The sequence below is a fragment of the Lemur catta genome, chromosome 1 (genome assembly GCF_020740605.2).
Source record: "Lemur catta isolate mLemCat1 chromosome 1, mLemCat1.pri, whole genome shotgun sequence".
Taxonomy (NCBI): Eukaryota; Metazoa; Chordata; class Mammalia; order Primates; family Lemuridae; genus Lemur; species Lemur catta.
The window spans coordinates 44015995-44133856 of record NC_059128.1 but is presented as its reverse complement, the minus strand read 5'-3'; the positions used below and the strand labels follow the sequence as shown (position 1 = coordinate 44133856).

Below are 117862 nucleotides of genomic sequence, written 5' to 3'. Positions count from 1 at the left end.
TTTGTGCCTATACATCTGGCTTTTTAAAAATATGTGATTTAATATCTGTAGATTATGAAAATGTGACTTTATGTTGGCTTTGATGCTTTTTGCTAGCTCAGCTGCAGCCTGCCCTGAATGAAATGGAGATAGAGTACGGAATGAATGGTGAGATGAATCAGTAACTCTCTCTTCTTTGTTTCTCTGGGAACACTAGTGGGGTTACCTGTTTTCAATGATTTGACCAATTTAGTTTTAAAAGTGAAAACAGGACAGTTGAACTGCACTTTGTCCTTGGATGCAGCTCAAGTTAGAAATAAGTCAGGCTAGCTCCCTTTATTTAACAAAGGTAAATTTCCTATACTGATAGTTCCATAGAATTTTATCAAAATTCAGTCCAATAAAATGTGTGCCAAGAACTATGCTAGCCAGGTCTGGTGGCATGCACCTGTAGTCCAAGATACTCAGGGGGCTGAGGTGAGAGAATCTTTGAGCTTCGAGTTTGAATCCAGCCTGGGCAACATGGCAAGATCCCCCCCACTCCAAATAAAATAATAAAATAAAATTTATTTTTTAAAAAAGAACTATGCTAGATGCTAGAGATACAAAGGTGAGTCAGAAACTTCATTCTGATTTTAGATTCAGAAGATTTTCAAGTAACTAAGAAGATATTGCAAGGCTTTACCTTAAGTAGATGGCCAGGCTTCTGAGAATAGCTTAGATATGACATGAAAAGTGGTGTCTCTTAGGACCATAGCTGGTAGGCCTCTGAGCCACAGAGGTTAGCTCAACCTCAAAAAATGAACTCTCCAACACTCTCATACATCAGATGGCCAGAGAGAAAGGGAAAGGTGCTCCTCCATGCGCATTGCAAGACCCACCTCCATACCTGTTCAGAGATGATTGGCAATGGGCTGACAAAAGAACAATCCATTCTCTTTAGCAATGAATCCTCATCAGTCAGAGCTTTTGGTCCCAGGTCTAGACAGTCCAGAGAGTTGATGGTACCTTTCCTGAAGTCTGGCTTATTCAGTTCTTAATCACTAGAATAAACAATAATTTTCAAGGATAGTACAACCTAGGGCTAAACTTAGTTTAAAATTTTCTTCTAGTTATACTAAGGGCAGACAAAGACCCAATACCTTATGGAACAGAGCACTGAACATGTCAATTGGAAGTATTAATACAGCCATTCCAGTTAATGCTGACCAGGCACAGGTTTCCACAGAACAATAGATAAGAATTTCCTTCGTCAGGTGATTTTCACTAAAGAAAAGAAATCTGTTCCATTGATGTTACCACCGCTAAAGACAAAAAACATTTCCCTTTTAAATGATATTCCCCCAGGCAAATGTCCCCATCACCTGCTGCAGGGACTGAGGAAGTCTCAGGCTGTGAGTATCTGTGGTGTGTCAGTTGTGTCAGTGACTGCACATCTCTGACAGTGTAGACCTGAGTTACACTTTGGTATCTTCTTTATCTCTTAGTTTGTTAATGACATCTACCAAATGTTTTTCTTTCTTTCTTTTTTTTTTTTGTTTTGTTTTGTTTTTTGAGACAGAGTCTGGCTCTGTCACTCCAGGTAGAATGCGGTGGCATCATCATAGCTCACTTCAACCTCAAACTCCAGTGATCCTCCTGCCTTAGCCTCCCAAGTAGCTGGCACTACAGGTGCACACCATGACACCCAGCTAATTTTTCTGTTTTTTTTTTTTTTTTTTTTTTTTTAGTGGAGACAGGATCTCACTCTTGCTCAGGCTGGTTTTGAACTCCTGAGCTCAAGCAATCCTCCTGCCTCAGCCTCCCAAAAGTGTTAGGATTACAGGTGTGAGCCACTATGCCCAGCCATCTACTAAATGTTTATAGGGAGCATTGCATTATATTTGCTGCTTTTAGTTTCACTTTTAACCTCTGCATAGTCAAGTCAGTGATGTTGGGAATCACTGCATCAAAGACTATGGGTGTACAGGGGCAAATAAAGTTTACCTGTGACTAGCTAAGGAGCCTAGGGAATGAGGTCACCTGAATAGTCAGGAAAGCTTCTTGTTGATTGAAAGATGCAATACAAAGGAAATCAAATGCGGTCCTGTCTTCTATCCTCATGATTTACTATGAGATGTAAATGTCAGGAGGCTAAGCCAAATAAACCAATTGAGTTGTCAGTTATGAAAAGTGGAAAACAAATACCAACATCTTTACTGGGTTTCGTGATCTCTGAGCAAAAATATATATGCAATAAAGGTTCAGTTATACCACTTATAAAAACTACAAGTTAGCCTTTACTTTTTTCTGCTAGACCATGGGGAGGTGTCAGGATAACAGGAGCTAAGGGAACATGTCATAGTCGTCACATCTGATGGCAATGTTGAGAAATGGTTTTCTGCAAGTCTCATGTAAATAACCATTTACAACAGAGAATTTCACTTCAATTTAAAGGAAATCACCTTGTTTACATTCTTCTTGAAGAGGTCATTAATTATAAAAGCAGTCTAGAAAAATCGAACCTTCATCTAATTCTCTTGGGGGGAGGGCGGAGATGTTGAATTACCAGGCTAATGATATACTCTTAACAGCCATGCTCCAAGAACTCCCAGACGCCTGATATGAGAATGGGAGCCAGTTGTACCCTGATCTCAGCCCTCTGCTCAGGATTTCTTGGGTCTGTGGCACAATACTGCCAGCGGTATTGCACAGTGAAACAGATAAGGGGGAGTTCTTGAGAAGAGGAGGTGTAGTGGGCTGTGGGTACCAAGAGTGGAGGAAAAGGCCTGGCAAGAACAAAGGGGACAGAATAGAAGGTACAGCTGCAGGATGGCAACATTGTGGACTCAAGATTAATGAACGGAGGAGACATCTCTTGCCAGAGTTGGGATAAAGACAAAGAGGAGACAGCTCATTGCTGCTGGGAAGGAATAGCCAGGTACAGACTGTCTGTGCACATCAGAAATGCAGCTTAGAAGGAAAGCTACCTCCAGTTTTATGTTTCTATGTTGGTATCTGGCTGGTTCAATATCAGCTTTAAGTCCATTTATTGATAAAATCATGGGAAAAGACTTGAAATATACAGAGGATGTTAATGTGCTCACTTCTAAAATTCCAGACCCAAAGCTGTTGTGTTCCTGCTTCCTGGAGGGGAAACAAGGCAACATGACATATTTATGTTGACTGGGTAGAGTGCCTTGTAAGTAATTAGCTCTGAGTGATCTGTTTCATGACGTTTTTGTAAAACTGTGGGATAGGAGAAATGGTGTAAGTTTTAGTGATGTCTTCTCTTCCCATGTTGAAAGTTGTGGTTGCTAGAGAAACCATTTATATAACACTAAAAATAATTTAAATGTTGAAATTCAGAATATTTATTTGAAATTTAATGTGCCTGACCTGAAGCCACAATTATTAGATAACTGTTCTGCAAGTTACGATATTTACCTGAGAACCTATGTTTAAGAACTTTTCCTAGAAAATTAATTAGAAACAAGCTGCTTCCTTATTAGTATTAACGGTTTTATAAGCTATTGGTTTAACCATAGTCACTGATAGTTCTGTAAGTTTAAAATTTATTTCATTTGTTGGTGTAGGCATTTTTCTCCCAGAGTAGACTCTTCTCTGCCTATTTTATTGTAAGATTGACTTTGCTTCCATTTTTCCACTATCCTCATCTACATTTTGGATATCAAGACCACACCCATAGCTTCTGATGGCACCTATATGGGAATTAAGGGCCCCTTACGAGTGAGAAGCCACTAGTGCAGTGTGATCCATTAATAAATATCTTTTGAGTATCTACTGTTTAAGGATAAGGGATGCTGCAGAAGCACTGATTTCATCCATTTGTATCCAGTTAAAATTCCAGTATAATAGTAATAGTAGTAGTAATAATAGTACTTTATGAAGTACTAAGTGCCAGGTACCCTGCAGGCACTATGCTAACCAATAATGTACCTCATTTCATTTAATCCTCACAACCACCCCATTAGGTAGGTGTTATCTCCATTTACAGTTGAGAAAACTGTAGCTCAGATTGTTAACTGTCTGAGGTTTCACAGTTTCTAAATGGAAGAGTTGAGATTCTAACATAAGTTTGACTGACTCCAGTCAGTACTAGTTTGCTAGGGCTGCCATAACAAAGTTTCACATGCTGGATGGTTTAAACAACAGAGATGTATTTCCTGACAGTTCTGGAGGCTGGAAGTCCATGATCAAACTATTAGCAGGGTTGGTTTCTTCCAAGGCCTCTGTGCTTGGCTAGTAGATGGCTGTCTTCTCCCTCTGTCTTCACAGGGCTTCCCTCTGTGCCTGTTTGTGTCCAATACTCCTCTTGTTTAGAAGGACGCCAGTCATAGTGGATTAGAGCTCACCTCGGTGAACTCATTTAACTTTAATTACCTCTTTAAAAACCTTATCTCCAAACATAGCCACATTCTGAGGTACTGAGGATTAGGGTTTCAAGGTATGGATTTTGGGATAACACAATTTATCCCATAACAGTCCTTAAAAGATGAGGTCTATGTATTGTCTAGAAGAGGAACTGTCAAGCCAGCATTTCCACTATGGTTTGAATTAGTTTTTCCCCAACTAATTTCCTGCAGGCAGATTTTGATGATGAAACTGGTGGAGAAAGTTGGGGGTTGGGTCCTTTAGGGCTGCAGTCCCCAACCCCTGGGGACCGGATTGCAGAGCTCCGCCACTGTCCTCCACTCTCTCCCTCCCCCCGTCCATGAAAAATTGTCTTCAATGAAACTGGTCCCTGGTGCCAAAAAGGTTGGGGACCAGTGCTTTAGGGAATGAAGAAAAGCCACCACAAGTGGAAACAAGGAAGGCCAGCATCTCCTAATCTGCTGTTTTGGGTAGCACCAAACTTCTGGAAGTAAATTAAACACAGCATGATTTTCTAGTTTTTGTTTCTGTATTTTGTCTTTCTAGTTTCTTCTCATTTTTATTCTGAAAGCGTTATTGCTATCCACCCAAGCCAGCAGGCTCCTCAGCTCTTAGAAAAGCTCCTTAACAAATCCCATTGTCACTTCTGAAACAGAGCCAAAAAAAAAAAAAAAAAAAAAAGTAATAATCTGCCAGATTCTAGATTCTCTATCATTTAAAAATAAGTTATTAAAAATTATAGACCTCTGTTGATATAGACTGGAATTCAGAAATTATTAGGGGGTGTTTGGAATGTTTAGTAAGAATTCACAGGAAGCCAATCAACATCATGGATGGTTTTTCCTGGTGAACTCCCAATTTCCATCAGAGCTGTTTCATCTAAAGGAGTGGCTCAGAAAGTAAATCAGAGCACTGCTCATGCTCTGCCTTCCAAGAGTTCTTATTTCTATAACCTCTTAGAAGGCAAAGTCAATGAAGAAAGCAGGACCTTCCTTTCACCCTTACATCTATCAAGAACCAGATTCTCTCATTGCTTTTTCTTTTCATATGCCGTGAGTTTGTCCAAGGATGCATCCTGCTGAATTTGCCACTTGTCCGGAGGCAAAAAAAATTAACTACCATTTTACTTTTGGACCCTAAGCTCAATGTTAATAATCCTGCTTGACAGCCCGTTAAGTGCCTTCTGAGTCAGGAAGGGCTAATAGGTTTCAGTTTGCACACCAACTCCAAATGATTGATTGGTAGTGACTGTCTAGGTGAGGGCAATATGGAGAAGGTTGTGAGGCCAATTTTTTTTTTTAAGAAAAAAAATGCCATAATCAATTAGTGACGTCTACTGTGGGAGAGGGAGTAGTGGCACGAGAATAAATTATCTTTCATCAGTAATAAATTCAGTGCTACAATTTGTAGCAAGCTTACGTTGGCCAGGCACTGGGCTAAACCTCGTATGTGCATTACTTCAAGTGAATCTTCACAACTCTGCAGGATAGGTGCTCTATATCTCCATTGTAAGGATAACGAAACTTGGGCACAGTGGGCTTAACTAACCAGCCCAAGGTCACCTAGCTAGTAAGAGCCAGAGCAGGGATTTGAACCCTCGCAGTCAAGATATATATTCTTGGAAACAATACACTGAGTGTGCGGATTAGGATTTGAGCTGAGGCTGCCACAGTTGAGGCTGTAGCGCTCCAATCACTTTGAGACTGCAGGACACCACCAAGGACCCAGGAGCACCACTTCCTTAGATGTGCCTCAATACAGCCTTCCCGGCTTGGCAATGGCAGGCTTGTCTTCCAGTAATTGAGTCCACAAATACTCAGTGAGCACTTACACTGTGCCAAGCATGTGGGCTTGCAGCAGTGAGTAAAATAGAGTTACCTGTCCTCGAGGAGCTTATACTCAAGTTCAGAGAGCCAGACAATAAACACATACACAAACAAGATATTTTCGGGGCCAGATAAATGATGTGCAGTTGCTTAAAGGGGGGTCACTGGGTGGGACTGAATAGGAGGAATTACTTTAGCCAGGGATGAAGATGTCTCTGAGAAAGGGAAATGAAAGATGGGAAGGAGGCAGCTTTGGGAAAGTGTGGGACAAGCATTCAAGACAGAAGGAGGAGCAAATGCAAAGACCCTGCCAATAAGGACCTGCCGCGTTTGCAGGAAAAGGCTCAGTTATTTGTCATTCTATCCTTGGTATTCTCAAGACTAAAGACATGGCCATGCTTCAGTGATGGTCTGGAGTTCGGCACCCTGCAGAAAACCACTAGTGGGGGAGACAGAGGCAAGTGATTTTCCCTCTGTTTTCTCTTTTCTCCCTTCTACCCTCTAAATGCCTCACATCAATAAGTCAGTACGGAGTCACCCGTGCCCAAACATTCAGCATTGTGGAGAACTGAATTAATTTGCATAGAGAAGAATATGAACTTATAGCATGTCTTATAGAAAATGCCTATTGATATTATATACATCTAAAAAACAAACTAGTATTAGGGAGAATATTTTCATTAACACAATTTAGAGAGTTTATTTTTGTACAGTAGAGAATAGGTTAGAAAATTCAAGAAAAAGGAAAGTCATTTTCACTAGTCTTGATGCACTAATCACATATTTCCCATAAAGTAGACTCTCTTTGTTGTAACCACATGACCCTTTGGAACAGCTGTGGAGGGGAGGACATCTCAGGTTAAGGGATTTCGTGACATAACAGGGTTTTTTTTTTTTTTGAGTCTTTTCAAACATTGATTTACATCAGTTTATGTATTGTTTTAAACTAAAAGAATGTACATGCATTTCATGAGGTACATCCTATAAATAGGACAATTATTAGCTAAAAGCCTAAATTAACCTTTGAAAAATGGCTTAAAAAAGCTTCCTTCCTCCTGGGAAGAAACCTTTGTCATTGCCGTCCCACACGTCTCTGCTTAGTTAACCTTATTTGAAAAGCATTTACCAAGACCCAGCTATGTACCCAGAAAGTGCTAAATTCTATGGGAGATAAAATTACAAGCAGAAAAATCATTTTTTCTACCCTTGAGAAACTTGCATTTAGTTGGCGATAAATATTTGCAAGAACTAAGGAACAAAGCTAGAGTAACTAAGATGGCATAAAACACCATAGATCTTCACATGCTTTTCTTTGTTTCACTTGCACATTGGTCTTTTGAGATAGTTATTGATATTTCCCATTTCACAGATGAGGAAACTGAAGCTTAGAGAGGTCAAATACCAAGACAACGAGTAATGGGTGGGGGCAGGACACTGCAGTAAGTTAAGAGCACAGGCTCTGGGATCAAACTGAGTATTTCATTTTGGCTCCAACTCTCAGTAGTTTCGTAAGCTTGGGCAGGTTTTTTACCTCCTCTAAACCTCAGTTTCCCCATTTGTAAGGATAATAGTGGTATTGACTTCCTCCAGGTGTTGTATTAAGTGAGAAATGTGTTGAAGAAGCTTAGCACAGGCCTGGGACCACAGTATGCACTCAATGAATGCAGCCCTTGTTATGAGGAAGCACCAGAGCTGGGAGTGGATCCCAGCATCTCTGCCATTCAAATACAAGGCCCAGTGTGTCATGTGGATTCTAGTGGCTCTCTGCTTAGGTAAAAAGCATGTCTTGGGCACTTACTTACAAGTAGAACCATGGGCAAGTTACTTAACAACTCTGTGTCTCTGTCCCCTCACTTGTGAAATGGGGCTAGTATAGTGCTACCTCATAGGCTGATGTAAAGATAAGTGCTACATACACAGCACTTACAACAGTGCTTAGCCAACATTAAGCTCCCTAAAGAAATTCATCATCAAGGAGGAAAGTTGGGGGTGGAGTGTTAGGACGGCTTCTTCCAAGCAGCACTTGTCACTTACATCCTGATGGAACAAATGCCAACAGGAGCTGAATCGGCACATGCTGCTTATCACCTACCTCGCACAGTTGGGGGAGGCATCATGGCTAGATTTGCAAACCTACCTCCACCGCCTCTCTTGCACCTGTCAAAACTTCAGGGGCTGCTCAGCAACACATGAAAAATCCAATTTGCAATAAAATCATTTTTTTTTCCATATACATCTGTCTACACTTGAAGGAGTCAAAACAGATTTGAGAATTCGCAATCCCACATAGAGGGTATGAACTTGTCAGCTTGTTCTGTCAACAGGCTTGATGTCTGAGCATTGTTGTCATTGCAGAACTGCTTGTTATCTGCCAAGCTTGATTGTTTCCCTCTCAAGTGGGAATTGGAAGGTTCTTAACAGGAGAAGAAAGCTTTATCAAGCCCCAGATATAATGAAAAGCTACAGCCCTTGACTTTGTAAAGTGGAAGGTTTCCCTCTGTGTGCTCTTAGCTACGTTTTGCTCCATGGCCCTAAGAACATTCCCCTTTTCCCTCTTTCCCTCCCCTTCACTTTTTATTCCCTTTCTCCCCTTCCACAGCTCAGTCCCTCTAATGGGATCAGGAATGAGGTCAGCTTTGTTTGCCACTCTATAAACATCTGTCAAATTAAGTTGCCATTTACAGTTTGTTTATCAGGTGCGGTTCATACATGACCCTTTTTAGTCCTTAAACAAACCCCCTGAGGATTTGAACATAGGCTTGCTGATGACAGACCAGGAATTTAAACCATAATGCTTCCCCTGAGCATGTGCAAAGAGCTTGCCTTTTCTGCCAGTGAGCGAAGGAAGCCTTGGTTTTTGTAATAGGAGACTGAATTTCAATTGTTACTTACATTTTGGACAACTAAAAACGGTCAAATATAAGCAAGTTGTAGATTACATTAAAAAGATGAGGAAATAATCCTAGATCTAGAAATTAAATTAGATGAACCTTGTTGACTTACAGGTGTCATTTAAATACAAATAGGTTTTATTAAAATCAGTGTAAGAAGTGGATAGGTCACTGGCTTTGGAGTTAGATTCACGTGGGACAAAATTTTGATTCCATATATGGCCTGGGGAAAGTTATTTAATTTCTTTAAGAGCCTTAATTTCCTCAACTGTAAAACAGACACAATAATTTCTCAATTATAGAGTGGTCATGAAGGCTAAGTAAGCTAACATATATAAAGCACTTGGCTTATAAGTAGTACTAAATTAGTTTATATTTCCCTCCTTTTGAATTGAACCTCTCTTTAGCGGAAACAGAAAGAGGCATTTTTCAATAACTCAAGAACCACAACATGAATGAAATTTTATTATAAAAGAAACAACAGTCTCTTACCAAGTCCTCCCCAGGCAAGTAAAAAAAAAAGGTAGCAACAACAACAAAAAAATCCCCAAAACTACTTAAAAATTTAAAACAAGGAAGACTAGTAAGGCAAAAATATATATATTTAATAGTGGCATCCAGCCATTGAGCAAGGTGATTTTTGACTTTTGGCTGCCATTACAGCCTTTTTAAATTAATTTTTTGGAAAAACTTTGCCAAATAACAAAATAAATTGAGTAAAATTAATAGAATTTTCAGCTTCTTAGAGGAAGCACCTTTGGTAAAGAGTGTAATTGCCAGAAGTGAGTATATGTTTTGAATACTGGTAATGACCTTAGGAGATCCAGGTTGAACTTAAGAAAGAAACTGGTTCTTAGGTCATTTTTGCTCTGGAGGGTTCCAGTTTCCTGTCCAACTGATGGAGCTCAGTGCCAAGGTCGACTGTTTATCTTAGAAAAAAATAATGCAGATGTGGGCATCCTTTGTGGCTTCCTGAAATATAAAAAGATGATACAAGCCATTCATTGGTATCCTAAGTATCATAAAAAGTTACCTGGGAATGTTGCTTTTTTCCATAGACTGGCTTTGGGAGTAGTTATCCTGAAAACAGCTCTCTTTAAGTTGTTTAATTGTAAGTTGTTAATGAAAATGGCAATTAATTTCCTGGTAGAAACAGAACCAAACTTTAAAACAAAGATACATTTAATGAGGGCTTAGAAACTATTTTTCTTTCTTTAGAGCACTGTTTAGCTCTTCTTCTTGGCAACTTCTGCCATGTCAATTTTAGCAATAACATATGGAGAAATGATAATCAAGTTCCATCCATTAGGTAAATGTGATTTATCCTTTGGTTTTTAACCAAATGGCTTGGTGATTTTCACAAAGAGAGATGTTTTGTTTGTGTTACATGACTAATGGTACAATTTGTTTTACATTACCAAAAAAGGAGAGTGACTGACTTAAGAACTTGTTTGGAAAAAATTTCTGAAGAAGCATTCCATCTTCCAAGAATGGGTACCTGAAACATGGATGAAGGGCCTAATCAATCCTCCTTTATTTTGGAAAATTAGAGACTGTTTTTTAAAAAAGAACAGAATACAAGGAAAGGTTAGTTTTTAGAAAAGGCACTAAGCAGAAAGAAAAGCTGATGGATTTAAAAGTTAGGAATTTAAAATATTAATATTTGCATCTTCTCCTTTTGTAGTATCTATCTTCCATAGGCTTTTAAAGTGTAACAGTGAGGGAATTATTGGCTCATATGGCAATATCCTTTCTAGGATAATACCCAAGAGAACTGAAAGCAGGAACTCCAACAGATACTTGTACAACTATGTTCACAGTGGCATTATTCATGATAACCAAAAGGTAAAAACAACCCAAATGTCCACTCATAGATAAATAAATAAACAAAATGTGGCATGTATTAATACATACAATGGAATATTATTCAGCCTGAAAAAGGAATAAAATTCTAACACATGCTACAACATGAATGAACCTTGAAGATATTAAGCTATGTGAAGTAAACTAGTCACAAAGGGACAAATATTGCATGATTCTTCTTATATGCGGTACCTAGAGTAGTTAAATTCATAGAGACAGGAAGTAGAATGATGGTTGCCAGGGGCCACAGGGAGGGAGGAATGGGGAGTTATTATTTCATGAGTACAGAGTTTCAGTTTGGAATGATGAAAAAGTTCTGGGACTGGATAATGGGAATAGTTGTACAACATTGTGAGTGTACTTAATATAAACACCACTGAACTACATGCTTATAAGTGGTCAAAATGGTAAATTTTAAGTTATGCATATTTTACCACAATAAAAAAATCAGTTTTGCTATTGATCAATCACTCTGCAGTTACAGACTCCTAAAAGTCACAGTACAACCAGAAATTTCAGCCAACTGGGCTAAGCATACATCAGAGACGGCTCTCTCCTGCATTTCCTGCACAAGCTGGGAAGAGTGAACCCAAATCTTCTTTGTTGCAGACAACCTTGAAGACTCAGGTCAGGGCACTCAACGACCTCGCCTCCCCAGAATTTCACCAGATAGTCTTAATGCAGACTGACAGAGGGAGTCAGAAAACAGACCGAATCCATCTTCATTCAGCATGTGTTAGACACAGACAGCATATGGTTGCCTTATAAACTCTTGAGACAGATCTGCTTCTGGAAACCTTTCATTGTCCTGTTGCTGTTGCCATGGCAACTGCCAGGGCTTTTGGTTCTGTCTCAGCCCTTCCTCCAGCACTTAACCACTGAGGTGTGACTTCTGTTTAGTATGTAGGAGAGCCCAGTTTCGTAGACTGCATTGCAGTTTATGAGTAGCATAAGGGGAATTGCGTCCTCTTTTTGCTGCTCAGAGCACAGCTACTATTTTGGTCTGAAGCTCTCTTTCTGTGGGTGCTGCTCAGAGGATCTGGGTTTTTCCCTTCGGGCTGGGTGATTATGTAACCTGGAGGTGTGATGGGACCTGCTCCTCTTCCATTGTCAGACTCCTACAGCGGAAAAATAATTACAGTCATGGCAGTGAGTAAGTAAGGAGAAAGCAAAGAATTCAATGATGTGCAACTACTTGCTGCTGTGGTGTCATATGACAGATAGTCTTGTTTTAGGGGAGAGGCTCTCAGAGGGATGGTTGGTGTCTTTACAGTGTTTCAGGATAGAAGCCACAGCCAACACTGAGAAATATCAAACAACAATTTAGAAAATGTTGCTTTCAATTTCCAATTATGTTAACATAATTGTCTAGGTTAGTGGATTAAATACAATAGATAAGCTGACAAGTTGATTTGTAAAATCTTTCTAGACTTTGTTTTAATACAAGACAATTTCAGGTCATTGAGGTATGTGATTATGACATTTTTCCACACTGGGGGACTTTTGTTCACTAACTTTTCTTTATAAAAAGAAATAATTTTGTGGGAAATAAGGAATAAGTCCTTATATTTAAAATGACTCCTTTCTTCATATTTTACTTATTTACATAATTAAAATTTACAGAAGTATTGAAAAGGCACTGGGTCCAGGGCTGGTCAGATCTTAATATAGTAAAAAGAAATTAGTTTTCTGTGCAATAAGGGTTTAGGAATTTTTAATTCATGGCCATTATCACTTTGCCGTGCTTCATCTTTTTGCATTGCTTATCACAGTGTATTAACGGATATTCATTAAATCCCTATGAGCAAAATCCAGTCAAGATTGATATCATCGCTGTCTTACCTACTTTGTGAGAGGAAAGAAATGAAGATGGATTGAGTTTATTCTTTCTTTCCTAGAGGAATTTGGCTAGAATAATAATTCACTTGCCTAAAACTGGCTGGAAAACATGGGAGGGAGGAGGAAACGAGACAGGAAGGGAAGAATAAGGCATATATATTTTTAAATTTTAATTATATTCCAACCCACTGGAGATTGGAAAGCAGGGCTCTTGGTTTCATCTTGACTTTCCATCACGTTGCTTCCGTTGGCAACTATGCAAATGAATTCATAATATTTAGCACATCCTAACTCACGTGCCCCTTCTGTTTTCTTCACACCACATTGCAGATCTGCTTGTTTGTGTTCTCTCGGTCTCTCTGAAGCATTCGCCTCAGATGCCATAACACCAATGAGGCCTTTGCTCAGAATGGTGGAGGGTGCAGCCCAGAAGCACAGATGTCTCACAACAGGGACATCCTAGAGTCCCTGTTCCCAGCCCAGAGGTCTCTTCACCTGTTATACAATAGATCTTCAATCACGTGACCCCTGGGAACAAGGGCTAATGCCCCTTAAAGCAGTCACCATTATTTACCATCAGTGTATCAAACTTCTAAAGTTACCATTGCTCTTCCTGGTTGGCCTTCCTCTTTGATTTTAACTTTTTGTTTTTGCTATTTTTCAGTTAGCCTTTATTAAAGAGGTCTTTTTTTGTTATAGTCTGTATTTGAGTAGAATATCTCTGTTTTGAAATTGATGTTCAATTTCACACTTTTCCTAAAACATTCATTTACACAGAAAAGATATGTATGGATGCATATGCATATGTAGCAGGAAGAGCATTTGCTATTTTGAGGCTTGACAGAAATTAAGGAGGTGCAAGGAGGGAAGGGAGAGAAGTCTGTTCAGGAAAAGTGGAGAGAAAGAAGTTAGGCCTGTCAGGGATGGCTGGTGACTTCAGAAACAGTGATGTCTGAGATATATATAATTAGTCACCTGGTTCAAAAATCAAAACTTGAAATCTTCCTCCTCCCCTTGTCCCCAATTCATCCAGACCATCTCTCCAGCATTCCGTGCCCTAATAATTGTTGTTACTATTTTTTCAGGAAGCTTTCCAGTTTCTCTGTGCATACACAAGGAAATATAAATAAATCTATTTATTTATTTGTTCATTCAATATATTACCAAATGTTTCAGGCACAAAGATTTCCTGTCCCCCAGAAGATTATATTCTAGCTGGAAGAGACAGATGATAAACAACAGATGTAAAAATTTGAAAACAATATTTTCCATTAGATTAGTGGGGCTAAGGAAAAGGAAGGCAGAAAATGTAAGGAAGGAGAGTCAGGATGGGGAGGTGGGTTGCTGTTCTCAACATGGTGGTCAGAGGAGGCCTCATCGAGAAGGTCATATCTGAGCAAGGACTTCAGCTGGGAAATGACCATGGGGCGGGGGTGCGGGAAGCTTAACCCCACTCATAATGAGGAAAATGGTTGTCACCTGTGTTTCCTATGCACACAGTGGCATTCTGATTACACTGGGGGGCCCGGCACTCACTGCCACACAGACGTGAATACACATGTTCTTCTCCATTGACCTTCCTCAGGAGAACAATCTCTCTTTCTTTGTATCTCACCAGTGTCAGCAAGGGGAACCCCCCTGCATCATGTTTGCAATATATAAATTTCTTCCTCTAGGAAGAAACCAGAAGAAGCTGCTGTAGTTCCACTCTGGTGGCCACATTTCTGAGCTGAAGGCAGAGCAAGAGCCAGAAGGAACAGCGCTGTTCCTTTGCTTCCAGCAGTGGCAGAGGGTGGTGGGGAGCGTCACACTAACTCTTCTCATTTACTGAGCACTTACTGTCCACCAGGCACACTGCTAAGGATATGATCTCATCTGACCCTTACAACAGCCCTATGTTGTTGTGGGATAGGCATTTTTATTTTATTCTGACAGATTAGAATTTATTAATATTATGGATAAAAATTTTAGACTAAGGTTATGGAAACTGACCAAGATCACATAGATCTTAAGTACTCAGTTCTGAAACCTGTGGTTCTGGAGTGGGATGAGCTCACTGTAGTCCTTGCCTTTCAAAGCAAATATCAGGCAGAGGGGATGATCTGTGTTCTGTCATTCAAGTTCAGAGAAGCTTGGCAGTGGCTTTAAGCAGTACAAGTAAACATGTGAGCTATCTCCTCGCAGGTCATTCTCTTATTACTTACAGGATGCATGATATTTGGCACTTGGCTTGACTTTCTTGACTCCTTCTGTAATGAAATACCATATCAAACCCACTCCTCTAAGGCCATCAAATATCCTCATTGGCTGTCAGATCTCTAAGCCTACCTGCAGATTGCTAAGGGAGTTTTAAAATTAATTACAAGACTACCATATGAAGCTCACAGAGTCATTGGTTTGTCACTCTTTATTATAGAATTGTGCAATTGTCTATTGTCATTTGAAAGTTAACAATACCTCAGCACAGTTTTAACAATGTATCACATAGCTTCCAGAACATTGTTTGTCAGGTTGCAAAATTCCTTGGCTTGTTGCTGACAGGGTTTACAGGAGAAGGAGAAAATTTGTAGTTGAGAAGATCTATTTTAGGACAAAAGGGAGTGGATCTTACACAAATGTTTACATTTTAAAATTATATCTCTGATGTTCTTTCAATCTGAATTCTAAGTACTCACTAAAAGTAGGAAACATATCATTCTTTATGGGGAAAAAACCCATTCCTGTGCTATTGCCAGAGTGAGTTGCTAGAGCTGGATTTTCAATTCTGTAATTAAAACATCAATATTTAGTCCTCCAAAATGTGGTCATATTGAAATTCTCCTATTATTCTGTTTGATTCTCAGAAAGTAAGAACTAGGCTGGGTGCAGTGTCTCATGCCTATGATCCTAGCACTCTGGGAGGCCGAGGTGGAAGGATTGCTTGAGGTCAGGAGTACGAGACCAGCCTGAGCAAGAGAAAGATCCTGTCTCTACTAAAAATAGAAAAAAGAACTGGGTGTGGTGGTGCACACCTGCAGTCCCAGCTACTCAGGACGCTGAGGCAGGAGGATCGCTTGAGATCAGGAGTTTGAGGTTGCTGTGAGCTAGGCTGATGCCACAGCACTGTAGCTTGGGCAACAGAGCAAGACTCTGTCTCAAAAAAAAAAAAAAGAAAGAAAGAAAGAAAGTAACAACTAAAATAAACTTTAAGTTCATACCCCTGATGAAGAATTGACCCAAACACTTCTTTCTGTCATTGAAGTTGAAATGTGCCTTCTGTATTTTAGTTATTGAAATGTCAGCCTTGGAAGTATTGCATTTTGTGGAAATTAAATGTCTGGGAAGTTGGTCAGTTAAGATCCTTTTATTTGTGACTGATTTATTTATCAAATACATATGTGATTTCAAAGACATGATTTTAAGAGATCTATTAATTTGTTATTTCTCAATATACTTCATATCTACTTTTCATTTTAAGATGCTTTAATCCTAAGTGATGCTGATATAGGAATGATATAGGGGAGACAGAGATAGAAAGTAAATTTCTGCCATTCTGGTGTGTTTTTAAAATTATTTGGAAGCAGTATGCAGAAATATTCTCTAGGTAGTTGTTAGCTTTCAGCCTGCATTTTGTAACAATCTCCAATTTGACATCCAAAAACACTTTTTTATAGGAGGAAAACACAAATCATAAATGTAGATATATACTTGGCACTTTCTGGAAATTCTTATAAGCTGCCAAACAATTCTACCCTGGAGTACAGGAAACAAAACAACTGAAATCACTCATGTGGTTGCAAAGGCAAAAAATGTCTTTGTATGTTTTGCTGTTATTATCATCATTATGATCACTGACTCTGAGTTTAGGAAAACTTTACTTTTCATTGGGTTTAGGTGTATCTTTGGCCACCTGCACATAGTAGATGCTTGATAACCACTTTTTGAATGGATGAAATGTCTGTTTATGGCTGCAGCAGGGAAAGAGTTGGAGGATCTTAAACATTTCAGAGCTGTTACGTGAGTCAGCCCTGCAACACCCATGCTAAAGAGACTCTTTCAGAGTTCATCTTTTCCCAAGTTGTTTCCTGCATGAATCGTTCTGAAGTTCTTCCAGACACAGTGGGACTCCCAAATGCCTATGATGTAAGGCCTCCGTGATGTGTGAATGTGTAGGAAGTGTTTTTGAGATTTTTCTTTCCCAATCATCTTGCTTTTTGGCAAATGACACAATTAAAGTGCAATATGTAGGTGGACATTTTCTAAATTATAAAATAAAGAGGCTAGTGGGTGAGTGCAGAGGCAATGACATTCATAGAGAAGATTAAAAATTTGAGAATTAGAAAAGGCAAAAATTCTTTCACAATTTATAAAGAGCCATGAAATTTTATTCTAATGAAAGAATGAAGAAACTAAAACACCCACCCAGCATTCTGAAGGAAGGGGTGACCAGAAAGGCAAGATCGTTTTATTTTTGGACTCAAACTTTTATATGCTCTTCTACCAACCTAATCTCCCATTTTCGGATTTTTAAACACACACACAAACACACACACACAACTATATGTGAAAAGTATAATCATGTAGGCAAATGTGATTTATAAAACAGTATCAGTGCGTGAAGTAGCTTCTGAATATAAAAATAAATTAGAAAAGTCCAGTTTGTAGAAGATTTCCTATGGCAACATGGGGCAGTTCAGTCCCAGGTCACTTTACCAGGGAGCGTGAGCCCTGTGAATTTAGCAGCAACAGGGTTTTGACCCTCAGCCTTGAAGATCAACACTTGGTTTTCTTGGCACACCAAGAGTGGATCCATCTCTCTAGGGCTCACTTACTAGAGACTGAAGAGAAAAATCAAATGACCAGTTCTTTCTTACAGTTCCATGACACATAAAACTGTCACATAATCAGGAGTCCTCATATCGAGATGCCTAGCACATTCTGTCCCTATAGAAGACCAAGAAAAGAAGTCAGGCCAGAACCAGAAAATTGTATGATGGACATGGACTCAGAATACAGAAAGTGAGAGCAGTTGATTAGCTGAAGGCATCAGGCCTGGGGTGGCCAACACAGATGCTTCCAGGGGCCAGGCGGGTTAAGAGAACTGAATGACAGTACCCCATGGGGGCGAGGGACAGGCAGAGAGCAGTCTGCAAGGGACAGCACTTATCAATTCTGATTGTTGTCATGTGGGAATGTAGGTTTATTCAGGAAAAGTAATAAATGGAGACTCTTATATAAAACCTTTTCATTTAAAAACCATTTCCAGTATAAAAGAAAATAAAGTAACTAAGCTTAAGGCTTTCTAAAGTGGAGTCAGAAGATTGCAACAGGATTGTACTCAAAATTGTTAAAGGTCCAGCCACAAAATGTTTCCATAAATGTGAATAAACAACTGAAGTCAGTAGCCACTGGCCTTCAACATCTCTCAGCTGGGAGTACCCTAATTAACTAACCAACCAGAACAGGTTTGTGATTAAGTGTTTCTGTCCAGCCAATGAACTGCCTCTGAGAACAACTGTTCGTGGAAATCCCCTATAAAAAGTCTCTCCTGTGTTTGCCTTAGGAGACACTACTCGGAGGTGCTCTGGTTTAGTGTACCTGAATTGCAATTCTTGGTTTCCCAGAAAAATGCTATTTCCTTTGATCTCTATGGTGATCTTACCTCTGAGTGGACCTCTGTTCTTTGGAATCAGGGAAGGTACACACACAAAGAGCCCATTGTGCTCTGCTTCCTTGCGTCGCCTGCACCCTTGCTCACAAGTCCTGTCAGCTCCAACCTCCTTCCCTTTGCTTGAAGTCCACTTCTTTATTTGTGAATTTGGGAGTGGTTGTTCCACTTGTGCCAGCAAAAGCTTTTAGCCTATGTGGTAGTTTTCCCAGTTTCCTAGTTTTCCAATGGTTGAGTTTTCCTAGTTGTATTATTATTATAAGTATGGGACTCCTTAATTCTGAATCTTGTAATGATTGTCCCCCTTCTGGGATTCCAACTGGTTATATGTTCAAAAATTATGGGCCCCCCACCTGCACTTATTGGGAACAATGGACCTTCTATATAAAAGATGCTTTTACAGCTGCCAAAGTGGAGTTCCTTTGATATAACAAAACTAGGTTTTCTCAGAACCAAATTAGAAGGCTGTGTTCTAAAACAAAACAATCTGAATGGTGTGCACCCCAATTATCAGCTCCCCTTGTTCCTCTTTGTGCATGAAAGGTGTCAACCTAAATGACAGAGAGACTCTCTAAGAGAAAATGATATTTATTCAGGAATGGGCATTGCAATGAGAATATGCATGCCATAGCAAACTATGTATGTATTTGAGGAGGTTGGTTGGGCCAAAGGGAAGTATTTAAAGGCAAAATGAGGAGGACTACATGAGTGGTTTTGAAACAATAATCCTAGCTACAAGTATCAATAACAAGGGGGCATCAGTCCAAGGTTGGATAGGCAGTTGCTGGGCTGATGTTCTCACAGAAGTATTTTCCTGTGTAAATTGCAATAGCCTTTATGCAAGTTGTGTTTTTGCAGTCTTTTGTGATAGTTCTTGTTATCCACCATTCCTGCATGAGAACCTTCCCTTCATGGCCTTCCCCAGCTCCACCTGTCAGGGTTTTAAAACAAATGACTCCATTTTGATTTTGACAATTTTCACACTTCCCCCTTTTGATCAAGATCTTTTTGCAAAAGCATCACTGATCAATCATTCTGTAGTTAGGTTTTAATTGTCCTTTGATGCTTGGTTGGATCTGTCTCAGTTTGTACATATGGTCCCACGTTGGAGAAAGTGGTAATGAGAAGTCAGTGTCAAAAACCTTTTAGCCACATTTGAGGAACAAGGTGGGTTTGGCTCTCAGACTAAGTCTGCCTGGAGTCCATTGTTAAGTTCAATTTTGTCTGTTCCTTAGGCATTGGCTATCATCTTAAAGTGCTGAGCCAGCATTATTCTGTTAGGAGTTGTATTAATACTTCTGCAGAAATGTAACAAGTAATGGGTACAAACTTTTAAAAAGAAAACATAAAGTAAAATTAATAGTAATATAAGATCCCAGTAGGTATAATGGCTGGGAGCTATCAACCTAGGCTTAAAGACAATTAGCTGAATAAATCAAATAACCCTGGGGAATTGCATGAGACCTATTGTAACCATATGACCTGTTTTTTATTTTGTGTATGTGGGTCTCAGCTTCCCCAGAGGAGTTTATCCCAGTACAGCATGTAGTATTAGCAATAGCACAGACATTTCCTTATTTAACTGATAGATAATGTAGAACAATTTTATCATCCAGGATCCCATGATTGGGTTGAATTAAAGCAGAGAGCAAGCAACAGTTGTATTAGGGATTTGCCAAAGTTACCTACTAAGTGGACCAAAGGATCTCTTAGGTCTCATTCTGTCAAGTGTCCAGCAGAAGCTACTAATTGGCAAATTTCAATTGTGCCACTATCCTGCCAAGTGAAAAAGTCCTACCTCTTACTGGTAAGAGGGGTAAAAGTCTCACTGTGATATGGAGTCTTATTCTGACATCTTAGAAAGCTGTCTACAGTATGAAGCCACTGACTTCTCATCCTGGTTTGTAGTTTGAATATCTCTGGTTATGGCATTGGGTTGTCTGAACTTTCTCTGTGGCCCATATATCAGACAAAAGACACTTCTTAAAATTGATCTAGTCTCAGCTTATAGGGTTTCAGAAACAGAGCAGTTTCCATTTTTAATAATTTTATGGATGAAAGTTAGATTGGAGGAAACTAGAAGAATTTAGGATCCAGTCTAGTCTACAGGTAGATAACAAAAACTTAATGCATAGGCCTACAACCTAATAATAGGTCTAGTATAGTTTTTCTTTGGAAACATAACTTCTCTCTCCACACTCTTATCAATTTCTACCAAAGATAATCAGAGAAAGGCAAATTGGTTTGTAAAATAATTAGTCTCACCAATTTTGGTCTGATTATTTGTAATATGTAAGTGCAGCAAGGATAGCAATTCATTACATAGGAATTTCAGAATTAAAAACTTCTTGAGACTAGGAAGCCAAACCTAGGCAGACTTCATATTTTACCTACTGTCTTGAGGTTCTTGGGCCTGCCAGGAAGTGACAATTTTTATTCACTCACTGTAAGACTAAGAACCATTGAATCCAGGCATTCTATGTACATTTTCAAATATGACATTCCAGTCAAAGCGTTGATAAGATAACCAGTGTTTCCAATTGCATCATTTTATAAAGGAAGTAGATTCTTATTGAACTTATACAAACAACTACATTACCATAAAAATAAGAATTCTTATGGTTTACAAATTTTGTAGGGATCAAGCAGAGAGAAAAAGTAAATGCTTGTCCTTTTGTTCATAAAAGTATACTTTACCAAATTACTGTAAACTATAGACAGCTTAAGAGAAAAACTTTTCTTTTTGTTATCTGGAAAACAAAACATTTAAGTAAAGAACCAATAATGTTTCAAATAAAAGTCATAAATTATCTTCATCAGTTATTTAATCTCATGTAATTTTTGTTTTGTTTGACCTTGATCAGTATTTTCATGAATTCATAAGTTTCTTTATTAGAGTTCTAGAAATTTTTAGTTTAGTCCATTGATCTTAAAGTTATTAGAAACCTGTATTTAAGAATACTTATTAGTCTTTTCCATGAATCTGACTGAAAATCCTTTTAGAGAAGAATCAAAGTTAGACGACAGAGACTTGGAATAGCCATGGTTAAAAATCTGATAAAAGTTCATTATAATCAGCAATTGATAAGGAAATCTGGTTATTTCTGTGATATACAACATTTTAACATAACTGAAATTATGTCTGATAAATTAGATTTCCATGAATTTTTATAATTTTTGAAACACATATTATAATAATAACATATCCATAAATGTAACTGAAATAAGATTTAGCATCGCTTATCATTTAACAATGTTTTACATATAACTCAACATCTCAAGCTTATTTAGTTCAATCTTTCTCTTTTATAAGGCTCTGAGAAGTTCTGGGCCCCTTTAAAATATCCCAAAGTTAGTTTGAGGTCAAAAAAGACTTAATTTAGAATTTGATCATGGGGAAGCCTGCCAAAGTTGTCAAAAGAGTCAAAACTCTTAATCAAAACAGCATCACAGGTCACTGTGAAATAAGTCATTCATTTAACCAGAGTGACAATCAAAGATTTCTAAAGCAATACAGAAAATGACATGGATGTTAAAAAAATCTTTTCAAAGATTATGAGTATATACCACATTATAAAGGAATGTGAACAAGAAAGCTGGTACCTTCAGCAGGGGAGAACATGACTCTTACTAAAAGCATGGGAAATTGCCTGATTGCATGGAACAATTCAGACACAGCAGAAAAACATGTACATATGTGTAAACATATCTAAACATATACACAAAAATCATATAGTTTTCCTTTTAGAATTTTAGTCATGATACAGTAAAACATGTTAATATCAGTTTACCAGTTCATAAAAGGATAGTCGGATCCAAATTATATTTTTTAGAAAATTGAAAATTGAAATGAAAATGGAAGCCATTTACATGGCTAAAATTTATTTGCTCTGATAGGTAATTTTATGAAGGCTGTGGACAAAAATTTGGGGTAAAGCAGTTTACAAAAACTCTTTAACCCCTTTCCCCCTTTTAGTTTCAAATGAAATTAAGGGTTAAATTTTCAAATGTTTACATTTTGGCTAGGTCTGGCTGAATAAAATCTCCAAGTAGCCTTGAATTTTAGTAACAAATTTATCTGTTGTTGCCTGGTCTGGTTTGCTTGATTATTCACTGTATGTAGGAAAGCATTTTGGAAAAAGTTATTTGCAGTTTTTCTTTTTGGCTTTCTCTTGCCCCTGCATGGTAGAAAAAGCAATTTTTATGCCAAAGATACCATTTATTATTGCTCTGAGCACAAGATTTTTGACCTGTTTTATCTGACAGCCTAACTTTTATAAACATTTATATAGTTCTTTTCTTTCATACTATTAATCCTTCAATTAACTGTTCTACCATCTTAAACAATTGTTACCCAGGCAAACTTAAATTTACACATCCAAAAGGATGACTCAGGTGTCTAGGTTGTTGGTTGCCATGGAGCCTTTGTAATTTGTAAAGCCATTAATTTGAAAGCCCTTTAAGATTTTCTTTTTATATCTTGCCACAAGCAGTGAGTTTATCTTAATACTAGCAGAAAAGTCAGCAGATTCAAAGTAGGCAGAAAAAAAAAAAAAAAGAGAGAACTTAGATGGGTCTACATGTTAACCCTATAGTTGAAGTTTCTTCCTTTGTTTTAGAGACAGGGTCTCTGTCACCCAGGCTGGAGTATAGTGGCACAATCATAGCTCACTGTAGCCTCAAACTCCAGGCCTCATGAGATCCACAGCCTATGGAGTAGCTGGAACTACAGGTGAGCGCCACCATGCCTGGCTATAGTTAAATTTGCTAATTCAGTTCTAACAAAAATAGGCTTGGGGAGTTTGAATGTTCTCCACAATGGCCAATGATTTAAAAACATGCGTAAGGAAAAGCCATGTAGCCAACTGGTGTCACAAAAAGTTTGGCATGCTTTAATGTTTAAGAATCTGATTCTTATTAATCTCTCAAGAACAAAGAAAATCCTATAAGTCCAATCAAGGAATGTCAAAACTGTGGACTAGTGTTTTAGATGGTGGTGACTGCCCTACTGGCTTTCAATTAGCCATCCTGTGCTTATCATTTAGAATTTATTTATTTTTTCTCTCTGAAGACATTCAGAAACTAGCAAGGGTAAAAAAGTAAAAGGGCAAATCATTTACAGACACAGTAATGAAACCAAAATAAGAGTGCTCACAAAAATTTCAAGCCAGGTGTGCAGACGAAACAAAATATTAAACTAGATGCACAGAAAGAACCAAAGTGAATTTTCCACAAAGACATGCCTCATAGACAGAATGTAAATTCTGCTGAAGCCAGAATACTTAAACCAGAAAGACACTTGTCTTTTCTGGCAATCCCTTTCTGGTAAAAAGACTTTTATAGTCCCAAGAAGATGCAAGGTCCTATATTTAAGCTGGCCTTATAACCAAATCAGATCCTCAATAAAGTCAAAATAACTCACCAAAAAGAGGGAGTCGGAGGGTCTGCAAGGAGGTTCACCCGGGCAGAAAAGGCAACTTCATGGACATGGGAGCACAACGGGCTCAGCTGGTACTGCGCAAGGTTCCAGGGACCGCTGGTCTGTCCAAGGTGAGCTCACCTTGGGCCTGCTTTCTGACACCACATTTGTCAACCTGAATAACAGAGAAATAGGCTGTTTAAGGGAAAATATTTATTTGGGAATGGACATTGTATTGGGAATGTACATGCCATGGTAAACTATGTAAGTATTCAAGGAGCTTGGGGAAAGGGAAAGTATTTAAAGGCAAAATGAGGAGAATTACATATTGTTTTCAAACGCTAATCTTTGGCTACAAATATCAATTACAAGGGTAGTGTCTGTCCAAGACTGGATAGGCAGCTGCTGGGCAGATAGCCTTGTAGAAATATTTTTGTGTGTGTGTCAAATTGCAATAGCCTTTGTGCAAAGTTGTGGGTTTTGTGGTCTTTTGTGATAGTTCTCGTTATCAAGCATTCATGCATAAGAACCCTCCCTTCATGGCCTTCCCTGGCTCCATTTGTCAGGGTTTTGACACAAGTGACTCAGTTTTGATTTTGACAACTTTCACATACAGAAGGAAATGACTTGGGGGTTCTTACCCAAAAACATGGAGATCAATACAGACCCTTTGGCTACTATAGCCACAGTTAGATTCAGTACCTAAGGGACTCTCTCTCTGCATGAGAGCTATATCAGCCACCAAGGCTTTAACTAAATCTACAGAAGAAAAAGTCATGGACTCTCCTCTCACTATCTACGTTCCTCATGCCATAGAAGCATTACTCTACTCTCATCATAGTCAACATCTTTCTACAAGCAGACTCACTTCTTATGAGATCGTGTAATTGACTTCTCATATTATTCTTTCTTGCTGCAATAATCTTAATTCAGCAACCCCCTCCCAATGAGACATCACATAACTGTCTAAATCTAACTGATCAGCTACAAAAACCTAGAGTTGATTCACAAGAAACCCCTATATCAAATACCGAACTTTCATGATTTACTGATAGATAATATATGACAGATAATGAAGGAAAATATTATGCTGAATATACTATTACCACCTTTTTTGAAGTAGCTTAAGCTGCCCCACTGTGAATGGCTACTTTGGCCCAACAAGCAGAATCTTATGCCTTAACCAGGGCTTGTGTTCTGGTGAAAGGTAAAACTGCAGATATTTACACTGATAGCTGTTATGCCTTTGTGGTTGTTCATGCTTTTGGTATGCTGTGGAAACAAAGAGGATTTTTAACCTCTGGAGGGAACCAAATTAAAAATGAAACTTTTGTCAATAATTTATGTAGTTAAATTCAACTTCTCTCTGCCTTGGCCATAATGAAAATTTCTGGGCACTCAAAATTTAAAAAAAAAAATTCTTTTAGCTTCATTAGAGGCTAAAAGAAATAACTTGGTTGATCATGCAGCAAAAGCAGCTGCCCTGAGTTTCACTAAGACTGAAAATCTTATAGCTAATATTATTTTCCAAAAAATAATTTAAATGATGTTAAAGATGCTCAGTCTTGAGTACCACATAAAGGAAAACTTAGGCTAGGTGCAGTGGCTCATACCTGCCATCCTGGCACTTTGGGAGGCCAGGGTAAGAGGATCGCTTGAGGCCAAAAGTTCGAGACCAGCCTGAGCAACATAGTGAAACCCCATCTGATATGGTTTGGATGTTTGGCCCCTCTAAATCTCATGTTGAAATTTGATCCACAGTGTTGGAGGTGGGGCCTGGTGGTAGGTGTTTGGGTCATGAGGGGAAGATCCCTCGTGAATGGCTTTGTGCCCTTCTGAGGTAATAAGTGAGTTCTCATTTTATTAGTTCATGTGACACCTGGTTTTTTTGAAAGAGGCTGGCACTACCTCCTCATTCTCTTGCTCCCTCTCTTGCTTCTTCTCTTGCCATGTGACATGCCTACTCCCCCTTCACCTTCTGTCTTGATTGGGAGCTCTCTGAAGCCCTCACCAGAAGCAGATGCTGGTACAATAGTTCTTGTACAGTCTGCAGAACTGTGAGTCAAATAAACCTCTTTTCTTTATAAATTACCCAGTCTCAGGTATTCCTTTATAGCAATGCAAAATGGACAAACACATCTGTCTCTACAAAAAAGTTTTTAAAATTTAGCTGGGTGTGGGTGCATGCCTGTAGTCCTAGCCACTTGGGAGGCTGAGGCAGGAAGATCACTTGAGCCCAGGAATTTGAGCCACAGTGAGCTATGATCACACCACTGCACTCCAGCCTGGGCAACAGAGTGAGACCCTGTCTCAGAAGAAAAAAAAAAAAAAAGAAACAAAAATTGTGTTGGGCTGATAACGGTTGCATTTTTTTGCCCAGCATGAAATGGTGTCAATAATATGTCATAGTGTCAATAACAAACAGGTATTATCAGAATCAATGGGGATGAAACACCGTATTCGAAATGACACATTAGATGACTCATTTGGCAACTGATAAACTTATAAGTTTTATAAAACAGTGTTGGTGGGGAAATATTTCAAGGGCTGCCAAAGAGGCACAACTGTCTTGTACTGTTTGTCCAAAATTCAACCCAGGAAAAGATAATTCAGACAGTTCCAGGTCATTTTGACCTAGCGAATGGACACTGAGGTTTGGCAAATGGATTTTCATCCAGCTACCTCCCTCACAAAGTTATAAATATGTTCTTGTTATGATTTATATGTTTTCCCATTGGGTAGAAGCATTCCTTGCCAATATATCACTACCTCAGCTGTTGCAAAACTGTTACTAGAAAAGATTATTCCCACATGGGGCATACCTTCAGTGTTATGTAGTGATTGAGGACCTCACTTCACTGGCCATGTCATAAAACAAATTTGTGAAGTCTGGCCCATATTACAACACTTTCATTTTACCTGCCATTCCTAATCTTCTGGATTAGTGGAAAAAACAAATAGCATTACCAAAATTCAATGGGTAAAATCTGTGGAAGCATTGAAATTGTCCTGGCCAGAGGCACTTCCTCTGGTTCTCTATGGTCTGCACTTTTTGGAAAATGTAAGTTGTCACCTTTTGAAATTATCATTCCACAGCTGATGCGTTTTTCCATCTCTGCTTTTGATATTCAATTGAGTAAAGGAGACATTCTGCAATATTGTAAAGGAATAATTAAGGCTATAGACAAAAATCATACCCTGGTAGAACAATCTGCAGTGTGCTCCTCGAACATGAAGACACCAAATATCACAACCTTCAGCCTGGTGATTTTGTCTATTGGAAGAGGCATTTACAAAAGGATTTCCTTCAGCCTCGATGGAAAGGTCCATATCAGGTATTCCTTACCAATCTCTGCACTGCCACACTACAAGGTATTAACTCTTGGATTCATGTTTCTTATTTAAAGAAAGCTCCTATGCCCTGCTGAAACAAAAATTGGAGATTTGATGCTAAAAGTGACGCAGAAGTGAAGCAGATGACAGCTGAAGGTGACTGCTCACCCAAGATCCCTGAACCAGGTTTATATATGACTAAACTCCCTGAAATATTTGGCCTCTTTTATGTTGCTTTCTCTATACTCTTGGTTTCTGCCTTTTATTCCCTTGCACAACAGAGTTACCTTGAATTATATCTTGGCTGAGCAAGGAGATGTTTACATTGTAGTCAATACCTCCTGTTACACTTGGATAAATACTTCTAACAAGGTAGAGACCAAGTTGGAAAAATTCATGCACATGTTAATTAGCTAAATAGAGTACAGAAGTGGCTAAAATCCAGCTTTCAACTTTTGTTACTCAAATTGTAGTTACTGTTGCTGTTGTAATATTTAAGTTACTCCTTACCCAGGTTTGCTTAGAAATAACAATTTAAACAAAGTAATGGTTGCTTAGAAACTCAATATGGTCAATTAAGCCTATGACTCAGAAAAGATATTTGATCTGACAACTTTTTGGGGGACCTAAGCAGACTTGAGAGCTCTCCCCTTAAAACCTCCTTGTTACTCAAATGTGACCCGGGCTAGGCTTACACTTCCTTAGACCTTTAGAACCTCCAACAAGGGACATGACTCTTGGAACAGGTCCATCCCAATAATGAGGGACAAAATCAGACTCATCAATTGGATCTGCGAGTTTTTCTTGAGAAAGTTCTTGATCAAAAGGGAGAAATGTGAAAGAAGACGCGGTAACTAAGGCTAAGGCTTTCTAAAGTGGAGTCAGGATTGCAAAAGGATTGCATTCACACCTGCTAAAGGTTGAACCGCAAAATGTTCTAATAGACTTGGATAAACAGCTCAAATCAGTATGCACCAGACTTCAGAATTTCTCAGCTGGGAGTACCCTAATTAACTAACCAAGCGGAACAGGTTTGTGATTTAGTATTTGTGCTCAGACAATAAACTGCTTTCAAAAACAACTTTTTGTGCAAATTTCCTATCATAAAAAAAACTTGTGCTTGCCTTATGACAGCGATCCCTAACCTTTTTGGCACCAGGGACAGGTCTCATGGAAGACAATTTTTCCATGGACCAGGAGGTGGGGAGTGCGGGGAATAGTTTTGGGATGATTCAAATGCGTTACATTTATTGTGCAAACTTCTCTGCTAATGATAATCTGTGTTTGCAGCCACTGCCCAGCACTAGCATCACCGACTCAGCTCCATCTCAGATCATCAGGCATTAGATTCTTATAAGGAGCGCACAACCTGGATCCCTCGCATGCACAGGTTATGGTAAGGTTCTCGCTCCTATGAGAATCTAATGGCGCCACTGATCTGACAGGAGGCAAAGCTTATACGGTGATGCGAACGATGGGGAGTGGCTGTAAATACAGACGAAGCTTCACTCACTTGCCCACCGCTCCCCTCCTACTGTGCAGCCCAGTTCCTAAGAGGCCACAGACTGGTTCTAGGATGTGGCCTAGGTAGGGGTTGGGGACCATATCCTTATGAGACACTATTCAGGGCTGCCCTGATTCAGTGTACCCGAACTGCAATTCTTTGTTTCCCAAAGAAATGCCATTTCCTTTGACCTCTGTGTCAATCTTTCTTTTCGTTAACACCAGTCAATTTGATTATTAAAAAGAAAACCTGCAGGAGCCAGACAAATATCTGTGAATCAGGTTAGGTGTACGGCACTCTAGTTTGTAACCTCTGCCTTGAGTTTCCATAGCCTGATGCCTCTGACTCACAGGAAAACGGTCTTGCTATGATATTCGAGCAACTCAGAGTCTTTGTTTAAGGCTCCCTGTCACCTGAACAATGTTTAAATGCACACAACCAACACTTGTCTAGTCACACTCGTTTTTCTATGTTTCTATGATGGACCAACAGCACTCCCTCCCACACATCCTCACACACCTTTGGATGATACATTCTTTAGGTATCATAATATATTTATTCTTTTATAGCCCAATCTTGCTGACCTCACAGCTGTTCATCTCTAAGCAGATTTGCATTCTCAGCTCTGATTATTACATATTGAATTGCATGGTTTAACTCTTTATTTCTCTTACCTTTGAGTTCCAGTGAGACAAATCATTGTACCTCCATGAACTGACAACACTGTCTTGTAAAATGTGAGCCATTTTGTCAAAATCATTTATTTTTAGTTCTGCCCCTTTGACCTAGGATACATTATTTTCCCCACCTTTCAATAAAAACAATAATCTCCCAGTTGGCCTGTTTAAAATAGAACCCATTAAATGGCCATCTGTATGATATCTGTATTACAGTTTTGAAAAGACAGTAATATTGGAGAACTGTTTAGGATGAAATAAACTGCAGAAATGATTTTTAATGCTTTTTTGTCTAATCACAGCTGGCTCATTAGATATGTTATTTTTAAAATCAGCAGCATGGTCATAGAAACATTTTCTTCCCAATTTGCTACACCACTAGACATATGGTGCTGATGCCAGCATGAAATTGAGGCAGTGAAGCCTTGACAAAACCCACAATATTATGTTTCACTTTGGGTACTAACTTGAGAATTGAACAGCTATCCAATACATGAGGGAGGCTCTTCAGAGGCAGCTTTTAGGTCTGGACCTTAAAGTCTGCAGAAAGAAATGGAAGGTTCCATCCTAGAAGGTATACCAATCTGGGTGTCAGTTTCTGGACAGCACAAATACTGCATCCAACATAGCCTGTACTTCATGGTCTTCAGCCCTTTATTTTGCCAGTCTGATCTGCATGAAGCCCTGGGATGTTTGGCATTCAGGAACACTTTATCTGACAAATGACACCTGGCCCTGAAGTTTCAGTTTACTTAAACAATTGCCATGTGTAGGGGAATTTTTCTGAGCAGTTAATTGAAGAGGGAGGAAGCTACTTGAGTAATCCACATATAGAACTTACAGGCCCATCTTTCTTTTGTTTGTGAATTGCTCCTCCAAATCATGTCAATAAAACAATTTTTTTTTTCTCATGGAGATTTCCAAACATGCACAAAAGTAGAGGGAATGGTATAGTGAACCCCCATGTACCCTGCAACCAGATTCACCAATTATAAATATTTGGCAAATTTGTCTCATTTATACTCCTACCTGTTTTTTCTACCCCCTATGGATAATTTGAAAGTAAATCCTGAATACTATCTCAAAATATTTCAGTGTGTATCTTTAAAAAATAACTTTTTCTAAAAGATATAATACCATTTTACACCTAAAAATAAACAACAATAATTCTTTAATATCATCAAAGATCTAGTCAGTGTCCAATTTTTTTATTATCTTATATAAATACTTTTAGAATTGGTTTGTCCAAATCAGGATCCAAACAAGGTCCACACATTACATTTGGTTGTTGTGTATCTGAAGTGCTTTTCCTTCTTTTTTTTAAAATTTTTTAAAATTGGGATATAAAACAAAGATATAGAAAACCATACAAGACAATTGCATGACAATGAATTTTTACAAAAGTGGACACCTTTGTAACTACCACCCAAGTCAAAAATTAAAACTTTGCCTTCCACTTCAGAAGCCCTTCCTGTGTGCCCCCATCCAAATGATGAATACTTTTATAGTAACTGCTGCTTTGAAAATAATTTTATCACCCAGTTGTGCATCACTGAACATTATAGTCTTGCCCACTAAAAAAAAAAGATGTCTTTTGAGTTTTAATCTAATCATCCCTTTCTTTTTCCTTATATTTTATCCAGGTGCTTTGACCTATAGAGTTTCTTACAGTCTGAATTTTGCTGATTGTACAACTTATGATGTAATTCAACATGTTCTTCTATCCTCTGGTATTTCCTGAGGGAATCAATGAATTGGTTTCCTATCACATTCCAAAGGTGATCTATTCTTTTGTACATATATTGTTATGAGCTCATAGATTTATGCATATTTGCTTAGTTTCAATGCATCAAAATTACTATTGTCATTATTGAAGCTCCAATTGTCCCATCTTTGGCCAGTAGGAGCTTCTTTAAGTTGGCTCCCGAACCTTTCTGATGTGACTCTAGTAGTCTTTGGTAACTTCCTTGGTATTTTGGTAGACAACATATTCTGGGCTCATTATCATTTTCTGCTACAGACCTGGAGTCAGCCATTTCTTCTAGCAGCTCTGGTTTCTTTTAGTGAGAAATAGTATTTCAAGACCATAATTTAGGCACTAGAGATGCTCTTGCTACTAGGTTGGGCATTATTTCTAAGCCTTCTCTCTCTGTCTGTCTCACTATATATATTTATTAATATTTGTATATGTACATAACCTCCATATGTTACATATAATATATAAAAATATATACTTTTGGAGTCATTTTAAAAATAACTTGTAAACATGACACTCCACTCTAAATGATACTCTCACTGACATTTCACCCGTTATCATTTGCAAGAAACTTAACATTGGCTTGATAATATCATTTTTTATAGAGTCCATATTCAAATCTCCACTGTCCCCAAAATGATATATTTGTAAAATCCAAGATGAAATCCAGGCATATACATTATATTTGATTGTTATGCCCTTTTATTTCTCTTTAATCTAGAATAGTCACCACCACCACCACCAGCCCACACACACCTTTTCTTTTTTCTTTCCTGACAATGACATTTTGAAGATTGTGAGCTGTTGTCTTGTATAATGTACCACAATTCTGTATTGTCCTTTATGATTAGATTCAAATTAAACATTTTGGCAAAAATACTACACAGGAAATGTTGTGTATTTACCCTTGCAGTTTATGAGGAGTAAGCATAGAATATTAATTATTAATTTGTTCTGTTATTAATGAGAAACAAAGTTTAATCCTTGATTACAAAGTGTATGTGCCAGATACTCATTGTAAATTTTTTTTCCCCTTTTTAATTAAAAAACAATCTGTGGGAGGATAACTTGAGATAATATAACTATCTTATTCTTCAACAAACTTTCAGCCAGTGATTTTAGTATTCTTTGCTAATCCTTGCCTAAATCAATTATTCTGTAAAGGTTGCAATATGATTTTCTCATTAAATCATTTCTTCTATGTCAATAGCTTTCATTTTTCGGTAAAGATCTCTTCCTCTTTTCCTATCTCTCTGAGTATTACTGTAGGAATCATGGATTTTTAAATATATATTATTCAATGTGACCAGTGGCACCAACATCCAGCTGTCTCCTTCAAAGAAATATTTTGTCCACTTTAGCTTTCTTGTCACAATCAGAAGGGCATTTTATAAAATATATAGAAATGCATAATGTAAAGTCATATATCATACGTCGGTTTCCAGGAGAGTGACCAGCATTTTGTCAGTTCTGTTGAAATGAACTATACTCGCATGCTCCTGAACCCTGTCCCTTTTTAGTGGAAGTCTGGCCAGCAAAGAGCATTGCAAATGGTTATTTAATCAAAGAGAGAGGGTGGTATGGTGGTCTGGGAATCAGGCACAGCTGGGACCAAATTCTGCTTCTATCCCCTTAATAGCTTTAAGGTCTCAGGAAGTGATTCAGCTTTTCTGGGTCTCAGGTTACTAATCACTAAAAAGAGAGAATAATAAGACCTATCTAATAGGAGTGGTTGTGGTTTATAGATCAGCCAGTTCCTCGCAGGCATTCAGTAAATGACAGCAAATACACAGCCAGCAGGGTTTGAAAAGATGCAATGGCATAAAAATCCAATTTATTTTCCTGTTTTCTCACTTCCTGTCCCAGAAGAAAAGACTCCCCAGGAAGGGAGCCTGTTCAAGGCTGCTGTAGGGTACAAACTTGGGTGAAATCTACCTTGCTTTATCCTATCGATGACTGAAAGAAGGGGTCTTGATTTGTGAGTGGAATATTTTTTCTGTCCACAAGAAATTGCTTGTCTCCTCTCTGGATTTTTCTTTCTTTTTTTTTTTATTATGGTAAAATATATGTAACACAAAATTTACCATTTTAACCATTTAAAAATATACAGGTTAGTGGCATTAAATACATTCACATTGTTTTGTAACCATCACCACCATCATCTCCAGAACTTTTTCATCTTTCCCAACTGAAACTCTGTACCCATCAAACAATGACTCTCGATTCTCACCTCCCTCCAGTCCCTGGCAACCAACATTCGCCTTGTGTCTCAGTGAACTGACTACTCTAGGTACCTCACATAAGAGGAATCATACAGTATTTGTCTTTTTATGCCTGGCTTATTTCACTTAGCATAATGTCTTCAAGGTTCATACATGTTACAGCATGTGTCTGAATTTCCTTCCATTTTTTACCGTGGTAAAACACTCATAACATAAATTTTACCATCTTAACCATTTTTTAAGTGTAAAGTTCAGTAGTGCTAAGTGTATTCACATTGTTGTGAAACAGAGCTCCAGAATCTTTCAATTTTGCAAAACTGAAATTCTATATCTACTAAACAACTGTCCTTTCCCCCCTCCACCCAGCCCCTGGCAATCACCATTCTACTTTCTGTTCCTATGCATCTGACTACCTTAGATACTTCATATAAGTGGAATCATACAGTCTTTGTCTTTTTATGACTGATTTATTTTACTTAGCATAATGTCTTCAGGTTCTAGCTATGTTGTAGTATGTGACAAGATTTCCTTCCTTTTTAAGGCTGGACAATATTCCATTGTATGTATATGTCATATTTTGTTTATCCATTCATCCAGCAAAGAACATTTGGGTTATTTCTACCTTCTGCCTTCCGTGAATAATGTTGCTATGAACACGGGTGTCCAAATACCTGTTTCTGGATCCTTTCTTGATGAGTGCCTGTGGCTTTGTTCATTCATTCACCATATACATATTATATGCCTACCATATGCCAGGCACAGTTCTAGGCTTTGAGATATCTCAGTGAACCAATCAAACAGAAGCCTCTTCCCTCATGATGCTTACACTTCAACAAGAGAAGACATTACATAAAAATAAACATAAAAAATTATGTAAGATTATGATTGATATGTGTCTTGGGAAAAAGTAGGGCAGAGCTAGAATGAGATGAATGGGGTTGGGATTTTAAACAGGATATTCAAGATAAGCCTCACTGAGAAGTGACATTTGAGTAGAAATTTGATGGAGATTAGGGTGGAAGACCCAGAAAGTAAGTGCTATTCAGCCATCTAGGAGAAGTAATAAGAGTGTCAATTTAATTTCTTAACCAAAATTAGAAATGTGTAAAGAATTGAATTTCTAGAGTTATGTCAGTGATGATCTTCTCTCTGGTAGACATCATTTAGTAAAATTTGTTAATAGAGTACAGCTTGTAGCAGGTGCAAGGCTCTGTGTTTACCTAACTCGTTCATTCTCTTCCTGGGCTCACAGGAAGACTAATTTTCCCAGCCTCCTATGTCTACGTGGGATGATGTGACTAGTCTGGATAAAATAATGCAGATAGAATTCATGAAGGTCACCAGGAAAATCTTCTAGTGGTCTTCCACATTCCCTTATTCAGATTCTCCCTCTCTCCCTACCTTCTTCCCTCTCTCTCTTTCTCTTTCTCTCCCCACCTCCCCCCCAGCTTTGGCTGGACAGAGGCAGAGGATTCAGGGAAAGGACTCCAAGGCCCTAGGAAACTGAGAAGCCACAGGATGGAAGAAGCCTGGGTCCCTGAGTTACCATTTGGAACAGAGCCCCCTGCTGGATTGATTAGATTATGATGTGAGCACAAAGTAATCCTTTTGTATGGATGTAGGCCATTGAGACTTTGGGCTGCTTGTTAGAGCAATTAGCCTATCCTAACACTTATCCCATCCTAACACATAGTTGAAGCCAGATAGAAGCTACTCCTTTTCAGTTTACATGTAAAGCAAACATCCTAGGTTGAGCCCAGTGTATATGGCTTCCTAGAAAGGTGCTGTTGCTGCTTTTCTTGGACAACTTTCTGTTGCTACCACCTGAGGTTTGCTGGGTGGTGAGAGAATAAGGACTTCTCTATTGTGAAAAAGACCCTAGATTCACAGCCTTTTTATGCTGTAAATGCTTCACCTCTCTGTACAGAACCTCTCATGCACAGAGCCACAAGCCCTATATTCCCCTGAGTTGGAAAAAGCATTTTCTTCCACCTTGCTAGAGAAGAGCCATTCACTGTCCCATCTCTGCCAGTGAATGACAAAAGAACTGAGATGTAAGATGATGCTCATCCTTTCCAGATCAACCCCCACTTTCTCTCATTACCACTGGATTAATAATTAGGATCAGCCCTCAGCATAGCCCAAGCAGTCCCTGCTGCAGGAACAGACCGCTTTCTTCTGAAAGAACTGCAGAGTCTTACTAATATGTACTGATAGGAACCTGAGAACATATGAGTACCTGGATCTTGACAGTGTTGGACAGAGAGAAGTGGAGCGTAAAGTTCTATAGGGGAGCATTTATTGACCTAGGAGCACCTTTCCATGAGTCAGGATTTAACTCCCTAGCAAGAACAATTAATACATTTCTGGCCAGGTTCTTTGGTGCTTAGACATGATAAGTTACAATAAATGAGGCAAAACATGGAGAAAAGAGTCAGAAGGGCACATTAGAACTCATTTATTATATGATACCAGAGAACCTAACAAATACCTATGTTTCCCAGGAAGGTCCAGACAACAGCCCCTTTACTAAGATAATAAGGAATGCACCAGTGAGGGAGGCACTGGCATCACTGAGATGTCAATGGTGGCTGTCCTCTGCAGGCCTAGGTCCATGTCCCCTTAGCCCATCTGATTCCAACACAGCCCTCACGATGGCACACTGGAACTTGTCAGTGGACAGTCCCTGTGAATGGCCAATGCCCTGCCTCACACATGCACCAGGGCAACTCTCTGCTTTTTGCCTTAGGATGTTCTTCAAAATTTGCTCACCCTGCATAGATGAAATCTGGAAGTATGGGGAAGTTAATGCCTTAGGGGGTTGTGACAGTTAATTTTATGTGTCAACTTGACTGAGCATTTCCAGAAGAGAATAGCATTTGAATCAGTAGACTGAGTAAGAAGATCTACCCTGACCAATGTGGGTGGGCATCATCCAGCCCACTAGGGGCCCAAATAGAACAAAAATGCCAAGGAAGGGTGAATTCTCTCTGTCTCTCCTTGAGCTGAGACATCTTCTCCTGCCCCTGAACATCAGAGCTGCTGGTTCTCAGGCCTTCAGACTTGGACTGAATTACACCACCAGCTTTCCTCATTCTCCAGCTTACAGACGGCAGATTGTGGGACTTTTCAGCCTCCGTAATTATGTGAGCCAATTCCAATAATAAATCTCTTCATCTACATATATGTGATGCAAGGATGAACTTCAATGAATGAGGAACAGAAGTTAATGAATAAATTCCCCAGCCTCTCTGTCCTTCACTGGAACGTGCTGAGGCTCATTTTCCACAGTTCCTTTAAGGATCTGTGGTGGGAATGAGTCCCTGATGCCCACAGCAGTAACAAGTCACCCTGTATTGGCCTTTCTCTTTTCTGTGTCTCTCAGCAACCTCACTCATGTTCCCTGGGGTCCCCTCCCAATCTAACTACCACATCCCAGTCCTTGTCTAGGTTTTGCTTTCAGGGGATCCCAAACTAAGGCTCTTCTGGGTTAGAATTTTAAGGTACTAAAATTCAAGTCCAGATAGCATGGTATGCTGGGCACTGGTTATTCCACAAAAATATCCTTATTCAGAAAACATATCCTAGCCCAGCATTAACTGATTAATATCAACATTGTCAAAACTCTACAACTCACTCTTTCTACCCCAAATCCATTTAGAGGAGAAGCAGTATTTTTCCTGTAAGATATTTCCCCAAAGTCCTCATGGAGTCCTTGATGGCAAAGCCAGGTAAAGCTTTCCATATGTGTGAGCAAATAGCCAGAACTACATTATTTTATAGAGTGGTTGTTATTAAAAGCAGTAAGGGGACCTAATTAGAGGTCTAGTGCAACTGGCAGTAATTGCATTTTATCATGTAAGTGTTTTAGCACATATAAGTGCTTAGCTTTAATTCTCCACACTAAATCCCACTAGATGTTTGCACTGCCATTTGCTAAGACTTGCCTTTCCTAAGTTATTTTCATTTGTTTATTCCGTAGATGACTCTTTTTCATTCTGTAAAACATTAGATGGCTCTGTTTCCCCCTTTATCAGAAAGAAATCTTCACATGTTTAGGTCTCAGATCTTGAAATATTCTGACCAACCCCAAGCCTTGCTACTTCATTTGAACAGCTTCTGAATCCCATTTCCTCCACATATCTTCTGAGGAGCACAACTTGCACAAACTCCAGCCTCTCCAAATCCAGATTTCCTCAAAGCCCTCCTTTCCCAACCTCCCACGAGAGGCAGCCCTTGGCAGGCACTGAGATTCAAACTGGTTGTTCACATGCCTCTTTGTCCTTTAAGCCTCTCCTCAGTGTTGAGGCACTTTAGTTGGAAATTCCTCGACATCAAAAATAATGTCTTTGCAATTCAGTTCCTAGCACAAGGACATGCATGGAGAAACACTTAGTATAAGTCATTTCTATGAAGATCAAGCCAGACGTAAATGCAAGGAACACAGTTATTTGCTTTGAGTTGATATTAGAAGGTTCAGTGAGCAGGTTCACATGATTCTAATAAACTTCATAACATTTATGAGCCAAAAGTAATTTAAAAACCTACAGACAGAAAGTTATATGAGATGGAGAGTCACAGAACCAACCATATTCCAATATAATGTTGAGTGTTCTTTAGGGCATAAAGCATAGTAATATCCTAGATCCATTGCCAGTGGCACTCCTTGTGTCTATACAGCCCTAAAGGGTATCCAAAAACATGATGGCATTGGATGGAGGCATATCCACTAAGTCAATCACAGAATATTAAACATGGACAGGATGATAGGGATTATCTGATTCAACCCCTTGATTCTGCAGTTATGGACACTGTCATAAAGAGACTTGCTTAAGGCACCCAGCTAGTTAGTGGAATAGTGAGTCTTCTGACTCCTAGGCCTGTGCCCTTCTACCACACTCTGTGCATGTGGGGAGTGAGCCTGTTGAGTCTTCCCAATTTGCAAACTTATCAGGAAGCCAGGAAAGACTTCTAAGGACCTACATAAAGGAAAAATATTCTAAAATGCAAAGTAAAGTTTTATGAATAAAAATATTCACTTTGGGCTATTAATATCTAAATGTAGACTATAAAGGAATAGTTAAGTAAATAATAGGATAATTATGCAATATAATAGTGTACAGCCATTAATGATACTCTACAAAAAATTTTCTAATACCATAGAGAAAAGCAGGATACCAAATTCGTGTAGTATTATTTTAACTGTGTTAACACATATGTATATACACAGAAGGAAACAGACAAAAGCATACTAACATGGTAACTGTGATTATTATATATCTTTGGATGCTAAAACTAGGCAGTGACTTTTTATTTTTATTTTTAAAATAACATTCACACAGTTGCCATAATGCTTTTCTAACAGGAAGAAGCAGCAAGATAACTTAAAATATACTAGTAAGAGTAATCAAAGATTATAAATTTTTACATGAAAGACAGTTTTCAATGACTGCATCAATCTTTGAATAGGAATAGATGCATTATCAGGACAAGCCAGACTTTTAATCATAGCAATGTGCTACTTTGGATTTTTGACATGTCAAGCACAAAGGATATAATGTCAGAAAGCAACTGGTTTTACACTTAATTTGTGACCCTGACGAAAAAGCTATTAAACTTTCAGATTTTCTTTTATTCTTTATAATTTTTTTTACTTTAGGTCCAGTGTTATTTTTCCCATTACTTAAAATTCATTCATAAACTACAGCCTATCTTGATTCTGTTTTGTGTGATGGTATGAAAATCACGGTCATTGTGTTAGTTTGAGTCTTCTGAGAAGCAGGTGCAAGATTAGGTATGCAAGAGATTGACTGAGGTCATACTGGTGGCAGATAAATGGGGAGAGAGCAGGAGTAGGCAGAAAGACAGAAACAAAGGTCTGACCCCTGTGGAAGCCAGGCCATCAGGTAGTCCTTGAGCCAAAGCATCCATTTAAGGACAGTCTTTGTGCTGCTATAACAGAATATCTGAGACTGTGTAATTTATAAAAAAACAGAAATTTATTTCACCACAGTTCTGGAGGCTGGAAAGTCTAATATTAAGGTGCTGGCATCTGGTGTTTGGGAAGGGCCTTTTTGCCATGTCCTCACATAGTGGAAGAAAGAAGAGAACAAACCCACTCCTGAAAGCCCTTTTCATAGGGCCCTAATCTTCATCATGAGGGACCTAATCATGACCTAATCCCAGGTGCCCCATCTACCAATAGTATCACCTTGGTATTAGGTTGCAACATGAATTTTGGAGGGGGAAGCATATTCAAATCACATCAAGGACACTTGTATCTCACAGGAATGGGACTATATTTGTGTTTCAACATGCTGAGTCATTGGCCAGGAACAGCCATGGGAATTGCGCCTCAGTACAAACAATGGCGGTGCATTCAGCAGGGCAGCCATCAGGATGTAAAGGAGACACCAGTCGTGCTCATCACATCAGGATTTCTAAGTGGCACAAATTCAGGGTTACCACAGTCATAAAGTGCACACTATAAGATGGATGGGTGGAGTTCCCTGAGTCTTTGAAACACAGAATGAGTGACCTTGACATTTCCTTCAAGTTCATTGCTATATGCAGCTGTGCCAAGAGGCAATGCCTAAAGCAATCTAGAATGAAGCACATTTGAATTTGTGGGCTGATAATGCATATCATTTTTAAATTGCCTCACAGACATAGAAATACTATTGCCTGCATATTTAACTTCTCTGGATGAACTTTGGCTGGGGATAGGCAACTGATCTATTCTAATGTGCTTTAGTTTTGTTTTTGCTAATTCCCTATTTCAGGTAAATATAATGAAAATAATATATTATAAATGAGACACCAGTTCAAAACATTGCACAGTATTTCCTTTGAAAGTATTGGCTCAGCAGAGACTATAATTACTGGAAAGCAAAAATGTAAAGCTGTCATACAAACTGAAGTGTTTCTACTGTTTGTCTGAGGCATTTAATCAATTCAGTCAAAGCAATCAACAAAACCAGTTGTTTATTGGTGTACATTCCAAATCACTTAATGACTAACTGGGTTTCTTCAGATTTAATTGACTAGATGTTGAACTGCTGTGATAACATAAATCAGCATGCCTAAATGGCTCTTAAGGTGGCAAGATTGCAGAAAATTCACTAGAGCTAATATTAATGAGTAAACCTCTATCTTCTATCAATTATTTTATACTTGATACAAAAACACTATTGAATTGTAAAATGGTGAAAACGATCAGGAAGCCTGGATAATATAACACATGCTTATTGATTTTTCAAATTTCCTTGCTATAAGTGAGGGGTGACTGTATTTTTGAAACTTGTCTCTGGGATCCTCTTCATCAGGGTACCTTTGCATTTCCAGAGCAGAACAGACCTTATATGCCCCGCTCATCGTACAAGCTCAATCACTATTTCTTTACTTGATTTGTGTTACTGTAGAGAGACAAAAGAAGAACTAGACCATTTCAGTTTGTGATTCATTCTTGAAGTGTGGCATCAGCATGCTCTTGGGAACTTTTTAGAAATGCAAATCCACAGTCCCATCCAGACCTACTGAATGTGGCACTTTGAGGATGAGGCCAGCAATTTGTGTTCTAAAAATCCATTCAGGTGATGCTGATGCATGCTAGGAGGAAGTGTGGCTAACACCATTTCCCATGGTGTGTTCTTCAGAAGGGTATTCTGGGGCATATTAACAAGTGTTATGCAATGAAGGTGTTCCTTGTTTGAATAAGTTTGGGAAATTTTGAGCTAAAAAAAAAGATAAGTAGAGCCAACGGACCAGGCCTCTTCACAGAGGTTCCCTATGGGACATTTCTCCTTAGACAGGCACCCGGTTAATGTCCCACAAATAGCACATCCCATGCTCTTTCTCCCAAGAGCCTCATTCTCCACCTCTCTCAGCCAATCAGAGAGAGAGAGAGAGAGAGAGAGAGAGAGAGAGAGAGAGAGAGAGTGAGTTCTCCTTCTCTCAGTCCAAAGTCCACCTTTCTTTTTTCCACCCCAGAAAGGGGAAAACTCAGTGTGGTTGGATGTCCCATCATCTCTACTAAAAGACAGTTATGGTAATTGATGGGCAACATATTAGCAAAAGTCTGAGTTATGCAGTCATAAAAATAATTACCCCTTTGGGACAACATTCAATTCAGTCCGTGTGTGTGAGTATGGGGAAAAGACATTTTTGTTCAAGGACACAGTTTTTCTAAAGACATATCCAGTTCCTATTACTAAACAACCGAACATCTCAGTCTGAAGCGTATATATTTGTATCACTTCAGTGACTCAGGACTTTCCCAAATTTAATATAGAGTTATTTGCTTTACATCTATCTGCAGTGCAAAACCTAACAAGGTTATGCCCACAGAATAGATTCCAGTTTCCTCTTTGGCATGCAGAAATTGGTCATGAACTCCCAGATGGCAGTTTTTCAGTGTGGGCAACTTATTCAAACAATACTTCCAGCAAAAGGAAGAAACTGCAGGCAGCTTAAATATACTGGTTTGCCACTGATATAGGGGCTACTCAGTAAGAGAGTCCAAATTGCTTTTACAATTAAGAAAAAAATGTAATATATTCCAATGCTGTAAAATTTTAGTTTAATTCAATAATGAAAAATGAAGAATCTAAGATAAAAAGTTAATTGTTGGCTCAATGTTGTACAACAAAGAGCAACAAGGTCAAGCATGCAGAAGAGGGGATTATTCCAGTCTCTACAGACACAATGCTGCATTTCTTGTTTGCCTTTGCTTGGGTCAAGATATATCCCCACATGAGGAACTATTATACAAACCTCTAATGGTCATGTAGGGAAGAAGCTTTCCAAAGCCCAGACTCTAACGAAGGCTGATAAAATCTGGGTGAGATAGAACTTGGAGAATAACTCAAGCATGATGTCAGACTTAAAACCTCTTAAAGGAACACACCCAATTATGCCAAGTTGCTTGTGCCCAGTTGTAATGAGACCAATTCAGTTCTGAAGAAGAAAGGGCATTAATTTAAGAATTGTTGGCTTGGCAAACAATAGATGACGTCTCATCCCTTTACCTCCTAGAATAAGTGTGTGTCATCCCAGCCTTTCGCTAGTTCCTCTGACTCAAATTCATGCATTGTTAAAAACTTATTAAAATGCATTGAATCAGGGTACTGCAGGCAACAAAAATAGAGGCAGTTTTTGATGCCAAGCCAAACAATTTTGGCTTTCTTTCCAATGCGCATGTAAACAAACTGGCAGGCATCTTTGCATACGAATAGAAAATTATTCATAAAGGGGGATGATGACTGAGGTTCTGAGAACAGTTACTACTGCAGGGGATTAATTCACTGACAAATGTTGTCTGTGGAGGGCTGTTCCTTTGCTTAGTGTCATGTCACATTAGCAAACATTTCATTTCATTTTGTCCACCACTAAACACAAAATTCTTATGGAAATTACCATAATTAAAACCCAAGTCTTTAAAAGGAAAAATATTAACCCTTTCCTATATTCTGTTTCTCCTTTCTCCACAAACAAAGGAGGGAAAGATGTAGGGTTATTGTCCTAAAAGTTTGGAGTCAGACCTTAGAAAATGATCATCAATCAGGCAGTCATATCTATTAGATAAGGGGTGTGAAGCACCAAAAACTCTTATGGGCATTAGGACAACCTGAACCTAGGGAAATGAGAGCAGTACAAATGTAACTGGAATTTAAATGTGATAATACATGCTAATGGTTTTGTTTTGATTAGATGAGAGGTTATAAATTCTAATTAATCCTTACAGCAAGTCAGACAATCAAAGTTTCAGTTGTAGGAGAGACTATTAGATGCTCCCAAATATCTGTCCTCCCTATTCTGTAGTCATGTGATTTGTAGCTGGGTACATGGCCTTCAAGTTTGTTAACATATCCCAGGCTCCCTTATGAACCAGGTGTAGCCTATGACTAATTTCTGACTGCAGAGATTCGCGAGAAACTATGTGTGCATCTTTTAGGCTGTGCCCCTAAAGAGTAGGAGCATATTCTCTACTTCCCCTTTCTCCTTTCCACTGACTGAAATGTGGATGAAAATTGAGATACAGGTAAAGGCCATACCTTAGTGACAAGGACCAAGAAGAGAGGATGCTGGGTCTCAGGTCCTTGGTGTTGCCATAGCAGCCCTGACTACGCACATATAACTTTAAAAAATAAACTACTTTTATTTAAAAAAAACTATTAGATTATCTGTTACAGAAGTTGAATGTCTATTCTAATAAATACAAGGTATGATTGTTAAAAATGAAAGATATACGTCTTCTAGTCATTTACAGCAACAGTTGATAAATTATGGCTGCAGGCCAAATCTGGCCCTATGTTTGTTCTTGTAAACAAAGTTTTATTGAAGAACAGCTATGTTTGTTCATTTATGTATTGTCTGTGGCTGTCCTCCCACTACATCAGATCTGAGGAGTTGTGACAAAGACCGTATGGCCCACAGAGTCTAAAATATTTATTATCTGGTCCATAACAGAAAAAGTGTCCCTGTCATAGAGGGAAAGAAAAAGAAAAACTAGTTTATTCAGTACAAGTCAGGAAAGAGGGAGAAACAACAGCAAAGAGGAAATAATGGAAAATGAAGACTTTAAAATAAAAAGTCAAGAATATGACTAAATATATTGGTAGTTAAAATAAATGTGAGTGGGCTAAATTCCTTCACTAAATATGTTAACATTTGTCAGGAAAGACAATGAGTCAAGCCTGGAATTGTTAGGAAATTTGGGACATTTAGATAAAGCATAAGAGAACTTCAGAGGAGCAACAACAGAAGGGATTTTGTGCAAGTAGAATTTTCCCAGAAAAGGAAGAACTTTCAGGAAATTCGGTGTACAAAATTCTAGGTGGCCATTAGTAAACTAAGAGAACCAGTAATCATTTTAGCCAAAAAGCAAGAGACTGAGAAAAACCAGACTTGCTCCTTGAGTAGCCACACGGCTGTCGGTGAAGTATTCTCAGGGCAGGGTGGCTATGGAAAAGGGAGAAGTGATGTAAAAGTCAATTGTATCAAAGTTCAACTGAATGAAATCAAGTGCTTGGGAATCATCTAATTAGTATATGGTGTCCACTGTGCCATTCTCTTACTTTTAGTAAAAAACTCTGTCCTTAAGTATCTCGGGAGGCTAAGGCAGGAGGATCACTTGAGCCCAGGAGTTTAAGATTGCAGTGAGCTACGATGACACCATTGCACTCTAGCCTGGGCAATGGAGCAAGACTGTCTCAAAAAACAAAAAAAAAAAAAGGAATTGCATGTTCTAGGGATAGCCTTAGGTAAAATGACCAAGTAGGTATACTTTGTCTTCAACACCTCTCACTTACTCATTTTGGTCCTTCTTCTCTTTTTGTAGTTACCCTTCTCCCTTCTCCCTATATTTCTTATGATTCTGTAATGGTTAGTGTATGTGTCAACTTGACTGGACTAAGGGATGCCCAGCTAGCTGGTAAAACATTATTTCTGGATGTGTCTGCGAAGGTGTTATTGGAAGAGATTAGCATTTGAATTGGGAGACCAAGTAAAGAAGATCCTTCCTCACCAATGTGAGTGGGTATCATCCAATCTATTGAGGGCCTGAATAGAACAAAAAGGTAGAGGAAGGGTGAATTCACTCTCTTGTTTTGAGTTGGGACATCTATTTTCTCCTGTCAATAGATGTTGAAGGTCCTATGGTTTTTAGACTCTGGGACTTACACCAACCCTTGTTCCCATTCTTAGGCCTTCAGACTTGAACTGAATTATATCACCAGCCTTCCTGGTTCTCCAGCTTGCAGATGGCAGATCATGGCACATCAGCCATAACTACATAAGTCAATTCCCAATTCCCATAATAAATCAATTTCTCTCTTTCTCTCTATTTATATATATATATACACACACATAGTGTGTGCACATGTGTGTATAGGATATATTAATATATATCCTGTTGGTTATTTTTCTAGAGAACCCAGACTAATACAGACCTCATAGGCTGGCATTCATTGCCACTTGTTCCTATGATAGTCTAGCTTTTTATGTCAAATTCCCTTACAGCCCCTTTCTCTCCAAACCTTCCAGGAGCTAATCTGCTTAAGTAGATTGAGTTAATGTATTTAATTAATATTAATGTTAAATGTTTTAATGAATTACATTGGTGGCCTCACTGTGTTTAATTTTGAGGCTATAACTTCAGACTTCTCAAAGGTTAATATAATAAATGGCCATGTGAAGAATGAGTTTCATCTTTTCCTAAATGTTCTCTTGTTTCCTACATACAAAAGTCTATTTTAAGAATTTAGTACCAGAAAAATACCTTTTTCCTGACAAACTGATGTCTTTTCTTTTAAGAGGTGATAATCATATAATGAATTATAATAAAAATTTTATTTGATTGGCTTCAGGAAACTTGGAGCTCAATTAATGTTTAAGCATGATAATGATGTCAGCTTAGGTTTGAAACATATTTATTCCTTTCTATGGTCTCTATAATAATGGTATAAGAGTAAGGATCTTTTTAAATATGGGTTGCCTCATATTTTCTTAGAAATAAGCAGAATATAAAATACAAATTTGATTAAAATACGTTATTCTTCCCAGAGCATATTTGCAATTTCTCAGAATCACACGGAAGCAAATGACATAACCCCCAAAGCAGTGGTTATAATGATAACCTAAGACATGACACCACCTTGGGTGGGGATTATTTTGGGCTGGTGGTCTTTTGGTATCCCTCAAATCACACTCTTAGGAAGTTTCTTTTACAGGCCCACCTTTAGGCCCTGCCTAGGGAGACATTGCTTATGTTGACTGTGTTAGGAAGAGTTTGGTAAATGCCTCCTGGGAGCTCGGATAGTTGGCTTTAAAGAACTATTCAAGAGAAGGTGAGAAGCATGTCAGTTTGTAATCTAGTCTAGCCTGGAAAGTTATGCAGGAAGACCCCAGGAAGGGAGGGAATGAAGGGGAACTTATCAACAAACTCCTCTGATATAAATATTCAAACCTAGTTTTCATTGGTCTAAATGCTATTTTTGTGTCTGAAACGATGTCCTGTGGGGGGGAAAAATCAAGGCAACTAGGGCATGCCTTTGCACGCCTGGGATTTTATAATAGTTCTAGTTCTAAGTAAAGGTTCTGTTTCTTTTCTTCATCCCCCCACAACCTAATTCCCATCTAGTTCCCTCTTAACTTAGAAGAAAACCTTCATTTAAAAAGAACCTTTGCTGTGGATCTCCTTTACATGATGTAAAATGGCCTCTTTTAGAATTTAATTCTGCACAGCTGGACAAGCAAGGGGGGGCGATGCAGGTTGCCACAGAAACTGCTGTTGGTGCTAGGATTCTTTATACTTTGCTCCTAAAAATAAGATATGAAATGTACTGAGGGTGTGATTAGTGCAGCACAGAAGGGAATTTCTAAAAGGAGAGCCAAGCCTCCCGCCCCCACAGGAACGGGGGTGTTCTTCATAGCTGGAGGACAGGACATAAATCTGGGAGCAGATGCTCAACATGGTTCCTCCCTCAAAAGGTGCAGGGAAAGACAAATGGGAGAAGTGGCTTTTGAAGAGGAAAACAGTCTTCAATCACGCATAATTCACATAAATTTCAAGGTTCAGATGTCCTGAAATTACCCAGGAAGTAAATAGAATTGTTCTCCCTAACCTACAAAAAAGCCATGGAAATTTAGCAGGAGACTATATCAGAATATTGTAGTCTAGTGTCCTGCCCAGCACAGGAGGCTGTCACATACCACCTTTGCCAGATGGTCCCTTGATCAGCTTGGACATATTCAGTGACCTTCACTTCCTTAGGAAACATTTGACAATTGGAATCCCTCTCTAAATATTGTTGGAGTCTGCCTTTCTATAACTTCCATTTATTTGCCCTTGTTTACCTTCTGAAGTACCCAAGAGTCAACTGTCACATTATTTTTTAAAATTTAATATGATAATTCTTCATTTAATACCAAAACAGAGCAATTAGCCCAGGGTGTCCACTCACCCTGGAACCTGACCAAACTCACAGTTTCATAGATCTTAGCACAGGAACTGTGCTAAGTGCATACATTATTTTATTTGATCTGGTTACAGAAGCAAAGTACCTTTATCATCCCATTTGATAGAGGAAATTCAGTTCAGTCTGAATGGCAGCATCCTCATGGGTGTGTCCATAAAGTATATGGGATTGAGCTTGAATACCAGTTCTTCTGCTTGCTAAATCTGTGATCTTGCATAAGTTATATAACCTCTCTGAACTTTGGGCTTCTTATCCCTAAAAACTGAGATAATAAAATGTCATGAGTTATCAGAAGTAAAGAAAATTATATGCTCAAAATGTCAAATGTATAGTGGGTGCTCAATAAACCCTTGTTCTCTTCTTTCCTTCCCTTGCACTCTTAGGCATTGCACTATTATTGTATAGCAGAGCTGTCAATCAAAAGTCACCTTCGATCCATCTGCAACCAAGCCTAAAAAACTACATGTATAGGTATTAAAGAGTCAATCTGAATAAATAAACCACTAAATGAATAAATCCCTTTGCAAGCGGAATATAGTGAAATGACATGAGCTGCTAACATAAAAGAATTTACCTCCCCAAGGAAGTGATACAGATATTTCATTGACAATTAAAATGGAACAAAAAAATTAGATATGTACATACCATTGAGGAAAAGGTTGAGACAGACTTTGTGCTAGGTCTAAAATTCCCTGCTATGACTACCATCTTCCATCCTTATATCTTTCCTAGTCTTCACTGCCCCTCACCTCTTCTTTATATCCCTGGAGGGACAGACAGCTAGTTCCTGTGCTCAAAGCCCGTTGGTCCTTTTGCCCTCACTTTATTCCTACCCAGCTGGACCTCATGAATAGCTTTTTCAGTGAGACAGACTCCTTTTCTAATGGTCAGCTCCCTCCCTAGGCCATAATTCTGGATACACAATACCAGCCACTTCCTAGTCCCCTGATAGTTCATTTCAGTGTTAGTAAGATGACAAGGGAAGCCTGGGATGGAAAGGATACCTCCTGACCATCAAGAAAGCCCAACAAATGTTAAGTTCTCAGGGATGATAAGATTGGTTAGGGCCTTATTATTTTTATGTAAGTGCAAAACTTACATAAAAATAATAAATGTATAAATAACAAACTTGTATTTTAAAACTCAGGTATAGTTCTGTGGCAGACAGATCAGGGTCCTAATTCTGACACTTTGAATGTAGTCATGGGTCAGCTGCTTAATCTATCTGGGCCTAAGTGTCTTCACATAAAAAAAATGGGCCTAATATTAGCTAAAATATACAGAGTGCTTGCTTCAAACCAGATGCTGTTCTAAGCTATACATAAAATGTACGTATTCAGTCCTTGCAACGATTACAGTATTTAGGGTAAAGGACAGAGTTGCTGTGGCAAAGAGCCCCAGGGATGCAGAGGCTTAAAGAATAAGGACATTGATTTCTCTCTTAAACAATCCAATGATGGTAAATGGATTGTTCTGCTCCACAGAGTCATGCATGAACCCAGGCTAGCAGGGTGACCCTGCCATCCTCAACATTCGGTTTCACCATCACCATTCATCATCCACAATCACCATTTCCAGACAACTAGGAGGGAAGGAAAGAAAAATGTAAGTTCAGGATAAGGAATTTTCTTTTAACCAAGTAAAGGCAAGTTTGTATACATTACTTCTGCTTTCAGTCCACTGATTAACACTTTGTCACATAGCCTCATCTATTAATAGTTAGTTCTAAAGGAGGCTGAAAAATATAATCTCCAGTTGACCAGCCATGTGCCCAGTAAAAAGACAATGGATGTATGTGGGAAGACAATCAGAATACTGTACTATAAAACCCTGTAAGATAGGCACATTCTTATTCCCATTTTACAGATAGGAAAACTGAGCACACAGAGGTTAAATAAGTTGTCCAAGGAAACAGTTCACAAGGGTGAGGACAGGATTTTAACCTCAGGCAATATGTCTCCAAAGGGTTTGCTCTTACCTATAACACTCTACTGCCCTCACAAGCCTACTATATATTGTGGTTATTTACATTTTTTCCTCTTCACCGTACTACAAACACTTTAAGGACATGATCTGGTTCATCTTTAAATTTCTTATATTGTAGCTTTGCATATAAAGTTCTTAGTTGCAAGTGACAGAAATCTAAGCTAGTTTAAGCAGAAAAGAAACGTATCAAATGACAGTAGAGGTAGAAGACTGCTCGGGAGGACCAGACGATCAGCTTTAAAGGTTAGCTCAGGGCAATGTGGAAATCCTCCCACAGGATGGTCCCTGGGAAATGACCAGATTGAGGCAATAGCAGGACTCACTGCTGCCACCCCCACCCTCTAAAACAAACTGTAGCTTGGAGCTGACCCTTGGCCTTGCCTGCCTCTGGAAGCCCATGTTTCTGCAGTCACTTTCCCCAGAGTGGCCCTGGGTAGCACTAGCCCATGTGGGCCACCAGGTTCTGAACTGCAGTGCCACGTGAGTGTGTCTGGCTGGAGTGGCCTTCCTCACTTGCTGGTGCCTAGTCGCATGAGAGGCGGGAAGGAGTTTCTGGCTCCTGTCAAGAGTCCAGGACTCAAAAAATGGAGAATTTCCCAGCACAGGAAGGGTGTTCCAGGGGGCTAAGGCAGCTAAAAATATACTAACCATCTACCACGGCTTGAATACAGTGTCTGGTTCCTCATAACATTCCTAAATCCCTGCTCTTGCCTAAGAAGTGGAGTGCCTGAAATACTGAGATGAGTTTCCTGTAGCTACTTTAGAAGACATTTTTAGAGTTCAAATAAACCCTCCGAACTTTCCAATTCTAGAGCAGCTTTTAGGCAGTGCTTTAGTAGGACACAGGCAGAGGTAACCTAGTCCATTTAGGTGCTGTAAGAAGTAATTAGCAACTTCAATTACGCTAGAGTCCTTAAATGGACTTCAGTCTCTCCTATGTCTGCCTCACCTCACTAATTTTTTTTTTTTTACAAAGTGGTTTCATTTTTCTTCTTATTTTCTTTCCTTAAGGCCCTAGTGATAGCTGCCTACTAATGGCAAAGATTCACTTTTCTTGACAGTTGATATTTTACTAATTCACAAATTCATCTAAAAGAAATGTAAGTGAAGGAAAGAACACTGAATTAGAGTACTATATATAAAAGCTCTTTGGGAAAAAAATAAATGATATAAATAGAAATTATTATAATGCACAGTAGTATGTTATAAAAGTATAGTAAAATGAGATTTATTTATAAAATGAATTCTAATAATCTACTACATTGTTCAAAAAATTTGGAGATACAGAAAAGTTCTAAAATTCAACTGCCTTGTTTGGGTTCCCCAGTGGCAGACAACGTTTCAAGTGCAGGTGGTTCATTTGGGAGGAGTAAGAGAATGAGGAAATGAGACAAAGAAGGCAAGGTAGCCAATCCAGGGCATGTTTTCATGTCAGCTATTGATGTGGGAGGCTAAACTTAATCCCAGGGTAGGATCTGCGGAGCTGGTTTAGATCCTACACCTCAGAGCTGTCCCACCTAAAGAGTGAGGGAGGGATTGAGGGCGACTCTCAGGGAGCATTAGTTTAGGCCTGCTGACCTTACAAGGTGGGTTCTAGCAGCAAGAGTTACTTCCGCAAGCAAAAAGAGATGCAGGTGGTTGGTAATCAGGCTAGAATCAGCTGGTGAGCAGGGGCTTTGGGCAGAACTTGAGAGTGCTTGTCACCACTGGTTTCTAAACCTCCTGACGCTTGATTTACATGGAATGTTGACCTAGCAGTTCATTTCTTTATCTGTTATGATAAGTATTTGGATCAGATGTTTTCTAAAGTTTCTGTGATAGTCTTAGGTTTCTGCTTAAACTCCCTGGCTGGAGTTACACGCTTGCTTGTTGCTACTATTACAATACAAATGGAATATCTAATGCTTCTATTATGTATGAAAACTAAGTTCTAAGATATATTTGTGATACATGGTATCAAAATATCTGATTTCTTGATAGGATCTTTTGGGGGTGTTATTATGACTCCATTTCCATATATTTTATTGTAATAGTTTCTTAAAGCCATGAATAAGAAAAGATGTTATGTATTTACAGAGGCTTATCTCAGAGAAGCTGAATATAAGAATGCGGCAGAAGCATTTTTTTGTAATAAAAAAATCACTCTGGGCCTATGGCTTGAATATGAAGCACAGTTCTAAGTGTTTGTCCAGTTATTCCTTCTTTGAAGATAGGACATTAAATTTACTAAAGTTTTCATCTGACAGGCATCTGATCATGATTTTTCAGATGGGCGATATCTGTGCTTTGGAGCTGGAGCTGGCATGGCCACATGGTTCTCTTCGGGTGAGCTTTGGTTCCATTCTGCTCCTGCTGAGCAGGTGACAATTGTTACCAAAAGCTCAGCACTTGTCCCTGAGGCCACATCAGAAGAACAGACAAATGCCTGAGGCCACATCAGAAGAACAAGGACAAGTGGTTGAGGAAAAGGAGAGAGGAGTTTCTTAATTTGCCAGCAAATGAGGAGCATGGACACTCCTGTCTTAAAATGCCATTGTCTTAATCATAAGCAGAAATACAGAGCTTTTAAAGGGAGCATTTTCAGCTTCAGGGTATTGTTGAACTATAGTCAACAACTCTGATCCCATCTCCAGGGAAGACAATCTCATGACCTCTGCCCACCTGGACCTACACCCAACAAGACAATTCCCCTGAACCATCTCCTATGCTACAAAGAACAAAGGACACTCCCCTACCCCTCCACACCACTGGCCTGAGGCAGGGATACAATTTTCAATTCTCAAAAAGAGTGGGGGAGGTTTTCAAAAGACAGAAAACATTTTTACCCTTTTTTAGACCATTCCTTCTGTTATACAATGGCTGTGTCCTCTCCCATGTGGCTCCATCGTCTCTCTGCTATTGGCTTCTTCCTCTCCTCCTCTATACTCATCCTTTCTTGTTCTCTTTTCTCTTTCTTGTATTTTCTTCTATCTTCTTGGACTTTACCTCTCGCTCTCCCTCTGCTTCTCCTAGGGTTGGGACACGCCCCTAGTCTGTTTCTCTCATTTTCTACCAGTTAATTTTGGTCTTTATAATATCTAGAACTCCCAGCTCAGTGCCAGCTGTTTTTATCTGGGTTACATTCTCTTTACCGGGTAAAGTCGTTGGGATTGTTCCATGGCTTTAGAAAAATAAGCAGATGAGATATTTTTGACTTCTCTTCTTACCTAGGGTTGCCAGATTTAGCAGATAAAAATACAGGACAACCTACTAAAATTTAATTTAATTTTGTTGAGCTCTAATAAAGATGGCTTAGACCACATGGTTTAGGCTCAGGGACTGTGTAAGGCCCCTACCTCCCTCTGGGTGGTGCCAAAATCTGCACAGGGTGAGGAAGACCCCCATGCAGGAGGGCAGACCCAGCATGAGGTATCAAAACCTTAGCAGAATAAGGAGAGATTCATTTGGAAAGAAGAAATCAGGAGAGATATTGGAGCCCAGGTGGGGTGTGGAGGGTATCCACAAAAGGTAGGGAACAACAGCAGCAACTCAAGACATTACATACTGGGAAAGTGGTCAAATAAGTAAACTTATTGAGAATAATGGGAACCAGGTTTCCTGCTTTTGGAGAAGGGAGTTATAAATACGAAAAAAGAGAAAACTTGAATGGTGCTCATGATCTTGGATTGGAATCAAAGATATTTGTGTGAACTAATGAATTTCAATAAATATAGAAATATAGATGAAAATGAGTATGTATATACCCCAGCTCAGTCCACTGAGTGGGTATGAGAACAAAAATATTCTGGGCAAGAGGCACGTGAATGGATCTATTAGAGTGGGAACAGAGTGTGAGATCTTTGTATTGGATATCAATGCCTATCAGACAGCACCCATTGTGGAAGAAGCACTGAATAACCAAGTGGACAGGATGACTTGGCCAGTAGATGTCAGCCAGCTTTGGTCATTGGCCACCTAGTGCTTACCCAATTGGCTCAAGAACAAAGTAGCCAAAGAGGCAGAGATGGACACTCTCTCTGGGCCCAACAGCCAATCAAGCCTTTCCTGTTACTGAATGTCTGACCTTCTAGCAACAGAAAGCCAAACTGACACCTGATATAGTACCATCCCTTGAGGAGACATACCAGCCACCTGATGGCAAGGTGATTCCATCAGACACTTCCTACCCTAAAAATTCAATCACTCATCCTGATTGGGATTGACACATAATTCAGGTACAGGTTTGCCCTTCTTACCCACAGTGCCACAGCCAGCACCACCAACCAAGGGCTCACAGATTGTTTGATGTCTTCCATAGGATCCTAAAAAACACTACCTTAGACTAAGCAAACCCTTCATGGCAAAGAAGATGTGGCAATGGCCACATCAACATGAGACCCACTGGTCCTCATCATACCATATGCCTCATCATACAGGGGCTGTCAGCTTGGCAGAGCTCTGGAAAGGACACTTGAAGGTATTGGTCTTGTGCCAGGTTGTAGGCAGAAACCCTGTGAGGAGGGGTGCTATCCTTCAGAATGTGTATATATTTTCAACAGCCAGTTTATGGTACTGTGTCCCAAAGAAGTAGACAACATGGGCTGGGGACCCAAGAGGTAGAAGTAGGAGTATTACTTCTCTCCATCGTTATCAATGACCCACTTGGGGACTTTGTACTTCCCTTTCTCCCAACTTTTGGCCCTGTGGGTCCAGAAGTCCTGGTCCTCATCAGAAGGATTTCTAATAGGGTGCATCAAGATACCAACCAAACTTATTTCTATGGCTGCCATCTGGTCACTTAAGGCTCCCTGTGCCAGTAGACTAGCAGGCACGCAAAGAAGTCCCCATACTGCCAGATGTGGTTGACTCTGATTATTATGGGGAAGTATACTTGGTACAAAATGGGGGTGGGACTCAGGTGATCTATTGAAGCATCTTGTGGTTCTCCCATGCCCAGTTTTAACTATAAATGGGCAAGTACAGCAACCATAGACTGATAAGGTACAGTAAGCTCGGGCCTGACCCTCCAGTGATGTGAGTCTGGGTCACCCACCAAGCCAGCCACCTAGACTAGCAGAAGTACTAGCCAAGGACAAGGAGAATCTAGAATAGGTGGTAGAGGATGGTGATAATGAATATGATTATAGCTTGGTGCCAACTGCCACAGCAGAAATCTACTTTCTTCCCCTAACGTTTCTCTTGTAAGCTTCCCCAGATATTGTGACTAACTAGAAGAGAGAAGTCCATCTTGATTAATCTCTGTCCTGGAGAAGTTGTGTCTAGATGGAGTGAGTTTGATGTGGAAAGCCAGTGAATCTGAGCACTGCACAGTATAGACTGCAGTAGATGCTGCTAGTGCACCCAGGTGAACTGTACCAGACCTGCGCAAATATCTTCCACCCTCAAGTCCCATGCCTAGGATTTTTGGGAGTTATACTCTCCTCCCAAGGGTAGAAAATGACAATCAGGCAGAACAATTATGCTCCATGATTTATACCTTAGAGATCCCTCCCAACATACACACACACACACACACACACAATGGATCAGGCCAATGCTAGACTTTACCTGAGACCACATCCATGCTCAGTTCCTTCCGATTCCCTGTGCTGCTTCTCTCATCCCTTACAGTTTTCTCCTGAAGAATATCCACTAATAAAACACATGCCCCAAATCCCTATTGCAGGAACCCAACCTAAGACTGTGCCATTGCTACAACTCTGAGAGGCAGAAAGAAGTTTACTTAGATCAGTTGGAAGATTAACTAAACATAAGTAGATTTCAGAAGTGAAGAGAATCCCACAGTATATTTAGAAGAAATAAAATAATTTCTCCAAATGGAATTTTTATGATACAGAAATATTGGTTAAAAATAAACACTGGAGAAAAAAGATCTGGGTAGAGTTGATTTCGTAAGCCAAACATTAATTAACAATGGCAGTGCTATTGTTAAAACCAGAGGCATACTAAAGAAATTTAATGTCTGAACAGCCAAGAATACATCTTCATTATTTATTTTCTAAATTGGTCAAACTCTTAATATAGTAGTATCTCCTATTTGATAACAGAGTGTGAAGAAACTAGAAACCATGTAGGATATGGCAACAAAACTGATTAAAGTGCAAATAGTAGGATTTGTGTGGAAAAGATGTTTTTTGGGGGACAAGTATTTTATCACTGACATTGTTAGGAATTGCTGGTGAATGATGATAACAAAAAATTGACTGATTTTTAGTCAGTTATATGATTGTTTTAAAATTCTCTATAGACAATACAACTTCCTATTGCCTGCGTCTAGGGGAACTGTTCTCCTGCTCTTGGAATGACAATGATGCACACATGAGATAAAATACTGTGATAAAGTAACAAGAATGTTTTAGAACATTACTATTGATATGTGAGACATGGTCTACGGACTGGTACTGGTTTGCAACAAGGTAAGTACAGAAATCGAGAGTAAACTTTTAGCTGTTTTCTACAGCAATTTAATTTTGCTGATATTCAGTGTCATTTTCTAATAATTCATTTTCATTATATTTTACAAAAACTATTGGGCTGTGACAGGAAATTTAAAGAGACTGTCCTTTACCATGGATATTTTGAGAAATATTAATTTATAAGGGTCCTGTTGATATACTCCAGAGTATCTTGATTAAACAAGATGGTGACGTCTCATGAATGTACGAATCTAATAACATACCAAATGTCTGGGCTTGAAGAAAGAATGGGCTAGATGTCACCAAAGCTGATCATATTAGAACATAGAATTATTATGTTAGGACAATTTTAAACATCAGATTCGGCCGGGCGCAGTGGCTCACGCCTGTAATCCTAGCTCTGGGAGGCCGAGGCGGGTGGATCGCTCGAGGTCAGGAGTTCGAGACCAGCCTGAGCAAGAGTGAGACCCCGTCTCTACCAAAAATAGAAAGAAATTATCTGGCCAACTAAAAATATATATACAAAAAAATTAGCCGGGCATGGTGGCTCATGCCTGTAGTCCCAGCTACTCGGGAGGCTGAGGCAGTAGGATCGCTTAAGCCCAGGAGTCTGAGGTTGCTGTGAGCTAGGCTGATGCCACGGCACTCACTCTAGCCTGGGCAACAAAGTGAGACTCTGTCTCAAAAAAAAAAAAAAAAACAAAAAACATCAGATTCTATCCTGGGACAAACTTAATATGGTTCTCCCAGTATAAAGTTTATAACTATCGAGAAGATGAAGATGTGAATATTTAGATAGCCGGTTTCATTTATTTACCTGAAGAAAACAGACTGAAACCAGATAATTCTTTAGGAACAGTGCTCACCTTGAATTCTTTCATAAGGCAGAATATGAACAATTGGAAGGATGCCAGGAATAAAATTAGTAATATATGGATGACTGTGTGCAGAAAAGAGTAGGAGGGATTTGGTGTTCAATCCGAGAGCAGTGATAACTGGGCTAAGGCAGCATATAATGGAAGACATTTCTGACTTAAATAATTAGGGGAAGAATGAAAGCGTGAATCTCTTAGTGACAGAGATTTCTTTCTACTCCAATTTTAGTTAAGAATCTCCCTGGGTTTTTCTGTCATTTGAACTCTTCTTAAAGTAGTTAGGCATTTCCTTCTCAAAAATGCCACCAGTCATGGGATTCAGGTAGCAACTTAGCTCCACAATCTTAACTTTCTCTATGTTAGAACACAGAGTAGAAAGAAGGAATATTTATCTCACATGGAATTTTAAATCTGTGACTTTTATAATTTCTACTATAGATATTACAGAGTATTATTATTAGTTATCTTCACTTCATTATTCATCCATTCATTTCATACTTTATGGCGTATTCGGAAATAATCTTTTGGCAAATGAATGGAATAGATGAATAGAAAATAGATTGGAATAAGTTTAGGACTGAGGAATGCAAGATATTCTTGCCTGTGGGGGAAAAGTGATTTTTTTTCCTTTTTGAATCTATTATGTTTGAAAACCAGTCTGAGAAATCCATTGTTCCATTCATTCTAGTAGTCAATTAGGCTAAAAAAAAGGTAAATACATCAGTGTCCAAATGCTTTATGCTTAGAATGTCTCTTATGAACACAGGCATGTTTTACTGGCTTTTTAAAAACAGAGACCAGAGATATTTCTTAGATAACCATCTCTAAGAACAATATTTTTGATCCAATGGCCCATCATCCAATCGAGAGTTCTGTCTGTAGTCAAATTTCTACTGTCATCCAACAAATATATTATCATATTTCTAATAAAAGTAAAAAAAGACCTCTCTACGAAGTACCTGTCTTATAACCTTGTTCAACATCAAGTTCCTGTGTATAATCAGTCTTGCCTCCATGAAATTCTTCATATGCCCAGCTTGAATTTTTCCTGTAATCATTTAATGCCTCTTTCTATAGATTTTCAGAGTGTAGCCTCTTTCAAGAATGATGTTGGTAAGAGATGACAATGTATAGGACGTACATTCACAACTATTTGGTGGCTTCCTGACTGAACTGGAAACTTACCCATCCATATACCAAAGGAGGCAAAGCAGGACTGTCCTGACTGAAGCAAGGTGGGACATGTAGGAGGAAACAGAAGGAAATAAAGAAGGCAGAGCTGGCTAAGTCTCTTGGGAGTTTGGTCTCTCTGGAAGGCTTTAAATCTCCCAGGCTTTCCACTTGTAATCTAATATCCCCCCTGTGGTTAATAATTTCTGGCTGTTTTTCTTGTACTATTTCCTGAGGGAACGTTACCCTTAACAACAAATACCACACTGTATCAGAAAAAAGACCAAGTAAAAATGGCAAGTGGGTGAATGTAGAACTTACCAACTCACACATTAATTATCCCTGGTGAGGTGAAGTGTGGGCGAGCTTAATAAAGCTTTTCAAAGCTACATTTCAAATGGCTGATAGATCTCCACAGACCCTGCCAACACATATGCAGCGTAGGCATTATTTTCATTGATCATAACTTACAAAATTGTCAGAAAAAGTTTTAAAAAATATGCAGCATAATCCTAAGATATCTTCCCATTAATTAAGTTAGAACTCCTTCATGTATGTAATCTTAATAAAGTGTTCTAATTTAGTGGCATTTATTGGTACAACAAACTATGACGTGATTCTCTAAGACACTGAATTCTAAGATATGCCAATACTGTTGATGATCATCATTAATTAGTTGTCATTTGAAACTCTACAAATAAAACGTACATGGGATTTTTTTCCCCAATTGCTTTAAAAAAACTATATAGGCTCAAATATTAGCAACAAGGCTATTCATAAGAGAACCTGGAATGCTGAAAGAAGCTCACTCAATTTTGATACACAAAAGCTTATTTAATCTTTATTTTGTTTTTGGAAATTAAACCTTTAAGTGAGTCCAGATTTCTCCTTACACATTTGGATTGAAAGCATTATGTAAATATCTCATTTACATATATTACACTATAATGGCAGACAATCACTCATGCCTGTAATCCTAGCACTCTGGGAGACCCAGGCAGGAGGATCACTTGGGGTCAGGAGTTCGAGGTCAGCTTGAGCAAGAGTGAGACCCGGTCTCTATTAAAAATAGAAAAAATTAGGTAGGCATGGTGGTGTGTGCCTATAGTCCCAGCTACTTGGGAGGCTGAGGTAAGAGGATTGCTGGAGCCCAGGAGTTTGAGGTTGCTATGAGCTAGGCTGATGCCCCAGCACTCTAGCTCAGGTGACAAAGTGAGACTCTGTCACAAAAAAAATAAATAAATAAATAAAGATTTTCAATGAAAAATTGTTTTATCTGTATAAATTTCCTTTGTTATTTAAGAAAAACCAATGATTGAGCCAGTTCATGCATTTATCACATTTGAAGTCTAACACTCTTTTTCCATAATGAGGAAAATCTCATTTTTCCTGGCACTTTGCATAGGGTGTACTTTTTGTTTAACTAGAAATTCTGGACTCTGAGGCATGGTAAGCATACTGGTGGTCAGCTGATAATCAGCTCTGTGTGTTCTTTGGTGTCAGTAGTACTTGAGCTCAGCAGCCCTCAGTAAAAGTGGGGAAAAACATGACCTCTTAGAACCATGGCAGGAACGATGTACACCTCTGCATGAAATGAATGCCTTCCACACACATCGGGGAGGCCCAGTGGCCACCTGCTGCCCTGGTCCAGAAGGAGCCATGCCACAGGCATGTTAGGAATGGGAGCAGATCTGGCGGTGAAGAGCAGCCTGCTTCCCATCCCCCACTGGGGCTAGTTCCTCATTACCTTTGAAAGGGGTGGCCTTGCAAAAATTAACAGGAAAATATCTAATCCTGCAATTTCCTGGTAACAGTTAAAGATCTATCCTATGAGTTCTCTCACTTATAGGTACCTTGAAGTTCTATTTTGCACAACTTCTGAAAAGAGCTGAACAGACAGAAAAAAAAGATGTAAATCTTTCTCTTTCAAAATTGCCTTTGAGAATCTGCTTTTTTACAGTCTGAAAAGTTCCTGAGTGAACAGCAGGGTGTGAGCTTCACGCCTCAGCCATATTTCGAGGGCAGAGTCACATCTCCTGCGATAATCCTATCTCCAAGGAAAGGTGGGGGAGCCAACTCTTGGCCTTTGACATCCTGCTGCTGAGAAGAAAGAATGGAGTCGATGCAGTAGTGCCCTGTTAATTTGGCTACAGCCATAAACCTTCTTCACCCCCTAAATAAAAATCCTGAATACCTGGTTCTCTCTGCCAGTATTTGCTACCTCCTTCACTTCTGTGTTGGCCCTTTCCACCCAAGGAAAAGTGAACAAACTTCTTTCTATCCTAATCTTTGTCAGGAGAAATCTTTCTCAAAACTCATGTGCACTAGCTCTCACACCCTAACATTCTTTCCTACTTTTAATAGCATGTGAACATATGCTGCACCAGTGGCCACATGGACTAGTGGTGGCAGGGAAGAAGGCTGTGGCAAGAGAAAGTGTGGGAGCTGATGAAGGATTGCATCTCCACTTTTCCCAGGGAATGTGCCACCAGAGGCCTTGTTTTAGATAGGAAAAACCAAACTGTTTCGCCTCCTCTCACATTCACCACTCAATACACTGTCAATGCTTCATTTCTGACACCAGATGTGTAGCCTTTTCCCCATACACCAAGCAATTGTCCTGCAGACACCAACAGCGTGTCCTACAATTCAATTCTGACACCACCTACCTGGAGCTAGAGTCAAACCCCACAGGTTAAGGGCTCAGTCTCCCAAGACTGGCCCCACTTCAGATGCCAATCTTAAGCCTTGGTCTCAGGAACTTCTGACCAACCAGCTCTTGGGGGTTCCCCTGACCTCTTCTTTGGGTTTGATTAATTTGGTACAGCAGCTCACAGAACTCAAGGCAACAGTTTACTTATGTTTACCAGTTTATTACCAAGGACATTACAAAGGAGAGAGATGAACAACCAGATAGAATAGATGCATACAGCAAGGTATGAGGGAAGAGGTGTGGAGCTTCCATACCCGTTTTGGATGTGCCATCCTCTAGGTACCTCCACATATTCAGCATCTAGGAAGATCTTGGAACCCTGCAGTTCAGGGATTTTTATGGCAGCTTCCTCATGTAGGCATGATTGGTTATTAACTCAATATTCAGTTCCTCTCCCCTCTCTGGAGGATGGGAAGTGGGGCTGGAATTCCAACCTTCTAATTATGGCTTGGTCTTTCTGGTGGCCAGTGCTCATCCAGGAGCCCACCAAGAGTCACCTCATTAGAACAAAAGATGCTCCTATCAACCAGGAAGTCACAAGGGATTAGGAGTTCTGTGTAATGAACCAGAAACAAAGACCAAATAATAGAGCAAAAGATGCACCCAACACCTTTATTGCTCAGGAAATTTCAAGGGTTTTAGGAAGGATCTCTGTGCCAGGAACTGGGGAGAGTGACCAAATATATATATATTTTTTCTTACTATTTCACAGCTCTACTCATAAACATGTTGATGGGTTTAACATTTCTTACATTAAACATATGATGCAATGTTAGATACATGCATCTCTTGTGGTATCTCAGAAGTTACTACCAGTAAATAGCACCTCCTTAATCTTAGAACCCAGCTTCTGGATTAGTTAAAATTACCATGTCCTTAAAGATCAATTCAGATGCCTCAATTTTTCTAAACTGAAAAGTTCTACATGGCTGAGAAACAGCCTTTTGGTGGGTGATTTTTTCTGAGATTTTTATTGTTTATTGTTAAACACATTGAACACATACAAAGACAAAACAGCTTTAAGTTCAGGTCAGGGGAAGCTACAGTTTATCTATGTTGAGAAAATAAAAATGCTACAACTTATTTAGTTATGGTCATTTGAGTATGGAGAGCCTGAGATGAGTATTGACCTTAAGGTATCTCACCTATTCAGCTCCCACTTATGTTTCAATTTATATTGGTCTGGATTTTCTGTCCTGAATTTTAATATTCACTGTTTACAGCTGTTCATTGATTACCTCTCATTTGTTTCCCAAAAGGCATGTTTTCTTCAAATGTGCCTCATAAATCACTTTCACCCATTCTCCCATTCAGGCAGGATATGTTCTTTTCTAAGGATAGATGTGGTAGCACAATTTGTTCTCAATCCAAATGATACAAAATTGGCTGTGAGACACTGATCACATTTCTGCTTTTATCTCTCCCTGCTTTTGTAAAAGATACCTCCTTAGCACACAGCTCAGATTTCTGTTCCCCTTGGTAAAATGAATGTAACGTATTTAATTTTTTTTTGGTTTTTAGAACTAGTTTTACTTTATCTTATTTTAATAATCCCTGCATTTCATCAGGAGGGGAATCAGAATTTCTGTTAGAATTCCCTAACAAAGGCTCAGCTCACAAATCCTTAAAATGTTATCTTACTTCTCATGAATGATCATTTTCTTGAATGTTGATTATCATCATAGGCTGATGCTGTAAGAGGGAGCCCAACTGAGTTGCTGACAGATTGTGGCATTTTATGAAGAGGAGCAGGTCTTTAGCTTGGGGGTTTGGGTTTTAATTTACTCAGGGAGTCACTAATGTGCCAACATCCGTCACGCAGACTTCACATAGATGGGGCCTCCCCTGGGGCACAAATCCCCTTCTGTCCCAGGCTCAAGAAGGGCTCTTCCTGTGGAATGTGGCTGCTGTGCCCCTCCCTCCTTCTCCTTCCTCTCCTCTTCCTCCAACCCAACTGCTGCTGCCTGAAGGCCTGAACTGATTCTTGTCTTGAGGCTCAGGCTGACCAAACTGGAGCCCAGGAAGCATTTGAATAGATGGGCAAAATATCCTTCACAGCTTGCCAGAATCCCAAGGGTCTGATTCCAGCTCCTGCAACCTTTTTGAGAGGAAAAAGGAAAGCCCCAGACTATGACTTAAGTTTTCAGATGGAACTTGTGATAAATATTCACAAACCAATGATGTTACCAATGATGCTTCTGTTCTCTAGGACTATTAGCACACTATTACAATTCATCTGTATAATTCCTATGAGAACTGCAAGGTCTGACAATGGAAAACACAGAAAACTCTGCTCTGTTTTCATATAAGAATTCCCTCATGGGGAAATTTCTAATTTCACTGAAGATGACCAAGAGCTATCGATTTATTACAGATCCAGTTGATTCTCCTGCTCAGTTTATATTTCCCAGCCTATCTCCTATGTTTATATAGTATGTTCCCTTTGGAAAGGAAAGTTATAATCCAATTATGACGTTTTCCCCAGTGGTTGTAAAGTGTTTCCTTCAGTTTCTGTCAGCTGTATTTTAAGATGGAGAGAACTACTAGTAATTTGCCAACCTGCCTAAAAGATGTAAGAGTAGTAGCCAGATCATTCAGATAACACATAACATACTTCAAAAAAGTATATAATGGCTGCAAATATTCCTATACATATTCCCCTCAAACATATGGACAAAAACTTCTAGGAGACAGAAACATCATTTGAAAGAAGTCAAGACAAAGTAATGTATTTTGGATACATACTACATTCATGAAATAGAATATTGACTTCTGGTGATACTATACACTATATAAGTTTTGGGTTAGGATGGAAGAATCTTTTACTAAATAGATAGTCTGATGTTTGGGAGATGTGCTTTTGGGTAAATATTGTTCAATTGCATTATATTTTGTAGAGGAAGAGATCTTACATTTTGAAAGACTAATATCATTTGATCTTCTTAGTATAAAAGAGAAATTATAGGTTTTATACCTTTACTCGGTAGTAAGTGAATGGAAAGCATAAACTCCCATATATGACACACTTTAAGTCTCACAATAGGCTACAAAAGGCAGAATGAACAAGTTATTGACCTATCTTTTTAATTTCAGCTTCATACCATACTGGGTACCATTTTCTGTAAGTATGGTGTTAACATATTTCATGTGATATATTAATCAGTGACACCCTGATGTGTCAGGCAGCCAGCTGTACCCGGCAGGTTCCCATAACCTAGCAGATGGCCTACCATTCAAACACACTACAACACCTGTTCTTCAAGGGACTCCTAACCCAGGCCTTTTCCCTAAACTCAAAGAGCTTTTTTTCAACTGTGTTTGGAAGTCATTCTGTTTTCTTTCATTACACAAGAAAACAGTTTATATTTCAAATCTCTGTTGGGGGTCAGGGTGGGGCAGAGATAGAGAGAAATGTTTTTGAGCCCACAGTAGCAAATAAATGGAAGTACATATAAGTATAAGGTGGGGGCGAGGGGGAGAGAGAGATTGATTTGTGGCCTGTAAGCAGATGAAACCAGGAGGTAGGATCCACACAGCTGCCCTCTGCTCACTGCACCATCTGCTATGCAGCTGTGACAATACCAGGGGCTGCCTAGACAATTAACTTACCCCTGCAGAGGGCCACTCATGAGCAGGATGCTGAACCACCTTTAACCTAAAGAGCAACCAAATTGTCCAAGAGGATGGGTTAATGCCAATCCATAGCCTATTTAAAATGATTTGGGCAACAATATCTTGAGATAAAATATTAATATTTAATTGTTTTTTAACTTTTAAGGAACTAGGTCATTAAAAAAAGTTTTATCTTGGAATTTCATTTCTTTATAATTATCTGAGGGCACAAGTTTGCATATTTAGATTAGTTAGTCCCAGTGCCATAAAAAAAAACAGCTGGTTACAGATTCCTGAACTATTTTGATCATAAAGAGCACTAAGAAGTTCAATGGGCATTGTGGCAAAAGTTAAATGCATAAAAATCCCTTGGATAGTTCTCTTTAAATTTTAGAATCTATGAATGACTCTGTTTATTAAAAGTATAATTATAAGTACCTGAACTGTAACAAATCAGTATTTGTATATACTCAACTCCAACTCAAAATTCAGATGTTACTGTTAGTTTGAATTAGGGCAAAATGGTAACCTATAATCTAAAATAAAACACAACCAAGCTATGGTAAAACTAAATCTCAAAGTTCTTCATTATAAGGCAGCTTAATGAGAACTGAATCAGGCCACAGGACAGAAGGATTTCTAATTGTAAAATAAAACAAAGCAGGTGATTAGATTGACAAAGAGGATGAATATCTGATTCTGAAAACCAGAGCCAGTTTGACAATAATTACTACATAGGAAAGTTCTTGATTAGGCATTTAAAATGCAGGAACAAGGGCAAAGATGAAGAGCTTCCAGAAGTGGGGGAAATGAAAACCTTAGTAAATTTTCATACTTCTTCACAGAATAGTCAATTGCTATTAATATTTACAGATGCTTGAGGTTATTTCATCTAATATATTCTCTAGCATTGTGGTACCCAGTATCGGTCCTATCAGTCTGTGGCCTGTTAGGGCCACACAGCAGGAGGTGAGCAGCACTAGTGAGAGAGCAAAGCTTCATCTGTATTTACAGTCACTCCCCATCACTCACATCTCTGCATAAGCTCCACCTCCTGTCAGATCAGCGGCAACATTAGATTCTCATAGAAGGGTGAACCCTACTATAAACTGTGCATGCTCTGCAGCGATCTAGGTTGGATGCTCCTTATGAGAATCTAATGCCTGATGATCTAAGGCGGAGCTGAGGCAGTGATTCTAGTGCTGGGGAGCAGCTGCAAATACAGATTATCATTAGCAGAGAGGTCTGACTGCACAATAAATGTAATGTGCTTGAATCATCCCCAAACCATTCCCCTCCACAGACATAACCTCCCCCTAACCCCCGTGTCTGTGGAAAACCTGTCTTCCATGAAACCAGTCCCTGGTGCCAGAAAGGTTGGGGACTGCTGCTCTAGAACATTTCCTAAAAGCTTTTTAGTGAATCTTAGAAGGGGGTGGTCCAACAGTGCTGGAAAAAAGCATTTCCTAACTGTAGCTTTGACCTTCTGGAACCAAATGGGGCATACGAAAGCCAGAGTGAGCAGAAGGAAGAATCTGCAAGTGTGTGTCCTGCACAGATGCATCACTCTCCCTGCCTGCCCTTGGGTGGCTCTGCAGAGCAGGGATTATTTGAGGGCTACTGTGTGGCAGGCTCACTGCTGGGTGCTGGGGGTCCAGCGCTAAGTCAGACAGATCAAGTTTCGGAGGAAAGAAAGGGGAACTAGAATGAATTCCAGTTACTGTCCTATCTCCCAGTACTCACTGCATCAGGTTTGGGGGTTGGGGGAGGAAAAGAAGAAAGAGGAAAGTAGAACTGAAGGAGAAAAGGAACAAAGGATATAGATATGAAAGCCAAAATAAACACAACTCATAAATAATAACGGCTAATAAATCTCGAGAACTTACTCAAAATAGTACTGTTTTATTTATACACACACTTATTTACATGTTAATATATAATACATATTATATATTACATATTTATATTAATATGTATCTAACATTTTTTTAAGAACGACAAATTCTAAAAACACTACGAGCAGTGGTTGAATGGTTAAAAATAAACCTGATTTGTAGTATGCCAATTTCCATCATTGCCAATTTCAAGCTACCAACCTGACAGTCCTGAACGTGGGAGCTGGGGAGAGATTCACATTTGTATCACAGAGATGCAACAGATATAAATAACCTCAAAAACATAGATAACAGTAAAATAATTGTAGTCAAATAATTAAGAAGTGATGAGTTTTGAGTATTTATTGCCTTTGAGTTGATATAATTTATTTATTAAATAATATAATAATTTAATTTTTAATAGGGGCTATGTTTAACGATGGCTTGCAAATTCCTGAAAATTTAACAATTGGCTTTTGCAAACAGTAACAAGCCTTCATACCACTACCTATGAAATAAGTACTATTATTATCCTGACTTTACATTAAAAGGAAACTGAGGGCCAGAGAAGTTTAGTAATTTGCCTAAGAGTCCACAATTGGCTGAGCTGGGATTACAAACTCAGGCTCCAAAGTTTTTCTGCTTCTCTGATGAGGAAGTACAGACTTGAAACAGACCCCAGTGATCCCAAGTTCATCTCTATTTACATTCTAATTACTGGTTGTGGGTATTTTGATAGATCTGGGGGTGGGGGCAGGTAGCTTTAGGGAAGGATGGATGATTCTCCAGGTTGGATAGGTAGAAGGCTGGTTAGAGAGAGACCCAAGAAGCTAAAAAGCATTGCTGTCCCTCCTCTGAGTCTGGCAGGAAGCTGCATCTGAACTCAGTCTCAATATGCAGAATTTTGTTGAACATACTTTGAGAGAATAGCAATGTGAATTTACTTTTCTTCTTAAAGTTAGCAGAAGATGTCATTTCAGGCTAAGATGAATGAATTGATAGAAATCTAACAGTCATTGGGCTAAATCCATATTTTCTCCAGAATCCCCACAGAGATTTCTGAGTGGTCATAATTCTAAATGAGAAAGACATAATATTTAGGGGGAAAATGTTATTCAAGCAAAGAGTTAGCTATGAGAGTTAACTAAATATTGCTGGTCATAACCATTACTAACACTATATTGACAAACAGCAAAGTACTTTCTGTCATGACTTATAGCAATTCTCATTTAATGTATATATTTTGAAATAATAGTTATTATTCTAAAATTTAGAACAGAATAATATATATCCTATAGAACAATGGTCTCCAACCTTTTTGATACCAGAGACTGGTTTCATGGAAGACAGTTTTTCCACGGACTGGGGGTGGGGGCCTTGGATACCTCACATGTGCAGTTTGCAGTGTGGTGTGTGCTCCTATGAGGGTCCGATGCCCCAGTGATTTGACGGGAAGTGGGTGGGGTGGGGGGGTGCTGGGCTCAGGCGGTGATGTGAGCTACTACAGGGAGCTGCTGTGGGTGTAGTAGGTGAGGCTTTGTTTGCTTGCCTCCTGCTGTGCAGCCGGTTCCTGGCCAGCAGTCAGGGGTCTGGGGGTTGGGGACCGCAGCTATAGACTGGACCACAGCTATAGACTATTAGATAATTTCGAATAGAATATTAACATTAACTTTGATATTATGTATAAGATTTTTCATTATAATTGCACATTTTAATGATCTGTAACTAATAAAAGCAATTTGTACAATTAAATTGCTTTTTGCTATGACATTTTGTGATGAACTAATGAATAACTCTAGACTCATAAATAAATGTATTTCAGTGAATTAATTTTATATTTATAACCTATGGTCCAGGGCTGCATACTTATGAAACTCAAGCAAGTGAAAAAGAAAATCCATATTCATTTTTGACAAAAAATGTAAATCATTTCAAAAATCATTTTAAGTGAATAAATGTATAAAAACATTAATTGCTTGGAAGCTAATTTATTTGGGTTATGAATTTACAAAGATTGTACTTCCTCTGATCTCCATAGTAATAACAGTAAAACAAGTTAACAGAAGAGATTTCTCTTAATCTCCATAAAAGGGGTTAAAGCCCTTATTCAAATTTAAACCATCAAATTAAATTTACATTCAGTCAGTTTCAAAGATTAAAAAGTCTATCAATATATGTGAGTGTAATTTTCAATAACCAAACAACCCAATTACCAAATTCAGTGCTAAGCACAAGCGTCCATCAGAGCATAAAGATAAAAAACGTTTTAATCTATTTCAAATATCACTAAACAACTCATTAAGACATTTTCTTAATGAACCTATATAAACTCATTAATTTTCTTGTTCAGTTTTTCCTAGAGACGATTCTACTGATAAATGTGGGCCACTCATTCACCGGCTGCCAGAGGTAGAGTCCAGGTCATGCTAACAACCGCAGTGGGAAAGGAACTGAGAGGAGAGCTTGGAGGTAGAGCTCTCATCGTGGGATCTGGGCAGTGGCCTTGTAACCAGAACCCCTATATAATTTTTATAATCTTCTTGCTTAAGTAACTACTCAACTCTTTGAGTTGTTTCCCAGAAATGATGGACTCAAACTGGTGACCTCAAGTGATCCTCCTGCCTCAGCCTCCCAAAGTGCTGGGATTATAAGTGTGAGCCAGCACACCTGGCCTAAAATAAGATTTTCTATAAGACAAAGAAGGTGAGATTCTGAGGACCCCAGGGGAGACTTCCTGACCCATGATTCACCCACCATCCCCCATGATCTGCCCCCAATGCAAGTAGCCCCTTGTAGGATACACGACCTGCCCCAAGGCATGTGGCCCCTCCTTTAAAAGCCCATTTTATCCCTTAGTCAGGGAGACAGATTTGAGGCATCTTCTCCTGTTCTCCCATCATATTAAAGATCCTTTCTTCCTCAGCAATTCTTATTGTCTCAATAATCAGATTTTTGCGTGACGAGCAAATGCACCTAGACTGAAACCCCCGTGTGGTTTTGACAATAGCCTCAGCAGAGTCAGGTAAATATCAATCCCTGCCTTGTCTACTGCATGTCCGTTTTCCCTCTTTCATGTCTGTACACAACCCCTGTCTGCTCTACAGCCTCCCAGAGTTACATAACATTTGAGACCTGTCAGTAGAAGACCTCAGAATAGTCTACTCTAAAGGTTCAAAGATTAGGTGTGGTAGTAGGGTAGGGATATGGCTTGAAAATTCTGCAGTCCCTTGTGCAAATTACTTATGCATAAGGAAGACATGAAAGAGTTGCTGAAAGGAACTTCTTTCATACGACTACTAATGTGGGCTTGGCAAGGACTGCCCCATGTTCAACAAAACCTTTTCCTTTACTTGCTGGCCACACAGCTAAACAGCATTTAACTGCCTCCCTTACATATGACTGAGTTATGGCTAACTCAGAATGAAGGCAGAACCAGGTCAACCATTTCTAGGCCTGACATACAAACTTCCTATGTGATCCTTCATATTTGCTTAGACCCCATTTGCCAGTGGGATGCAGAGGATCCAGCAGCAGAGTCTGAGGTCCTTAGCAGATGGCTCTACCTGCCCATCTCGAAGGAAGGAGAGAGTTCCCTCAATGCCCACATTGAAGGCTATCATACAGCCCAGAACATCATCATTAGACTTTGCATGAGGGCAAAAGACAAACTTTTGTTGTATTAAGCCACTGTCATTTTGAGATTTGATTGTCACAGTAGCTAGCTTTACTTGTCCTAGTACAATGGGGAAGGGGAAGTAGTTTTGTACAATATGAAATTTTTTAACCCTTATGCCTTTGCTAAGGCTGCCCCCTTTTTGTAAAAACTAAACTATTATTTTCAATGGAATGATGGCTCTTGGTACTTATTAGGTAACTGAAAAACAGCTATCTTTAGCAGAGAAACAAAAGGTGTTTAGAGGCTCAAAGAAGGAGAGAAAGGTATAGACAAATATATAAAATGTCTGACTTTTAATGATTTGATTGTATAATGATACACATACAAATCATGTAAAACTAAAAATGTAAGCAGTAATCTCTTCCTAAATAATGAATGAATATAAGAGAATATGACCCAACAGTTAGAGGAAATAAATAGGCTAAAATAATATTATACAGGATAATTATATTCTAAATGCACAACATTTTAAATTATAAAATTAGAAGAAAATTCTCTTTTAACAATTCCAAGAAGCCTCTCAAAATCATTATAGGTAAATATGACTTCTTTTTAAAAAAAGGGAAAAGGAATCAGTAAACAATATGTGAAAAATTAAGTAATCAATAAAGTGACAGTAAATAGCCTTTAATTCTTAATTTCTGACATATACTTCTGTAACTTAAGGCAATAATAATACTAAAAAGTTATTTGTCAGTAAAATTTACAATTAGTGTGATAGAAATTTTTTTATCCCCAATTCCCAAGACACTGGGTTCTTGAATTTTTTTATTATTTTTGTTCTGTTATTTAGAAAAGTTCTTAGTTATATAAATCCACAACCTATTGGCACACCTAAAATGGGCAGCCATACTAGACATTTAGGTTTGACCAATATGAAGTTCGAATATTTAAAAGGAAACCAAATGAGGACAATTATTTCTGAATTTTCATTTTGCCTATTATAATTTGAAGATATTAATGAAAAATAAAAAACACTAAAATGTAGCTTAAATAATAATACAAATAAGTATCACATTTAACATCCAACAAACTACCAACATCCAATGAACTACCAATTGCCATTCAAATCTGTCTACTTCTCTCCCTTCTCTATTTCAAAACATGGTTTTAAAGATTTAAAGAGCCGATGTTTTTTGAAAGCATCTTCTAAACTCTAAAGCATTATGTGCATGGAGCGTAAGATATAATCATTCAATCTAGCTGATTAGAGGAAAACTGCACATCTTAACATGTAACAAAGATATATGAGACTTAAACTTCCTCCTTTCACCCCACACTCCCACCATCACATCTGGGAACATGAAGAGTTAGATATACTCTTTTGTTTATTCAAATAACATCTGTGTAGGTATGGAATATCATTTTGACACCCCTCTCCTGCTCTTTTTTTTTTTTCCCAAAGAAGAGAAATAGAAAGGAACCAGAAAGATAAAGATGCCAAGTAAAACTTTATCAATTAACAAAAGGAGGACCAGCCCTGTGAGATTTCCATGAGTCATTGTCCCATGGAATTTCTCCATGATCACTGCCCTGTTTCACATTTATAAAACAATCACATATTGGCACAAAGCTTAACATTAACAGATATTGTCTCCACAATCTCTCACTTTTCCCATTATATCCTTAAGATAGTTACTAAATGTTATTTAGGAAATAAAGAAATATTCCTTTTTGTTGTTATGCATGCCTCTGTCAGCTTGAGGCTTTAGAATATGGTGTAGGTTTCTGAAGATGAGCACATCGGAGTTGGAAAAACTAATTCTTTAACAGCTCCATCATTTTATTTTATTTTTACATGTATACAGTGACACCATTATATTATTCTTGCCAATTACACTGTTGCAGGGGACTTAAATTTTTCTGCTAGAGAAAGGTCTTACAGGCATACAGGCATAATGAAAAAGAGGTTCTGAGGGAATGGATTAAACAGGATGATTAGAAAAAGAGATGACAGGTTGGCCTATACACCTGTAAAGACCTTAATAAACTCTTTATTTCCTAATGACCTTAAGGATTAAGCTCACTGATATTAGCATGACATAAAAATATGACAATATATCTTCCCCATTCAGGTTTTAAAAAATTAATATGACAATATATCTGAAAGCAATGCACGCCTAAAACTAATTCCATCATAAGGTGAGTCAGCCTTCTGAAAATAAAAAATAAAAAATTCTCCCAGTCCTGAGTCTGTGGAGTGAGGCTGTTAATCACTCAGGCTATAAAGTTCCACAGACCTGGTTTGAATCCAGCCTCTGCTACTTATCAATGACCTGGGCTTCGTTTGATCTCTTTTAGACTCAGCTTCTTCCTCCCCACAATGGATATTAACAGTGTTTGCCTTATCAGGCTGCTGTGAGGATCAAACAGCATAATGTGTGATACTTCTTAGATTATTGCCTTGTATATAACCAGCATCTAATAAATGTTTGTGGTTTGTCTATTATTATTGTTGTTGTCATTGCCATCATTATTACTACAATACAGCTAATTTTTAAGGCCAAATTTGCTGATGTCAGAGCCATGGGATACTAGTAAAAATGTGTCTATGAAGTCCATAATGTGATTTTTTAAGATGTTTTCTAAAACCTGTTTCCTACTGAATTTTTAAAATATTTTCTCATTGTAATCAAAAGAAGCATCCTCTGCCACCTAGTGGCTCCTTATGACCAGTCAAGAAAAACATGACACCAAAACAAATCACAAAAAACAAAACCTATATTTATTTTAAACAAAGGGCCTATGCTGTAGATTTTCAAAAGAAGCAACATATAGAAGAAAGAAAATTAAATTTAAAATGAAATCCTATTATTTTCTCCATAGTATTATATTGTTCAAATTGCTTTTGAATAATTAATAGCATCTTTTCAGAGTGACTAGAAACCTTTATAGCTTTTAGGCTACAGCTATGTTCCCTGGTTTCTTCAAGGCAGAGGTGATGTACCAACATAAAGATTTTATCTTCTATGCTTTTTAAATACAAATCAAACAAATACTGATTTTTAAAAATATATAGAATGCTCAGGGGCCTCATTATTATAATTCTTTAAACTAAATATATATATTTACATAAGAATGATAGAAGCTCACTGGGCAAAAGACCAGTAGGCTTGAGACTCAGGAAGAGCCGATGTCTCAGTTCAAGTCCGAAGGCAGGAAAAAAGCCTATGTTTTAGTTGGAAGGCCATCAGAAAGACAGAATTCTCTCCTCCTCAGGGGAAAGTCAACCTTTTCATTTTATTCAGGCCTTCAACTGATTCGATGAAGCCTACTCAGATTAGGAAGGGCAATTTGCTTTACTCAGTCTACTGATTTAAATGCTAATTTCATCCAAAAATGCTGTCACAAAAACACCCAGAATAATGTTTGAACAAATATCTGGGCACCCTATGGCCCAGTCAAACTGACACACAAAATGACCATTGCAACAGAGGATCTGCAATAGCAGGTTCTGGAACCTGCAAGAAGCTCCATGTGTTTGGGTTCTAAGGTTCATCATCAGGGGAGTAGATAGAAAGGTAGATGGGGGTCAAATTCCCAAAAGCCTTGAATATGATGCATCTGGACTTTAACCTGTGGAATATTGGGAGCCACTATAGTTCTCTGCAAAGGAAATTAGATGATGATAATAGAAAATATTGATTGGAACAAAAGCTACATTAAGTACCTTCTATGTGCCAAAAATATCTTTGTTTCCAAATATTATTTCAATTCTTACAATAATCCTTGAAACTTTTTCTTGGTTTTGTTTTACCTTAGTTTACCTATTGGGAAACTGAGGCTCAGAGAAGTTAAGTAACTTACATGAGGTCACATATCCAATAAATGAGGGAGCCTGGATTCAAAGATGATCTATCTCTAGAGCATGTGTCCATTCTAGTGAGCCACAAGGCCTATGCCATGCTTCTTGATATGGTCACATTTGTTTTACTACAATAAATAATGTTCCTTTATTTTGATTGACTTTTTGAGAATTAGGGAATTTATTTTGAGGAGTAGGGGTTGTCTCTTAAAATGTTTTTGTCTACCATTGTGCACAGTAAGTGTTCAAATGTTTGCTGAATGATTCGATGCTGTCTGCCAGACTCCAGAAAGGTTGGGTAGAAAGTATTAAGGAGAAGCATTCTCAGACAGAATTGCACTTTCATCCAGTTGTCATAATTGCACCAGGAGGCAATATTTGAACAACTCTTCTAGGCTTTCTGGGATACCCTATATTAATATCATGAATTGAGGATGTGTTACATATAGCAACTGTGAGGCACAGAGGGATTGCATAACAAGTCTAAGTTCTCAGTCTATTAATTGGTAGTCAGGCTTCAAAGCCAAGACTCCTAAGCACTTTGCTATGCAGTCACACTGAGCTAGACTGCTTCGTAGTGGAGATTTGTCTACTTAATATGATTTAGCAGGGTGGTCAGCTGCTAGGATGATAGTGGAGATATGGGAAGACTATGAGCAGCACGAAGGGAACAATGACTTCCAATCCTGCTACTGTGCTCTAGGGCCTCCAGCCAAGGGGTGAGGGGGGCTCAAATTCAGCCTCTGCTTTGCTAGCAAAGTGATATGCCCTGGCCACTGCCCCTACTGAATCAGGTCTCCTGCAGGGCTGCCTCTGCCAGGAGGAAAGAATGCCTTTTCCTAATTTCCATGAAGGTACCATACAAGCAAGCAGCCCTGCATAGGTATCTGATTTGGCAGGGACAGTGGGGAACAGACAGAGGGGACAGTGAGCATGTGAAAGAAATTATTAACCTTACAAGAGAAATCTAAAAGTTGGAGAGTCAACATGATCCTCTGCTTCGGAGTTTGTCCTAGAAAGATCCAGGGCACTGTTCAACCACTGAAGACTCATCTAAGAGTCAAGTCTTAAATGAATTTAAAATGACCAGTTTATAATACGTGCCTTTCCCTGAGGACTGTTTGTCAAGTAACTGTTGGCAAGGTTGAAAAAAGTTGGAAAGGAAAGGTTATATTAATAAATACTGAACTTGTCTGAAAATAGAAATAATCTTAGCTAGCATAGAGGCAGGAGTTAATTTAGAAGACTTTTTCTAGTAATCCTGCATTGGATTATATGGGCAAGTCTGACTTTTAAAAAAAACTATAGCAAACCATGATTATTTATTAAGACCACCATTATTAACTGTTGCACATTTTCTGCATTGGTACATTCCTTGAACATTGAACATTAGAGGTATATACCTGTTAGATATTAAATGTTAATGTAATCAGAAAGTCAAATATGTAATCAGCTTGTGGTCATGATCTTGACTTTAAAAAAGGGCAGAAATTCAAAAAACAAACTAACGAAGATTGTAGAATGGAATAAAAGAAATAGGTAGGAACATGTAACTCACCCAGAATTGTTTCTGGCCAGGGGACTGTTCTTTAAGGGCTGGGTGTCCACTCTCCCCCAACCCCTGTCCTATCCATCAGACACCCGATTCCGGACTACAAGTTTCATTTCAGGTGGGCACTATTACAGAATCTATCTCTAAAGGGTTCTTTCACTAGATATTTTATGAATAAAATAGAATGACTAATTGAAAATCATCAAACCCCCACTATGGAATGAGAACTTCTTAAAGTCCATTAAAGTTTTAATTTAACTGACACACACATACACACACACACATGCACATGTATGGTAGCTGATACTTTTTATATCTCCCTTTTCCCCATGTGCTGCTGGCATGTGATTTACATTTATGCTCTCTCAGAGGTGAGTGTGTTCTAACTCAGTGGATAACTCTTCAGAAAGTATCACTCATCACTATATATAGCTATATAACTATACCAAAATCCTGGCATACTCAAGTCCCGCAGTGGGCCCTGCAGAAGTTGGCCCTCTGTATACATGGGTTTCACACCTTGTGAATACTATGTTTGGTTAAAAAAAAGCTACATATCCATGGACCCATGTAGTTCAAACCTGTGTTGTTCAAGGGTCAACTGTATATAACAAAATATCAGAGAGTAATAAGTGTCATGAATTTTTTTAAAAAGAAGGATAAAGAAATGAAAGGAATAGTCAGAGAAGATCTCTGAGGAGGTAAAATTTTGGCAGAGATCTAGATGAAGTGGACAAATGATCCGTGAAAACATAAAGGCAAAAACATTCCATGGAGAGGTAAAGCAAAAGCCAAGGCCCTGTGGTGAGAGAGAGCTTAGAATGACAAGGGGTCCATGGATGGAGTGGAGTGAGGAAGGGAGATAGTGAGAAGGAAGAGGTCAGAGCAGTAGGCAGTTGCTACATCAGCTTCTGGTAAGGCATTAAATTTCCAAGTCTGACAGGAAGCCACCAGAGAATTTGAGCTGTGAAATAACATGATGTCGCAGAAAGGATCGTTTTGTGTGTATTAACCAATTTCCTTCTTATAGTAAAATTATGAGGTGGATCCTTCATTTCCATGTAACAAATGAGGAAACTGAGGATTAGAAAGAGTAAGTAGGTAGTGCAATAGAAATTGCAAGGCTGGTCTGTCTGACTCCAGAACCAGGTTCTTGGCCACCAGACCTAAGAAGCTACAACCTCCATGGAGCTGTTAGGTGTGGTAGCCAGCTTCCAAGGATAGCCCCCAGCGATTTCTATCTGCTTGTAGCATACTCTTGTGTGGTTCTCTCCCACAATAAAAAAGTCTTAAAAGGCCAAAAGGATGTTGTAGGAGAGACGATGGTGAATGGATTCAGAGACCAGGTCATAAAAGACATTGCTGCTTCTGCCTTGCTCTCTTGGATGGCTTGCTCTGGAGGAAGCCAGTCAGGAAGACCTCAAGCAGCCCCCATGGGACAGGCCTATGTGGAAAGGTGCTGAAGCCTTCCACAAACAGCTCACGCCGACTTGCCAGTCACATGAGGGCCACTTTGGAAGCAGATCCTCCAGCACCAGTAAAGTCTTCAGGTAACTGCATCCTGATCAACATCTTGACCACTTCATGAAACATGTTGAGCCAGAACCACCAGGAATTAAGCCACTCCTTACTTATTAGCACACAGAAACTGTGAGAGACAACGTTTATTGCTGTTTTAAGTTACTAAATCTTTAGGTAATTTGAGGCAGCAATAGATGACTAATATATTAGGCTTTAGTAAAAACAAATGCCCCTTATACAATTGGGTCCAAACATTAAGTAGAATGGAAATATTAAAAACCTGACCTTTTTATTTTGTCCAAATTCCTTTCTAAGAGGCCTGGTGAGTTATACCTACAAATGATAAAATCTCACCAAATGGGTTTTATTAACCCAATATAATGTGGTTTATTTCCCAACCTGATTCCAGTATAGCATCACATAAGAGATAAAAGATCCCCTTACCTCAACTCAAGCATCCTAGCAGACCCCTATCTTAACTCAAGCATTCCTTTCCAGTGACTCTGGGTCTTTAGACAAAGGTTAACTCTTTCAACCAACTGCCAATTAAAGAATGCCTAAAATCCATCTATGACTTGTAAGCTTCTGCTTTGAGATGTCCTGCCTTTTCAGGCCGAACCAATGTATACCTTCTATGTACTGATTTATGATTTTACCTGTAATTCCTGTCCCCATGAAAGTATAAAACCAAACTGTAATCTGGCCACTTTGGGCATATTTTTCTCAAGAGCTCTTGAGAACTTGTCCCATGGGTCACGGTTTGCACACATTTGGCTCAGAATAAAACTCTTTAAATTATTTTAGAGTTTGGATTTTTCTGTTGACAAATCTATTAAAAACCATATTGACTTGCCTTTAATTTTTAAAAATGATTAAGTGGTCATTGTTTATAATTATTGAATTTCCAAGAGATAATTATGTGTAAGTGTGGTAGATCAGTGTACTTACATAAAATTTGGTATTTATCTACTATAATTAATATAATATGTAAATATAAATTAACATACAATGTTGTTCCTTATTAATGAAACTGCTCTTTATATAATTAATAAATGGCCACAAGGTGGGAACTGTGGTAGGGACCTGAACTCTGCAAAGGTATAGGCATAGTTAAAATATATATATATATATATACACACACACATATATATATATAATCAGCCATTGTTCCCTAGCTTGCTTTTCTATAATTACTTACTACTCAGGAGTCATATAGATGATAGTCATAAAGATTTTTAGCTTTTCTTCATTGCTCCCATAGACAACACCATCCTTGCAAAACCTAAGCCTAGTTTTTGAGACTATCTTTCAGGTCCTGCATTTCGGTGGACTGGCTGACTCACCCAGCCTAGTGGCCCATTCCAAGGAACTAACTCATTTGATTTTGTGACCCCCACCCAGGAATCAACTCAGTGCAAGAATACAATTTCTACATCCCTATGTTTCCATCCTAAACTCAGCCAATCAGCAGACACAACTGCCTAGCCCCTTGCCTGTCAAACTATCTTTGCCCGCCATTTCTCCCAAATGCTCAAAGAGACGGATTTGAGAACTTCCTCTTGTCTCCTCACATGGTGCCTGTGATATTAAACTTTTTCTCCACTGTAATGCCTGCTATCTTGGTGTATGGGCTTCCTCTTGAGCAGTGGGCAATGAACCTGGTTGAGCTGTAACATTAACTGTCAATATTCATGGGCAGGGAAGCAGCACTATCCATGGCCAGCTATGCTCAGATAACCATCTCTATCTTGGTTCAGTTCAAACATTTATTGCTGTCCTGACTGTATCATTTATGATCCCCTTCTATGCCTTGGGCCATCTGTGTGGGAAGAGCTACTACTAGTTTCAGGGACTTTAATGCACATAGCCCCTAGTTAAAAAGGCCATGTCCTCCTTAGTCCAAGAGATAGATTTGAGGCTGTTTCTCTCATTCTCTTGAGAGATTTCTTTCATATTAAAAAATTCTTTTCTTCCATGGCAATGCTCACTGTCTCAATAATTGGCTGTCTGTGCTGCTAGCAATGAAACCTAGGCTGGACCGCTTTTGGGTTCAGTAACACACACTTTTCTTTCTCCTGAAATTGACCATACTTCAGAATTTAAGTCTGGTGTCTACAGCTTTAGCTTTCTTCATGCCTTTTGGACAATTATAATAGCATATATTAAATTAACCCTGAGCTACAAATCCCCTGTAACTTGCTAAGTAGTTATAGCAGTAATTAGTAACCTTTCAGATGGCTAAATCTTTATTAACTCTAATTTAGGGTTTCACATGATAGGGTCCTTTTGAACATCTAGACTTTTCTCTAGCTATATTTAAACATTTTATGCATGAACAAGTCATTATAAAATATTTAATAAGCTTCTTTAGAGTTAAATTTTAAAGCCAATCTCATAAATTTAGAATGACCCTAACTTTTGCCTTTCTGCATATAGATAAGACAGGAGAATAATAAATCTTCCTAATCTTGGCCAAAAGAGCTGTGAGCTCATCTGAGGAGCTATGTCCTTTCATAGTGAAGCATGGCCCCATGCTGCTTCAGCTGTGTTTTGTTTCTAGTTTTTGTGATAGTCTTCTGCTGCCACTAACTATAGCAATATGAAAAAATTTCTCTTGCAAACTCTGATATACAAAGACCTTTCCCCTTTGACTATGTCAGTGATCCTGTTTACTGTATTATCTGTGAGATAATAATTTTCCTCTTATTCATCTATAATTGTGAATATATATATGAGGATCTTTTCACATACATGTTGGAAAAAGTCTAACTTTTCAGTTCATTCCTTGTGATGAAGTACCCGGAATGAGGTTATAGAGTATATGACCATATTTCTGATTCTTAAAACATATTTTCAAATTTTTTCCAAAAGTGCTGTTCTGATTTATCGGGCTACCAGCCATGTTTGATCACTACAATGTTGCAAGTATTAATTATTTTTAAATTTTAAAAATGTAATAGGCAAAAGAAATCCATACTTTTCACTTATGTATATATTATAAAGATACAAAAAATTTCATTATACTGATTGACTATATATGTGTGTATACATATGCACATACACATATAAGTTTGTGTGTATATATACACATATACATACACATATACACACACATTGGTGTCTGTTGAGTTAAGCACCTAGAATCTCTATGTCTTTCAGTAATCTTGATGCCTCTAACTCTTTGGGCTGTGGATTTAACTGGCTTGCAGAATCTGGTAACACCAATGACCTACAGGTACTGAAGAAACAATGTAGGCACAGTTCATAATCTGGGGCCACAATCCTGTGGGGGAGACACCAGTAAGTAGGCAAATACAATACTGTATGATAATTGTAAAGTCAGAAGTTCAGGGTTCAGTGGGTATACCAGGGAAGACACCTTACCCAGACCAATGAACTAAGGAAAGACTTTCTCAAGAAAGGCATACACAGGTAAAATCTGAGGATTTAATAGCTAGTTATGTGGAGATGGAGCAGGGCAGTCAGGAAATAAGGGGGGCAGTATACCTTCTACAAAACCCCAGAAGAGAGAATATGGCTTGGTCAAGGTATTGTAAGAAACCCAGTAGGTAGTGCAATCGAAATTGGAAGGCTGGTCTGTCTGATTCCAAAATCAGGTTCTTGGTTACCAGACCTAAGAAGCTACAACAACCAGGAAAATGGAGCTGTTAGGTGTGGTAGCCAGCTTCCAAGATGGCCCCCAGCAATTTTTGCATTCTTGTAGCATACTCTTGGTGGTCCTCTCCCACAGTGAAAAGGTCTAACCTTTAAGACCAATAGGACATTGTGGGAGGGCGGATGTCTTTTATGACCAGGTCATAAAAGACATTGCTGCTTCTGCCTTGGTCTCTTGGATGGCTTACTCTGGAGGAAGCTAGTCAGGAAGACCTTAAGGAGCCTGGGATAGGCCTATGTGGAAAGGTGCTGAAGCTGCCCACCAACAGCTTGTATTGACTTGCCAGTCACACAAGAGCCACTGAACCAGCCTGGTGGGGAGGAGGAAAACAGTTCAGCCACCAAGACCATTGTGTACCACCTTGATTAAGGCATTATGGGACCTTTGACTGAGTCCCATTTGACAAGATCTGCCCTACCCCCATCCTGCAGAAGTCTAAGATTCATCAATACTGTTGTATGTCTCTAGAGTCCATTCGATTTACTGCTGAAAAGCACTGTTTTGAAACCATCCATGGAGTATCCCCTGTACAGCAGCAGCCCAAGGCAGTTGATGGCTGTGACTGTGTGCCTGAGGGTCTATGGCTACAGCAACTACGTGTAGGGGACTGGCTGGTGTTTGACAACAGGGACACCTACACTGTGGGCAAGGATTCCTTCTTGTGGGGACAGAGGCCTGCTGTGTCACCTGTGTTATGTCCAGGTGGCCTGAGAAGTACTGCAGGGGCAGCTGCTGCCTATAGGACAGGATAAGGACACTGAGGGCATTTGTAAGCCTCTGTCCTGCAACTGGGAAATCACAGACACCCTGTGTGGGGGCCCTGTCTTCACCTTGGTAAGTATCATGTGAGTGAAAGAACCCCAGCAGGGCCACAGAGATGCCTCTGGGAGAGGTAAGGAAGACAGAAAACAAGGGCACTGTCTGGCCAGGACTCTAGTGCCCACTCTGCTGCCCCCATGCTCCACCTATAGTATTTCGGCCCTGTAAATAGAACCAGTCTTACACTCACTGTAGTTCAAATATGCAACATAAATCCTGTCCCTTCCAGCCATCTCTGCCTCCTCTATAGCAGAAGGGGCCTGGTCAGCCACGTGTGGGGATGTTCTTGGAGTCTCCCCCACCTTTCTAAATATGAAGCAACAAATATTTAACTTTTTAAATACTCAAGCAAATAAATAAAAAATACTGGCTCTATCAGACAGTATGAAAGAGATGGGCAAAAATTAAGTCTGGGTCATCAGAAAAGCCTCGATATAGCAGGGCCTTGGAAACTATATTAAGAAATTTGAACTTTATGCTAAGGATAACATAAGGCATGTAACTCATTCATTAAACAGTTTTAAGCAGGGAATGACATGACTAGCCTTGTGTTTTGGGAAGACCACTTTGATTTTAGATAGGAAAAGGGACTGTGGGGGATGCAAGTATTATATAAAGGTACTGAGACTAGTTAAGAACCTTACACATTGTAACAATCCACATGAGACAAGACGATGGCCATATTCTCTCTCCATCTTCGCATGGTCTTCCCTCTGTACCTGTACATATCTGTGCTGTAATTTCTTCCTTTTATAAGGATACCAGTCATATTAGATTAGGGCCCACTCTAATTACCTCATTTTAACTTAATTGTCTCTTTAGAGACCCTATCTCCAAATACAAGCACATTCTGAGTTACTGGGAGTTAGGATTTCAACATATAAATTTGGAAGAGCACACAACTCATCCCATAACACTGTTGAAAACTATTAATACAAAAACAACCGTCTAAAAATCTCTGGAAATTGTTCTTCATTACATACAGCAAATGAAGAAGAATTTTTTTTCAAGAAAATCTATGAAAACTCAGTAAGAACAGTGAGTGTCTATGGCATCTGAGCTGCCACAAACTCATTCTGACCCATCTCCCCTGCCCCCTCAGCTCATCTTGGTAGAATCGCTACTCTGGGTGGCTGGGACTAAGAACACAGGGCTTCCTCTCTCCTCAGCCCCCAATCAAGAGATACCAAAGCAGGCAACAGAAACTGTTCATGAGAGGACCAAAATGTCACATCTAACAAAGACTTCAAAGCGTCAATTATAAATATTTTCAAAGAATGTAAAGAAATCATGTTTAAAGAGCTTAAAAGAAGGTATGATGACAATGTTGCATCAAATAGAGAATATCAATAAAGAGATAAAAATTATTTTTAAGAAGTACCAAATGGAAAGTATAGAATTAAGAAGTACAATAACTGAAATTAAAAATTCACTACAGAGGCTTACCAGTAGATTTGAACTGGCAGAAGAAAAAAACCTGTGAATTTGAGATAGATCCATAGAGATTAGCAACCCAGAAGAATGGAGAAAAAAGAATGAAGAAAAATGAACAGAGCTTTAGAGAAATGTGGGACACCATTAACTGCATCAACATATGCTTAATGGGATTATTGTAAAAGAAGGAAAGGAGGGAGAAATAAATATATTTGAGGAAATAATGTCTGAAACCTTCAAATTTGTCAGAAAACACTAATCTAAATGTACAAGAAGCTCAATAAACTCAAGTAGGGCAAAATCCAAAGAGATCCACACCCAGACACATCATAGTAAAAATGTTAACAGCCAAAGACGAAAAGAAAACCTTGAATGCTGCTAGAGAAAAACAACTTGTCATGAACAAGGGAACCTCAATAAAATTAATAGATAGTTCTCATCAGAAATAATGGAGGCCAAAAAGCAGTGGAAAACATATACAAACTGCAAAAAAAAACTGTGAACCAAGAATCTTATGTATGGCAAAAACATCTTTCAAAACTGAAGTTAAAATAAAAGACATTCCCAGACAAACATAAACTAAGAAAAATGTGTTGTAAACCAACCCTCCTTATAAGAAATATTAAAGGAAGTTTTTCAGGTTAAAAGCAAGTGATCCCAGATGGTAATTTAAAATCATAAAAAAAGAGAATTTATACAGATAATTATATAATTATAAAAACAGTATAAATGTATATTTATGTTCCTTTCTTCTCTTAACTGATTTAAAAAGCAATTGCATAAGACAATTGTTTATAATTGTGTTCCTCGGCCTATGACATATAGAAATGGAATATAATTAACAATAACAGCACAAAGGTGGTGAGTGGGAACAAAGTTGTATTAGAGTAAGGAAATCACACCAGATGGTCACTTAAATCCACAGGAACAAATGAAGATAACCAGAAATGATAATATATTAACATAACAAATACTCTAAATATATACTCGCTCTTTCTTTTCTCAGCTTCCTTATTGGACATAAAATTACATAAATTAATAATTGTAACAATGTATTATGAATTGTAACATATACAGATACAATATGTATAAGAATAATAGCACACAAATTAGGAAGATTAAATAGACTTATATAGGAGTAATGTTTCTATATCCCACTAGAATTTAGTATAAATCTGAACCAGATTCTGATAAATTAATGTATATATGGTAAACTCTAGAGAAAATGCTAAAGAAAATCCTCAAAATATATGATGCAAAAAATCCTTATAGGTTTAAAATGTTACACTACAAAATATTAACTTATTGTAAAAGATAGAAGTAATGGAGGAACAGAGGAACAAAGTATTCATGAGACATATAGAAAACAAAAAATAAAATGACAGACATAAATCCAACCATATTAGTAATAACATCAAAAGTAAATGGATTAAACTACACAATCGAAAAGCAAACATTACCAGACTGGATAAAAATCACAAGATCTATCTATACAATGTCTACATGGGACATGCTTCAGATTCAAAGACACAAATAGGTTGAAAGTAAAAGGATGGGGAAAAATCATGCAAACAACAAGAAAACTGAAGTTGCTATACTAATATCAGACAAAATAGATCATAAAAACATTTTACTAGATATAAAGAAGGAAAAATGATAAAAGGGTCAATCCATCAGGAATATATAACAATTATAAAGATATATATTTCAGAGCCCCAAAATATACGAAGCACAAACTGTCAGATTTGCAGAGAGAGAAATAGACAATTTGACAATGTCTGGAGACTTCATTATTTTTTAGTTTATTTTTTTCCTTTCCTTTCCTTTCCTTTCCTTTCCTTTCCTTTCCTTTCCTTTCCTTTCCTTTCCTTTCCTTTCCTTTCTTTCCTTCCCTTCCCTTCCCTTCCCTTCCCTTCCCTTCCCTTCCCTTCCCTTCCCTTCCCTTTTCCCTTCCCTTCCCTTCCCTTCCCTTCCCTTCCTTTCTCCTTTCTCCTTTCTCCTTTCCTTTCCTTCCTTCCTTCCAGCTGGTCAAGTGAAGCAGTAGGAGTGGAGAAGGAGCACAGGAATCTGTAACTGGTTGTGATCAATTAGTTGTAAACACCACTGCACTCGGACCAACTAATGTTTGGAGACTTCAGTACCCCACTTTCAATAATAGATAGAACAAGCAGGCAGAAGATCAACAAGGAAATAGAAGACTTGAACAACACTATATACCAACTGGACCTAATAGACATCTACAGGACACTTCACCCAACAAAAGAAGAATGAAAATTCTCCTCAAGGGCTGGAATATTCTCCGGGATAGAACATATACTAGCCCATAAAATAAATCTCAATAAGTTAAAAAGGATACAAAATATGCTCTTTGATCACAATAGAATTGTTGTAGGAGGAGAAGGAGGATCATTCTCCTAATGACTGACCCAGAGACCAGGTGAAGAGGAAGACAAACATTTTATTCACCGGTGAGGTTCAGAGGACAGGGTCCACATTCTGAGCCCTGAACAAAGAGTGTAGCAGTCCTTTATATATTTTTTAGGAAGGGTGAGGGGCACAGTTACAATGTGGTTATCTATCTCTATTCTTACCAGGGGCAGGATCTTGAACAGGCAGTGGTAGGCATGCATGTCGGCCTTGAATTCTTATCTTTCTGGGGCAGGCCTGTTTTTGGAAGCAAGCAAGTTACAGAAGTCATAAAGTAAGTTTTACAACCTTAGTTCCTGGTACAGAGTTTCTATAGAATTTTTTCCTATTTTCTTTCTGTTTTGTTTCATAGGGGCTGGGGACTAATACCACAGAATGAAATTAGAAATTAATAACAGAAAGAAATTTGAGAAATTCACAAATATACTCCTAAATAACCAATGGACAAGAAAAACATCAGAAGGGAAATTAGCAAATACTTTGAGATGAACAAAATGATGGCAAGACATAATAAAAGCTACAGGATATAACTAAAGCTGTGTTGCGGAAATTTTAGAGCTTAAATGCCTACATTAAAAAAAGAAGAAAGATTTCAAATCAATAACCTATAGTCTTTCACCTTGAAACACTAGGGATAAAAAGGAGCAAACTAAACCCAAAGCATAAAGAAGAAAAGTAATCAAAGAGAGAATACAAAAACAATAGAGAAAATAAACAAAACTAAAAGTTGGTTCTTTGAAAAGATCAACAAAATTGACAAACCTTTAGGTAGACTGTCTTAGTCTGTTTTACCTTGCTATAACAGAATATCTGAGGCTAGGTAATTCACAAAGAAAATTGGCTTATTTAGCTCATAGTTCTGCAGGCTGGGAAGTTCAAGGGCATGGTCCTGGCTTCTGGGTAGGGCTGCTGTGTGTTAAAGGTCAAAGGGAAACAGAAACATGCAAAGAGAGAAAACACAAGGGGCATACTGGCTTTATAACAACTACTCTTGAGGGAACTAATCTATTTCCAACAGAACTAATCCAGTCTCACCATAGTCAGAACTCACTCACTACTGTGAGGACAGCACCAAGCCATTTATGAGGGATCTGCCCCCATGATTCAAACACCTCTCACTAGGTCCCACTTCCCAATACCACCACATTGGGGACCAAATTTCAACATGAGTTTTGGTGGGGACAAACTCAAACCATATCCAAACCATAGCACTAGCCAAGAAATAAAAGAAGACTCAAATTACTAAAACCAGCAGTGAAAAAAAGGGACGTTAATATAAACTTTACGGATAAAAAAGAGATTATAAGAGAATATTATGAACAACTTTAGGTTAACAAATTAGATAACTTAGATGAAATGGACATACTCCTAGAAAGACACAAACTACCAAAACTGACTGAAAAAGAAATAGAAAATCTGAATAGACCTGTAACAAGTAAAGAAATTGAATTAGTAATTTAAAACCTTCCGACAAAGAAAAGCCTAGGCCAAGATGACTTTAGTGCTGAATTCTAGCTAACATTTAAAAAAGAATTAATACAAATTCTTCACAAAACACTATGTTCCAAAACACAGAAGAGGAGGGAACATTTCTGCTGGGCCAGTAATATCATGATACCAAAACCAGACAAAGACACCACAAGAAAACTACAGACCAATATCTCTTATGAATACAGATGTAATAATCCTCAACAAAATACTAGCAAATTGAATCCAGCAATACATAAAAAAATTATACATCATGACCAAGTGGGATTTATACCAAGAATGCAAGATTAGTTTAATATCAAAAATCAATTAATTGGAACTATACAGAGAAGATTAGCATCGTCCCTGTGCAAAGATGACATATAAATTTGTGAAGAATTCCGTATTTTTATCAGTCATAAAAAAGAATGAAATAATGTCTTTTGCAGCAACTTGGATGAACTGGAGGCCATTATCCTAAGTGAAGTAACTCAAGAATGGAGAACCAAATGCTGCATGTTCTCACTCAAAGTGGGAGTTAAACTATGAGTACACATGGTCATCAGGAGTGGAATAATAGACATTGAAGATTCCAAACGTGGGAAGGGATGAAAAATTACCTGTTTGGTACAATGTATACTATTCAGGTGATAGGTACCCTAAAAGCCCAGACCTCATCACTATACAGTATATCCATGTAATAAAACTGTACTTGTACCCCCTAAATCTATTGAAATAAAAAATATATATTATGGGAAAAGAACCAAAAATCAATTAATGTAATATACCATATCAATAGGGCAAAGAACAAAAACCACATGATCATCTCAATAAACACAAAAAAGCATTGTCAAAATTCAACCCTTCTTCATGATAAAAACAGACAACCTTCCAGGAATAGAAGGAAACTTTCTCACCTATATTAAGGTTAACTATGAAAAACCCACACTAACATTTTACTTAGTGGTGAGAGACTGAATGCTTTTCCCATAAGAACAGGAACAAGACAAGGAGGTCTGTTCCTGTGGCCACTCTTGCCACTTCTATTCAACATTGTATTTGAGGTCTTAGTAGGCGTAGGATGCCATAATAAAATATTATAGACTGGGGTGGCTTAAACAACAGAAACTTATTTTCTCACAAATATAGGAAGCTCTCATTGTACTCAAGACAAGAGGTAATAGATGGAAACTGGTAGTCACATTTAGGAAATGTTTTGGAAGTAGAGTTTATACGACTTACTAACGGAGTACAGAAGGAGCAGGTAAAGAGAGAGAACAATAAGGAATCAATACGTAAATTTTTGGCTAGAGCAATCAATTGCAAAGGGGGAATCAAGAATTACATCTTTGGCCATGTGATGTTTGTGCTGCCTATTAGACATTCGAGAGATGTCCGGCAAGGAGTTGAACATACATATCTGTGGTTCCCAGAAGGGTCAGAGATGGAATGACAGGCATATTGAAGGCTTTTAAAGCCAAGATGAGGTTATTTTGAGGAATGTATTGATATGAAGAGAAAGAGGGGACCAGTAAAGCAACCTGGTGCATGCTGATGTCAAGTAGAGGAGGACCAGACAAGAAGTTTGAGAAGGATCAGCTAGTGAGTGAGGAAGGAGAAAAAAAAGTGAGCCACCCAGCACGAAAGGAAGTAAAGGTTTCAAGGAGCTGTGGTGACTGTACAATGCTGCTGGGAGTCAAGCTAGATGAATACCAAGAAGAAACAATTGGCTTTGTTATCATGCAGATCACCTGTGTTCTTGAAAGGTCCACTCAGTGAAGGAGTGGGGAAGTAGACCAGTTGGAGTGAGTTCAGGAGAGAAGGTGACGTGAGGAAGTGTAGTGGCAATAACTTTCATTTGACAGATGGGGCGGTGCACATTTTGGGTTGCATTTGTATTTACAAATATTTGAGGAAAAAAATCTCAAATATATGTTACAAGCCTTTTTGTCTACTTCCATTTCGAAGTTTTGATCTAGGATCTCTGTACCTACTGCATTTTTTTTTTAATTGAGGGATAACATACACCTGAAAGTGCATAAAGTGTACTAACCATAAATTGTACAGCTCGATCGTTTTTTACATATCTGTACACCCGTGTAACCACTGTTCATATAAAGGTGTAGACTACAAAGGGTGCCCCGAGAGGTTCCCTCTGCACTTTCCCAGTCTATAATACCTCAAAAGTAAAACAATATTCTGACTCCTATAAAGATCCATTACCTTTACTACACAATTTTTCAAAGGAAACAAAACTCTGAAGGGCATTTAATTGGAAACTTTTTAGTACAGTATAAGCTTACCAATTGGCTCCAGTAAATATCAATGTCAACCATCTGGCGCCAAAATTCTGGCGGCGACTTTTAAACCATCTTCTGCAAAGCACCGCCCCGCGCTCTACACCACGCCCGCCTGAGCTCTCTTCCTTCCGCACGACACTAGGGCATTCCGGGCGGGGGAAGAGGCCGCTCTTCTGTCATGCGCACTACGGAGAGAAACGCTTCCCTCTTTCTCTAGTCACCAAGCTCTGGGGCCAGACTCTGTCATGCGCATTGAGAGTCCTTTAGGCAAGTGCGGCTCGCCGCGCCGTGCTGCGCACGCGCAGAGCAGCACTCAGGGCGGAAGTAGAGGCTGCTGCTAGGAGGTGGGGCCACCGAGCTCGCTGGGAGGTGGGCAAGCGGCCGACATGGCGCGCTCCGCGAGTCCAGTGGTTTTGCTGGCGGTCCTGGTGCTGTTGCTTTGGGGTGCTCCCTGGACCCACGGGCGGCGGAGCAACGTGCGCGTCATTACGGACGAGAACTGGAGAGAGTTGCTGAAAGGAGACTGGATGATAGAGTTGTGAGTGCAGGGCGGTTGTCTCGGTCCTATATCTGATCCTGGACACACGACTTCACCCCCGCGTTCGTAATGCTGGTCCCAAGTTCCCCGGGACTGCCCCTCGGAATCGCGGAGCGGGCATCCCCTACTCCGGATCCCAGGACTTGCCCTATTCTCGTTCCTTACCCGGGAATATGAAGTTCCTCCTAGTGTGCACCCTAGTTTCATTTCTAGGTCTGTGGTGCGCTTAAAAGATTACGTGCCACTTCGAATTCTCTGTAACTTTTCTTCTCGACTTTGCAGATGGGATTGGGGTGGGGAAGGGCCGTGACTAGTTCCCATACAGTTATTTTAGAATGATCTTTCATAAACAGAGTTACAGACTTATTTTCATCAAGCTTTACAGAAGAGGATAATGAGCAGAATCTCTCCTCGCCTTTTGTCTACCCTTAAAAGATAGTCCACTTATACTGTTGGAGTTTGAGACTTTTTATTGTTTATTTTTTATGGATTAGGTACATTTATTGTAAATACCGAGTAAATTCAAGTTGGATTACTTTAAAATCTCAGTTTCCTATTTTTCCCTCCTCTTCTGTTTACCTTTCTCTTTTTCACTCCACATCTCGTTTTTCCTTTGGATGGGTATTTTTGCGGTGTAGAGAATGCCTTGCGTTGTGACTTCTAGGCCTTTGTAAGTGGTATTGCATTAAAAGATAAAATTAACAGATTTACAAATTAGATGTGATTATTATAAACCCTCAAGAGGTCATTTATCATTCGAACAAAATCGTGTCTCGTGTAGTGATTCCAATTTAATAATGTCGGTTCTACAGCAATAGGAAATAAACTATCTGCCTTTGCTTTAGCTGCTACATTGATGGTGGTTTTATCAATACTGGTGGTATTACTGATATTTATAAAAGCACCATGGAGTGTTACCTGTGTCCTGGACACTGATAAGCACCTTTACATATGTTATCGTATTTCATTCCCTACAAATTCTCTATGATAGGTATTTCCCCATCTTACAGATGAGAAAAAGATGCCTAAATACCTCAGCCTGTCCAGATGTTACTATGCTGGCTTTCTTTGGATCTCTAGAGTAGGCATGCAATAATTGTTAGGACACCCCGTTCTTTAACAAAGTTCAGGTGAGTGTTTTTCTGTATCGTGGATGCAACTAGGGTTGTCAGTTAAGGAAACAGGTGGAAATGGACATCACCAAGGGGGAACCCAGGGGCCAAATCAGTAACCTTTGAGTTATTTTTTTAAAAAAAGCTTAGAACATTTATATGAAGGGTAGGATAGGGGAAAATGTTTGTAGTATGCATATAATTTGCAACTCAGTGAAATGAATTTTCAGGCACCTTTGACACTTCAGAGGAGAGGAAATATAGCCAGTGACAGTGTTTGCTTTTCAGTCATTGTCATGAGTAACTAGTTTTAGATTGTGCCCACAAAATATTCAGTGTTATAAACAATATAGTAAGCAATAGTGATTATGAATTTATATGCAAAATATAGGCAGGTATTACTCAAGGTAATTTTTTAACTCATTTGATCAAACAATATAAATATAGCCGTCAGAAGTAGTATTAAGGGGAACAAAACTAACAAAACATTGACTATGGGGTAAATCCAAATTAGAGTATCTATCTGAGATTATAGTATATGGTAGTGTTTTTCCTAAGCTAAAGATTATAAGGTTAAGTTAATCTTTAGAAAGGAACTGAGAAACAAAATGAACTTGAAAAAGAAGGGATCTAATAGTCCTAATAATAGTCTGCTTTTAATTACAAGTGAATTATCTTTAGTAAATCCATTTCTGATTGGAAGTTTTGTTATAGAGATGTTTTCATTGTGATACAATTTATTGTCAAGGAATTTGGCTTTTATATATAATACCAGTTTGTCTTGTTCTACAATGCCTATTTTAGGGATTTGATTTTCCTAAAACAAGTCAAGAAAATGTGGAGTACAGAAACTGTACTTTTATGTTAACAGCTATAGATAGGCTTTATTCTTCCTGGTTCCAAAGAAAAACAAAAACTGAGGTATATTGTTATATAATATACAATAGTAAAGTGAAAAAATCGTAGGGAAAGATCAGGGCCTGGGGAGATAATGAATACCAGAGGAGTAATTAAAATGCTAATATGCTTGGCCATAGAATTTGTTAGCCCTAGATCTTGGAAACTGCCTGACCTCTCTGGCCAAGAGTTTTGTTTGGCCTACTTAGTATTGCTGTGTGGGTTAAGTTTTGAGGTTAATTTTCTTAGGTAAAAATGCAGGTCTCCAGCTTTTAAATATGAATAGCTAGCCTCAGGACCACCTTCCCTTTTGGCAATCCTGAGTAGTGGTTGCCACCTTAAAATGGAGCATGCATTCCCTTCCTTATTCATAACAGCCTAGGACACTTGCTGTTTTTCCAACACCTTGCATTTGTGACTCTGCAGAGTAAAATTATTAAAATTGGTGAACACCAAACCTGGTTTTGAGCTTCTGTGGCCACATTTTAATAGAAAATCCAAAGGTTTCTAAAGAGCTGTTTTACATGTGAAAAAGTCCTTGTGTCTTAAGAACTTCTTTTCAGAATTTTATGTGATTAGTATCAATTTGTAGTTCTTGATTTCGAGATTGTGTTAGACTTACACTTAAAACTTTTTTATCTGCATAAAATTAATCATTTGTCATCTTCAGTATTTTTAGTATAAAATATTCCTCACAAATTATGCATTTTGAAATTTTTATCCAAGATGAATGGTCATATTAAAGTGCTTAACATTTTTTTAAACTATGTTTCTTAGTTATGCCCCGTGGTGCCCTGCTTGTCAAAATCTTCAACCAGAATGGGAAAGTTTTGCTGAATGGGGAGAAGATCTTGAGGTTAATGTTGCAAAAGTAGATGTCACAGAGCAACCAGGTACTGTAAGTCTGTTAGGTTTGGTTTTTTGCTGATTTGGTTGATATGTCTATCCTATTTTTCACATGACATGGTTTTAACTCTATCTTTCACTAGGTTTTGAAAACATAGCACCTAGCCTGCAAGTAGTTAAGCTCATTCACCTAGCTTTCCTCCCTGATGAAGTCTCACTTTGCAGCAGCTGCAAAAAGCCAATTCCCCAGCTGTGTATGCAGCTCATTTCTTGTTTGTGTTGCTCTAAGGGACCTTGAAGACATCACCCTCTCCCCATTCTTGCCCACAGAACTCTCTCTAGTTTTTTCATGTTTTTTTTTTTTTTTTGCATCCGAGTCCCCAGACTAGCATGTAAGATGCCTAAAAGTCCTAGAACAATGTGGTCCAGCTGGACATTGGCCAAGCCATCATTTGCATCCACACCAAACTTGAGAATGAGGTGCATGTTGTTGAGTTTCATTGTAGAGTCATGGTCACATTGCCTGATATAAAAAGATCTGAATCTCTGAAATTAAGTTCCACATTTAGTACCTATGATTTGAGAATGTAGGCTCTTAATTACAAAGCCATCATGGTTGGGGGGTCAGGTACACTTTGGAGCTGGTACCCTGGACAAGTGGCAGGCCCTGCCCTTAGGATGCTCCTTTCTCAGAACAGCTTCATCTTACCTGTACTTGGTGGTCACAGTAAATCTGGGTTCCTGGCTGCCCTACCCCAAATGGTGGTAATAGGTATTATTTATTGAGCACTTACCTATTGCAGCAGTCTTCCAAGTGTTTTGCATTTATTACTTAACACAATCTTTTGAGATAATGTAATATTCTCATTACAGATAAGAAAACTGAGGCACAGCAAGGTTAATCCTCAGTTATATTAGCAACTGACATGTGGCTAAAAATAATGTTAACTGTTAGTGTTATTGCCTGTCTTATGAAAGATTCATAGTATTTTCCATTTATTATCATCACCGTAAACTGCCTTTGTTATTTGAATATCAAGTGCAATTTCATTTTGTTTTAGACTTTTCTGAGACCCTATTATATTAGAATGTAACATGACTCATGACTAGTAGTCTTAATTTTTAGATGGTGGCATAATCAGGTATTTATATATATTCACAAACGTGTTTAATGTTCAAGCTTTACAAACTAATTGAGATAATATGTAGTAATGTTTTTTAAAGTTGCTTTGAGTATGTAATTTTTTTATTATTTATTACAAAGCTCATCCATTAAGTTTAATTTCATATTCTTTCCTATTAGTACATATTTAAGTAATTGTATCAACTTTTAAGTAGTCAGTGATTGGCCCATATAAAACCTGCTGTGTGTTCTTTATCATTTGTAGGACTGAGTGGACGGTTTATCATAACTGCTCTTCCTACTATTTATCAGTAAGTATTTGAAGATTCTCAGTTATGGAGAAGAATATGTCATAGTGTAATCATAATGGTAGGCCTCTGGCCTGGATCATGTTTGAAGGGCTGAGGTAATCTCATTATATTCAGCACGTATTTTAGAGGGCTTATTTGGTTCTTAGTGTTACCCAAGGTGCCTTTAGATAGATGAGTGATGTGTGAAACAGCCCCTGTTTTCGCAGATTGACAATTGTTTTGGGAGGTGATGTTCATATGAAATGTGAATATCTGTTCAGCATGGTAAATGATTATGAGCCCATGGTAGTAGTGAGTCCTATAGGTAGTTAGGTAAAGGAGAAATCACTGTTAGTTGGAGTGGTTCCTAGAGAATATGGGGTTTAAATGAAACCTTAGAAGTAGAATTTTTAAGAATGCAAGGTCAGCATTCTGTTCTGAGGACAGACTCATATATAGCCATTAATAGGAACATGGTATCTTCAACAAGTAGCCAAGAAAATGCTGTTGCACAGACCTGGGAGGAGCAGTGGGTGATATGGTTGGATGTTAAATCAGAATGAATGAGATTATGTAATCCTCAGTATCAGGTATTTTAGTTTGACTTCATCTTCTAAATTGTGGGTAAGAACTCTGAAATCTGTGCACCTGCTCTGTGCCTTAACATCATCTAGCTGGTGAGTTAAATACCAGGAGGTACTTTTCTCCTGGTTTAAAGTTATAAAAACAAGTTAGCAATTCTTTGTGTCTATACCTTTTCTTGTTCTTTTTTTTTTTATCATGTTTTTTAAATTCACCCCCACTCCCTTTATATCTATTTAAATTTCTATTCCCTGTCTCATAAGTGCTTATTTCCCTCCCTCTTCACTCAGTCCTTTTCCACATATGTCCTTAACTAGCCATAAGCAATCTCTCCCTTTCCTTTTCACTTTTCAGTACCCCCGAACTTACCTGGAATTTCCTGCCCATTTTCTTTTAGTCAAATTGTTTACCATGCCCTTTTCCCTATTTTCTGTCTGTTGAAATCCTACCCCTCCTTCAAAGAAAACTCACATGCTACCTCCTCAACAAAACTTTGTTTTTGAGTGGGGGCTTTCCTGTGGTCCCTACTTCTGTTTAGATGAAGGCTCCCCTAACCCTACTGTAGGTAGTAGGGAACTACTGAGTTTTTGCACATAGTGATGTGGGAGCGGGGAGAGCACGGAAATGGGAAGGAGGAGGTGGATGTAAGGAAGACTGCAAAGCTGACTGTGAATAGAATCACTGGAATGGGAGGAAGGGAAGCACTGTACCAGATGCTTCCAGCAATTTAAAGCAGGATGGCTGAGATCACGTGATTATGACTGAAAGTATTGGAAAAATACCTTAAATTTTTAATTTGAGGTTTAACAATAGCTAATAATTAATGTGTCAAACACTAGTCTAACAACTTTTCATATAGTAATTCCTTTAATATGTGTATTTCATATAAAGTTTAAAAGCGCTTTTCTGAGATTTATCTACTTGCTGTGTTTCATAGTTTTATTATTTAGAAAAGTAATAATAAAAAACTCTAAGCTTATTATTTATTTTTTTTAAGTCTTTTAAGAGACCAGGTCTTGCTCTGTCATCCAGGCTGGAATGCTGTGGTGTGATCATAGCTCACTGCAGCCTCCAACTCCTGAGCTTAAACGATCCTCCTACCTCAAGCCTCCCAAGTAGCTGGGACTACAGGTGCACCTTAGCACATCTGGCTAATTTTTTTTTTCTTTTGGTGGAGTTGGAGGGATGGATCTGGCTATGTTGCCCAGCCTGGTCTTGAACTCCTGGCCTCAAGAATCCGTCCTGCCTTGGCCTCCCCTGCCTTGGGATTACAGGCATGAGCCACCATGCCCACTTTTTTTTTTTTTTTCAATGCAACCTCATTGTTTAATGAAATTTTGGGCTAAAATTTCATGAGTAGGTAATTATAATTTGCTACTTGTGCATTGCTAATGCTTTTGAATGTTAGGGTTGGCTATAAAATGAGATGAAGAAATAGCAGAATAAACATGAAATTATTTCCCAGTGCTGGTTAATATTTAATTCTGATCCTCTTTAGTTGTAAAGATGGTGAATTTAGGCGCTATCAGGGTCCAAGGACTAAGAAGGACTTCATAAACTTTATCAGTGATAAAGAGTGGAAGAGTATTGAACCTGTTTCATCGTGGTTTGGTCCAGGTTCTATTCTGTAAGTATGAGGGATTTTTGTCTTACCTATTTCAGAATTAATTGGAACAGATAATTTCATGTAAATAAAGCATTCATACTCAATTGTTTCTTGGGCTCGTAAGGTGTATTCTGATTTATTATGTGTTTGATATTTTTAGTTTGAGTTTATCTTCTAAGACAAATAGATGTTTTCATGCTTGTTAAGCTAGAAGGAAGCATTCTATAGAATTAAGTTGAATATTGTTTTAAGGAATATTTTAGCTTTGTGGATTTGGTCATATATATTATCAAAAACTAAATCCCCCTAAGAGTATGAGCAAGGTATAGGTAAAGCTATCACTTGAGTGTAATAATTTGGATGAGAAGGCTCAAACATTTACTCATGCTACTTTTAGATTTTAATTCTTGTTGTACAGTGATTGAATTATGTTTGGTTGGCTATTCCACCTGTCCGATAACTTCTTATATGAACAGTGTAGATGAACAGTGACCCTAATAGCGTGATTAACCACGGAGCTTTATAGACAGCTAGAGGGTGGATACATTTCTCCATAGCAATTAGCTATGGAATGGTAAGGATTAGAAAAAAACAGTTTTCTGCTACACTGTTGGAGTGCATTGCCTCACTGGTCATTTGAGACACCTCTGGAAATAGTTTTGCGGAGGTCACTATGGACTCATCTTGGTGTGGCTAAGCTGTCTCCTCCTGTCCATCACCACACTTGCCCTTGGAGGGTGGAGAGTTGAGATTCTGGGAGTGGAGGAAAGATCAGCTTTAAGCAGCATTTTGAAGTAGAAGTTTATCTTTAGTGTCTTTCCCTTCCAAGCCTCTCCTAGAAAACCTCTGAATTATCTTTTAGCTGTCAGAACTCACCCCATACAACCACCATGCCCAACCCAATGTTCCTGAAATAGTTAAATTAATGCAGATTACAGTGAGGCTATGCAGTTCTTTATATTTCGGTTCTTTATTCCTGTTCTCACTTGACTTTTTAAAGACAGAAGCACCATGATTAAAGTATTTCTGTGTTGAACTGAAAATGTAACTCATTTTTGTTCTTTGAATCTTGTCTCATAAATGAATCGTATCCTTCTCCAGTAGAAAGTGGTTGCTTATAAGTCTGTGTTGAATCCTCAGGCAACAGTCTGTACCATTTTTACTGGTAGACTGAATAGGGGTCATTCCCTCTGTCAGCTCAGCAGGTTCATCACCCCAGTGATGGGAATTGGATCAGGACATCCTGCAATAGCTTTGGCTTTGTCCCTTGACAACGCCAGCAACACTTCTTGCTAGAGGGGAAATGGTTGAGAACTCACAAACCCTTCTTATTTCTGAAGCATTTTTTTTTTTTTCAAACTGCCCATCTAAACTACATGGATTTAATTGTGTAAAATAATAATTATTTTTACTTATTGATAACTTATTTTACTTATTTGATAACTTAGCATTTATTTCCTATGTGGTTATTTTATATAGCTTTAAAAGATATCAAACTAATGCTATTATAAATTTTAATCAATTTTAATAAAAAAGAGGGATAATTCTTAAGTGGGAAGAATCAGCTAACCAAGTGTTCCCAGTTCTTCCTTCAGGATCCCTTTGGTCATTCTTTGGAGGATTTTAAGGGTGAATAAAATTTGTTGTTTCTAACTGGTTTCATAGAGCTTGTAACCTTCTACTCAGAACATTGGAGAAATCATCAGATGCAAAATGAAATGTTAATGTCAGAGCAATAGGAGACAAGGAGAAAAATTGTCAAGTATTTATAAAGATGTCACATCGTAGTAACAATTCAGAAACAGTTACTTTTTGTGAACAAGCCTTATTACAGTCATGAAATCTATGATATATCATTAGTCTTGATTAACACCAGCAATAAAATCTGTCATGTTAGGGAAATTATAGAGTACAAAATAGAATATATAGATATAGACAAAGCTGTGTATGTTACTCAGTTTTCCAATCATCTCTTTTTTATTTTAGGATGAGTAGTATGTCAGCACTTTTCCAGCTATCTATGTTGATCAGGGTATGGACTATAAAATTATTTCTATCTTAATCATTTTTAACACTGTTGCTTTTGTTTTTTTCAAATGAACAGTTTTTTTTCTTTTGATTTTAGACTTGCCATAACTATTTTATTGAAGACCTTGGATTACCAGTTTGGGGATCATACACAGTTTTTGCTTTAGTAACTCTCCTCTCAGGACTGTTATTAGGACTTGTAAGTACTCCATTTTCAGAGTACTAGCAAGAAAAATATTTTTAAATGTGATAATTTAATATAGTTGCACTAGCTATATCATAGTCTATGTTAATATTTCTTACAATGTTTACTTTTGCAGTGTATGATATTTGTGGCAGATTGCCTTTGTCCTTCAAAAAGGCGCAGACCACAGCCATACCCTTCAAGTAAGTTTATTTTTAAATGTTTATTTTCATAATCCCATTCATTTCTGTAAACACAATCACACATTTAACAGGTTGCCCTTCCAGCTTAGGTTTGTAAATGTTGAGTGGTGGTCTATATCAGCAATGGCATAAGGGAAAGGGGAGGAGATATATTTTAGGGGAGGATGGTAGCCCAGTGGAATTTGGAACATTGTTATCTTCTTGACTCTTATAACATGGAGAATTTTAACATTGCATATAGCATGTAGACATTTAATATTGACCTGATAATCAATTCATTTGAAAATTTCATGTTATTTATGGAGCCATTTAACCATATGTGAGTCAAAATTTTAGTAAGTTGAATCTATTCCACTCTAGAAATCATTTATTATAGTGACCGCATTTGAAGATTATTCTTTGAATGCTGGCCAGTTCTTAGTGTCTTCTGGTAGCATATTGGAAAAAGCAATTCCCGTAGCTGACTTAGGGTTGACATTGACACTGAACTGTACTACAAAGTGAGTTTATATAATTAGAAGCATTTCCTGCTCTCTGTTGTAATAATATAATTATCTACCAATCATTTATTTTTAATCTTGAAAATTGTGCATATTTTTAGTTATTAAAGAATTTTTACTTACCTTTCTGTTATCCTGTTTGTTTTTCAGTAGGCAACTCTGTAGTAGTCTCCACGAGTGATAATTGCTCTGATTTTGTAGTTGAGGAAAGTAAGGTTCAGAGAGATGAAATATTTCCCCACAGTCACACAGAGGTGACAGAGCTGAGGGTAGAACTAAATTAGACTGGTGGCTTGATATTTATTCTGTTATGCTGCCTTTTTTGATTTTGGGTTTATTGAGATCAAAATTTTTAAATGAAATCAACGGAGATTGCATTTATATTGTACATTGTCCCCTGGGTGACAGATAGGTCATCGTTTCATTTTCTGTACAGTTGTATTGATACCAAAAAGGACATGCATGAGGGAGGGAATCATTTTATCCACCAAGGGCCACTGACCTATGGCAAGAAAATGTAAGCACAGATTACTTAAGACAAATTTATTGTTGGGTTTAAGGTTTTGGGGGGGGGTTTATATTTTTATTTTAATTTATTATTTTATTTCAGAATATTACAGGGGTGCAAACATTTTGGTTACAAGTATTGCTTTTGTGCAGTTTGAATCAATGTTATAAGTGGGCCCATCACCCACATAACTGTGCATTGTACCTGTTAGCTGTGAATTTACCCAACCCCTCTGCCCCCTCCCACCTGCTTGATTTCCGTTGAGTTTTACTTCCATATGTGCATATGAGTGTTGATTGATTAGTTCCAGTTTAATAGTGAGTACATGTGATGTTTGTTTCTCCATTCTTGTAATACTTCATTTAGAAGAATGGTCTCGGTTTAAGGTTTTTAAGGTGAAATAACTCTAAAATGTTCATTCACCAACTTTTAAATCAAATATACAATATAATATTTGATTTAGTAAATACAACAGATAGGTATATAAAAATACCTATATAGAAGGTCCCTTACCTATTCAACTTACGATTTTTAAAAAATTTTTTAAAATATTTATGTTTTAGGCTGGACGTGGTGGCTCACACCTGTAATCCTAGCACTCTGGGAGGCCAAGGTGGGCAGATTGTTTGAGCTCAGGAGTTCGAGACCAGCCTGAGCAAGAGTGAGACCCCGTCTCTACTAAAAATAGAAAGAAATTATATGGACAGCTAAAAATATATGTAGAAAAATTAGCCGGGCACGGTGGCACATGCCTGTACTCCCAGCTACTCCGGAGGCTGAGGCAGGAAGATCGCTTGAGCACAGGAGTTTGAGGTTGCTGTGAGCTAGGCTGATGCCATGGCATTCTAGCCCGGGCAACAGAGAGTGAGACTCTGTCTCAAAAAAAAAAAAAAAAATTTATTTGCTAGAGGTAGGGTCTCGCTCTGTCACCCCAGCTATAGTACAGTGGCACAATCATTGCTCACTGAAGCCTTGAATTCCTGGGCTCAAGTGATCTTCCCGCCTCAGCCTCCTGAGTAGCTAGGACTACAGGTGTGTACTACCACGTCTGGCTAAAATTTTTTTTTTTTTTTTTTTAGTGATGGGGTCTTGCTATGTTGCCCAGGCTGGTCTCAAACTCCTAGCCCCAAGCAATCCCTGTGCCTCAGCCTCCAAAGTGCTTGTATTACAGGTGTGAGCCACCTTGCCCAGCTCAACTTAAAATTTTTTGACTTTACAGTGGTTCAAAAGCAATGTGCATTCATTAGAAACCGTACTTCAAAGTTTGAATTTTGATCTTTTCTGGGACTACTGATAATGCCATATGATATTCTCATGATGTTGGGCAGATTAGGTTAGGTTAGGTGTTTTAAATGCATTCGAGTTATATTAGGATAGGTTAGGTATATTACATGTGTTTTTGACTTAGCATGTTTTCACTTTATGATGGATTTATCAGGAGGTAACCCCATCGTAAGTTGGGAAGCATCTGTATTATGTTTGATTTTCTTGGTTTCCTAGTCTGTGTTTATTCTCACCTAAATCCCGTGGCTGTCAGAAATTCTTTAGGGTGATCAATGTATAACTGGCCTTGGATCCATCCCATAAACGTACCAACGTTCATACTGAATCATGCAGTGTGTAGACTGAATCATTACTGCCTGATTCTTTTCTCTGTCAAAGTTGTCTGTGAAGTGTTTACTATGGGAGTTTGTGTAGAGTGATTTCTCTCTGTGAGGATGTAGGTGTTGGAGTCTGAGTTGTCTTACTGCTTAAAGCAAACTTGAGAGTATATCAGACTTACCTAGAGACTGTGTTGAAATAGATTGCTGATCCCCATCCTGGGTTTTGGATGCAGAAGTTCTCTGGCGGGGCATTTATAACAAATTTCCAGGTGAAGTTGATGTTGGTAATATGAAGACTACTCTTTGAGAACCATTGTCGAGACAAAAGATGGCGGAGTGGAGGTAACCTCCTGGATTCCTGCTCCCAGAGAGGGAGGCATAGATCTTGACCTGCCATACGTGAGTGGATCGCTCCCCCGCAAGAACAGCGTTGTGAATCCACGGAGAATTCAGCATGGGACACAAAAAGCAAGAAAAAGAAAAGGTGAACAGGAGATAAGATCACGAAAATCTGGAGAGTGCGAGATAAACAATAGAGTAGAGCATGGAATGGAATGGCTGTGCCCGTCTCGCCAGCAAGTGAGGTGGGATCAGTCCCACAGGAGAACATCTTGCTCCCCCACTGGCCTCCACCCCCACTCAGACAGGGATCTGCCTGAAGTTGGTGCAGAATCACCGCAGGAGACGCGGGGCTCTGTGGAGAGGAGACATCAGCGGGAAGCATCTTGAACTCCCCGAGCTCTGTGCCAGGACTGCACTGGGCGGGGGAGGGATTGGTCTGGGCTACCGCTAGAAGCAGTTAGGAGGCAGGTAAATTGCCTCTACCACTCAGTGGGTGCAGATCGAAGGAGGCAAGCACTAAATAGGGGACTCTAACCCAGAAACCGCTGTGGGCTGGTAGGCCCACTCAGGGTGAATCAGAAAGAGTGACATAAAAGAGACAAGGGGGCATCCTGACGACTTAGCCCCCTGACCCAGCACCTGCGAATCCCTGAACAGTTGCCCCCAGTACTAGCACTCTGCCAGCCGGTGGTCGCCATTTTCGGTGTCCACAACCCAGCTGCTGCAGTGTGATATGGTGTCGGGCGGCTCCCTTCCCCCAGCCTGGGGACTCTCACGATGAACTCTGCCCTTACACGACCTACTGTCAACTAGCCAGACCCATTTTGATGTGTGAACTCTGAGTGCTTCCCCAGTCGTGAGAGACTAGCGCCCAGGTCTTACAGGTGCTGGGGTGGGGAGGCTATCACCTGCAGGACGTGCAGGAACAGGGACTCTGGGGCACTGGGTGGACTTTGGCACCAGCCCCTCCCCCTCGCCAGCATCTTTCGCACCGAAAGTGGTAGGTGCCACCTCTAGAGGTAGGGAGAGACAAGTAAAACCACTCTCTCTCTGCAACTACCGTGAATCCACAGGGCCCTGGCACAGATTAAAAGCTGACAGCCCGGTGACTTTACTTGTCAGTCTGGATCTGATCATCTGCTCGGACCAAAATCCTGGGGCTGGACTCTTGCCTCCGGTTGGCTGCCAACAGTGGGATCTGAGGCTAGGGAACAAAAACCCTGGCAAGAGGCCAAAACAGGCTCCCTAAGTAACCCCTCCCACCAGGAGGAGCCCCCCAACTGTGGTAGAAGAATCCTGAACAACACATAAGCGGCTCCCCCTAGTGACAGAAGAAGCAAGCATAGAAGCACACACATCCAGACTGTTAGGCGGCAGCTGTGAACAGCCCCTACAGCATCTACTAGAACAGAGCCTGCACACGGTGTGTTACTTTCCAAATGAAAACTGAAAGGTGGGAAGCAACCATTGATCCAGATGGGAAGGACTCAGCGAAAGAACTCTGGAAGTATGAAGAATCAAAAGGAAAACACACCCCCAAAGAGGAACACCAACTCTCTAGCAATGGACATTAACCAAATTCAGAACACTAAAATGACAGAAAAATTTCAAACATGCATTGTAAGAAAACTCAATGATATGCAAGAAAAAATGGATAACCAACACAAAGAAACCACAAAAAAAATCCAGGACTTAGAAGAAAAATTCACTAAAGAAATTGAAATATTAAAGAAAAATCAAACCGAACTCCTGGAAATGAAAAATTTATTCATGGAACTATGAAACACAGTGAAAAGCCTCAAGAGCAGGGTAGATCAAACAGAAGAAAGAATCTCAGAGACTGAAGATAACACCTTCCAATTAAATAAGTCAGTCACAGAGATAGAGCAAAGAAATAAGAGAAAAGACCAGAGTCTGCAAGAAATGTGGGATTATGTGAAGAAGCCTAACGTGAGAGTCATGGGCATTCTTGAGGGTGAAGAAGATAATACGCAAGGGTTGGATAAGCTATTTGAAGATATAATTGAGGAGAACTTCCCAGGCCTTGCTAAAAATCTAGATATACAGGTACAAGAAGCCCAAGGGACCCCTGAGAGATTCATTGCAAATAGGAAGACACCACATCATGCAGACATCAGACTGACCAAAATATCCACTAAAGAGGCCCTTCTTTGAGCTGTAAGGTGAAAGAAATAAGTAACATACAAAGGAAAGCCCATCTGAATAACGTCTGATTTCTCAACTGAAACCTTACAAGCTAGAAGAGACTGGGGCCCATTCTTACTCTTCTGAGAACCATTGTCTTTGAGAAAGTGGTTACCAACCTATAGGAAAATCTATAGCCCTTGGACCATGGAGCTGTCTTTTGGTGTTGACCATATCAATTTTTTAAAAGAATACTGACTCTGGCTCTGGTAAGCTTTCTTCTATGGAATATGTTGTGAAATGTATAACTGGTATATGCATTTCGTTTTCTCAAACGAAAAGGCTGGAAACAATGAATAGGCACAATTTTAGAAACTTCCTAACAGTAGAACCTAAGGAAATAGCAGAGGTGACACTCTACCTCTTTCAACAAATTACAAGGAAATTCATTTCTTGGAAATTAAGTTTTATAAATGAATTGGCTAATTTATGTCAAGCTACTTAAGTTTGTCTCTCCTGTGTTATGATCCACAATAAAGTCCCTAGGGAAATCCTTTAAATATCTGTTAATTTGAAGAGATTGATGGAAAAGCATAAAGTAATGGGTTTTCTGAATGCCTTCCCAAATGATTTAAGCAGAAAGCAGCATGGTCTTTGTCTAGAGAGATCTGATTGGGGATCCTAGTACTACCACTTAATAAAGCAGTATGACAGACATTTCCTAACCCCTGAACATGTTTCCTCTGAAATGGACATAATTATACTTGCCTTATTGAATTACTATGATGCTTTTAAGATAGGTATGTAATTCTCACATTATTCTGGTAACGTATATTACTAATAAACACTCAGTAAATATTCACTATGGATATAATACATAATTTGTTTTCCTTTAGTGACACAACTGATAGATATTAATTCAGACTTTAATGTGATATTTTCCCTTCTGTAGCAGGTCACATGATTTGAGTTGTTTTCTAGGATATATGTTTGGCTTAGATTTTGAGTTGGTCGGGAAAGAAACCTAACTCAGTCTACCTTTAAGCAAAATAGGAATTTATAGATCATGTAGCAAGTAAGTCTGAGGGCAGAGTTGACTGTAATCTTGGGGCTCAAATGATATTGATAATGCTCTATGTTTCTGAATTGCTCAGTTCTCCATATCTTTATTTGTTCCATTCTCAGCTTGGCTCTTTCCATTCTGCGTAAGATGATTATAGAAAGCCATAGCTCACAATCCTAGTATAAGAGGGAAATCCATTTTCTTCCTGTGCCCACTATTTTGGAGAAATTCTGGTATACTCCATTTATGTAAAGGACTCACTTCTTGGAACAGTCACTGTAAATCAGGGTTTCTCAACCTTGACACTATTGATGTTTTGGGCCAGATAATTCTTAATGGTGATGGACTGTCTTTTGTACACTATTCAATATTCAGCAGCATTCTGCTAGTTGTTGGTAGTACTGCCTGCCTCAGGTATGACAACCAAAAATATCTCCACTCATTGCTAAGTGTTCCTTGCGGGTCAAACTTATCTTGGTAGAGAGCCACTGCTGTAAACTGTAGTATTTACCAGAACCACAGGAGATGTGGCGTAGGAAAGGTGCTGTTAATCCAAAGGACGAGGGGGTACCAGGCAGACTGAACAACAGATTGTCCAGTTGTCCACTATTGATAATTTTCCCCCATAGTTTGTTCTATTTTATTAACTCCATCCTAACCTGTGTTCCCTTGTGCCCCCTAAATTCTGGATTGCCTAGAATTAGGAGTAGTCTGAGATCACTAAATAGAGTAAAGCTCTTTGGCCCAATTTTCACTATGGTGTGCTCTAAGCTTAAGTTAACTAGCAGCTGGCTTTACAAAAAATAGAGTGTATATGTGTGTACATACTTATATATTCCTTTAACTGTACATTAAGATTTGTACATTTTATTGTTTGTAATTAGACCTTAATAAAATTATATAGATGGGGAGGGGGAGGGAAAACACATTTATGAGAGCAGAAAAAAATGTGGACAGGAGTATAATCTTAAACTGTAAATTTGTGATTCCTGTTCCCTTGGAAACTGAAACAAAGATAGTGTTGATGTTTTAGTGTACTTACTGACCAAGAAATTAATAGCAAATTAATATAAGATAGTTCTCTCCAATGCACTATTTTCTTACATATTCACAGCATTAATTTCAATTCAGTTTATAAATAGGTAATTTGAATGAATTTGGTAAGTAATATGGCTCTTCCAAACCAAATTTTATTATAATATCCACTGGTGATTTTTTTTTTGGTCCTATTTTTAATAACATCTTCCTTTTGGAAACCCAAACGTGATAAATAAATGCCAAAGCAGTTTACAGGCATATGAGTCATTATTGTATCTTAATTTTACTCTAAATCTAATACATCAGCAAAAACACATTTTTGGTCTTTGTCTTTAAGAAAAAATATTACCAGAATCTTCTCAACCTTTGAAAAAAGTGGAGGAGGAACAAGAGGCCAATGAAGGAGATATTTCAGAAGAGGAAACTGAAAGCAAAGAAGAAACAAGTAAAGACTTGCCACAGAATGCCATAAGACAACGCTCTCTGGGTCAATCTTTGGCCACAGATAAATCCTAGTTAATTTTTATAGATATTTTAATATTATGATTTTGACAAAAACAAGATTGATCATTTCTTTTGGTTTGAAGTGAACTGTGACTTGCTTGTGTGTTGCAGGATTCTGTCTAGATTGTCATTAAATTGAACAGTCTACATTCAGAAAATGAAAGCACTAGGTATAATTTGAAATATGATTTAAGAACAGTATGGTGGTTTAAACAGTTTTTTAATTTTTGAAAAATCTGGTGCCAAGCAATAAGATTTGTGTATATTTGTTTAATGATAACCTATTCCAAGTCTGAGTTTTAAAAATATACATTTCCCAAGTATTGCATTATTGGGGTATTTAAGAAGATTACTTTGGAGAAAAAGATTTCTCATTTGATATAATTTTTCTTGGTTTCACTGTGTGAAAAAAGAAAATATTTCCCATAAATGGGAACTTTGCCCATTATCTCAAGAAATGTGTATTTCATTGACAACTCTGTGGTCTTTTTAGGGATATAATCCAAAATTTCCTCATTTTTAGATTATGCAACTAATAAAAACTACTTTAATTACAGTTTTCTGCACATGATAGTATTGGATATGCTATTGATTTAGGACCTTTTTATAAGTTCATGGTATCCTCTTGATTCCTGTAAAGGTTGGCTTTTTTTGTTAAGTGTATGGTTTATGGTTTATATTTTTCTTATTTGCCATGGGTTACATTTTTAATTTTTCAAAATGGATGATAATTTCCTGGAAATATTTTTCATGTTTTGGTAATAGTACTTCTTCTTGTTTCAAACTGAAGTTTACAGAGAGATCCATCAAACTGAGCTATCTATCAATAATTTGAAATTATGAAGTAGCCATTCACTTCAGATTTTATATCATTCTTATTGAACTTCTACTTGAAATTTTCTTTCTTTTTTTTTGAATGTGCAGTGAACATTCCTGATTTTTATTTGATGTGGAAAAACCTTGTTATTTTACATTTTGAAAATTCACAGCAACTTAATTTGATACAAAATAAAGTTTGCATTCTACTCAGGAAAAAGCATCTTCTAGTATAAGTTTAAATATATCTTTGTCCTCATTATATAGAAAGTTCTTAATTGTCTGTATGCTTGATATTTAAAAATCATAACATTTTTATCTTTTAAAAAGACAAACTTCATATTTCACTGTTCTTTCTTGACTGCTAATATTGTGTGGTATTTCACAGGTGGAAATCAGCAGGATGGAACATTTCGTATGTTTTCACTCCTTAAAGAGTTAGAACACATAGTTTTCACCTTACAGCCAGGGTAGGGGTGCCGAGGAGGACTGTATTAGGCACAAGAACAGGAAAAATCGTAAATGCTCACAATTATCCACTGACCATTTTGTAATAGATGATTTCTGTAATGTCTCCCTTTTTCAAGGCTCTGTTGCTATGTAAATCTATTAGACTTATGGTATCATAGTGTATTACAGTTTTCTTTAAAGGTCTCTCCTTTAGAATATTAAATATTCTGCCATTGAAGAGTTTGGATGTGTAATTTGTGATGCCTTAGAATAATATTCTAAGCACAAAATAAACTTTTCTAAGTACTTCACTAAAGCCAAAGACCAGTATGATTTCTAGTTGCTTATTTGAAAGTATGCTTTACTGCTTTGTATTTAGCAACGTTCAGATGAATAGTTGTTTGTCACTATATATGTAATCAAAAGTCTTTCTGTTACTTGAGTTGATGGAGGAAAATAATGCTCATTAATCAAGCATTCTATTTTTTAGTGTTATATGTGACATTGTCAAGTTTTTAATTAGATGTATAACGAAAAGTTAAAAGTAGGCTGTAATTAGAGGTATTATGGAAAGTTAAAAGTCGGCTGAACAGATAGGGTTTTGATATTTCAGGAAACATACAATCTCACAGTTCTTAAACATTGTCACTATAGGCTTGGAGCGGTGGCTCGTGCCTGTAATCTTAGCACTTTGGGAGGCTGAGGTGGGACGATTGCTTGAGGCCAGGAGTTGGAGACCAGCTTGACAAACATAGCAAGACCTCATCTCTACAAAAAATAGAAAACTTAGGTGGGCATGGTGGTATGCACCTGTAGTCCCAGCTACCAAGAAGGCTGAGGCAGGTGGATCTCTTGAGCCCCGAAATTTGAGGTTACAATGAGCTATGATGACGCTACTGCACTCTAGCTTGGGCAACAGAGCAAGATGCTAGTAAAAAAAAAAAAAAAAAAAAAAGATTGTCGATTGTCACTATAGGTATCTGAATAATTTTCTGTTGATGACAGGCTTACAGAAATGGTATGGAATCACAAACCGTTTAGGAGGGATTAAAGTGCAGTACCAGTAACATTCTGGAGAATTATGGCCCACCCACCTTCCATAATCATTCAGCTCTACCACTACAGTTGTAAATTCTGGTCTGTAGTGAAAATGCAGTGTTCTACCACATACTGCCTAAATATGTAATGGTCTATCAGCAAGACTGAAAAAAATTGAAATAAAGATTCCTGAGTATATCTAATAGCTGCCACTCACTGGGTACCTACTAGAGCTTTACTAAGTTGTTTTCCTATGTTCATTTAATCCTAACAACTATCATTTAAGATAGGTAAGCATTACACATCTTTCAGGTGAACAGGCTTAGAGCTGTGGTAGAATTTGAATCCACTTCTGGCCCATTTTTGTCGTGTTTTTCAGTATGAGTGCTGAAAATTCAGCATATATGGTCTTAAAATGTCACTCCTATCAAAATATAGAAATCCATGCTATTCAGAAATACTATAATTATTCAATATTTGCAGACTTGTGATGTTGCTTACTGCAGAAGGAAAGTTATTACAGTAAATGATGCTTTCGAAAGCAATTTTCTCTCAAGTCAGTTGTGTCCTTATTCAACCCTATGCACAAAGTTATAGTTCTGGACTTAATGACGATAAGATCAACATTTTTGAATGAAAATCTCTACTCAAATTTTAGGGTTAACTAGGACATTCTAATTTATCCCGAGTCAATTTAAGGTAGAGTTCTTAAATTACTTTTTATGTCTTTTATTAAGATAATTGAATTGGAATTTTAATTAGTGGTCTTAGTGATTGTAATTCTACAAGTATTTTTTAAATTGAACATCTTTGCAGATTTAAATCTGTTGGTATTGTGTATCTTGCAACTTGTATTTATTTGAAACAATAAATTTACACTGGAATCTTGATAATATGTAAGTAGCAAGATCAAATTATATACTTGAACAGGTCTAAATTATTCCCTCATTTATTTTTAATTGATAGATAATTGTATATATTTATGGAATGCAGTGTGATATTTTCATCTATATTTTACATTACAAAAAGATTTAGTCAATGTAATTAACATATCCCTCGCCTCACTAGGTTATCATTTCTTTTTTTTTCTTCCCGTCAGATGAGTAATGTGCTGACCTCGTAACAAGGTTTGAAAGAGGCATGTCTCACACATGCATGTGAAAACCCAATCATCATACTTACGAACTACAAAAGGATGTAGGGGTTTTTTTTTGGTGCTGAAAATGTTAATAATTTAGCAATTTTGAAATATACAATATGTCATTACTAACTTTGGTCACCATGCCGTGCAATAGACCACTAAAACTCCTCTAACTGAAATTTTGTTTGATCAACATCTTCCCTTTCCTCCTCGTTCTCCCTACCTACCAGCCACTAGTAACCACCTTTCTACTCTCTGTTTCTATGAGATTGACTTTTTTAGATACTACATATAGGTGAGGTCATACAGTATTTATCTTTCTGTGCCTGGCTTCTTTCACTTAGCATAATGTCCTCCAATTCCGTCTATATTCCTGCAAGTGACAGAATTTCCCATTTAAGGCTGTGTGGTATTCCAAAATACCACACCAGAAAATACCAGAAAATGTGTATACACAACATTTTCTTTATCCATTCATCCATGGAAGGATATTTAGTTTGTTTCTCTATCTTGGCTATTGTGAGTAATGCTGAAATGAACACTGGAGTGCAGATTGGTTTCAGTTCCTTAGGACATATAACTGGAAGTGGGATTGCTGGATCATATGGCAATTCTATTTTTATTTTTTGAGGAAACTCCATAGTCTTCCAAAATGCTGTATTAATCTATATAACTACTAACTATGTACAAAGGTTTCCTTCACATCCTTGCCAATACTTCTTGTCATTCATCTTTTTTATAATGGCCATTATAGCAGGTATGAGGTATTATCTCATTGTGGTTTTAACTTGCGTTTCCCTGATGATTAGAGATGTTAAGCATTTCTTCACATACCTGTTGGCTATTCATATCTCTTCTGAGAAATGTCTGTTCACATCCTTTGCCCATTTTTAAATAGGGTTATTTATTTTCTTGCTATTGAGTGGTTTACTTTTGGAGTCCTGTAGAAGAAATCATTGCCCAGATCAATGTTGGCACCCAGCCTTCCTACCCATTTTGATGTGGGTATTTTCTCAGTAGTCCGGTGCGTAGGAGTCTTTCAACCAGATTCTGGCTTTCTCTTAGAATATGTCTGGGTGTAGATGTTTATTCGGTGTGTCTGTGGAAGGAAGGTTAGTTAAGAGCTTCCTATTTTGTCATGTTGCTTATGTCACTCTTTTAAAATAATTGCTTATTTTGATTCATTAATTATAAGTGATGGTAATATTTTGGCTGTTAATGAAGTCAACTTGGGTGGGGTGCAGTGGCTTACTCCTGTAATCCCAGCAATTTAGGAGGCCAAGGTGGGAAGACTACTTGAGCCCAGGAGTTTGAGACTAGCCTGGACAATGTGGTGAGACCCCTTCTCTACAAAAAATTCAAAAAATTAGCTGAGTATGGTAGTGTGTGCCTGTCGTCCCAGCTACTTGGGAGGCTGAGCCAGGAGGATCGCTTAAGCCCAGCAGTTTGAGGCTGCAGTGAAATGTGATCACACCGCTGTACTCCAGCCTGGGTGACAGAGCAAGACTCTCTCTAAAAAAAATTTAAAAAAAGAAATCGGCTTGTATCTGCTTTGTATTTACTTGGCTGTGTGTGACATTACTTATAATCCTATTTTCATAGTGCTATCGCAGCTCAGACTGGTTGTATCCTGAAAATGAAAACATGAGTAATGAAAATACAAAAAGTAAATTGACCAAATAGAAGTTTGACTTACCTAAAACTTCTTTTAAATTTAATTAAGAGAGTCATAGATTTAAGTTAGTGAAAATATACTTTGAAGAAAAACAATGTATTTTTTTAAACTTTCCCAGTTTCAGTATTTTTAATAAAGCATGTTAGAAATACGGTTATGAGTAGATTGGAGTATATTAGCTCAAGTCCTTAGGATGACTTGACATATTTCTAAGAAACTCTCCAAACTTTAGATGTCTCTCCTCTTCAACACAATAAAGTATATATTTCTTGAATGGAAATTTTAATTGCTCTTAACTATATTACCTCCTACCCCATTTAATATTCCCTACACCACTTTAACAAATCAGCTGTTCCTTGAACATTCCTCACACTCTGTCTGTTGGTTCAAGAGTCAGATCAAATTCTGTAAGTCCTTTCTGGCCCACATTTTTTTTTTTTTTTTTTACAAACTGTAGTATGTATTTTATCATTTCTCTGGTAGTTAAATCACATTTTGTCTTGTAATATTTCTTCTCTTGCATTTATTATGCTAATTAGCTGGATACCATTGAGCAAATGATCATACATCTCTTGTCCTCAATTTATGTGTAAAATGATTTCTGAGGTTTCTTCTTTACCTTTAACAAGATAATCACTACTTTCATATTTGTCTCCAAAACCTGATTGTCACCTCTTTGAGGCCTGAGACTTGCTAGTTTGAGGCAAACTGTAGTGTTGTGGGGGAGACTTCTAGGCATTGATTTTCACATTTGTAAAACAAAACAGGTCTGTAGGCACTAACTCACATCCTCTTTCTACCGAGATGGTAGAGCAGGAAAAGAAAGGCTGTCCTGCCCTTGACTCTCATAGTTAACACAGTTGTGTTGTGTCACGTCCCATCCTTCACAGCAGAAGCCAGATTTTAAGTCCTTCATCCATCTTTCTCTGCATTCATACTCTTCAGAGGCAGCTGACTCACCCTTCCCTGCTAGGATTGAGTTTTGATTATTAAGACACATGCTAATCCAGTCCAGCAATTGACGTGGTCAATGGATATGTGGTCCAGTTTCAGCCAGTGAGATGCTGGGAGCTTCTGGGAATGTCTCATCCCTTAAAAAATGAGACTCAGAGAAGAAACAGTTCTTCTGCAGTTTGGTATTATCTGGATATAATGCACAGAATTTTGTGGTCATCCCACAGCCTGAAGACGAAGATGATAAACAGGAGGGCAGAGCCAAGAGAATCTCAGAAAAGCAAAGCTAAAGCCCTGGCATAAAACACCTTCCCTCTGGACATTTTATTTGAGATAATTTTTCTTATTCCCTAACCATTTTGAGTAAGGCTTTTCAGTTGAAATTAAAATATGAGCATGGCTGTCACCTCTCTGGAGTTTGTGAACAATGGTGTATTGATTTAACTTAACCCAGCTTGGTTCCAGGTATATTTCATTATCTGAAAGTTCTCACTTCAAACCATGGTTTACTTCTCTCTCTCTGATATTCCAAGGTCAGGTAAAAAAGAATGTATATATGTGGTTAAAACTAGTTTGTGGGCTAAGGCAAACATGTACTCCAAACATATTAGGTAATGAGAGGTTAAATGAGTATAGTTTTCCTTGTTGGGATCTTGTGCATAATTTATTATACTAATGTTCTGTAAGAATTAGAGATGAAATCCTAGAAGCTAAAAATAGTATGTTTTGGGTTCACATATAGTTGTTTAGTGTGAAATCAGGCTTTGAGCCTAAAAGAGCCTAGTCTGTCTGCGTTACTCCTTTTATATTTGGATTTCATGTTTAGTGAGCACATTCTTATATATCATTTTAGACAGTAACTAGAATCTTCTGAGAATGGTAGCAGTATAAGTTTGAAGGTGGTAAGAGGAATTATCTTGCCATTTTGTTCCCTTTGGGGAGGAGGAAGGAAAGGATGAGGTATGTTTGTGTCGTCTGGAATGTTTCTTAGTCTAACGTTTATGACAGTAGATTCCAGTTGAGTAACCCTACTGCTTAATAGTCTGTAACTTGCATTATAACTTGAACCATTTTTAAAGTGTTATTTTGCAAACCTGTCAAGAATGTGATTACTTTTTAAAATATGATTTTGAAGCTCCTTGTCAATACTTTGATATCTTATTGTTGGAGAAGCCAAATTACTTGGTAACTTTTAGTAATATATTGCGTATAAGCATTTTTAGTTCAATGTTTATATGTGAGTTGAAGTTGTTAAATGGCCTCAGTTTTCAGGCTGATTTTTGATCTGAGGATAATGCAAGCTGCATAAAATGATGTGTTACTTTTTCTCATCCTTGGATATGAGATTTCAGAGAAATTATAGTGCACAAAAATAGGACAGTGTGGTGCATTTTTCATTAATCTTTAGGGCTGTCCTTTATTCTGAGATTATCTCCTTCTACTTCTTAATGTTTTAAAATGAAAAATGCTAGTAGAGTTTACAAAATGACCTTACTTAGTAAAGTTAAAAGTTGACAACTCTTGTGAGTATCTAAAATTTGGGGAATTTTACTGGACTATAACATTTTGAAGTCTGGAAACCACTCATCTAATACGAGATGAGTAAACTGAAGTTTCCTCACTAGGCAGCTCATGAAAGGCAGATAGAAGTAAGAATTTGTATCTCTTCACAATCAATAAAGTTTTCTTTGAGTGGAGTTATTGGTTATACTACTGTAAAGTTAAATAGAACCTAAGTCTTTGATTAAAAAGGGCTGTTGGATAAGAGATCTATCAGGTGACAGTTTGTATTACTGTGCCCCTCATGCCTGCAGTAATCTCATTATTCTTTATTATTTTTTTTTCTTTTTGAGATAGGGTCTCACTCTGTTACCCTGGCTAGAGTGCAGTGGTGTCATCATAGCTTACTGCAACCTCAAAATCCCGGGCTCAAGTGATCCTGCCTCAGCCTTCCTCCTGCCTCAGCCTCCTGAGTAGCAGGGACTACATACAGGTGCACGCTGCCACACCCAGCTAATTTTTCTATTTTTCTTTTTTTTTTTTTTTGAGACAGAGTCTCACTCTGTTGCCTGGGTTAGAGTGCTGTGGTGTCAGCCTAACTCACAGCAACCTCAAACTCCTGGGCTCAAGCAATCCTCCTGCTTCAGCCTCCCAAGTTGCTGGGATTACAGGCTCGTGCTACCACCCCGGCTAATTTTTTCTATTTTTAATAGAGATGGGGTCTCGCTCTTGCTCAGGCTGGTCCCAAACTCCTAAGCTCAAGTGATCCTCCTGCCTCAGCCTCCCAGAGTGCTAGGATTACAGGCATGAGCCACTGCGCCCAGCCCCTGCCATTTTTTAATACTTTATACAAGTTGATTCTCATGCAAAGGTATAAGGAAAATAAGTAAGCTCATTTCACCCAGCCCTTTGATTGTTTTTGACACAGAGTTCCTAATATCCTTGTAATTTCCTTAATGATAGTGGTAATAGGAATATCTTTCATTTTAATATGTGATCTTATTCACAGTTCCTGATACGAGAGCTTCTCAGACACTTGGGATCTCTGGAGTGAGGAATAAGAGTGTCATTTTATATATTAATGAGATGAGTGGTGGCTAAAAGCCCCTAGAGAGCTTCAGGACAGGGGCTGGTTACAGAGGAATTAACCATGTGATTAGAACACTAGAACTGTTGGCCTCACCGGTCCTCTCAGAAGGGGAGATGGGCTGGAGATTGAGTTCAAGCACCAATGGCCAATGATTTCATCAATCATGCCTATATAATGGAATGTCCACAAAAACCCTAAGCAAAATAGTTTGGAGAGCTTCTGGGTTGATGAACATGTGGAGGTGCTGGGAGGGTGACATGCTCAGAAAGTGCATGAAAGCTGCATCCTTTCCCACATACTTTGCACTCTGCATCTCTTCTGTTTGGCGGTACCTGAGTCCCAGTTTGAATACCTTGAGGATAAACCAGAAGTAGTAAACAAACCATTTTCCTGTATTCTGTGAACCAGTCTAGCAAATTATTGAGCCTGAGCAGGGGTTCATGGGAACCCCAGATTTATAGCTATCAGAAGTATAGGATGTCCTGACTTGTGATTGGCATCTAAAGTGAACAGTGAGTTGGGGAAGGCAACTCTGTGGGACTGAGCCCTTAACCTGTGAGTCCACACTACCTCTGGGTAGTTAGTGTCTGAATTACATTGTAGGACACCAGTTGGTGTCCACAGAGAACTGGAGAATTGCTCAGTGTGGAAAACTCCCATACATTTGGTGTCAGAAGTGTTGTGAGAATAGAAGAAACAGTTTTCCCTTTTCACCCCATTATTGTCATTCTTTGGCCTGAGCTGAAGGATGCGCTACTGGGGATGTGATCAACCCAGATCCTCACTGCTATTTATGGTCTCATGATCATGTGTCAGGTTTCCCAGATGATTGTTTCAACATCTTTAATTGTTAGGTTTTTCTGTCCTGATTGTTGCATGATCATTTGTTCAATCATGTGATAAGACAATAGCTGAACAGCAGCATTTAAAACTTGTGATCACCAGAGCCAGTCGCAGTGGCTCACGCCTGTAGTCCTAGCAACTCCTGTGACTGAGGCAGGAGGATTGCTTGAGCCCAGGAGTTTGAGGCTGCAGTGGGCTATGAACACTCCAGCCTGGGTGACAGAGCAAGACCCTGTCTCAAAAAACAAAACAAAATAAAATAAAAAAGCAATTAAGTAGCAATACGGCTGAATTTATTTTAATTAACAAATTAAATGTACAATCAGATCCTTTGATTGTGTTTATTTTAGTCTCCTCTGCTTTTTTGTACCTTGCATAAATAAACCAAATATTTTCTATCCAACATTCCACACGGGAAACATCTCCCTTAAAAAAATTAATCATTTCTTTATGTGAGGGGTAGGTAAAACACTGTATGATTTCAAGAGTCAGAGTTATTTTAAAAAGTATACTTAGAAAAGTCTTGTTCCCCCTTCACTACCACCCTCTTTCTGCTCTATTCCCACTCAATTTATAGGCAACCAATCTCATTAATCTATGGTTTATTCTTTTGGGATTTTTTTGTACAAATGAATACACACACACCCACACATACATATATATATAAAAGAGAATGTGTGTGTGTGTGTGTGTGTGTGTGTGTGTGTAGCTTGTCCAGAAAGTATCCAGCCATGTAACTGTTCTTGTTAACAATGGCTGGGTACACATACATACAATATATAAAATATCACCTATCTTACATGAAAGATGCTTGCTATAGATACTTTTGCATTTCACTTTTTAAATTTAATGTGTCCTGGAAATTACTCTATATAAGTTCATAGAGATCTTCATTCTTTTTTATAGCTGCATACTATTCCATTGTGTGGATACATCATAGTTTATTCAACCGCTCTCATATGTATGGGCATTGAGCATCTCCTTTGCTTCCAATATTTTGCGATTACAAACAATGCTGCAGTGAATAACCTTGTGCACATTAATTTTGTATTGTTGGAGGTTTATCTTTAGAATAGATTCCTTTTGCTCGGGGAAAAGCCAAGTGCATCTATAGTTTTATTAAATGTTGTCAAATTTCCTTTCAAAAGAGTTGTGCCAACCTTCATTCCTACCAGCAATGTAAAAGGATATTATATTTCCCTACTATCTTGCCGACAGAATGTATTGTCATACTTTTCAATTTTTGCCAATCTGATAGATAAGAAATGCCATTTCAAGTGTTTTAATTTGCATTTTCCTTACTATAACTTTTTTCATATATTTAAAGGCTATTTTATGTATTTTTGGTTGAGTTGTCTGTTCATACTGGGTTTTTGGTTCTTTCTCCTTTGATATTCAAAAGCTGTTTACATATTAGGGATATGTCTGCTACAAGTATTTTCTCCCAGTTTGTCAGTTGTCTTTTGACTTTACTTATGGTATGTTTTTTTTCCTTTTGCCATGCATTATATTTTATTTTTGTGTGGTCAAGTTATCAATCTTTTCTTTTATTGCCTCTGTATTTGTAACTCTTAGTCTGTATACTGAGACTGGAGACAAATTTACTCATATTTTCTTCTAGTGCTTGTATATATAGTTTTTTTTTTCACTTAGATCTCTGATACATAAAAAAAGTTTATTCTTTTACATTGCATGGAATATAGATCTAATTTTATCTGTTCTTCCAAATGGCTACCCAATTGTCCTGGTCCCCTTTATTAAAAAGTACATCTTTGCCCCAGTGATTTGAGATGCCACTTTTGTCATATATTAAATTGCATGGAATCACCTTTAAAGTTTCCTTTTTGTTCCTTTTGTACTTTGTTATGGTGTGCTTTGTCATATAATATCTGTTTATTGCCTGTGGCCACAAATAATGTTCTGGGTTGGCATTTGTTCTTCTGAAAGAATAGTTAATTATTGCAGCAGTAGTCTTGAAAGCTAGAGAAATTTACCTTCTGGCTATGTATTTATAAAACACTGTTACCCAAATTGAACCCATGGCTATGAGACATTAGTCCTTCTGTCGAAATGTTATCAGTGTCTGTTCTATTGTAAAATCATTAGGCTGAAATGAAGCTTTTTAAAATTAGTCTCAGTGCTACTTTGGAACCACTGTATTGAAACTTTGAAGAATGGCCTCATGAGCACTGGCTTTATTAGAGTTTATTGTCTTTGGCTTCTGGACTTGTTTCCTTAATTCAGCTGCTGGATCTAGGTGGACAAATTGTAATACCGTGATTACTGCCAGAGTACATTCATTAGAATTATGAAGTAATTTAATTTTCATGTACACCTACATCCAGAGTGCAAAGTTGCCTGGCAACAATAATGTCCTCATTAAAATTCAGAAAACCTGAGACAAAGTCCAGACGTTGTTCTTCCAGAATGAATTTACATTGATGTTAGGAGAAACACCATCCTAAAGAACAATTATATGTTTAGAGAAATAGATTAATGAAGGCTAATACAGTATTGTACCTTTTTCCCATCTTATAAGGCTGGTCTTAAGTATTTGATTAGTGCTATCGATCTGGCTTTGCTAACAAAGCACCCCCAATTCTTGGGCTAGAA

General features: G+C 38.4%; 1 protein-coding gene, 1 long non-coding RNA gene and 3 other non-coding genes across 5 annotated transcripts; 3 read left to right on the top strand and 2 right to left on the bottom strand.

Annotated features, from left to right (window-relative positions):
* Positions 1 to 23846: 23846 nt before the first annotated feature.
* Positions 23847 to 88697, bottom strand: LOC123649278. Its single transcript, XR_006738956.1, has 3 exons — positions 88633 to 88697; positions 85027 to 85099; positions 23847 to 24013 (listed from the first exon to the last, which is right to left on the bottom strand). It is a non-coding gene; the product is annotated as an uncharacterized LOC123649278 (long non-coding RNA).
* LOC123631164 lies at positions 86638 to 86740 on the top strand. Its single transcript, XR_006733033.1, has one exon. It is a non-coding gene; the product is annotated as a U6 spliceosomal RNA (small nuclear RNA).
* A 174-nt stretch (positions 88698 to 88871) lies between the features above and the next one.
* Positions 88872 to 107319, top strand: TMX1 (thioredoxin related transmembrane protein 1). The gene is made up of 8 exons (XM_045567258.1): positions 88872 to 89167; positions 91954 to 92069; positions 93411 to 93456; positions 95516 to 95644; positions 97610 to 97655; positions 97749 to 97850; positions 97972 to 98038; positions 105576 to 107319. The coding sequence occupies exons 1-8, from the start codon at positions 89016 to 89018 to the stop codon at positions 105752 to 105754; spliced, it is 837 nt and encodes a 278-aa protein (XP_045423214.1). The 5' UTR covers positions 88872 to 89015; the 3' UTR covers positions 105755 to 107319.
* LOC123631293 lies at positions 92189 to 92328 on the top strand. Its single transcript, XR_006733131.1, has one exon. It is a non-coding gene; the product is annotated as a small nucleolar RNA SNORA70 (small nucleolar RNA).
* A 1820-nt stretch (positions 107320 to 109139) lies between the features above and the next one.
* On the bottom strand, positions 109140 to 109243 carry LOC123630926. The gene has a single exon (XR_006732856.1). It is a non-coding gene; the product is annotated as a small nucleolar RNA U13 (small nucleolar RNA).
* Positions 109244 to 117862: the final 8619 nt, after the last annotated feature.

Excerpts from the sequence above, each read along its gene's own strand:
- TMX1 (XM_045567258.1), top strand. The coding sequence starts at position 89,016 with ATGGCGCGCTCCGCGAGTCCAGTGGTTTTGCTGGCGGTCCTGGTGCTG. Across the intron at positions 97,851-97,971 it reads CAGGACTGTTATTAGGACTT|TGTATGATATTTGTGGCAGA; the intron begins GTAAGTACTCCA and ends TTACTTTTGCAG. Across the intron at positions 98,039-105,575 it reads ACCACAGCCATACCCTTCAA|AAAAAATATTACCAGAATCT; the intron begins GTAAGTTTATTT and ends TTTGTCTTTAAG.